This window comes from Platalea leucorodia, assembly GCF_965183815.1.
Source record: "Platalea leucorodia genome assembly, chromosome: 1".
NCBI lineage: Eukaryota > Metazoa > Chordata > Aves > Pelecaniformes > Threskiornithidae > Platalea > Platalea leucorodia.
This window is the reverse complement of record NC_138823.1, coordinates 959,942-1,097,875: the sequence shown is the minus strand read 5'-3', so window position 1 is coordinate 1,097,875 and position 137,934 is coordinate 959,942. Positions and strand designations below refer to the sequence as shown.

Genomic DNA, 137,934 nt, shown 5'->3' with positions numbered 1-137,934 from the left:
GACGGCATCTGGGGTGCGCAGCTTGAGCCTGGACCTCTGCCGTGCTCGGTGCTGTACGGACGTAGCGGCTTTAGTCTATTTAGACAAGGCAGAGTAGGTCCTGTGAGGGTCGACGTGCCTCAAGTGATGTGGCAAAGCTGGGGGAACCCCAGCAATGGGGTGGTCTCTTTAGGGACATGGTTTAGTGGTGGACTTGGTTGGACTCGATGATCTGAAGGGTCTTTTCCAACCCAAACGATTCTGTGATTCTCTTTGGGTATATTGACTGCTGAAGTGTCTGAGGGCAGGTTTGGCTTTGCGTAGGTGGACCAACGCACCCCGAGAACCTCAAGTGCTGTAGAAAGCAGTGTCAAACACAATTAACCTGCGTCAGAAAAGCTACGTGGGAATGGGAAGAGGCGTTGTACTGCCTTAAGACATGTTGAGATGCCTTAATAGGTCTATTCTGAAGTAGTTAGTGCCGTGCTAGTGGACATCGTCCCACTAATGACGGGGAGAAGTGAAGAACAGGAACTGGTTCCTCCAAGTCGCAGCAAAGACTCTAAGTTGTCCCTGTAGCTGCTTCCTCCCCACCTCTGGTTCCAGCCTTGGGATCACAGGAATAAATAATCACGTCTAGCTAACCTTCACTTACATTTGTGCTCTGCTGTCATCTTCTCCAGAAGTTTACATCTGTCCTCTTACACATGCTGTACCCGACCCGAACATGCAGCTTGTGGGATGTATAACCTAAAAAAAACCCCAGAGGACAACTTGAAAGGCTTGCTACTACTGGGAGACTTGTTTTTTCTCAAATACCTGATGACGGCTACCGTGGCTGCATCTCCATAAAAATGCTGCTCTGCGGTTCGTTGTACGTAGTGAGATGCATTTTTTTTTTTTTTTTTTTGAAGGCGAGACTCCTTGGCTTGCCTGTTTTGAATCTGGGTAGCTGAAGGACCATCGTGGGAAGGACTCTGGCTTTGTGTTGCTTTTCCTGGGAGGAAACCATGGTTAAAACACTTGCTGTGGACTTCAGCTTTCTCTGGCTGCTTCTAAATATGTTGCTTTGCCATCCCCGTTGCAGCCACGGAAGAAACAGCAATGAATAAAACGGGGTCATGAGCACGTCCAGTCTTCCTCTGATTTCTAAGTATTTCAGACACTTGCTGCCACCTGACATAGCTAGAAAGAATTCAGCAGTTTGTTATAATAAACTATGTACGCGCCCCAAAGATGTACAGATGTCTTAAGTGTAGGTCCATGGGCATTTTGAATTAATTGGGAGGATGTATTTCATGCCCGGGCTTGACACAGAGGGGCACGGGCTTTCCGTGGCCGTGTGGCTGACAGACACCAGGGCATGAGCCTGGTCAGGTCTTCGCTACGCTTCCTGCCTTTTTCTGGAACGGTTAAACCACAAAAAGCAGAGGGAAACGGAGACAAAAAGGAAGTGTTTTGCATGTGGTTGCATAATGAAGCTGCAGAAGATTAGGGATTAAACAACACTGAGAGACGTGGAAGTTTACCAGGGTATGAGAGCTCCCATGATCCAAAGGCTCCAGAAATTTTTCTGGAAACACTGGTTACCGTAACACTTCCTAGCATGCCATGGCACTCAACGTTCAGAGGGTCCTTCCCAGAGACAGATCATGCTTTTGGCCTGGACCAGGTTGCCCAGAGATAATGTGGATGCCCCATTGCTGGAAGCGTTCGAGGTCAGGTTGGATGGGGCTTTGAGCAACCTGATCTAGTGAAAGATGTCCCTGCCCATGGCAGGGGGGGTTGAGCTAGATGAACTTTGAAGGTCCCTTCTGACCCAAAGCCTTCTATGATTCTACAGATCCTTTCCCTCAACCCTTCCTTCTTGAACATCATGAATGCTACAGGCTTGGGGAGGAGCGGCTGGGAGCTGCCCAGCAGAAAAGGGCCCGGGGGTGTTGGTTGACAGCTGGCTGAACATGAGCCAGCAGTGTGCCCAGGTGGCCAAGAGGGCCAATGGCACCCTGGCTTGTGTCAGGAATGGTGTGGCCAGCAGGAGCAGGGCAGGGATCGTCCCCCTGTGCTGGGCACTGGGGAGGCCGCCCCTCGAATGCTGTGCTCAGCGCTGGGCCCCGCACCCCAAGGCGGCCATGGAGGGGCTGGAGCGTGGCCAGAGCAGGGCAGCGAGGCTGGGGCAGGGGCTGGAGCACAAGGCTGGGGAGGAGCGGCTGGGGGAGCTGGGGGGGCTCAGCCTGGAGAAGAGGAGGCTGAGGGGAGCCCTCCTCGCTCACTACAACTTCCTAGTGAGGTGGGTGTCAGTCTCTTCTCCCAAGTAACAAGTGATAGGACAAGAGGAAATGGTCTCAAGTTGCACCAGGGAAGGTTTAAATGGGATATTAGGAAAAATTTCTTCCCCCAAAGGGCTGTCAGGCCCTGGCCCAGGCTGCCCAGGGCAGGGGCTGAGTCCCCATCCCTGGAGGGATTTAAAAGCTGGGGAGATGTGGTGCTCGAGGACATGGGTTAGTGGTGGCCTTGGCAGTGCTGGGTTACAGTTGGACTCGATGATCTTAAGGGTCTTTTCCAACCTAAACGGTTCTGTGATTGTGTTCTACAATCGTCTTCACCTGCAGCTGCTGCTGTGCTCTCCTGTTAATGCTGAGCGATGGCTCCTTTCCCCTTACAAAGACGATCTGTGTGTTGTGGACTCAAAGTTGTTCAGGTTGGACAGTCTGAACCTCTGCTCAAAGCAGGGTCGGTGTTGAATTCATTTGGGCTGCGCAGGGCTTTGTGCAGTTGGGGTTTGAAAACCTCCCGACCGATTCCGCAGCCTCGCGGGGCCCCTGTTGCAATGCTTGGCTGTTATCATGAAAAATGTTTCCTTGAGAAATATGAAAGTATTTTTCCATTCTCATTCTGCCAGGGAGAAATGGCTCTTCATAGAAGTGGGAAAGACTTGGTTTGTATCAGTTTGCATTCCTATGCAACAGATTATTTTTTTTTTCAGCATTTGAATAAACTATTCTCCATCTTCTGTGTTTTTGTTGTATGGCAATCAGAGTGGTTAGATATAGTTATTTTTGCAATACAATTAAAGTAAAACACCTTCAGCTACCATTAATGCTTTCCTTGCATGTCTTCATGTCACCTGTTTTTCCTCCCCACATTGGAATTCTCCAAGAAAAATGTATAATTTGGGGATTTGGGAGCTCTTTCTATACAGCTCATGAGGTTTGATGATACGATGCTAGTCCTGATAGCTTCTGTATGGCTAAGTGTCACTACATGTCCATAACAACTCTGCCAGCCGATTCCGTCTTTTTTTCAGGATAGATGCAGGGATGGGGTTATTTGGCCACGGAAATGGTCCGAGGGCTGGAACCCCTCTGCTCTGGAGAAAGGCTGGGAGAGTTGGGCTTGTGCAGCCTGGAGAAGAGAAGGCTGCGGGGAGACCTTCTTGTGGCCTGTCAGTGCTTAAAGGGGGCTGGTAAGGAAGATGGGGACAGGCTTTTTAGCAGGGCCTGTAGCGACAGGACAAGGGGTGATGGTTTTAAACTAAAAGAGGGGAGATTCAGATGAGATCTAAGGAAGAAATTTTTGACACTGAGGGTGGTGAGACACTGGCCCAGGTTGCCCAGAGAGGTGGGAGATGCCCCATCCCTGCAAACATCCAAGGCCAGGTTGGACGGGGCTGTGAGCACCCTGATCTGGTTGAAGATGTCCCTGCCCATGGCAGAGGGGTTGGACTGGATGAGCTTCAAAGGTCCCTTCCAACCCAAACCATGCGATGGTTCTATGATTCTACGCTTCCTCACTTAACATCCTCAATTCTCTGCCTTATGGCCAAGAAACCAGACTCACAACGATGTGAGATCTGTTTAAGAGCTTAATGCCCTCTTTGGTCCAGCTTCCAGGTGATAAAACCAGGATCTCCTGCATGAGTCCTTGCTGCTAGGACCTAGGCTTAGCCTGATAAGATACAGAAATTCCATGAAGCTGCAAACATTTCAGTTCTGTTTTCTGGCTTGTTTTTTTGTCGCTCCCCATCTGCGCAACAGCAAAGGAAAAGCGGATTGATGTTCTTTATCTTGCCGCAGACCTCCGTGTGCGTCTCTTTGGATGCAACCTAGGTAAAACGGCCAAGTGACCCCAACGAGGTGCAGAGTCGCGTTTGGGGAATGACCTGGGAAAAACCAGAATACCAGCGATGGGGTGTTGAGAGATGCTCTGGCAGCTGCCCAAGTCGTCTGTCTGGGGGAGCTGGCTAACCTCCACGCCATGTGCTTCAAGATTCTTCGCTGGCGAATGAAAACCCAGGGCTGGAGTGTTTTCCAGACCAATCTGTTCCCGTTGGAAAGCGAGCGCAGACACTCCATCTATTACTGCGGACTGGCCAGTATGTGCTGTATAAACAAAAGCAGGAACTGTTGTTGTGTGGCACTTCATCAACGCTTGTTTAGCTCCTTGTCCCCAGCAAATGAAACTTGGCATGGGCTTGCTCTTCTCGGTTTTGTCTTTCCAAAGAACAAAACCAGTTCTTAGTGACCAGGGAATGTTTGGAACAGTTTTCAGGAGATTAGAAGAGTGCCTCGTCGATCTACAGATGCTGCAGAAGAAGCATTCCTCCGCGTTCCCACCCCGAACAGCTATGCTCTGTATTCAGATACCCAGAGAAGTGGGTTAAATACCAAGAATCCGAGCGTAATTCAGCTCAAACAGGACTATCGGAGCAATTTATCTGGCTAATTTTAGTAAAATGTGTTATTAAGTGGATTAAGGTAATTAAACGTTGTTAGCATTAATAGCTTACGTGATAACATGCCCTGCCACGGAGCCCTTCTTATCTGCGACCTCGCTGTAACAAATCGGGACCCACCAAAGATGACGATTATCGTTGCAGAGGCAGCGCCACATAGATTTTTAGCCCTTGAGCGTTACAGTAGGATCAAAACCCCAGGTTTTATATTTCCGAAGCATTTTCCTTTAACGCTATAGCACGGCGTCAAGACTTCATCGTGGATTTTTTTTCACATTTAGGGTCAACGCAATTCACCAAGTGCTGCTGATCCCCTCTGGGAAGAAAACAGGGATGTCATCCATCTTATAAAAAGAAAACCAAGAGCAGTTCTTGTGCAGCCAGGACAGCCCCAGCAGGAGCGTGAGCTACCACGGGAGACGCGATAGCGAGGGAGGATAGGCTGCCGCTCCACGCACGGGTAGCCGCAGCGCTAATTTTCGGGGCTGCGATGATGTAGGCGCGGGTTTCGCTCGGTCGCATACGGGGAGCGCTTTTCTCGGAGGGTGCCCAGCAGCAGGCAGAGCTGGCAGCGTACTAAAAGCCTTGAATAGCTCAAGCTGAATGGAAAAGCTGGGAGGTTTGAGGCCTCTGTGTTTTTTTGCCTTTTGTTTTAGTCCCAAATTAGCAAACGGCACTCTTTTATTTCTGTGCAGGGCTGTAGCTCTTCTAGAATTTGGGGGAGGAGGAGGAACAAAAGCAAGCCGCTAGCAATATATCATTTTGAAACCAGTATGTGGCTGTTGACAAATAGGCATGTAGTTATGGTAATGCACAGCCCACCTTCAGACCCCGGAGAACAGGATTTAATGGCAGGTTTCTGCACTTTTCCCCAATTGGAAATAATGCAGCGAGCCCTCTGAAGAATTTTGATCCTTAGGGCTGTCAAACACTAAATGTTTTATGTGCCCTGTCGATTCGGGCAACGCTTTTGGATAGGATGAACACAAAATCGCCGTAAATGGCATAAACAGCTGGGATTGAGGGCACAGCTCTTACGAAACACCTACTTCTGCGCTCACCCGAGGAGGCTGAAGCCACCTTCTTGGGTCTGGAGACTTCATGAATGCATGAGCGTTAAGGTAGTCAGAACTGAAGCACATTAACCTCTCCTCCTGCCTTGCTCCAGAAGCTGCAAGAGCGACTCTTAGAGGAGAAGGTTTCGTTATTTCCTCTGCACGTCTGGAGATGATGTTTGACGAGAAGAAGGTACTCCCAACTCTATGGAGACAGGACAGAGGGATACATGGAAGAGTCCTCTTGCTTGCCGCTCTAGGAGCTGGTCCTCTCCTTCACGGATACAGGCTGGGCAATGAGTGGATTGAGAGCAGCCCTGAGGAGGAGGACTTGGGGGTACTGGTAGACGAAAAGCTGGCCATGAGCAGGCAGTGTGCGCTCGCAGCCCAGAAAGCCAAGCGTCTCCTGGGCCGCATCCAGAGCAGCGTGGGCAGCGGGGCGAGGGAGGGGATTCTGCCCCTCTGCTCCCATGTCCTGAGACCCCCCTGCAGCCCTGCCTCCAGCTCGGGGGTCCCCAGCACCAGACAGACATGGAGCTGTTGGAGCGGGGCCAGAGGAGGCCACGGAAATGGTCCGAGGGCTGGAACCCCTCTGCTCTGGAGAAAGGCTGGGAGAGTTGGGCTTGTGCAGCCTGGAGAAGAGAAGGCTGCGGGGAGACCTTCTTGTGGCCTTTCAATACTTGAAGGAAGCCTAAAGAAAGCTGGAGAGGGACTTTTTAGCACGGCCTGTAGCGACAGGACAAGGGGTGATGGTTTTAAACTGAAAGAGGGGAGATTCAGACTGGATTTAAGGAAGAAATGTTTTACGCTGAGGATAGTGAGACACTGGCCCAGGTTGCCCAGAGAGGTGGGAGATGCCCCATCCCTGGAAACATTCAAGGCCAGGTTGGACGGGGCTGTGAGCACCCTGATCTGGTTGAAGATGTCCCTGCCCATGGCAGGGGGGTTGGGCAAGGTGACCTTTAGAGGTCCCTTCCAACCCAAACCATTCTATAATTCCCTGTGATAACTAAGGTGGGCTCATCCAACCTCACGCCGTCCTTGGCGGCTGTGCCCATGGCAAGTCAACTCTTCTCCAGTAGGCCAGCCAAATACCACCTTAAGCACTGGCGAAGTGAGGAGGGGAAAAAAAAAAAAAGCCAAATTTGTCTGGGCTGGAAACAGCAGAGGACAGCTCTAATGCTCAAAATGGGATTCTTGCCTACAAAGTGCTCGGTGAAATGGGAAAGAAGGCATGAAACCAAGAGCGTGAAGCACGCCGGAGCTGTTTGCGTGTTTGGTCAGGCTTCCTGTGCCGCACCACGTGTTGTGCAATCTGTGTGCTTTCCAAGGCTCCGTGAAGCGATGTCGCTGCTGTTTTTTTCTTCCTTTTCTCTCTGCTGGAGTGGGCTGGGACAACATAACTACATATGGACATCTTTGGATAGCAGAGGTCTATGCGGTACTGCTGGTTCTTAACAAATATAGCACGGAAAGGTACCTGCGGCACTTGGAACGGAAAAGCAACGAGATCTTTGAGATCTCCCGGCTTCCGCGGGGAACATCAGACCAGGCTCTGTAAAGCGCTGTCACACACAAGCGAAGCTTTACCCCTGCACCAGACAGTCCAACGTAGCTGAACAGATGGTGCTCCAGCCTGATCATTCCAGGAACGTCGTCCCAATCGTTGAATAATTGGTGTGGGGGAGAGCCTCTTCCTCGCTGAGGACCAGATGGGTCTGCTGCGTCTTCTTAGAGGGCATCGCGTTAATGTGAGCATTTAACGAGAGCTGGGCTTCATCAGCCTGGAGAGGAGGCTGAGAGTGGATCCAACGGTCATCTTCACCTACCTAATGGGGTGACAGTGAAAAGAGAACCAGGGTCTTCCATGGATGGCGTACCGGAGAAGGGCGAGAGGCGATGCACAGCTGCACCGTGGAGGGCTCTCAGTTTGGCCATTTGCAAGGTCTTTACCTGAGATTGGTCACCTAGAAAGGCTGTGAGATGTCCATCCTTGAAGATTTCCAAATTTGACTGAAAAAGGCCCTGAGTAGGATAACTTTAAAGTTCCCTGTACTTGGGGGAGGAAGGGAAGGTGGCCGAGGTGCGTCCAAAGAAGGGCAACGAAGTTGGTGAAGGGTGTAGAGCACAAGTCTCATGAGGAGCGGCTGAGGGAGCTGGGGTTGTTTAGTCTGGAGAAGAGGAGGCTGAGGGGAGCCCTCATCGCTCTCTGCAACGGCCTGAAAGGAGGCTGGAGCCGGGGGGGTCGGTCTCTGCTCCCCAGGAACAAGCGATGGGACGAGAGGGAACGGCCTCAAGCTGCGCCAGGGCAGGGTTGGGTTGGGTATGGGGAAAAACTTCTTCCCCCAAAGGGCTGCCAGGCCCTGGCCCAGGCTGCCCAGGGCAGGGGCTGAGTCCCCATCCCTGGGGGGATTTAAAAGCCGGGGAGATGTGGTGCTGAGGGCCATGGTTTAGTGGTGGCCTTGGCAGTGCTGGGTTAATGGTTGGACTCGATGATCTTAAGGGTCTTTTCCAACCTTAATGATTCTATGATTCTATGATTCTAGGTGGCCTCCAGAGGTCTACTCCAGCCTAAAATATTATAAAAACAGGGAAACATGACCTTGGGTTGTAACTCCTGTGCTGCAAGCTTTCCATCTCCCACCTAGAATAAGGACTGAGACCTTGAGGAGGGGAGGAGGGGGCGTTCCTGCTCTTTCGGGGGATTTATTTTGGGGTTATTTTTTGGATGATGCACACGATTTTCCCTAGTTGCAGAAAATTTGCTACATTCTTGTCTTAAATTTCATCCTTCTTTTTTGCACGGCCTTGCTCCAGTTGGGACGCAGAGGTTTCCTTTTCTCTTGGATATAGGGACCTCTGGGAAGCTCCTGTAATATAAGTATCTGAGATTTATCGCAAGGAGCAGCCTTCCTCATCCTCGCTGACCATCCAGGCCAAGTTTTGAGGACTATCCTATAGTTGTCGCGTTTGCCTGCCGAAGGGTGGGAGCCTCAGGAATCCACCGCTTCTGCCAGCGGAGTCTCTGGAAACAGCAAATGCTCTCGCACCTGCCAAGTCACTCTCTGGTGGTGGGTTATTCCCTTCGGGATGGGATTTTGCTCTTCGGGCAGGTTTCCTTTTACAAAGTTTGTTCCAAGGACTGGCGAAACATGAAAGCGTTTCATTTCATCGCATTGATTTAACGTGATTGGGGTAGAAAAGTAGCCCTTTTCGGTGAAATGTTATTTATTGACATCCCTGACTTATTTCTCAAAGTGAAATATCCAAGTTTTAGGAGCGGCAAACCCCACGCACACTTTTATTTCTGGCATTCGATTTTTTAAAGTTTCAAGGTTATTTAGGCCTGTCTTGCAATCGTTCAGTTTATCCTTAAGGTCAGCTGTTTTTTTCCCCCTAAGAGAGAGAAAGGAGAACGCAATTTTGCTCACAGGCTTCGCTGCGTACGCTTCATAAAAATTGACTTTGTCATCTCACCCAAGAGCACTCGTGGAAAGTCTTTGAAAATGGCACTTTTTGGAGGTAGTTTACATTATCTAAAAGCACAGCAATTGCGCGTAGGGCTGATAGAAAAGGGGAGAAGCTTGGAAAACGTGGTGCAGAAGGGTACCCTTGCTTTTCAGCCTGTTGTATAAGTAATAAAATGGTTTCCCAGTGCTATGCCCAGTTATTTCCTCATGCAGGGGCTTTACGATATGGCATGAGAAGCTGTGCACGCTGGAGGTAGGAATCCAGCACTCTTTAGTACCGTCTTTCATCCCAACAGGTTAATCATGTTCTAAGTTGGACTGCTTTTCTTGTATGCTTGTATCATATCAGAAATAACAAATTGGATTTCCAGATTGAGCAGGAACGCTTGGTTTCATTGATTCTTCCTGATACCTTCCTCTTCCCTCCCGTGTGCACCCATGGCATCTTGTTCTTTGATGATAAACTGGTCTAGTCCTGGTCTTGGCGTATTTGAACAGCCTTTAAAACTTGGGAAGAAGCTGTCATTAGTGCCTGCATGAACCCTTTGAGCTCCGCTGTTGGTATTTAGAGGGGTGGTTTCTGCAGCATCCTGGGGGCAACTGGCTCAACGTGCAACATGCGTTCATGGGGGACAGACCCATCGGTGGCTCTCAAAGCACGATGCTCTGGATGCAGGCTCTGGGTGCTCAAACTGCTGATTTACCAGCGGCATAAAACCATAGAATCATTGAATCATTGAATGGTTTGGGTCAGAAGGGACCTTTGAAGCTCATCCAGTCCAACCCCCCTGCCATGGGCAGGGACATCTTCAACCAGATCAGGGTGCTCACAGCCCCATCCAACCTGGCCTTGAATGTTTGCAGGGATGGGGCATCTCCCACCTCTCTGGGCAACCTGGGCCAGTGTCTCACTATCCTCATCATAAAGAATTTCTTCCTTAGATCTAGTCTGAATTTACCCTCTTTTAGTTTAAAACCATTCCCGCTTGTCCTGTCGCTCCAGGCCCCACTAAAAAGCCTGTCCCCATCTTCCTTACCAGCCCCCTTTAAGCACTGACAGGCCACAAGAAGGTCTCCCCGCAGCCTTCTCTTCTCCAGGCTGCACAAGCCCAACTCTCCCAGCCTTTCTCCAGAGCAGAGGGGTTCCAGCCCTCGGACCATTTCCGTGGCCTCCTCTGGCCCCGCTCCAACAGCTCCATGTCTGTCTGGTGCTGGGGACCCCCGAGCTGGAGGCAGGGCTGCAGGGGGGTCTCAGGACATGGGAGCAGAGGGGCAGAATCCCCTCCCTCGCCCCGCTGCCCACGCTGCTCTGGATGCGGCCCAGGAGACGCTTGGCTTTCTGGGCTGCGAGCGCACATTGCCAGCTCATGGCCAATTCTTTGTCCACCAGTATCTCAAAGTTCTTCCTCCTCAGGGCTGCTCCCAATCCCTTCACCCCCCAGCCTGTGCTGATACTGGGGCTTGCCCCTACCCAGGTGCAGGACCTTGCCCTTGGCCTTGTTGAACCTGATGAGGTTCACATGAGCATGTTGGTTTTGCTGTGTTTCTCTCCACACCTGGGAGCTTTCTTCTCACCGTCTGGGCTTTTCTGCCTTGCATAGCATGGATGCTCTTGGGTTTGGGGTGCCCTTCTGCTGCTGCATTAATTTTAGCTGGCATAACGACGGCACGGAGGAGAAGCCGGTCTCCCGGGGTATCTCCTTCCAGTCGTCACGAAGCGTGCGCAACCACCAGGAGCATTTTAAACTTCGCTCTTGAAATGCAAGGCATTTGCATCCCCTTGGGAGCAGGAATGATCCTGGCGGAGGGCGGGGAAGGGGTCGTGTAGGGAATGACGGCTGGATGCTCGGGGCTCCGCTGGGAAGGCGCGGACCCATATTTCTCCTGGATGGGGAGCAGGTTTTGGGGGAAGGGAGAGATAGGGGGGGCAACCTGCTTTTCTAACTCACTTTTAAATCATCCTGGCAGCCTGAATGACAGATTTCACACCAACTGTGCCGAGCGATTGGATCCTGCGCCCGGGCACGAGGCACGCTATCGGAGTGATTTATAATAGCGGAACATATGGCCAGGTTTCAGTGCGGGTAGCAGGCATTTCCCCTCCGTTTTGCCTCTGCTTTTTGTCCGTGCTTGTGTTTGGAGGAACGATCGAGGCTTTTTTTTCTTTTCTACTGCTTGTTCTGGTAGCGAAATAGGGCGCGGGGTTAGGGAAGGGGCTTGGGCAGATGGGTGGCGAGGAGCAGAAACTCCGACCGTCGCACGGTTGTAAATTTGCTGCTGCACATCGGCAAAGGACGGAGGGATTTTGTGCTGGGTCAACCTGCTTGCAGCAAGCTTCTCCCTGCTGCTCTGCTGGGATTTCTTAGCATTTCTTTTCCTAAATGAGATTTACCGTCTAGGACTACCGTCTTGGTGCTTTGAAGCAATGAGCACTTCATGTTTTACAGCGTTATCTCCTCGTCCTATAAATATCACCGCATCGCTGTCGGGAAGAGGGGGAGTGCTGCTTCCTAATGTTTTCTTCCTATCAGAGTAGGACCGAGAGGTTATCTGATATTTAGGTGGGAGCAGGCTCTTGCTGCTAATCTCTCTGCGTTGTTCCGAAAGGTCATCTCGTCTTACAGGCTCTAATTGCTCCAGTCATCGCAGGGATTTTTAGGGTCGAACTCTGCCTTTACAGGATGCAGCAACTGCAACGGTTAAATCGAGTTGACGTCCCAGGAACAAGGATCGCTTGTTTTCATCCCCGGGCTTTCTGCGGCCCCGCTTGGCGTGAGTCATCCCAAGTCACCATCCCTCCTCCTCCTCCTCCTCCTCCTCCTCCTCCTCCTCCTCCTCCTCGGTTCCACCCGTTGTCCCGAGCCCAGCCGCGATGGGAAATCAAATGATGTCAGGACTATGACAGGTGGCCGCTTTTTGGCCTCAAAACGGGGCGAATCACCTGCTCGCGAGCAGCTGCTGCTTCCAGCCCCGCTCCGCGACCGCCCAGGCCTCACGCCTGACTTAGGACAAGGTCTTTCTGCCTTGCCCTGAGCAAAAACACCCCGAAGACCCTGCTCGGTATTTGCAAGGCAGGCACTTGACCCCAGCTGAGCTGTGCCAAGGTTTAATCTTGCTCTGGCAAGCCCGCGGGGAGGATGCATATTTTTCTCTCTATGTCAGATCTGGTGTTCGTAGTTCCCCTCAGTCAGTCTTTCGCAGACCTCCAGTTTCTTAAATATTTCAGAGTTCAAAAGCACAGGGTGTGCTTTCAGCCTTGCTTTCCACAACTTGCGGTTCGGTTTAGCGAATCCGTGAAAACAATCTTTTCCAGACACCCAGGCAATGCTAGTTAGTGCTAGAGAGAAAATTATTGTGGATTATTCCTGGTTCTCCGGCATTATCAAATATTCTCCTTTTCCTCCCGGTGATGTTTGTCACGGGAACTCTTGTGAAAGGACAGACTTGGCACCGGGAGCCAACCTGGGGTACCACAGCTGCGAGTTAAATATTTAAGGGTGTGTAGTTACAGGCTTGCAATCCTATGCTGGAAACTGCTTTAATTTCCCTACGTTAAATCTGTAAAACGGTATTAACCTCTTGTGCTCTGATACCGCTCAAATTAGCAAAGAGAAGGTGGGAATTGCTGCTTTGGTGGAATTTTTGTCCTTCAGACCCCGGTGACTTTGGGGACCCCGCTCTTGCCGTGGCACTGCCATCGCCGTGTGACACTTTACAGCACGCCGGTAGCTCGCGATCATAAATTTCCTACTCATTTAAGGTCTGTCACATTGTCACCGGTGTAAGACTGTCACTCGGGCTTGCTATCCCCATCCACGCTTGGGCTTTTTTCCATCCAGGCTTTACCTTGCTTAGTTTTAAAGCGGTAAATCAAGTCTTCTTCCTTCAGGATCGGGTCAAATTGAAATTACAGCTGCGTGGAAATGAAGTTTTTCTTAATCAACAAGTTAAAAAAAATAGTAGTTCAAGGACAGGGTGACTCGCGCACGTGGTGCGGAGGGTCGGGATTCAGCAGCTGCGACCGTCCGTGCTGGAACGCCTGCCTGCTCCTCTCCCTCGCTGCCCTGCTGCTGCCTGCCCGGCTGCCAGGCGAGAGCTCTGCCACTGCCCCTAACTCGGCTTTTTTTTCCTTAAATTTAATCAGACTCCATCCTTAGGGATGCTGATCCTCCTGTCCCTAGAGCTCCAGGGTGTCAGTCATGGAATCATGAACCACAGAAGGGTTTGGGTGGGAAGGGACCTTCAAAGCTCATCCAGCCCAACCCCCCTGCCATGGGCAGGGACATCTTCAACCAGATCAGGTTGCTCACAGCCCCGTCCAACCTGGCCTTGAATGTGTCCAGGGATGGGGCATCTACCACCTCTCCGGGCAACCTGGGCCAGTGCCTCACCACCCTCAGCGTAAAACATTTCTTCCTTCTCACTCCTCCATCCACGTTGTGGTATCTTGGCGCTTGTCCCTTTCTATTTGTCCTGAAGCAGGTTTGGGTTTTGGGGGTTTTTTTTCTCTTTTAAAAAACAACTTTTAGTTTTAGGGTAGCGGATCTTGCAGGGCTAAGAAAACACACAGGACAGGATCACTGCGCCTCAGGATCAGAGAATCACAGAATCGTTTAGGTTGGAAAAGACCCTTAAGATCATCGAGTCCAACCATTAACCCAGCACTGCCAAGGCCACCACTAAACCATGTCCCCAAGCACCACATCTCCCCGGCTTTTAAATCCCCCCAGGGATGGGGACTCAGCCCCTGCCCTGGGCAGCCTGGGCCAGGGCCTGGCAGCCCTTTGGGGGAAGAAGTTTTTCCCAATACCCAACCCAACCCTGCCCTGGCGCAGCTTGAGGCCGTTCCCTCTCGTCCCATCGCTTGTTCCTGGGGAGCAGAGACCGACCCCCCCGGCTCCAGCCTCCTTTCAGGCCGTTGCAGAGAGCGATGAGGGCTCCCCTCAGCCTCCTCTTCTCCAGGCTGAGCCCCCCCAGCTCCCCCAGCCGCTCCTCCCCAGCCTTGTGCTCCAGCCCCTGCCCCAGCCTCGCTGCCCTGCTCTGGCCATGCAATCAAACCCTTGCCAACGAGGGACATCCCAGCTTTAGCGCGTGCGCTTTGGTAGCACCTAGAAAGCATCGTAGTGGAGTCAGCCGTGCAAAAATAGGCAAGAAAAAAAGACCCAGCTTAGCTAAGCTGCAGGAAGGACCCGTCTGCGTCGACTCTGCCTGCCTGAGTCTCTCTGCCAGGGCAGCGGCGCAGCTGGGCGCACAGCCACGGGGAATTTGGGGGGGAAAAACAAAAAAAAAAACCAACATGCTTGCCAATATTTTTATAGACTTTGCTGGCTGGGAGCTTGGCTTCATGGTGTTTGATATACGGCCCCTGATGTGCTTGTTTTCACGATCTCGGAATTGAAATGGGGGCTCCTGAGATTTGAGGAATTCTTTTTTGGAGACATTTTGGGGCTGGGGGTAAGTTTCTGCCTTCAGTTCACATCGCTCCTGATTTTTCTTGAATTGCTACAGGTTGTTGCTTGTTCATAAGCTTTTGGCAAATGGCTGAAAGTTCAAAGCATTCCACTCAATATTTCACACTTCCAATATTGCAAAGAGATTTTTACTATTAATAACACATTAATCATCTTTCCTCTGAAGATTTTGATTGGAAAAGCAAAATAAGATTTTTTTCTTTTTAAGAAGCATTAGAGTCAGTGCTGGCAAGTCCCAGCGCTCGGGTAATCTTCAATCTGATTTTTAGAAACTTCAGCACTGAAAATTTGCGTTTGTGAATACAACACTGACACTAAAGTTGTACTAATGTCTAGACCTGATTTGGGGAGATGCATATGGCGTGTTCTTACAGTGCCAGCACAGATGAAGGCACCATCCAAACCGATCCATCTTCAAGGTGGAAACCATCTGCGACGTTGGTTTGAGGAGATGTAGCTTCACCCAGCTCCCACCTCGGTCCCACCTCGGAGGCTGGGCGAGAGCCACCCTGGAAAACCAACTCTGCCTGTCCCAAAACTGCCCGGCAAACCCCGGCACTGGGTCATCTCCAAGTGACTAAGGCGTAGGAGAAGTTGACATAAGGTGTCTTGCCAGTTGGGTTTGGCTGGAAAGACGTGGTTTGGATCGACTGGTTTGGGTCTGGTTGATGCTAGAGCACAAGTCATGCGAGTCCTACGAGGAGCGGCTGGGGGAGCTGGGGGGGCTCAGCCTGGAGAAGAGGAGGCTGAGGGGAGCCCTCATCGCTCTCTGCAACGGCCTGAAAGGAGGCTGGAGCCGGGGGGGTCGGTCTCTGCTCCCCAGGAACAAGCGATGGGACGAGAGGGAACGGCCTCAAGCTGCGCCAGGGCAGGGTTGGGTTGGGTGTTGGGAAAAACTTCTTCCCCCAAAGGGCTGTCAGGGCCTGGCCCAGGCTGCCCGGGGCAGGGGCTGAGTCCCCATCCCTGGGGGGATTTAAAAGCCGGGGAGATGTGGTGCTGAGGGACATGGTTTAGTGGTGGCCTTGGCAGTGCTGGGTTAACAGTTGGACTCGATGATCGTAAGGGTCTTTTCCAACCGTAACGATTCTATGGTTTGGCTGGAAACCCATGTAGTCTTAGAGATTTTAAAAAAAAAAAAAAAAGTGGATATTTGATAACAAAGTTCGTCTGCTGGGTTGAGGGACCTTTTGGGTGTTCGGCAGAGGTCTATGATGAATGGAAACGCCTTCGGGAAATGAAAAGTTTCTTACACAGCAATGCACGGTTGCTTTTGGGATGCAACCTTAGGATGCTGGCCGCATACCTGGGAGCACGGATAGGTATCCTGCGTGTCCCAGCCTCTTCTCTGGGAACGGCTCCTGCTTTTTCCCTCTCTAGCTCATCCCTCGGCACCCTCCAGCTCTCTCTGCCACCCTTTTTGTACGGGCAAGGGCAGCAAAGGACTCGGCCTGGCTCAACCCGGTGCTGCTGCCTCTCCCACACCGCGCGGGCTGAGCTCGCCGGTCCGTAGCAAAGAGACAAATTTGTGTCCTTCTGTCCTCAGCCATCCTCTTTCCTTTAAAACACATCTTCAAGGCTGATATCCTCAAGACCTTGACCTCTCCAACTTGGTTGAAACAAGCCGACAAGCTACAAAATTTATTAGTTGGTGTATGGAGAGATACAAGATCACATAAGCCTCCGGCTAAAATGCCGGAGCTACTTTGAGAAGCTTGAGGTCAGCCCGGCAAATTTGCTGCTTTCATGCAGATACTTGATTCATCTCTGCCTGTTTGTGTTATCTGCTTTCTGGCAGCTTTCTAGACTCTTTCTTTCTTTTTTTCTTTTTTTGGAGTTTAAAGGAGATAATGCATAGCTAACGCGCACGCTGTGAAGTTTGGATTGGGAGCATCGGTACTCGGCAGAAAGCGGTCGAACTTGCTCTGATAAGAGCGAAAGAAATCGGATCCATCCTATCCTCTTTCTGAAGCCGTCCTTTGAAGCCGCGGGGTGTTTTTGTGCATGAGCTGGTGTCTTATCCCTGCGTCCTCTAGGCCAGAAGGGATGTAACGATGCCAAAGTCATCGATGCAAAATGGGACATTGGGCGATGGGAGGAGTAGGAAAGCTTCGCACGGCTTCGACTCCACTCTCTGCAGCAAAGGTTTCCCTGGGAAGGGGAAAAATCATCCGGGGCAGAGCAGGGTGATCCTTCCCCCCCGTATCTTGCTGCTTCTGGGGATTTCCTAACCTTGGAATATCCTATTTAATAGCTACCAGTGGGCTTGTCCTCCTTGAACTCCTCCAGTTCTCCTTTGAACCTATTTATGGGGTTTGGCTGCATTGCTGAATACATTCCACAGCTTAATTATGTGCTATGAAAAGTAATTTCCTTTAGTTGTCTTTTAAATCTCCTGCCTGATAACTCCAGAGCAACCAATAAAAGGCATCCTGAAAAAAAAAAAAAAAAAAAGAATAATCATTTCCTAGTCCTCTTCTCTGCGTTACTTTTTAGGCAGAACGTGAAACTGGATTTTCAGCAATGCCTCTGCCGATCTAAAATAGTCTTTGGCTGTGTTTTACGCTCCTTTGGGACTTGTACATTCCAGACTGGGTATTCCAGTCCTGGCTACCCTTTCCTAGGTCTAGCATATATATATATATTTATTTTTTGAAGGACCGCAATGGCACAAACATGCAAGATGTGAGCGCTTCTTGGTGGACTTGCCCGACGATGTGGTCTCTGTCCTGTTTAATTCCCTCCCAGTGATTCCTGACGCCCGGGATAGGGAAGGTGGCACGTGACAGCGCTTTGGGATTCCTCTGGGATCCCTGCTGACCCATCCCACCACGAAGGCACGGAGACCCTAAACTCATGACCAGACACCATCTCATTACGGTTCGTTTCATCTGTGACATCTTCAAGCTTTTTTTTTCTGACATCTCGGTTTGACGTGGTTTACTCATTCAGTTTTATCCTCAAATAAGAAAGACTTGAATGTGGGAACGGCCCTCGTATTTGAATTTAGTCTTCCTGCTATGGCCTTATTTTTGGTGTTTCTCTCCTTATTTATCCCTCAGCTATTCCCCACACCCGCTCACGTGCCGTTTCCTAGTAGATTCCTCTACTGAAGCTTTAATTTTCTTTTACCGTCTCCATTTTAGTTTAGTTTCTATGGGAACAGAGAAAAAGATAGAAATGGAAACTACCTACTCTCGTCTTCCTACCGGGACGCGTATGTTGTATATACAGTGCCGTAGCTGAGAGAGGCTGAAGTTCAGGAGGCTGCTTGGCTTCATCCAAGAGGTCTTGTCGGAGCGAGCGGTGGGGTTGGATCAGGCAGTGGGTTACGACATAATGTTGGTTTATGCTGCTTTATCTACACTCCAGGGCAAAAAGAGCTGGGAAACCTCTATGGGAGTGTCTGCGAGGAGAAATACTTGCCAGGCAGCCTCCTGCCCTCCTAGGGACTCATCCTTGCTGTCAAGCCTGAGGTCTCCGGTGGTGAATCTCATCCCGAATCTCCGGGATTTTGATTCCCGGTGGAAGCGGGGTATTGCGCTTTCTGGTTTGGGAGCCCTGAGCTGGTGCTCGGTCCAACGCTGGAGAACATCGGACGTCCCTCTTGGGTCTCAGCTCCCGAGAGTCCCCGGTGGAGGCAGCTGATGGTGGGGAGGAGGCGGCACGTTGAAATGATGCTCTCCCTCGATCAGAGGGAGCTTCGCGTTCCCCTGCCCTGCGTGGGCAAGGCAGCCTCAGCGCATGAAAGCAAATCTTGGAACAAATGGCAGCGCCTCGGTTTGTTCCTTCTGCGTTTTTCTCCCAGCTCACCCATGATTAAGGAAGACTAATTTCCTTTGTACTCGCCCTTTGTTGCTTGAGCAGACCTTTGCAAAGAAGGAAAGGCTTCGGCAAGGTGTCTGCAGTTCCCATAGTGATTGTGATATTAATATTTAAAAGCGGCGTTGCAGGTTATCCAGATATCTATTTCTTCAGAAAAGAAAGGAGCTGGCAAGGGCTGTAGTTCCCGGTGTCAAGGTGACAGAGCTGGGAGGCTTAGCCCTATGCAAAAATACTCCTCCATGGTTTGGCTTCCAGAAGCGCTGAAGAAGAACCTGCCTAGCTGGGAGCAAGTGGCCCAGGAGCTTTCTCAGAAAGCATTTCAAGTGAACCGCCTGCAGCGATGGCGTATCTAAAGACGTGTTGCCCCAGTTTAACCGGGGCCAGGAATTACTTAGTGTCTGTAATTTAGATTGCAAATTAGTCCGGAGTTGCAAATCTCGTGTTCATATCTCCAGCAAATAAAAGGCACCGGATGACTTAGGGGAAGGTTAGAGCAGACAGCGTCGGTTCTGCCGTGCCGTGGTGTCCCTACGTGCGTGCGTACCTCTTCAGGAGCAGCTCTGCGAGCAAGGGTCTCCAAAACAGCAGCTCTCAAACCAGGCTCGCTGGAGGTCTGCAGAAGGGCGAGCGATCCGCAGTGTCCTGCCGCTCATTTTTCAGCTGCCAAATTCCCTCCAAACAACTAAAATACGCAACGGTTTTCCATGCAGGGCTGTCAGCAGGCTTTAAACGGCAAAAGGGGATGGTTGGGATGATGCAGCACGGAGCGAAAGGTGTCCGAGATGCCTTTGAGCGCCCACCACGCAGCAGGGAAAAGGACCCTCAAAGCTCTTCCGTGGTGTGGCAGGCTAGAAAAGATCCTGCTTGGTTAAAGGTTTAAACTTTTAAACTAAAAGAGGGTCGGTCCAGACTAGATATAAGGAAATTTTTTATGCTGAGGGTGGTGAGACACTGGAAGGGGTTGCCCAGAGAGGTGGGAGATGCCCCATCCCTGGAGACATTCAAGGCCAGGTTGGACGGGGCTCTGAGCAACCTGGTTGGACTGGATGAGCTTGAAAGGTCCCTTCCAACCCAAACCATTCGATGATTCTATGAAACATAGCGATTCAGTGCCATTAAACTGAAAATCCTTTTTCCCAGGCTTGCTTGCCAGGTGCCATCTCATCTTTTCCCAGGCGAGTCACTTGGGCTCCCCGGCTCTGCCTCGCTTCCTTCGTTCCCTGGAGCTGCTCTCGTTCGCCGGAGGGCATGAAGGAGAAAAAGTCTGGGCTTGCCGCGGTTCGCTTATTTACGCTCATTTTCCCGGTCCTTTTTCTGCTGCAAGTTGAACCGCGCTGCCAGAGAACGAGTACGAGATTTTTTTCTCTCTTTTTTTTTTTTTTAAATTTCTGAACAGAGTAGGTGGTTGTTGTGCAACTCGGAGAAGTTATTTATACATTTCTGTACTCTGTCCCTATCTTGCAGTGTGCTTTCCTCCTCCAGCGCGGCCGTGGGTGGAGAACCGCAGCTCCATTTCTTCCTGGAAGGTCTTTTTTGTTCACTTTATTACCAGAAACAAAAGCTGGAGGTACCGAGTTAGACTTACGAGCCTGGGGGCAAGAGTTTCATCTTCTCTTTCACGTCTTTCCAAGACATTGATCATTCTGGCTTCAGACCCAAAAATATCTTCTAGGGCAGTCATTTTTCAGCAGGGGTGTGCAGACTGCCGGAGACGTAGGAGACCTGGGGTTTGTGGAGGTTGGCACACGAAGCGGTCTTCTCCACGGCATCCTACCGCTCAAGGAACGCCTCTCCTTCATACAAACAGTCCCAAAAACGTGTAGGCAGGATCAGAACTCGCTGCGTCGCTCTCATTAATGAGCTTCTGTCGTGGCACTAATTGCTTGAAGCTTCCTCTGAAGATGAAGGGTTGTGTGCGCACGGAGGGGGATGCTTCTCGGTGAGGCTCGGCACTTCTTGGTATGAAAATTGGCGCTTTCTCAAAGGCAAGAAGGAATTTGGGGTAGTTGGGTCCCGGTGTCTGGGAGACTGAAGACAACTCCAGTGGAAGGGCACGATGCCCTGCAGAGCCCAAACTTGTCGGAGAACGCAGCAATGAGATACTCCGTTAACTTTGGGGCAGCGTAGCTCGCATCTAACTCTAAAAAACTTAAAACCAATCTGGCTTCCAATCTAATAACCGCAAAATGTCTGAGGATCACGTTGAGTGGAATAGGTCTTGACACTCGTAGAAAGGCTTCCTTAGTGTTTTCCCCTGAAGCTCGTCATCTGGTCTAGAAGGAGATGGTAGGTGGTAGGGAGGAGAGTGGTCAACCTCCCGCTCGCAGTGGTCTTGCCCTAGGAAAGTCTAGTTTGTGCCAGTGTTTATCCTCCAAAAGGGGTACCACTGGAGGTGGAGCGGTGACAGTAGGGTTGGGACCGTGTTTGGCCTTGATTATGGGTGATTAGTTAGTCTGAGATTACATCTGAGCCTCTGCTCAGCCTTAGGGGCTCCTGAGCATCCTTGTGTCCTTGTGGTGGCCTTCAACACTCGACAGCCATCTGGAGTGAGCTCTGCGTCCCCATCACCTCCTTGTGAGCTTGGTTCTTCGCCGCTTTTCCTTGTTTCTTAAATGAGCTTGAACTTTCTGGCACTTTGCTTTTATGCTTCTTTTTTTCCCATGGTTCCTTTCCATCCTACCTACTCAGGTAAATTAGAAATGTTTTCTTCCTAGAAAAGAGTGTGGTTTGAATCCGGAGATGCTGTGAGCAGTCAATAAGCGCCTGAGGACATGGTTGCATGCAAAAAGTTTGAAATTTTGAGATTTACTGATTACCTTCAGAGGACAGATCTGAAAAAGTCACTTTGTTTTTTTCAGAGCCATCTCTGAGGTGCCAAAGCTGTAAGTTTAGGAAGCAGTTCCTGTATAATCGATGTTTTTAAATCAAAAATCAATCCTCTAAAAGCGGTGGTTTGATTCCGTGAATTCGAAAGCATGCGGCTTTTGATCTTGTTTGATGCATAAAGCAGGTCAGGTGAGAGCAGTCAGCTCTAGCCGCACTCACCCACCGCTCCTGCATCTCTTCAGACTTCAACATGTAGGTTGTGCCGCTGCCTTTTGAACTGGTGGAGATCTCTGGATACAGTCGGTACGTTGTAGTCTACCCATAGAACCATAGAAGGGTTTGGGTTGGAAGGGACCTTTGAAGCTCATCCAGTCCAACCCCCCTGCCATGGGCAGGGACATCTTCAACCAGATCAGGTTGCTCACAGCCCCGTCCAACCTGGCCTTGAATGTGTCCAGGGATGGGGCATCTACCACCTCTCTGGGCAACCTGGGCCAGTGTCTCACCACCCTCAGCGTAAAACATTTCTTCCTTATATCTAGTCTGAATTTACCCTCTTTGAGTTGAAAACCATTCCCCCTTGTCCTATCAGTCCAGGCCCCACTAAAACGTCTGTCCCCATCTTCCTTACCAGCCCCCTTTAAGCACTGACAGGCCACAAGAAGGTCTCCCCGCAGCCTTCTCTTCTCCAGGCTGCACAACCCCAACTCTCCCAGCCTTTCTCCAGAGCAGAGGGGTTCCAGCCCTCGGACCATTTCCGTGGCCTCCTCTGGCCCCGCTCCAACAGCTCCATGTCTGTCTGGTGCTGGGGACCCCCGAGCTGGAGGCAGGGCTGCAGGGGGGTCTCAGGACATGGGAGCAGAGGGGCAGAATCCCCTCCCTCGCCCCGCTGCCCACGCTGCTCTGGATGCGGCCCAGGAGACGCTTGGCTTTCTGGGCTGCGAGCGCACATTGCCAGCTCACGTCCCGTTTTTCATCCCTATGGGGAGAGAGGGGAACGTCAGGCAAAATCAGAGCTCAGGATCCAGCCTAATACTCCGGCAGCTCCTGGCCTTGATCCGTAACTACATAAATACCCCAAACCTTGCAGCTTGTAAGGATCTGGAAAGAAATCCAGCACGTGACAGCCAGCAGCACTGCATCCCCTGCTAGGCAATAGCTATTTCAGGACAGTGGGAGAAAACAAAGACAGACCTCTGCTCCGTCCTGACATGCGTCTGCAGTAATTTCAGCGAGGAGGAAAGTGCTGACCAGGCAGAGATTGAACTCTAAAGCCACCTTAGGAAATAATAAACTTTTCTATCAAAGCGAATCAGTTGTCTGTTGGCCTGAGTCTTTGCTCATCCCTTTCAAATAAAATTAAAAAAAAAGGAAAATCCTTCTCCGGCAGGCAAGAGACGTCGGCTGCCTGCATTAACGCCGCGCTGCTTTGATGGGGAAGGGATCTGACTTTCTTTGCAATGTCAAGGGAAGGTTAGCAGGCTGACGCGGCGAGGATTAGACGTGATGTAACTATCGCAGCGCCAGTCGACGGCAGGAATATTACGGTGTGGGGCGCGCGATGAGGCTGTCAGGAGAAGTCGATAAGCGTTGGTTTTGCGGGTAGCCGGGGGTCCGTTCCCGCGGGGGGAGAGCGGGATCTCAAACCTTACAGCTTGGAAAAAGAGAAACAAAACTTCCATTTGATAGGGATTGGCAGGGAAACGGAGCGGAGATGCTGGCTGCGAGGCTCTCCCGCTGGCTGATGCGCTCACGATTTCCAGGAGTGATAAGAAATAAGACATTTTTTATGATGAGGGCGGTGAAACGCTGGCAGAGGTTGCCCAGAGCGGTGGGAGATGCCCCATCCCTGGAAATATTCAAGGCCAGGTTGGACGGGGCTGTGAGCACCCTGATCTGGTTGAAGATGTCCCTGCCCATGGCAGGGGGGTTGGACTGGATGAGCTTTGAAGGTCTCTCCCAACCCAAACCACAATTCCATGATGCTGTGCCCGTCAAACTACAGCAACTGCTCTTCTACCCCTGCGTAGAAGGTGTGGTTCAGCCTAGTTCCCTGCGAGGGAGGGGAACTGAAATTATTCTGTCTCCATCGCAGAAGAGATTTGCCCAGGGACCTTTACTGTGGTGTGCTGGATGCAGGACAACTTGGAGTCAAGCTACAACACGGTTGGCTTGGGATTTTGGGGGGAACATGCCCAATTTTGGGGTTCATCTATCAGCATGTCTCCCCTGGGAATGAGGCGGGAGGGCGTGCACGGGCAGCACAGCGATTTCGTGGTTTGGCTTTCCTGGGGAGCAAACAGCGGAGAAGCAGAAGCTGTTTGCCTGGTCTTTGAGGGCTTGCTAAGGATCCATGTGTCGGCCAACCCTCGTTGCACGTCGCATCCCTATTTAACAACTCCCCGGCTCGGCACCTGCACCCTAAGCAGGTAACTCCTGCTCGGTGGGAAAGGCTGGATTTATTTTTGCTAACTCCATCCTCCTCAAAGCATCTCTGCCAGCTCCAGCTGCCGTAGCGAGAAGCTCTGCTCCTTTGGTAGCCTGCCCTGATTTTTTTTTTCAAGCTGCCTGCATCTGTCAGGCCGGTTAGCGAAGACGTATTACACCTTTCAGGTTAATGATGTATTTTCGTAAAAACGTTCATTGGCACTGAAATTACTAGTGCAGAAACAAGCCCCAGCTCCCAAACACTTTGATATTCTGCTAACTATTACCTACCTACGGTTATTGCTGACGCTCAGCAATTCTGTGTCCGCGCTGTGCCTGCGTTCATCGGCCTGGGCTTTCTAAGGCTTGGCACCAAGGAAGTACGTTTTCCCGGTGGCTTAAACAACTCATTTTTTAAGTAAAATATTCCTGCAAAATAACACGTGCATAATAAACCAAATTGTCCTGCTCAGATTCGGGGTGTTGAAGAATCAAATCAACATAGTACAGATTATATTGCAGATTATAGATCATCCCTGGAAACATTCAAGTTCAGGTTGGACGAGGCTCTGAGCAACCTGATCTGGTTGAGATGGCCCTGCTCATGGCAGGGACTGGATGACCTTTAAAGGCCCCTTCCAACCCAAATCATTCAATGATTCTATGATTAATTTAATTTTTATTTTCATTTTAAGGGTGGGAATGAGATGGGAATCATCTTCTTTGCGGAATTGTGCACTAACGGGGGGATTTTGGTTCTTGAGCGTCTTTGGATCTGGAACACCACCACGCCGAAGCGATCACCCAGAGGGGAGAAGCTTGGGGAGCAGAGCACCCCAAGTGCTGTCGAGCTGCTTCCAAGAGCCTTGCTCTCGCTCTCCTAGGGTAGGCTTGGGCCAGGTCTCCAAATCCTCGCTGAGGAGCAGGAATTTGAATTGCTGTTGCTGTGTTAAGCTGAAGCCTCAGGTCTGGGTAAAGCTGATGCTGCTTGATCCTCCTGGGCAAGTTTGCTCCTTCTTGGAGAGTTTAAGGGTTAAAAATAAAACCTCCAGCTTCTTCCCCCTCCAGTTGCACGGGAGGTCCTTGCTCTGAGCAAGGTCCTTCTGACCGAGACGCCCGCCGAATTGATGCGGGCCTCCGACCCCGTTACTCTCTGATACCAAAAGATGCTTGCTCGGCTATTTTTCCCCTTGTGACTGCAGTTACCAATAAATTCCAAGTCATTTTAAGTGTAAAATGCTTTGAAATTTAAGCTTCTCCTAATCGGATTGGCTCAGGGCGCTAATTGCTGTGGTGTCGGGAGGGATGCAGAAGTGGCTTTCTGGAGTGATGTCTGGACTAGGCGTGGATGGTATGGAGCAGTGGGTCGCTCAGCAAGCAACACCCAAGTTGCCCAAGAGCCTCTGTGGCTCTCTGAGACCGCATTAACCTTAATGATACAAATTCCGGCTCATTAAAACCCAACTTATATCATAAGACGAGCGCTGTAAGCCCTCTGATGGCCCCCACACCTCGGGGTTGTTGTTAGGAACCATCGTTCATCATCCTGAACCTCACAGGCACGGGAGGTTCATCATCCCACGCGCGCCCACAGCCGCGGTCGTTGCACGGGGAGGTGACGGACAGCATCCCCCGAGCATCCCTTCGGCATTCCCTACGTTCAACCCAAAAAAATAAAGAAGGGTTTCCGAGGAGATGGCATTGCCGTGCATTAAATCCGCAGCAACTGGTGCTACGACAATGAAACGCATGGGGCGTGTGGTGGGAACAAGCGGAAAAGATGAGTCGGAGGACCTGAACAGCGGGATGTCCTTGCAGGGTTTCTACAGCAACGAGGCGAGGCGGGGATTTGTTCTCTCCCGGCTTTCTCACCGCGTCTCCGATCCCGTATTGCTCTGGGGTGGAGGAGGGAATAGACAGCAGCATCGCTGTAGGGCCGAATCTCCTTCCTAGGCAAGCTCAGGGTGAGGATCCTCTCCTTAAATAGCAAAATAAGGCGTCTGCGACTTGAAGTTCAGTTGATTCTTGCGGGCTTTTGAATAAAGTTACGAAGTTAAACTAAGTCCAGGGTTCATTTCAGCTGCCTTTGCATTTCCAGAAATCTAATCTGAGCATCAGCTGGGCTCCTTTGCCGGTCAGTGCAGGGAAAAAATGGATTTTGTGTGACTCTCAGGGCTTTTTGGAGCCTTTCCTTTACGATGAGGCGGAGGTTTTCCAGCCGGCACCATGAGTCTGAGGCTCCCTGGGCACCTTCCACTCTCCCACATCAGCTATAAATCACTTTAACCCAACAGCAGTAAGGTCTGCACTGTCTTGGACCGTACTCAACGGGCTATTTAAGCTTAGATTACTGCACTGTGAGATAGGTCTGAGTCTATTTGGCTACCGGAGCTTGAAGCAGACTTCTCTACTACCCATCAAGGAGGTTTTTTGACTGATGCAGTAAATAATGATGGTAATTCTGGGCCTAGACTGCATCTGGTACCCGGATTAGTTATGCTGAACCTACGGCAGCGGCACGGTGCACACCTGCCTGTTATCCCCACTCCTGCACCTGGGAAATACCGTGCATGGACCCTATTTTGGGGCAAATACTCAGGAATTTTAGCCCTGAGGTTTGCACTTCTGGGGGAAAAAAATTGCAACGTGAGAGGTTTTTTGCAAAACTTAAGATAGGGTTTGGAATAAGACATGCCTTTATCGGAGCCCTGTCTCCTAGTCCTGCGGGTTTTCTTCTCCAAATTTGCTATCACACGGGTACATCAGCTTCCCTCTCTGTGCCACAAGTCCAGCCGCTCCCGACGCGTGGATTTTCTTTGACTTTCAGGCAGATGAATCTCAGATTTGTGTAGCTGATGGGAGATTTTCGTTGTCCTCCCTTCCCGCTGCCCAGCGCAGGACTGAGGAGGGTGGCCCTTGGCTATTGATCCTCTGCTTTGCGAAGGTGAAGCGTATTGAGCCGCTTGAGTTGATGAATTATCTCAGTAAATTAAAAGACTGGGGAGAAAGGAGAAATGTGAACGCTAGATTTCTTCTTCTCCAACAGCAGGAAAAATAATGACGCAGAGAGAGAGGACCGGTAGCCCAGACACTGCCCGGCGTTATTAAGCTGATAATTCACAGTGAAAATCAAGAGGAAATTAAGAGCTCTAGGACAAAAGGTCCTACGTTTCCTTAACATGCTAACTTTTTCTTTGGAGGTGCCGGAGGCTTTTACCTGGCTGATTTATAGCCCATGATGATCCAGTTCTGTTGGGTCCAAACAGAGCTTCATCTTTTTCAAACCCCATGGGGCTGTTTTTATCCTATCCTATCCTATCCTGGAGATATTTAAAAGCCGGGTAGACGCGGTGCTCGAGGACATGGTTTAGTGGTGGGCTTGGCAGTAATAGGTTAACGGTTGGACTCGATGATCTTAAGGGTCTTTTCCAACCTTAACAATTCTATGATTCTATGATCCTATCCTATCCTATCCTATCCTATCCTATTTATTCTAGTCTAGTCTAGTCTATTATATTATATCCTATCCTATTTATTCTATGCTATTCTGTTCTCTTCTCTTCGATTCTATTCTACCGTACCCTACCCTACCCTACCCTACCCTACCCTACCCTATTTATTCTAGTCTAGTCTAATCTAGTCTATTATATCCTATCCTATCCTATTTCTTCTCTTCTCTCTTCTTCTCTTCTCTCTTCTCTTCTCTTCTCTTCTCTTCTCTTCTCTTCTCTTCTCTTCTCTTCTCTTCTCTTCTCTTCTCTTCTCTTCTCTTCTCTTCTCCTCTTCCCTTCCCTTCCCTTCCTTTCCCTTCCCTTCCCTTCCCTTCCCTTCCCTTCCCTTCCCTTCCCTTCTCTTTTCTCTTCTCTCCTACCCTACCCTACCCTACCCTACCCTACCCTACCCTATTTAGTCTAGTCTATCCTAGTGTAGTCTGTCCTATCCTAGTCTAGTCTAATCTATTTTTGCTTCCCTACTTTTGCGTCCCCCACCTAGAGTACTGCGTCCCCACCTGGATCCCTGCGTCCAGCTCTGGGGTCCTCAGTACAAGAAGGACATGGAGCTGTTGGAGCGGGGCCAGGGGAGGCCACGGAAATGGTCCGAGGGCTGGAACCCCTCTGCTCTGGAGAAAGGCTGGGAGAGTTGGGGTTGTGCAGCCTGGAGAAGAGAAGGCTGCGGGGAGACCTTCTTGTGGCCTGTCAGTGCTTAAAGGGGGCTGGTAAGGAAGATGGGGACAGACTTTTTAGCAGGGCCTGGACTGATAGGACAAGGGGGAATGGTTTTCAACTCAAAGAGGGGAGATTCAGACGAGATCTAAGGAAGAAATGTTTTACGCTGAGGGTGGTGAGACACTGGCCCAGGTTGCCCAGAGAGGTGGGAGATGCCCCATCCCTGGAAACATTCAAGGCCAGGTTGGACGGGGCTGTGAGCACCCTGCTCTGGTTGAGATGTCCCTGCCCATGGCAGGGGTTGGGCTGGATGAGCTTCAAAGGTCCCTTCCCACCCAAACCCTGCTGTGATTCTATGATAACTGTGGAGCACTTGAGCTCTCGTTTCACCCTGGAGGGACCCTGGGTGAAGGACTTTTTATTCCTCCCTGATGCAGACAGCCCAGTATCTTCTTGGTAGGAAGATCCAAAGCCCTGCTGAAGCAGCTGCCCTTAACCCCGTGGAGATTGTTTTAAACCAAGGTGGTCGAAGAGAAGCGTTAAAACAGGGAGCCAAGCGCTGACGTCAATCTAGGGCCAAAATCATTTCAGTGGAGAAAACGCGGGGCCGGTGCATCGCGCTCAGACCCGCGTTAAAGCCTTCGGTGGAAACCTGGAGAAAATATTCAACTCTGCGGAGCTTGAGGTGGCCTCCAGCTGTACCGTCGTGCTGCATTAAGGCTGCTCGTTAGGTCTGAGCTTTGCAGAATGAGACGAGGCGTGGTAGAAGATTTACGCTTCTCTGAGTGCTTTTACTCCCTGTTCTGCAAGGAAAAGCTTAACTGCGACTTTTTCTCTCTATGCCGAGAAGAGGTGGAGACGTTTCCATCATTTAGATAAGTTTGCGCAAAGCTGGGAACCCCTGGCACCTGAAAAGCCCGCTCCTTTTTATCAATCCAGCAGTTTAAATCGTGTTGGAAGATGAGCTGGACCAGCCAGAGGCCTTGGGGCCAGGCTGCCAGCGTCTCCGGCTGCCCGGGAGCAAGGCCTTTTTTTCTTGCTTCGCTTGAGCAAATTGGACATTTCTGAAAAATCCCACAAGGACTCGCTCCCGGCAAAAGGCGGGGAGAGGCGATCCGTCACTTGTCTGACTCACTGAATGTGTCAGTTTTAAATGCCACCTTGCTTGATAAGCTTCGCTTAGCACGCTGGGGGCTTTTTCTTTTTTTCCCTTATCTATTTCTATACCTTTCTTAACAGACTTGTAAATGCAAACGAGGACAAATTCCAAGGAAGAAATGTTCGTTAATACGAACATCTCTTGTATCTTTTCACATAAGCCCACGCAAAAATGAGGAATTTGAATAAGACGTGGCTGCCTGTAAGCCTCGGGTATCCCCCGGATTAGCCAAAGGCGACACCTGCAGTGTTTGGGGTAATCTGAAAAATCAGTGAAATTGTCTGTTCTTTGGGATTACGACTTCTTTTAATCCTCTTTTGCATTTCTAAGCTCCGTGTACTGCGTTATGATTTCAATACCCGCCTGCGCTGTGTTTCTGAGCGAGCTGGATCACCGCGATGGTCTGGTGGTGCCTGGTCCTTAGCTCAGCAGGGGATGGGGCGGTGGGAGGGAGGTTAAACCTCGTTTAATGCTCCGTATTTTGGCGATGAGCTCCGTACTCTATGCAGAGACCAACTCCTAATGCAATAAATGCGCACGGGGCGGGCACCGAGCAGCGTGCAGCTGAGCTCTTCTCCCTGGGATCCAGTGATAGGACGCATGGGAATGGTTCAAAGCTGCGCCAGGGGAGGTGTAGCCTGGACATGAGGAAGCATTTCTGTACCGAGAGCACGGTCAAACACTGGAACAGGGCTTCTGAGAGAGGCGGTCGATGCCCCAAGCCTGTCGGTGTTTCAGAGGCATTTGGACAATGCCCTTAATAACACGCTTGAACTTTTGGTCAGCCCTGAAGTGGTCAGGCAGTTGGACTAGGTGATCACTGTAGGTCCTTTCCAACTGAAAATATTCTATCCTATCCTATCCTATCCTATTCTATTCTATTCTATTCTATTCTATTCTATTCTATTCTATTCTATTCTATTCCATTCCATTCCATTCCATTCCATTCCATTCCATTCCATTCCATTCTATTCTACACCTCTTCTCTTCTCTTCTCTTCTCTTCTCTTCTCTTCTCTTCTCTTCTCTTCTCTTCTCTTCTCTTCTCTTCTCTTCTCTTCTCTTCTCCTCATCCCTTCCCTTCCCTTCCCTTCCCTTCCCTTCCCTTCCCTTCCCTTCCCTTCCCTTCCCTTCCCTTCCCTTCCCTTCCCTTCTCCTCATCTCTTCTCTTCTCTTCTCTTCTCTTCTCTTCTCTTCTCTTCTCTTCTCTTCTCTTCTCTTCTCTTCTCTTCTCTTCTCTTCTCTTCTCTTCTCTTTTCTCTCCTCTCCTCTCCTCTCCTCTCCTCTCCTCTCCTCTCCTCTCCTCTCCTCTCCTCTCCTCTCCTCTCCTCTCCTCTCCTCTCCTCTTCTCCCCCGTGCGGAGCCCAGGACACGGTCAGGTCTGTTCAGTCCTCGCTGGCTCCATCCCTCCCACCGTTGGGTTTCGGTGTCGATGCAGCCTGTGGTTATCGCTGAGGCGAGGTGTGTCAAGGCGGGCGGTTCGGGGACGGTGCCGGAGGTGGGACGCGCATGCCGGAGAGCTGGCGTCTTTGCCCGGTGTTGAAATCGAGACAGACGGAAGGGGTGTTGGCAGAGACGGAAGGAAGGGGTGTTGGCAGAGCTGTGCAGGAGCCCAGCGCTGGCACACCGGCGTTCATGCCAAGGAGCAGCGCTGCTCCAGCCGGGCTGAAGGGCGTTGAAGCCATCGTCTGCAAGTCTTGCGTGGACAAATGCTGCCGGGCTTGGTTGTCTGGGCGGCAGCGCAGAGCTGCGGGGTGGTCTTGCAGAAGAAGTTCATCGCCAGGTTGGTGCCTGCAGTTGGGCTCTGTCCCTCGGGTCTCTCGCCTCCCCCCTGCCCTTCGCTGCCGACGTCGCGCCGAGCGCGCTGCAGCCGCCGGGTCTGTGCCGCGAAGGGTTCAAAACGCAGAGGGCTCGGGGTGGAAGCCGTGAGCCGGGGCGAATGCTGGGGTGCTGTAACCCAGGCGCGTGTTTTAGCTGGCTTGCAGACTTGTTGGATTCCCCTGGGAGCCGAAAAGCGGGGAGCGGTTTGCAGCCCTTCGCAAATGCTCTGTTTTGTGTAAATAGTTCTGTGGGACTCGGCGTCGATGGGGGAGGAAGAAAGAGACGATGTTCTCACCCAAGCCGCTCTTCTCCTCCGTCCTGCCGACGCCGCGAGCGCTTGCTGCAAGCATTGAATCGTAGAATCGTAGAATGGTTTGGGTTGGAAGGGACCTTTAAAGATCATCTAGTTGAAGTCTCCCTCTCTCTCTGTTTTCCTTCAGGCTGGAATGGGTGGAAATCATCGAGCCTCGAACCCGGGAGCGCATGTACGCCAACCTCATCACGGGGGAGTGCGTGTGGGACCCTCCCGCCGGGGTGCGGATCAAACGCACGAATGAAAACCAATGGTGGGAGCTCTTCGACCCCAACACCTCCCGTTTCTACTACTACAATGCCACCACGCAGAGGACGGTGTGGCACCGGCCGCAGAACTGCGATATCATCCCTCTGGCCAAGCTGCAGACCCTGAAGCAGAACACGGAGTCGCCGAGGGCTTCCACGGAGAACAGCCCCGGGAGGAGCAGCAATGTCAGCAGGGAGGGCAGCACCAGCTCCTCCCTGGAGCAAGAGCTGGAGGGCAGCGAGAAGGTGCAGGAGCAGCGGTCGAGCCGTCAGTCCACCCAGTATGCCATAGTAAAAGAAGAAACGGAAAGGTAAAAGCAAGGCTGGCTCTGCCGGCACATCACAGGCGCGTGCGGCCGAGCTCGGTGGTGGGTTGATGCAATAAAAATTGCAAGTTCAGATACCCTGCTAGTCTCCCAGCGCTGTGGAAGAGCAGAGGGCAGAGCCCTTCTCTTCATTTCTGTTGCGTAGAGGTATTTTACGGACGGCTCCTCCAGCTAGATTGCTCATGGGGCTGTGCACCAAGTCTCAGGGTGGGTTTGCTCCTCCGTAAAACAATTATAGGAGGAAGAGGTATAAGCGCACGTGAAAGGCGTTTCTCCTTCTTAGGGGCAACTTAGATGTTGCCTCTGGAAAGGTACCTTAGAGGAAGAATTCCTTGTCCTCTGAAATACATGGGTTTAGAGAGTGGCGTGGTTTTAAATGGTTTCCCTGGATTAGATCTCCCTCATAAGGCAGCGTGATTCATGCTGCAGCCATGGGTTGTCCCGCTGCTCTGCGGAGCTCCTGGCAGAGGTGATTCCTCTTGTAAAGGAGAAGCTTCAAACCGAACAGTGAGCGAGCGCTCAGTTTCTAAGGTCCAGCTGCATATGGACAACGTACTGAGACGCCTGCTCTGCGCCCTGTGTTTCATGCTTTGATGGCTCGCAAGCTGCAAATCGGGCGGTTCGTTACTTCATGTATTTATATTCTCTTCAACCGATGCCTCTTAGGATGTTAATAACCGAGCAGTGTCACCGGCGAGCAACCCGCCCCGCAATTTCTGCTCGCAACTAGTTCTGCGTCCTTCCAGCTGGCGCGCAGAAACCGCGGCCGGGTGATCTCATGGCCACGCAGGACGGGAACGGGAGCTCCCAGCTCAGCGAGTGCTTTCATGTGGGACCTCCGACGCGGCCTTGCCCGCCAGGGTAGGCTTAATCTCCCCAAGCTTTTGGAAGATCCTCTGATAAACTCGCGGAGCACGGGGATCTTTCCTCGCAAGGCAGGTGCTGTTTGGAGAGGGAGATAGTTTTGATGTTCGATGACAAGGGTGCTGGGTGGCGGACACGGCTGCCCACGGTGGCCAGGTCTAGCTGGGTCTGTGCAGGGTACGCTGCTGGCTATTTAAGCCAGTCTTTGCTTGCCCATCCCCAAAAATACCGAGCCCTGACCTTTGATAGGACAAGGGGTAATGGTTTTAAACTAAAAGAGGGTAGGTTTAGATTGGAGATTTGGTGTTGCCAGATGCAGCCTGCACAAGCAGTCTCTGAAGGACGATGTGACTTGAGGCCACGAGCTAGGAGCAGGGTACAGTAGGTTGCTGCCTGTAGCAGGTCATGGAATCATCGACTGGTTTGGGTGGGAAGGGACCTTTGAAGGTCATCCAGTCCAACCCCCTGCCATGGGCAGGGACATCTTCAACCAGATCAGGGTGCTCACAGCCCCGTCCAACCTGGCCTTGAATGTTTGCAGGGATGGGGCATCTCCCACCTCTCTGGGCAACCTGGGCCAGTGTCTCACCACCCTCAGCGTAAAACATTTCTTCCTTAGATCTCGTCTGAATCTCCCCTCTTTGAGTTGAAAACCATTCCCCCTTGTCCTATCAGTCCAGGCCCTGCTAAAAAGTCTGTCCCCATCTTCCTTACCAGCCCCCTTTAAGCACTGACAGGCCACAAGAAGGTCTCCCCGCAGCCTTCTCTTCTCCAGGCTGCACAAGCCCAACTCTCCCAGCCTTTCTCCAGAGCAGAGGGGTTCCAGCCCTCGGACCATTTCCGTGGCCTCCCCTGGCCCCGCTCCAACAGCTCCATGTCTGTCTGGTGCTGGGGACCCCCGAGCTGGAGGCAGGGCTGCAGGGGGGTCTCAGGACATGGGAGCAGAGGGGCAGAATCCTCTCCCTCGCCCCGCTGCCCACGCTGCTCTGGATGCGGCCCAGGAGAGGGTTGGTGAAGCAGGAGCTTGTTCCCGAAGCAGCGTCAAGGGTTAACAGGCATCAAGTGAGTGAGTTTTAGTCTCCCTGGGCTTTGCTGCAGGATCAGTGGCTTCCCGGGGGAAGGTCCATTCCCCGTAGCACTCGCGCGCTGGACCGCAGAAGCTAGCGTGGACGCTGCAGGTCGCTAATCCGTCCTGTCCCCCACCCACACGTTCTCTCTCCTTTTGCAGTGCTTGGGCTAGGCAGGCGTGTTACGGGATGCAGAGCTGCTGGGTAAGGTGGGAGGAGGGAGGACTGCACCTGGGGTCTCAAATAGAAAGGCTTAACCCGTGGAAACCTTCTGCTGGTGGAGGAGAGCAAGCCAACCATGGGGTGGATTTGCTCGTGGCTGCTGGATGGCCGCGCGTCCTTTCAGCCCTGGCAATTCATGGCCTTGGCCTTGCCGGGGGCTGGCACGGAGCCCATACCAGGTGTCCTAGCTTTAAAAATAAAATAAAAATTAAAAAAACAGATACCACTAGAGGGAGCAGATATTCCTACTCAGTGGACGGTTTCCACCTGCATCCCTGGAGGTGACACAACGGTCCTGTCCCTTCAGCCCAGCCAAACGTCCCGCTGCAGTGGAAGCACACCAAAGTCACTTGATCCTCATGTCCTGGCTGGAAAAAAATCACGTTCCCTCCTTGACCTTCCCCTCTGAGCACGCTGGAAAGCTTCGCTGAGGCCTCAAGGTCAGCGGGAGCCGTTAAGGGAGCGATTTCCCAACGGAGAGGTTACCTCACCCCCTCCAACCCAAAGCTCTCGCCGCGAGGGAGGTCCGGCTGCAAAAACCACCTTATTCCCACCAGAAATGGGACGGTGTTTGCTGCAGCGGACTCAAGGGAAGGGGAGAGGCTGTGGGTTGCAAGGGGAGTTGCTGGAAGCAACGGCCAGGGATGATGGGATGGGGTTGTTCGCTCCACGGCCCTGGGGATGGCCAAAAACCCTGGGGGTTTTACCCAGCTCTGATTTCTATAGCGAAGCACAGATGAAGCAAGGCTTGCTTATGCCGATCTGCAGGAAAGCTTCCAGGGATGCAGAGATTTCATCTCCAGAAGTGGCTGATGCTCTCCGGCCCGGGACAGATAAAGCCGAACATGAGCTGTGCAAATTAAAAATTGATTTTTGATTGCGGCGATAGCAGCTGCAAAGGGCAGAGCCAGTTCAGGCGTTTGCACCTCGAGCTTCTCAGCATTCAGGGTATCTCTGTGTTTTAGTGTTGCTTTCTGACCACGAGCACAAGCAAAAAAAATATGTATTTCTAGACAATATACTTATTTCCGTACCTGTCTGAGTCTTAAAACTTAGGAAAGCTGCTTCAGACGAGGAGCATTACAGCGCAGACGAACCAGGCATTTCTCGTGGGGCTTAAAATATCTGAAGACATGAAAACTCCTGCAGAAGGAGGCAGCGAGTGCCATGCCTCTTTATAGCCGAGGCACGAATAGGAAGCCACTCGCTGGAGGTCAGACAGTTGCTGGCTCTCAGTGACCCTGTGAAAGAAGTTGTTTTTTTTTTTTATTTTATTTTACCTTCATCTTTTGCTTGTAAGCATTAAAATGTATACCAGCATGGGTGCCCTGGGTGAGCAGAGGTGAAATTTTGACTGCTAGTGAGCCAGATCTTGAACTTACGTGATCTTTCAAGACACCTCCAGCCCTGCTTTCAGCGACGTCTCTGATGCTGCGGTGGCTGGCTACCAAAGTGATGGCTTTGAGCTGGTGGGCGTATGAACGCTAGCCATGGGAGGTGAGAGTCAAACTGCTTTATTTCAGTCTTCCTCGATGAAGAGCACTGCTTCAGCCCTTTGCTGTAGGGACCGTTGAATCATCGAATGGTTTGGGTTGGAAGGGACCTCTAAAGGTCAGCTAGTCCAACCCCCCCTGCAATTGGCAGGGACATCTTCAACCAGATCAGGTTGCTCCTGATCTTGTCCAACCTGACCTTGAATGTTTCCAGGGATGGGATGACCTTAGAGGACTGATTTTGGCAAGGCCAGACCTGCTGGCTGCTGCTCAAGCACTTGCAGGACTTAAGGGTGTTGGAGCTCCCACCTTGGACCTCTCAGCACCCAGGGCTGCATCTGAGCCCTGCTGTCCACGGGCAACCAAGGAGGGACCCTGAGATGGGGCCGATATGTGCAATATCGGGGTGGGGGGCAATTATTCGGGGTCACCTCTGCTTGGGGCAGTTGGTGTTTCTGAGCCACAACCCTGAGATGAGGATGGATCTGGGCATCACGTGGTGTGTTGGAGATGACAACTGGAAATACTTCGTTTGCATCAAAAGGAGGAAACGGACGGGGATTATTTGTGAGGCTGGGGAGGGGGTGGATCTAGAAAACGGGGTGGTGCGGGGCAGGTTGAGTAATCGCCTTCAACCAGAGACAGGGTTGAAGTCTCCTTGGTAGGACAATTTTAAAGGATGTTTTTCCAGTGCTTGGTTTTGTTTCCCAGAAGAACCAAGGCTGGAAGGGAGCTCTGGTAGAACCTCCTGCTCCAAGTTTCATAACGTGAAGTCTTATAGTCATTTCAACAAGGTTTCTGGCTAAGAGTTTCCCTCTTGAACTTGTCTGGTCTTAAAAGGGAGGTCAACTGATCTCAGTGGAGTTTGCACTCAGAGGTGCCCCACACCCTGCGGTGATGGAGGATTTAGGAACCAGAGCATCTGGTTTGGTAGGAGACGGCAGAGGCTGCTCCGAATCCGTTCCTCGTGTCCTCGGTGCAGCAGTGGACCAAGTTGGGGCCGGTCCCATCACACGTGTGCGGGTCGGGGATGCCGTCGGCCCCTGCATCCGCAGGGAACGTGCTGTTGCCCAGCGCTTGGGTCTCGCCGGAGTTGCCTTACGCTGCCATAGTGAGATGGGTTTAGCAGCTGGATCCGGCTCCGGAGGCCGCGGTAGGAAACACTGCTGTGTCGTCTCAACTCGGTGAGCCGGCATCTGCTCATCTTCAGGATCTCAATAGCAGGTTTGTCTCGGTGCTCAGCAAAGGTAGAGCTCTTCCCAGCAGGAATTTCTTGCTTATGCTGTCTTGTCCTAGACTTTGTCTTAAAACGGTAACTTTTCTACAAAGCATAACATGACAGCTGTGAAATCTCTGAGCCGGCTGCAGCCGGCGCGTCGGCTGGGTTTTATGCCAGGTCACTGGGTTTTTCTACGCTGTCTGAAAGTGTCTGTGGTTATTGGTCCGTGCAGAGTCATCCCATTGCTCAAAATCCTTGGAGAAGGCTTTGCGGGGAGCAGAGAGGACCTGGCTCGGAGGAGCTCGTGCCGTCGCCCATGGACGATTTAGCTGTGCCGCCAGCGGGCAGCATCTCTACCCCTGCTTCACCAGGGAGCGGTGGCAAGCGGAGGCTTGAAGGACAAGCAGGTGGACCTTCTCTGACCATCGGGAGAGCTTGCCTTGGACCACCACGCAGGACTCTGAGAACAGGGGGTCTCTACCGAAGTCCCATCTACCGTGAAATTGCGCCCAAGTTATTTCTCACTGTTCTCGCAGGTCTCCCCCCGATTCTGAAGCCTGGCGTGATATTGAAGAAGATAAAATGAAGCATTTAAATCTTCCTGGATTAAGTGTAGCTGAACTGAAATAGCTGAGGGGTATTCCCTTACAAACCGATCCCCGGGACGCGGCCGAGCTGTCTGGGGTTGAGGCGTGATGGTAATCGGTCCTGTCGGGTGTCTGGGGCAGAGCGGGGCATCTGCAGGTAAACACACGGCTTTAAAACACAAACTCTTCTCCCTGCTGCAGGCAGCAGCCATTTTCTGACTGCAAGAGCCCAAAAAAAGCAGCTCTGCAATTTAAAAGATGGCTCAAACCTAGAAAATGTGTGTTTTGAGTGTCTGGGGAGCTGTTCCGCTGTGCCTGATGTGAACAAAACCACAATTTTGTTCGCAATTCTCTCAATTTATATCCTTTTTCTGAAGGCATTGGGAAGACTTGCTGTGCTCGGGTTTGGAGCGCAGGTGGATCAATGACATAAGTCTCTGTAGCATCTGCTGCACGGGGATTTTCCAGGTCCCTGCAGGGATTCTCAGCCCTCCTCCAAAACAAACCTCCGCCGCGAAGAGAAACCGAGGAAGGACGTGGGGTTGCTTCCCAAAGCCGTTCAGCAGGGCTGCAGCATCGAGCAGATCCCAAAGACCTTCCTTCCCAGCGTCTTGCCTCCGGCAGTAGCGTAACGCATGAAATTCAGAGCGTTTCTTCACCCGAAGGTTGGATTTTCCCCGTTGGATGACATCTCCATGCCTGGTGGCAGCTCAGTTCATGAGGATGCTGCATCTCGGGGCTTGGGTGTTGAGGAACTCTTCTCCTGCGGTTGGGTCAACATCACACCGGCTACGTGGTGGGAAGGGGAGCACAAGCCTGCTGCATCCCTGTGCCAAAAACAAGTGGTTCTCCTCGATTTAGGAGCACTTCACCCAGGACAGAAAGCTGCCAGTGGTTCCTGTGAGCCCTCGCGTGGACCTGGCCTCAGCGCAGGCTCGGGCAGGGTTTGTAGGATGGGCTTTCTTCTGGGTTGCCATCTCTTAAAAACCACAACCTGCCAAACTTTGAGGTCGGAGAAGGGGTATTTCGATGCATTGGCATGGGCAGCTCGGACAGAGGAGGGATGTGACCATCGCTGCTGGAGCGGGCAGCTCGGGTGCCTCTTGTCCCCTTCCAGCTGATGAAGCCAAGCGCTGAGGCCTTCCCGCAGAGGAAGAGGCTGGAGGGTACGTATAAAACCCACGTAGCTCCAGGAACACCACTTTGGCATTTCTGAAAGCGGCAAGAAATAAGCTCTGCTCCTTGTTGCCTTCTCCATCTGCTGGTACCGGAGGACTGAACGTTTCTGCGCTGCTCCCGAGGTCTAGAAAACCCCCTGCAAGCAGCCGAGGTGACCTCTGCAAGCGCAGCCTTCTCCTCTGCGTCTCTACCGTGGAAGGACTTGTTCTGAAACAGCATTTGGTGTCCTTTACACCGCCGTGGCGTGTTCATCTGGGAATGGGCGTCTTGGTACTGCCAATATCCCGAGGTTGGAACACGGCCACCCGTGGCTTAATGTTTTTATGGGTTAAGTCCATAAAGCTTGGTCAATATTTAATGCTGAAATAACAAACCATGGGAAGAGTTTCCCAAAGGATGTGCTGGGTTCTCTACGGCCGTATCGACCTGCTCCTTTCTGATATGTGGTCCTGACTCTTGAAGTAAAGGCTGGGAGTCAGGAGCTTCTTCTGGGTGAAGGTCAGAGGGCTGGAACACCTTTGGTATGGAGAAAGGCTGTAGGAGCTGGAATTGTTCAACCTGGAGAAGAGAAGGCTCCAGGGAGACCTTATTGCAGCCTTTCAATACTTAAAAGGGGCTGATAAGAAAGATGGAGAGAGACGTTTTACCAGGACAAAGGGCAATGGTTTTAAACTGAAAGAGGGTGGGTTTAGGTGGGACACAAGGAAGAAATTTTTTACGCTGAGGGTGGTGAGACACTGGCCCAGGTTGCCCGGAGAAGCTGTGGCTGCTCCATCATTGTAAGTGTTCAAGGTCGGATGGGGCTCTGAGCAACGTGATGTAGTGGGAGATGTCCCTGCCCATGGCAGGGGACTGGACTAGATGATCTTGGAAGGTCCCTCCCAACCCAAACCATTCGATGAAGTTTTTGCTCCACTACAGGAACAAAAAAATAGGAGGAATTTGTTGAAGCCTGGAATTTGCTCCCTGGCTGCTGCTACACTCATCTAGCTCAGCCCTAAATAGCTGCATCGTCCCTCCCATCACTGAAGGGCGAAGAGGACGGTCCAGAAGCCTTCTACCCTGCCGGTCCCCAGCGCTGCGGGGACATCATCCCATACCCAGGCCACGGCATTCCACTGCAAATCCTTTTCTTCCCGGTGTTTTATCCGCGGGGTGTTTTGTGCAAGCGTCCGTGCGTGCAGCCAGCGAGCAGAGCAGGAGGTCGGGGGACCGAGGTCCCTTCTGGCTCCGGTGGCCGGGAGATCTGGCACGGGCTCTGCCTGCCCTCGGAGCAAGCTCAGAGGAGTCCCCCTCGTTGCTACGGGGATGCTGCCAGCCTGGGGAAGGGAACGTTTGAGGAAATTGTAGGTATTATTGAAAGGGAGATTTTTTTTTTTTCCTCTCTTGTTTGCTGCCTGTAGCAGAACAGCCACATCCCCGCTGTTTCGCTCGCCGTGCTCATTTCTTTCTTCCCTCCTCCCCCGTAAGCCTTGCAGAGGAGGTCACTGGGTTATTTTTCAGCAGACGTGAGGTTCCAGCTTATCGAACGAACCCAGCGAGATCCAAGGTGGTGACCTTGAACGGATGACGCTTTGACCACAGCCTTGACCCGCTGCCAGGGGTGCACCACCAGCCCACGGCGTGGGCTTCCAGGGCCACCTCGAGGGCTTTTACATAGACCTGCTCCAAACTCCTGTGGCTTTGGCCTCCACAACAGCGTGGAAGAAGGTCGATATGGTGTTGCTGCTAGGTGCAGCGTATGTTTGCCTTGCTCTCCCGTGTCCTCTCGCTTCCCATTTTCACCTTCTGTTGGACACACCTTGCCCAATAAAAGGATTCCTGTCCTCAGGACACGGAATAGTCCAGCATCCAAGTGGGCAGGGCTGGGGCTCAAACTCTTTTTTTCCACTCAAGAGCCTTCAGGCAGCCCATTTCAAACAGCTGAATCCATCACAGCTGAGTTGCTCCGAAGGTTTTTGGTTTAACAATTACCAGGCAGCCCTCCGGCTTCGTACTCTTCTGCTGGTTCCGCGAGATCCTAAAAAAAAAACAAAACCCTTGTCAGGCATGATGCTGGGAAGGATGCTAATTGGAACCATCAGGGCTGGGGGGAGATGGGCAGCTTCATCTGCAGCATGGGAGGCGGGATGGGAAGGGGCTCTGGACTGTAATTAAAACCAAGAGCTCTCTGCGGGAAATCACTTTCCAGGTCACGCGTCTTTCTCCATCGCTTTCCCACGCTGCAAGCAGATTGCGCGTTGCACAGGGGCTGCGCACAAAGCCAAGCTCCCAAATTCAACGTCTTTTTGTCTTGTGTTGTCCCGTGATATCAACGTAGCCGGGGTCTTTCCCACCCGTATCATGACAAAAACCCAGCACTCTCACTCTCCCATTGAGATCCTCATCTGCTGATGCTTGGCATCACCGTGGATTTCTCCTAATGAGCATGGATGGTCGAAGAGCAACTCGGTTGGTCCCTTCCAGTTGAAATATTCTGTTCTATTCATGTCTTTATTTACATTTCTTGCAGTGCCTCTAAGCAAGTCATGAGGATCATGGAAGTCAATCGGGTTAACCTGGATTCTGCTGCTGGGTATCCATGTGGATGTTGGGTCTTGAGCCCCTGTAGGTGACTGACCTCTTGTGATCACCTACTGTAGGTCGCCTTCTCTTAAGTATTGAGAGAAGATTTAATGGTTTCACAGATGCTTAGAATCAGAGAATCAGAGAATCGTTTAGGTTGGAAAAGACCTTTAAGATCATTGAGCCCAACCGTTAACCCAGCGTTGCCAAGGCCACCACTAAACCATGGCCCTCAGCACCACATCTCCCCGGCTTTCAAATCCCTCCAGGGATGGGGACTCAGCCCCTGCCCTGGGCAGCCTGGGCCAGGGCCTGACAACCGTTTTGGTGAAGAATTTTTTCCTAATACCCAACCCAAACCTGCCGTGGCGCAGCTTGAGGCCGTTCCCTCTCGTCCCATCGCTTGTTACTTGGGAGAGGAGACTGACAGCCACCTCGCTTCTGCTCACCTTGTTAGAGAAACTCAAATATTGAACCACTTCTGGGTGGGCTTCGTGGTTGGTGTTGGCTCCATTGGCCAGGGGTCTAGAGAAGTTCATGGAATCATCGAATGATTTGGGTTGGAAGGGACCTTCAAAGCTCATCCAGTCCAACCCCTGCCATGGGCAGGGACACCTTCAACCAGAGCAGGTTGCTCACAGCCCCGTCCAACCTGGCCTTGAATGTTTCCAGGGATGGGGCATTGCCCGGCAGGGAGCAGCGATGCCCTTGGTCAGCCAGAGCAGGACGGACGTCTTTTCAGGACATCCCTCTTCTCCGGTTGTGATGTCTCACTCGGCTTCTTTTGGCTTCAATTTTCTTCCCCCCTTGCCAGCGCCGCAGGCGCTCGGGTGCCGGCCGTGCCAGGTCTCACCCCACCTGGCTGGGTGGGTTTTGCACCAGATGAGAAGTTTAACGTCATGCTGTTCAGAAACCCATCTTCTGGGCTCAACGGGCGTCACGGGCTCCTTCATTAATCTCCATTCGCTCACCGTGCTCCGGTTTTGCGCGCTTATTGCAGTCGAAACGATAACGATGCGAGCCAAGCCCTTGGATGATGAACCATCTGAAAAAATACGCAGGTATTTGGAGACGACGGTGAGCAGAAAATGCATTTCCAGCATAAAGCTAACAGCACCTCAAGATTTAACCCCCCTCCTCATACCATTCTCAAATATTTTAGAGGAAAACGTTCATATCTTGCATTTCTTGCTCTAAGCCAGGGTGGAAGATGAAATCGGGGACGAAGCGCTCGGTCCTGTTTCTTTTTAATATCCTCTTCTTGAATTCTCCCCTGCCCGCTGCAAAACAGGACTGCGGATTAGACGGATATTTGTCTAATGCAGCCAAGCGCTTACGTAGATCGTCAGGCCCAAAATACAGTTTACATAACTGCAAAGAAAAACATCTTTTAACTTTTATTAGAAGCAGTGGCTGTAATTAAGAGTATGAAGCCTTGCAGGCCAGTGATTAGAACAGAGGATTAGGCGCTGGGATTTCATTTCTATTCCTGGCTTTGCCATCGAGCTGTGCTATTTCAGTCAAGTCACTTTCCCTTATTTTAAAAATAAAAGCGATGTTGCTCTCCGAGCCGCTGTGAAATGGTGCCACTTCCTATTCCAGGGGGAAAAAAAATGCTCAATTCTTTTTTTTTTTTTTTAAATTTATTAGATGGTTGCTGTTCTGCCAGTGGTTCCCGTGCTAAAGCTGCCAGAAGCAAACTTGTGTCTATACTGGAGCTTTCGCAATCCACAGTTTAGGGTATTAATGGAAAAATCACCTTCGGAGAGTCCTCCACCCCAGCTGGGCAAAGGTCCACGCCAGGAGAGGGCTCCCACTGGGAAAAAAATGCAAAGCTGCCTTTTTGCAAACGCCGCCCGCTCTGAGTGAGGCGGGAGGTGAGAGGCAGCTCCAGATGCGCCGCTCCTCCAGATGTGCAGCTCCTTCCCGTACGTCGCGGCCGTACAGAAGCAGCTACTGGCGTTTCGTGCTCCAGGGTTGGTGTTGGTGCTCCTGCTCCTGCTCCTGCCCCTCTCTGCAGTTTTGAGGTTCACCGCTCTTTTTTGTGCCCACCGAGGGTTGCGTCAGCATCGTGCCGGGGAAACGTGGGCGTTGCAAGGACCGGAGCCGACGGACCTTGCAACGCACGTACCCTGCGTGCGCTGAGATGAAGCAGTGCAGCCTCACCAGATGGCAAATGTTGGGAGTTTTTAGCATCTGCTGTATCTCAGTAGCACGTTGAAAACCTCGCCCAGGCATCTGACTTAGCGATTGTCATAAAAGACATTTGGCAATCAGGTTTGGAATCTGGCTCGGGCATAATTAGGCTCATAGAAGATCCCATTAGTCAATTAGGGGATTAGCCCAGAGTCCTGGGTCCCAGCTGCATTTGGGCAGGTGATGTGGGGATTGGTACCGGAGGATGCGAGCCGCTCATCAATTTTAATTTGATTTTTTTCCCCCCCTTATTAAGCTGTCTTAATTCCCTTGGTCAGGGCAGCGTAGGGCTCAGGAGTACGCGTCAGGCTGTGAGCATCCCTCCAGCTCTTGATGTCCACGGTGAGGATGCAACTGCATCGTGTGCCTGGTGTGAGCAACATGGGCTGGAGCTGCAAGAGCTCAACTTCTTTCTCTGGAGCCTGTTCTGGGGCGAGCGCCGGGCTTGTTGGTGCACGGGGTTGCTCTGGAATAGCTCCAGTATCTAAAGTCAAGATTTTTTTTGGTCTCTTCTCCCAAGTAACAAGCAATAGGACAAGGGGAAATGGCCTCAAGTTGAGCCAGGGGAGGTTTAGGTTGGATATTAGGGAAAATTTCTTCACCGAGAGGCTTATCAAGCGCTGGCCCAGGCTGTCCAGGGAAGGGGTTGAGTCCCCATCCCTGGAGGTATCTAAATGCTGGGTAGACGTGGTGCTTAGGGACATGGTTTAGTGGTGGACTTGGCAGCGTTGGGTTGACGGTTGGACTTGATGATCCTAAAGGTCTTTTCCGACCTAAACGGTTCTATGATTCTATGGTTTGGCTGGAAACCCATGTGATCTTAGAGATTTAAAAAAAAAAAAAAAACAAACACAGATACTTGATTGATTCTATGATTCTGTTTCTGAGCTGCAGCCTCAGGCTCCCTTAAAGAGCCACAGAGATCTGGGGTTAGTGGGGAGATCTCTTCCCATTGCAGTAAGAAGACTGTGTTGACGTTTATTGTCTCTCAAAGTAGACTAACATGTTACAAGGCCTCCTTTTTCCGGAATAAACATTCAGATTGACGTTTCTTGAGGAATAACCATTTTGTTTGCATTTAGCATAACGCATATAGCATTTTCATTGCATCTTAGTCTAATGCGGTATTGCGTTTGCGTGGCAAGGTTTTGGTAGCAGGGGGGGTCCAGGGGTGGCTTCTGTGAGAAGCTGCCAGAAGCTTCCCCCGTGTCCGATAGAGCCAATGCCAGCTGGCTCCAAGATGGACCCATGACTGGCCAAGGCTGAGCCCATCAGCGACGGTGGTAGCACCTCTGGGATAACGTATTTCAGAAAGGGGAAAAAAACTGCGTAACTTCAGCCGAAAAGAGAGGAGTGAGAATGTGAGAGGAACAACCCTGCGGACACCAAGGTCAGTGAAGAAGGAGAGGGAGGAGGTGGTCCAGGCACTGGAGCAGAGATTCACCTGCAGCCCCTGGGGAAGACCATGGTGAGGCAGGCTGTACCCTGCAGCCCATGGAGGTCCATGGTGGAGCAGAGGTCCACCTGCAGCCCATGGAGGTTAACGATGGAGCAGAGACCCACCTGCAGCCCATGGAGGTTAACGATGGAGCAGATATCCACCCGTAGCCCATGGAGGACCCCATGCTGGAGCAGGGGGATGCCTGAAGGAGGCTGTGACCCTGTGGGAAGCCCGTGCTGGAGCAGTTTGTGAAAAACTGCAGCCTGTGGGAAGGACTCACGTTGGAGAAGTTGGTGGAGGACTGTCTACCATGGGAGGGACCCCACGCTGGAGCAGGGGAAGGGTGTGAGGAGTCCTCCTCAGAGACAAGGTGCGATGAACTCACCACACCCCCTGTTCCCTGTCCCCTTGCGCCTCTTGGGGTGAGGAGGTAGAGAAACTGGGAGTGAAGCTGAGCCTGGGAGGCAGGGAGGGGTGGGGGGAAGGTGTTTTAAGATTTAGTTCTTACTTTCTCATTACCTGACTCTGGTTTGATTGGTAATAACTCTAACTCATTTCCCCCAGTCAAGTCTGGTTTTGCCTGTGATGGTAATTGGTGACTGATCTCTCCCTGTCCTTATCTTGACCTGTGAGCCTTTCGTTGTATTTTCTCTCTCCTGTCCAGCTGAGGAGGGGAGTGAGAGAGCGGCTGGGTGGGCACCTGGTGTCCAGCCAGGGTCAACCCACCACAAATGCGAATCATAGACCTATCAAATGGTCTTTGTTGGAAGGGACCTTTCAAGGCCATCCAGTCCAACCCTGCTCCATGGGCAGGGACATCTTCAACCAGAGCAGGTTGCTCACAGCCCCGTCCAACCTGGCCTTGAATGTTTGCAGGGATGGGGCATCTCCCACCTCTCTGGGCAACCTGGGCCAGTGTCTCACCACCCTCAGCATCAAAAATTTCTTCCTTAGATCTCGTCTGAATCTCCCCTCTTTTAGTTTAAAACCATTACCCCTTGTCCTATTGCTCCAGGCCCTGCTAAAACACCTGTCCACATCTTTCTTGTAGGCCCTCTTTAAGTCTGGAAGGCCACAAGAAGGTCTCCCCGCAGCCTTCTCTTCTCCAGGCTGCACAAGCCCAACTCTCCCAGCCTTTCTCCAGAGCAGAGGGGTTCCAGCCCTCGGACCATTTCCGTGGCCTCCTCTGGCCCCGCTCCAACAGGTCCATGTCTGCCTTGTGCTGGGGACCCCAGAGCCGGAGGCAGGGCTCCGGTACAGCAGTACCGCTGCCTCTAAATGTGGCAAAGCTGTAGAAGTCACAATATCAAGGGCACGTGGTGGGGTGGAGTGTGCACGGGCAGCTCCTGCCAAGCAGCCGGCGTGGTGTGAGGGTGTCTTGGCGTACTTGCAATAATTTCATCATCTCCATGAACGTGAAGACTCTCAGCACCGATTTGAGTTCATCAGTTGGACCACATTAAACACCTTAAGTAAGGATTTTGCTTCAGCTGCTTGTCCACCTACAGAAGAGAAAGGGTATGGCTGAAGTTATGGTTGCACCACCCCACCATCGTTCTGTCTCCTCTTCATGGGAGGAAGATGTAGCATGTGTCTCTGGTACAGACGATGTACAACTTTGCTGCTGTGGAGAGATGGGTTCTGTATCGTCTTGCCAGTCGTCTCCAGTTCTGATGACCTAGTGCTCATCTTGACTTAAATACGTCTCCTGATGCCTCTTTTGGTCTTCAGCTTGGTTCTTGCAGAGGTGCAGGCTTTGGCCATGTTTGCCAGTCTTTTGAAATAGAAGGCAAGTGAGGGGGTAGGCAAGAAATGGTTGGGTTGGGAAGGAAGAGGCTACTCAAGGGAGAGCCATGCTGAGGGCGGCGATAGCAGGAGCATGGTGGCATCTGCGAGGGTGGCAGCCAAGGGAAAAGCAACCTGCCCACAGCCCTAGAGAATTAAAGCTTGGTCAGCATCACCTTGATCGTGGAGCAAGTCCTCTTGGAAGCCGTTTCTCCAGACATGGATGAGGCAAAGGTGGTTGGGAATGGCCAGCATGGATTTACCAAAGGTGAATCATGCTTGACCAACCCGATTGCCATCTGTGATGATATGACTACGTATCTGGATGATGGGAGCATCTGCCTTGACTCTAGCAAGGTTTTTGATGTATCTCACATGGCATCCCTGTGTCCAAGTAGGGACATTAGAGTCTAGACAGGGACACTACTGGTGGGCGAAAAACTGGATCATCAGGCTCAGGGGGTGGTGGTTAATAGTTCATACCCAATCTGATGGTTGGCTCCTCCCAGGCCCATCCTGGGACCTATCCTGTTCCATATCCTTATCAATAACCTGTGGAGGAGACAGAAGTCACCTTCATCAAGTCTGCGGACAAGCTGCTCTGCTTGAGGGCAGGGCTGATGTTCAGAGGGACCCAGATGGGCTGGAGGAGTGAGGCCAGGTTGACAAGAACCTGCTGAAGCTCAGCAAGGCCAGATGTAGCAGCCGGGATGGATTAACCCTCTCCAGACAGTGGCTGGCTGGGTAATAGCTCTGCTGAGGACCCAGGAGTCCTGGGCAGCTCTATGCTAAATGCAGGTGACCAGTATGTACTGGTAGCAAGGGAGTCTGGTAGCATCTTGTGCTGTGGGACCAGACCCATAGCCAGCAGATCAAGGGAAGGAATTATTCTTCATTAGACCACAGCTGGGCAACTGCATGTAGTTTTGGGCTCTCCAGGTCAAAAAAACTTGATCCACTTGAGCGAGTCCGGTGGAGAGCCACCAGGATGGTCAGGGGCTGGAGGACATGATGTGTGAGGAGAAGATGAGGGAGCTGGGCTGGCTTTGCCTGGAGAAGAGAAGGGGTTTGGGGACACCTCAGGGCACCCTTCCAATACCGAAGCAGGACGATTGCAGCACTGCCGTAGCAGGACCAATCGGCCTTTTGGTTAGAGCAGGTTTTGCTTTCTGAAAATTTCTGGGTATGATTTTACCCATTGGGACCTCTGGCACGCGAGTCGGTCCCTGCAGACCCGTGTACGTGCAAGCCCTTAATGCCATCTCCCTCCTCCACTTCAGAAACTCATTTGGGTTGAGCTTTCTGGATTATCCCCATACCGGCAGAGTTCAGGAGTTGTTTAAGGCGCTGCTTTTGCAGCGCTTCTGCAGAGGTTCATGGGAAACCCACGGTGGTGGTTCGGTACCTGCGTCTCTCTGCAGAAGAGCAACTTGTACCTGTGCTTGCAGCTCAGTTTAGAGCTGGATGAGTCTTGATTTAAACAGCGAGCTGTGTTGAGATGCGTTAGTAATCGGGGGCTGCTGAGGAACGAGTGCGCATTCCCTCCTGCTCCATCCTTTCCGGGGAGAGGACAGCAGCCTTTGGCTGAGGTTGGTTGAAGCCCTCAACCCACCTCGGTGATGTCTGGTGGGAACATCATAGGAAACCCACCTGCAAAGGTGAGTTTTTCTTTGAGCGCCTCGCTTCGGTTTTCACTCAAGCTGGCTGATCGCTGATTTAGGCTCCTTTAAAGCAGAATAACAGGCTGTTGGTACTCCATTAGCTAAATCAGTGGAGGAGGAGGAGGAGGACCTCTTGGCTTCCTCTTTGCACCCAACAGTGAGAGGTGCTGTCAGTACAACCACTTATGTGACTGTTTATTTTGATGTAGGTTGTCCTACACCTGACAAGATATCTGTGGCTTCACCAGGTGACACAGCAACTTCATTACCATCACTCCGCTTCCTTGCCGCTGGCATCCCGTGCAAATCCAGGTGCTAAAATCTGCAGCAAGGGCCACCTTCTGTTTCTTTTCTGGCCAAGGTAGCAGCCTCCAAGTGTCTAGTTTCCCCAAGTTATTTTCTTGGAAAGATGACTGGAGTGAGCATGGAGATGTTCCTCTGAATGAGGTTGGTTGTGCTGGTGCTGGGTGTCCTGGTGGTGGCTTGACCATCACGTGTCCTGTTGGGTACGTAGCTTTGGGGTTGAGTGCCCATTGTGGTGGCCCAACGAAGTCTTGCTTTTTGTGTGCTCTCCCTTTCTCGTTGTTGCTGTTGGAAGCAGTGGAGGGAGGAGACTTTGCTCCAGGGTTGCCGTTGCAGTTTTTCTTCTCATCTCTTGCATCTTCAGACTGTGTCGTCACAGACGCTCGCTTTGGTTTGTCAGCTATGCTCTACCCTACGATGGCCAACCAGGCAACTCTTCATCTGTTTCACACAGCTGTGGATTGGCTTGGTGGATATCAGCTATAAAAAATAGCGGAGGGGCTGTTCACGGCTGGGACGTGTGTGGTCCAGGTCTGGTGCTGCCGTTGTGGCAGCAGCCTGGCATCTGGGTTTGGGGTGCGATACACATCAACGCTGTGACCCCCAGTCCCAGAGAGCCACAACGGAGCTGAAAACCCTTCGTATCCATGAAACCTGGGATCTGGAGGAGTGGGACTTAACTTCTGGAGGTGTGTAGACCTCACTGATGGCAGTGGAAGAGGCTGTTTGTCCATCAGACAGGGCTGCAGGGAATTCAGCCTTCACCCGTTGGGTTTGATGGTCCTGTTTTGGCAGTGACCTGACTCCAGTTGAGTTTTTAGAAGGAAGCTCCTACATTCCTACTGGATTTTCCCTGGGGATGCTGCTGTACATCTCTGCAACGCAGAGGAGGCTGTTCCTGTGCACAGAGGTACTGTAAACCGAGGAGAAGACCACCTCCATGGGCAACCACAGGCTGGCGAGCGCTGCGACAGCCGGAGCAGATGCCGGAGCTCTGAAGGCAAGACACCAGCTTGGAGAAACATTTGTCCTCTTCCTAAAATCAACACAGAGCCTTATCTTCTGCTAAGCCGGGGCAAGTGCAGGCATTTGTAGGGGCTTTTGCTGTGAAAAAATCTGGTTGCATCCCATTTATACGGCGTAAAGGTAGTGACAAACGAACAGGATCGTTTGCTTATCTGCAGAGGTTTCTTCGATGCAGCCGGGCTGTAGCAATGCCAATTTTCCTTCTGCAGTGCAAGTTAGGCTGGAAGGAGTACAGTCAGCTCCTTGAAGCCTGACAAAATTGCTCTGAGGGCTTTGGTCTCTTTGATGCAAACTCGATTGCAGCCGAAATCATCGGAGCAAGCCTGCTGTGAAGACAGATGTGTGGGACTGCTGCCTGTCCTGGGCTTTGGGACTGCTAAAACCAGGGCCCGTAATGTCTTCTGCACATCATCAACACCCCCCCGCCCCCAGAATCAGGTCTCCTGGGAGAAGGTGAATATGACAGCAAAAAAAAAAAAAATAATCTGCTCTGCTAGGGGAGGATTTGGACTTGCAGCATCAGCAAGGCTCCGCTTGGGATGTCAGCGGAGCAGCAGGAGGGAGGGAAGGGGTGGGCATCGCCAGATCGCAGCTCAGAGACCCCCGAGCCCTCCGAAGCATCCCCCTCCCTCCTGCGCCGTCCCCCAAGCACCCAATTAGTCCCGGCAAGCACCAAAGAAGCTGAAACTGTCAGGCGATGATTGCTGCTGGCTCATTCCCGCTGTTCCAGGTGTCAGGTTCAAGCTCCACGTGCCCCTGTTCGGATGCTCCTCCATCCCTTCAGTTATTTTGGCAGACTCCGAGGACGGGCGGTTTTGGCAACGCGCCCGCGCCGGGCGAAAAACACCCGAGAGCTGTTTGCAGCCGCAGCTGATGGAGCTGTTGCTACAGAGATCTTGCCAAAAACAGCCTCCAATCAGCTCCCAACACCGGTCAGAGCCCGGGGAGCCGGTGAAACGATGAATAGGTGTCAGCTCTGCCCATAAAACCCTGCGTTCGTTCCTGCTGGGAACGGCAATTTGCAGCAGTCGCGTGGCTTATTATTTCCCCAAGTCTTTCTTGAAGCGTGTGCGTTTTGCGCCGCCTGTGCAAACGTGGTATTTATCCTCCCCTGTGCTATTTCCAACCTTCCCCCTCGTCCCACGACGTACCCGGAGGTGTGCTCCAGGCAGAGCCGTCGCTTGGTTTCCTCCCGTCCTTCCTCTTCCTCGGATGCCGCCGCAAGCCGGCGGCTTTGAAGGACCAGCTATGGCTCAGCGGGCAGCACCGACCTGCGCCAGGCTGCGCCCAGGTTCACGTCTGGCCTCACAGAGCCTTGTTTACCCAACACCGAGATTTGGAAGGTGCTTTTTTTTTCCCCAAAACCAAAAATCATTGTTGTCTGTCTGTCCCTACTGCCATGGGGAGCGCTGGAGATGCTGGCGTCCAGCAGAGATGGAGACAGGCTGTTTAGGCATCAGGAGGACCCCTCAGTAGAAGAAAGGTATTTTAACCTCGGAAAAGTGTGCATTTTCATCGAATCACCAAATGGTTTGGGTGGGAAGGGACCTTTGAAGCTCATCCAGTCCAACCCCCCTGCCATGAGCAGGGACATCTTCAACCAGAGCAGGTCCAACCTGATCTTCAATGCTTCCAAGGATGGGGTAGACTCTTGGTTCCTGTTTTGCCCCAGCTGCGGTGGGATATACCCAAATATACCTCGGGGGCAGGCTGTGGGAGCGCTGACCGCCCTTCTCCCAGCGGGACGGATGTTTAGGGTAACCTTCGCCGCCGCTACAAGACCGAAGCGATGAGCTGCAAGCCGTTGCGTGTTAGTGCTGATCTCGGGCCATGTTTAGTCGCGATGAGCTGTTTAAAGACGTTCCTGTAGTGGTTTTGGGCATAAGTGGGATGATCCAGAAGAGTTTTCACAGATGCTCCAGCTCCTTTGCGGCCAAGGACCCTGGGGTAGTTGGGCAGAGGTGCTTTTCTGCTGCCAGGCCCCCAGGTACTTGCGAGGCTCTTTCCTTCACCCTTTCTCCCCAGGTTTTTTTCCGTGGGTAGGGTAGCTGGGCAAGGGATTAATTTCTTTTCCACGCAAACAGCATTGGCTAAGGCATCCGCATCTCTCCGGTGTGACGCATCCACCGCGCCCAACGTCGCGCTGGCTCGTGGGAGGGGGCGAGCAGAGCCGGGTAGAGCAGCGGCCCCCCCTTCCCGTCCAACTTCCATTTCATAACCAGCCTTCATCTTGAATCAAAGGGGTTTCATTTCCCATCAGCAGTAATTATCCCCATCCACGCTAACTCGGCATCCTCTGGCACATCCAGACCATCTCCACCGAGGTTTCTGCACAGAGGGAATCAACAGCTGAGCGAGCCCATCCCACCGAACGCCCGTCACGATGCAGGGAGAGCAAAGATTCGGTCTGGAGCCGCTGCTGATGCCCGGAGGCAGCGCAGTGGGAGCCAAGCAGGGGAATCTCCGCAGGGATCTGCGGGAAGACGATGGTTGCACGAAGCCGGGGGTGGCCGAGCCGGCTGCACTCGCTTCTCCAAGACAAGCTGAATTTCAGGGGGGTCGTTAAAAGTCACTCCCTGGGATTTCAGCATAAATGAATAGCTGCTGAAAGCTTGCTGGAGAGCCGGGGCAGGCTTGCCAGCTATTTCATATTTAAGCAGCAGCATTGTGAGAGTCCTGCAAGCCCGGCTTCCCGTGGGCAGCGATGTAATGGAGCGTTTGTCCCCTACCCCAGTAAACTATTTTTTTTCAAGGTTTTTAAGCCAGTGCCTCATGAATTGTGCTTGATAAAGGTCAGACTAACAGAGCTGCTGGATTAAAAGGAAGACTTTTTTTATGTTGAGGGTGGTGAGATGCTGGCCCAGGTTGCCCAGAGAGGTGGGAGATGCCCCATCCCTGGAAACATTCAAGGCCAGGTTGGACGGGGCTGTGAGCAACCTGCTCTGGTTGAAGATGTCCCTGCTGATGGCGAGGGGGTTGGACTGGATGGCCTTCAAAGGTCCCTTCCAACCCAAACCATTCAATAATTCTATGATTAAGGTGCTTTCTGCAATACCCGTCTCTATCCAGTGACTTAGGGCTGCTGTTTTTCGTGCCCGTTAGCTAAACGGAGATGGTGGAGCAGAGTTGACTTGCGCTCTTCTATGCAGTGACCCCGCTGTTGCGGGAATGAAGCAGCGAAAGGGTTTTGCTGGTGGGACTTTGCAGACCGGCACAAATTTGACCCATGCTTGAACGCAGCTCGGCGTGCAGGGGCGTCAATCGGAGGGTGGCTTTTGCTGTTGGTCTTGTTGAAGTTGGTGGGATGATCAAAAGGCCAACAGCCTCTTCGCCTCCTGAGAGCGTCGGTCTGCCTGCACGGTGCGCTGCAACTCTGAACCCGGGCTGCGGGGCTTGTATCTTCAAGCTGGGCTCTTCCAGGCTCTGCACCAGTAAGGATTTCCCAGGATTACGCCGAAATGATGATTTGATGGGGCTAAAGCAAGGCCTAAGCAAAGTCTGGGTAGCGATCTGTGACGTTCTTCATGTGCCACATCATTCTCATGGGGCTTTCATGCCATAGCTGATGGCAGATCCGAGTCTAGGTCGCCAGGAGGACCGTTGTCTGCAGAGACATCGTCCTGTGGTGCTGCTTGAAGGTCTGCAAGCTTGAAGGTCTGCAGTCTTTAAGCCCCCATGACTGCTTCTTTCTGAAACCACGTAGATCTTTGCTTTTTCTAAGTCTGATTGCCAAGAGCCTGTGTGGTTTGACAAGCTTCCATGCTCCTGCAGCAGAAGAGGTATTTTTGCTCAGGTTGGACAGAAGCACTTGCTTCCCCAGAGGGATTTGGTGCCTGTAATTAAGCTGTTTCCCAAATCTGAGCCAATTCTCCCCAGCTAACCAGCCCCTGGCCTGGTGGGGAAGCAGGGCAACTCTTGAGTTGGTTTTGTAGGTTGAGTGGATGTCGCAGCAGCAGTCCAACCTGCTCCAGGCAGCACCCTCAGCTTCCTGCAGAGGTCCTTCCCCATGCCAGGCTCCAGGTTTCAGCAGGAAAACGAACAGGCAAAGGAGACCGGTTTTATTTATTGGCGAGACCAAGGATTAAATCTTGGCTCTACAAGCTGAGGCTCAGCCTGTTGAGTCCAACCAGGGTGGGGAGCTGCTCCTTTGGCAGCTCCTTGACCATCATCACACTGAGCTTCCACGTTTCCAGGCAGGATCTGGTCTGGGCACCACGTGCACCCGCTGCTTCACCTCCTGGCCTCAAGACAAACTAGGATGGTGCATGCTTGGAGGTAGTTTTTTGTTCTGGAAAGCTTCTTTTAAATGCCCTCTCACCCCCAAAATCTCCCCTTGAAGGTGGAGGCACCCTATCTGCCTGCTCTGTTCCAACACAGGAGATGTGGAGACGCCTGGTCCATCCTGACCATGGCTCCCAGCAGGGATGGAGCAGATCTCTGCATCTCAAACATCAGTAACCTTGAGGCCCAGAACCAAAAGTGGGTCTGCAGAATGTCTTCCGAGTATCACAGATAAAACAAAACATCACAGTTTGATGTCTGTGAACTTCAGCATCCCTCAGCACCTCTGTCCTCCAGAACGGGTTATCTGGTGAAAGCCTGGCACCAGTTCCCTGATGGTCTCCTGCTTGTGGTGTGATACTTCTTTCCAACGCGAGCCAGACCCCGAGTTCTAGGGGCACAGGTCAGCTAGCCAGGTCTTTTTGTGGTCTTGGCAGTCTCCATGCTGTGACCTCATGGCATCTTTTTGTTCAGAACTTGCTAAAATCACCCCAAAAATAACAACTGGGACCTTGGCAGCGGAGGGGTGAGTTTTCCTCTCCTGTAAGATGCCGAAGAGCAGAGGGGATGTCGCAGGTTTTACGTTGCTGCGTTCATCCCCACCTTGAAGCTTGCAGCTCGTGGGGTGGCAGATGGATGCGATCCTTGCCATCGATCTCGTTTGCAGCTTCACTGCGAAGAGCGGATTGCGACGCTAACGAAGCCAAGTCCGACTCCTTGGTACCTGAATGAGGAGCAATGCCACCCACAGCGTGCCGGCAGCGATTTTACTCCTGATCTGGCTCTGCCGGTGGGATGGATTTGAAGCTCTCCAGCCGATCTCGATCTTTCAGCTTTGCCTGGGACTTTTGGACCACGCAGTAGCTCAAAGCATGGATTCTATGTCAGCGAGACCTTGCTCGTAGTCTGAGGTTTTAATCAATTTATCTCAAAAGGAGGAGGTGGCAGCCTAAGAGAATGTCCTGTAAAGGTTACAAGTAGAACTTCCTTTAAGGATTAATGTATGTCAAGTCAGCACGTGTGTTTGAGAGCAAACCGTGTTAAGCTGTTTGATCTCACCAGTCTCACGGGCTGTCCCCGCTCCTGGGCATGTTTTGGGGCTCCAGTTTCAAATTCATATTGGGATAGAAAGTGCCGAAGGAGTTGCGTTAAGACAAGGGTTGTACCGTACCGTGCGCTGCACGAAAAACCGAACTGGGAGCAGAATCTCCCTACTTAGATATTTCAGCCAGGTTTTGAAGGCAGATGTGAATAACCTCCATTCACCTATGAGCTCGCCCATCCCTTGCCTCCTGCATCCAGCTGGCACGGCCAGAATATTAAAAGCCGCATAACTCTGCGGCCGCTTCGACAGCCTTTGCTGTGTTTGGAAGAACCCTTTGCACCAATTGACTGGAAAGCATCTGAAATTCCAGCAGCTGCGCGTTGGCCGAGGAGCAGCCGACGTCGTTACCGGGAATTTACGGTCGGCTCGTTTTCTGGTAACTGGCTGGCCAGATGCTCGCGGTGCTGCCGTGTGCTCCTCAGATCTTCCCATCAGGTGAGCGTGAGAAGAGACGGAGATTTTGGGAGCCAACGGCCGGAGGAGACTTCATCCCCCTCTTGCTCCCAGATTCCCATTGCCTTTAGCAAGGAAGGTTTGCCCTGAGATGCAAGGAGATGTGCTGGGTGCCCTTACTTGCAAGTGTGTTGTAAAATAGGAGGCCAGAAGGAACAGCTGATGACCAGGTGAATTTTTTTTTTTTTGGAGGGGAGAGGAAAAAAGTGAGGTGCGCAGCAGATGATAGAAAACTTCTAGAATTTGTTGCGGTGGGAAGCTGTGGAGGCTGATATTGCTGTATGTTCAGGAAGGGATTAAACAAATTCAAGACAACCGGGCCATAAACATCTCTGAAGTGGGTGGCTTGGAGGACGCCTCCCTGCCATCACCCCTAACACAGGGAACTGGGTGCTGGGGGGCACGAGGGCACGGACTGCAGGCGGCAACCGGGATCCTGAGCTCTCCGTAAACAGCACCTCTTGGTGCCGTGGTTTGAAGCAGAGTTCTGGGCTGGAGACACCATCGCTCTGACCCAGGAGGACATTTCGTACCTTGCAGATCTTTCCAAAAGGTCCATGAAGTAAGGCAAATGGACAGATTTTGCGTAGGGAAGCTAAGGTAGTCCTGAAGTCTTTGGTTCCTGGGGAAACCTGGAGAAAAGGAGAGTCTCCTTTCAGCCCGCAGCAGCAGGGATTTGCACAGATGACATGGTACTTGAAGGTTCTCCGGGCCATGGTTGGGCAGGGATGCTACCACCAGAAGAGAAACCTGTTTGCCATGAGGTTCTTTCCTTTGCTCGGCTTTGATCACAAGAACTTGCCTGAAGTAGACCTTCCTTGAGGTCTTCTCCCAAGGTCCATTGCCTTTCTCTTCGGTAAACGTTAGGTGTGTCCTCCTTCAGCAGCGGGGCTCTTCATTAGGAAGCTTCCTAACGCATTAATTCTCTCCATCCAGGGCTTTGGCCCTTGGGGAGTTGATCCTGTGACCACGGATCTTGGTACAGCAGCAGGCGTGAGAGCTGATGCTTTTCTCTTGAGAAGACGCTGGGCATCATGGAGGAGGAGGAGGTGCTCTCATTCCCGTGCACTCGAGAGGAAAAAGGGATTAAGCAATTCGACACAGTCATAATTTCAGGGCTCGGAAGTCTCATTAAAACTAGCTTTGACAGAAGCTTAATTTTATTGCCTCTTGCTTGAATAAAATTTTTGAGGTCTATCCTATTAAGAAGATTTGTTTCTTTTCCTTTTTCTTTTTCTGAAACCAACATCTGATCTGGGTTTTATTAGCGCAAGCGTCTTAATGTGTACATCGGCGGGGGGGTAATGCTGTTTCTTTGAAAACTGCTCAAAACGAAGTTATTTCTCCAGATGTTTGCTGCTGCGTTTCGATGCGGAGCAAATGTCTAATACTTGGCTCATGTGTCTTCTGAACGAGCCTGGTTATTTGCACATCCCCACAGCGAAGGGGCGTTAAGGCAAAAAAAAAAAAAAAAACCTTTCCTGTGCTCATTGAGCAAATATTGGCGAGGAGTATGATGAATATTGGAAAGCGTTGCCCTTAGACAAAGACTAAGACCTGGTCGTGTGCCTCGTTGGGAGGTGTTGGAGGGTCTTGATGTGGACTCTAGGCTGCTGGGCAAGCATGAAGCCAAAAGGAACGTGGAGCAAGAGTGGGTTTGCTCTTCTAGGAGAGGCTTTAAGCTGGTGCCAGTCCAAAAAAACAGCGTGTAAATGCCATCCTGCACCTCCGTCTGCTTTTTTCCGTGTTTCTCCAAGTGCGCTCAGGTAAGGCGTCTCTTGGAATAGGTTGGTGCTGTGACCTTCTCTGTCCTCTGGGAGCGAGGGCTCTGCGGGCTCAGATGTAACCGACTGTGACGTGGTAGACAAAAATGTGCCCAAAAGGGCTTTTCTGGGGCTCGCCACCTCTGCCTGTGTCAGCTCTGGCCATCTGAGACAAGCGAGGAGCAAGAGGGATGCTCGAGGAAGGGCTGCACTTGGAAAGGACCATGGTGGGGACAAAGCTATGAGATGTTTAGGATCTGTCCAGGCACGTCTACAGCCGTTCTTCACAAATAAGCATAGTTTAAGGGAGAATGTGGTGTTGGCAGGGTTTGAAATGAAGCTGGAGACCACGGCCATGGAGGGCTTGGTCATCATCTGCTAACCAACTGATTAATGACTCCAAGCTTGATGCGAGGAGGTGGGAGTAGGTCCCAAGTGCAGAGCCCAGACTGGTGGGGACTGGGAGCTCATCTCTGTGGATGCATCTTCGTTAATCCTAAAGGGAAGGAGACTTTAATAAGGGCACGCGGGTGTCGCAGTCACCGTTGGTAACTCCTTCTTCACTATTACTGTATTGCAGTTCGTCGCCTTCCGGAGTGTTTGAGAAAGAATATGACATTTATCGGGATTACAGTGCGGAAGGTCAACTCCTCCACTACAGGTAGCCGTGAAATTTCCCTCTGGTACCAGGGTTGGGGTCTGCAACGTGGCCTCGGCGGTGAGGTGGGGGTGTTGGACAGCCCGTGGTCTACTGGCTCACCTGCGGGGACGGGGCAGCGAGTAACACCGGTGTTTTCGTTGTGCTCTTCTCATCCTCCTCCCCATCCCCTTCCCTTCATATGTTATGGTTTTTAGCTTTACTACCACCCTTAAATAAACCTTAAGGTATATTTTGATGGTTCTTTGGAGCAGGGACCATCCATCCCCTTTATGAGGTGGCCCTTGGTTGAGTGGCTCCTACCCATGACCAGAAACTGGAGGAGGACAGGAGGAGCACCAGGGCTGTCCAGTGGTGGGGTCACACCTCAGGGTGAGCTCCTGGTCTGTGGGGTTTCGCTAGGCAAAATCATCAGTTTGGGAAGGGGCAGGACTCACCCGGTGCTGCTGGTCCACCCCAACGCCTCCAGTCGTGGTGGGGTGGTGGCTTGAACGTCTCTCCACACTGGAACTGGTTTCTAGGCTCTTTCCTAGGATTTCTACATCGAAAATAAACAGGTTTGTGTGGGTATGGATTTAATTCGTCACCGCAGCGAGCCCAGCTGATTAGGTGTGCTGTCTCAGTAGAGCCCTGGAGGTAGGAAAGCCTCCTGAGAAACGAAGCCAGCTCTTCCAGCCTGTGGGTCCAACTGCTTTTCAGACAGAACGAGCTTTCTCTTGCTCGGATCGGGTTTTCAGGTGCTAAAGCAAACGACCACCTCCAGCTTTCATGGATTTACGTTGCTAGAAAATAACGCGGTGTCGTGCTCGTCTTCGTTACAGCTCAAAATGCCCCTCTTGGAGTTTGCGCGAGTGGTTCAGGTGTACGAACACCGTGACTTCTCACTAGTACTGATGTGGACATGGGCAGAAATCACCAGAATTGATGATGTTTGAGTAGATGATCAGAGGTGAGGAACGATCGTGTGCTGGGCTCCTGGAGCCTGGCCTAGCGCCTGCGTCGCTGCTTTCGAAACAAGCTTTTTGCCTTCAAAACCCGAGCAGGAATGGATTTAGAGGGTTAATGCCACCTTCATCCCAATTCCTACCTTTAAGACAGCAGGTCTATAGACTACGGTCAAATTTTGGAGGTTTTTGGAGTTGATGCCTGCCTGGTTGCTCTGGGCTTTGACAAATACCCCCAGTTTCTGTGCTTTTTTGGAGATGCAGTTGAGTTGAAGCACCTCAAGCTCTTGCTTTCCGTGCTGGCAGCGGGGACGGGGAGGGCACGATGCTCTGTGTTCCCTTCCCCGCTGCTCCGTGACGGCAGGGGCTGGCCAACCCATCCACTTCAGCGTGGTTTGCGGCAATCTCCATCCTGGTTCAAGACACAGGCGAGCGGAAAAATCACCCAACGGCGTTGGCCGTGTGCCATCCCGCCTGCCCTGCAATTCATGGCTTCTGCAGTGACCTCCCAGGAGTGCCAGGATTAATTGCCACTTAAACAAGAGAGGGGGGGAAAAACAAGCTTTCTAGAAGGGAAAACAAATGGGGTAGTGGTACGTGGTACCTCACCAGCAGAATACTCTCCGGGAGCACCGGGTGAGCTCAGAGAAACCTGGCCATGGACAGTTTTACTCCGAAGCATCCCTTCTGCGTGCTGCAATTCCCTGCCTGCAGGCAGGAGAAGCGAGGCGAAGTGGAAGGGAGTGATTTGGCAGGCCCGGATCCGCTGTTTGGTTTGGAAAATGGGGTTTGCAGGTGCTTCCTCTGCTGTTAGGCATCAAGCGTGCTCCGGTCGGAGTTGGCAGCAGGAGCTGAGCCTGCATCCAGGGGCGCAGCCGAGCGAGATGGAGCGGTGACGGGGACACGGAGCGGTGACGGGGGCACGCCGCGCTCTATCCTGAACAGTTTTCTCTGCAAACGGGGTTAGTGATTCGGCACTGATCGGTTCTGACCCGCCGCCAGCTGGGTGGCGGTGCCAGCTACGAGCTGCAATCAGAGACGAGGGACGGCGCGGGTTTGGGGGACAAAGGTCTCCCCCCGCCAGCTGGCTGATGCCCGTGGCCGCCCAAGCAATTAAAAGATTACATTTCATTGCGGTTAGCACACATGACCTGTTTGCATCAGCACATGCTTTGCTGCAGGAGATGCCTTCATCTTCCCAATCCCAACTTTACCGCCTGTAAAAAAAAAACACGGACAGCCCTTGCCACCCTCCCCCCAATCCCTTCCAGCCAGGATGCTAATTAGCAGCTTTGCTTAATTAGCTGAGAGTGGACTTCCTTCTGGAGGAACGGGTCTCAAGTGCCCTCTGTCTGGGGGCTGCTGAGCGAGGCAGAGAGAGGAGCTGGTTTTTTGGTTTTTTTTAACCATGTGAATGCCACATCCACGCTGCTCTGGCGCTCGTAAAAGCTGAAATCGAAGCTCACCAGATCCACCTCACCGGGGCAGGGATGATTAACGGCGTTAATTTTAAGGAGAAGGGTGCATGGCACGTGCGGAAAATCACCCCGCATCTGGGTTTCGGCTTCTCCAAAGCTTAGCTGGCAGCTCTTCCTTGGATGGGCCAAGGCTGGGCAGATCCCAGAGGGTGCAAAGGGCATCATTGCTGGGGGGACGATGGTGGGCAACACCCGTGGCACAGGGGAGGCCACTTGGAAGCCCAATGTTGGCTTCTGGATGGCTCAGAGGGATGCACGCGTGGTCCCTCATGCAAATGGGAAGACCCTTGAGGTACCTCTGCCTGAAATGGCCAAGACCTAGGTGGGGGGGACCGCAGTCCAGACACCTTTTTCTGATGCTTGGGGACAGGTTTTTGGGAAAGGCTGGTGCTCCAGCACCCTTGGCCAGGTTGTTTTGGGAAAGGCTGGTGCTCCCGCACCCTTTGCCAGGTTGCAAAGGGATGGGGGAATCTCTGATCTTCCCATGGGCTCATGCCAGTGCTGAGGTGGGGATTGCGAAACGGGCCGGCACCCAACCAAAGCTTCAAAGACTCCATCGTGGTGGAGCGGGCTGAGCCCTCAAGCACTTCCACCCGAGCAACGCTGCTCCAACTCCTCCAGATCCAGCCGCTTCCAATGAAATGATCCTGGAGGCTTTACAGTCAGGTGGGAGATCAGTTCTCCAACCCAACAGCCTTCTCAGGCCCGTCCAGCCCTCTCCTCTTCACCAAGTCTTGCGTTAGTCCCACTGTTTTTTCTCAGAGCCACGGTAAGTGCATGTTGCCTCCTTTGAAGGCCAAGATAAGAGGTGGGCAGACAGTGGACTGGGCAGAGGGACAGAGTTACACAACGTGCCTGGAGGTCTCTGGTGGCCAAGAAGGCTTGGTGAGACCTAGGTTGTGGCTTGTTCCCTTCTGGGCACGTGTCCACTCGCTTCCATCACCTCCTCCCCTCTGGGAGAAGCCGGAGGACTTCCAGATGTTTGGACAAAGCGTGGGAGCAAGGTGGCTTGGGAGGGGACGGCACGGCCGTCCTCGCGCGAAGGCTGGGTACGGGCCGATGGAGAAGGAGGAGGTTGGCTGATGGGGGAGAGGCCCTGTGGGGTTCAGCTGGGAGACCACCCTCATCCATGGCATCGTCATCCCCAAGCGCAGCTTTGGGGTTCAGCTGCCTGGGTCGCCCCAGGACCTGCAGCAGCATCCTCGGGAGCAGGCAGGGATTTTTTTTTCTGCTTCCTTGGCAGCGCTGGCTCGGCACTCCCGGCCAACAATCGCTACGAGAGATTTTCTCATATAATGAAGATTAGTGGGTGTCATTAAGAGGATGACGTCTTGCTCTGTCTGTCTAGAAGGCATCTGTAGGGAAGCTCTTGCATCCAAATCCCATCAAGACGGGCAATTACGGTAACTGTTCTTAACCCTTTCCTCTTTATTCCTTCTGGTTTGTGGTCCCCGAAGCCCAGTTGCATAATGTCCTCGTTTTTCCTACCACGGTCCTGTTGAGAGGGTTGAAATCTGCTAATCCCTGCAGTTGTTTTTGTCAATAAGTTTGTTTTCCATGTGGGAGAAATCCCAGGTCTTTGTTGTTGTCCCTCTGTTGGGTGGTCAATGGGTCCAAGGCTGCTAGAGCTCATCTTCAGATCAGAGACCTTCAACTTTGCTCCTCTGAGCTGCTCTGCTCCCGTGACCCTCTTCGTTCCATGCTGCTGATCGGGTGGATGTCGTGGACCACGTGGAGGTGATCCGGGCCTTGTGGCCACCAGGAAGATGCTGGAGCGTCCCCGTTCAGGGAAATGGAGTGTGGGGCCCCGCACCCCAAGGCGGCCATGGAGGGGCTGGAGCGTGGCCAGAGCAGGGCAGCGAGGCTGGGGCAGGGGCTGGAGCACAAGGCTGGGGAGGAGCGGCTGGGGGAGCTGGGGGGGCTCAGCCTGGAGAAGAGGAGGCTGAGGGGAGCCCTCATCGCTCTCTGCAACGGCCTGAAAGGAGGCTGGAGCCGGGGGGGTCGGTCTCTGCTCCCCAGGAACAAGCGATGGGACGAGAGGGAACGGCCTCAAGCTGCGCCAGGGCAGGTTTGGGTTGGATATTAGGGAAAACTTCTTCCCCAAAGGGCTGCCAGGCCCTGGCCCAGGCTGCCCAGGGCAGGGGCTGAGTCCCCATCCCTGGAGGGATTTGAAAGCCGGGGAGATGTGGTGCTGACGGCCATGGTTTAGTGGTGGCCTTGGCAGCGCTGGGTTAACGGTTGGACTCAATGATCTTGGAGGTCTTTTCCAACCTAAACAATTCTGTGGTTCTATGTCCAACCCGTGAGCAGGGAGGATTTGAGATCCTGTTTCTGCTGGGAGCATGTTAGGAGGGTGGGACAGCAACTGCTTCATCTGCACGGGATCTTTGTAATGCTCTTGACATGGTCTTCCTCAATTTGCCCTGGACCTTCCCAGCCAGGAGAGTTTAAAAAGGTCTTTGATCTTCTCGTGGTTTTCAACATCTCATGGTCAACAGGAGTCACTGTGAGGAGAGAATTGGGGTTGGCTTCCAAAAGGCCTGGCACCATCTCTGATAGCTCCACAGAGCCTCGTGTGGCCCATCGGGAACCTGAGGTTGAGGAGCTGGTTGTGGGTCTGTCTGCTGGGCGACCTCCGTTTTGAGACATGGCTGCAGTTTGCCACCTTTCTATGGTTCTCTGCATCTCTTGGCTCTCACATGGGTTGCGTTCTCCAGACGTTGCTAGATAAATTCTCCAATGGGAACAGCTTTAATTTGCACTGCTGGCAAAGAGGTTATGTGAAGCCAGGTACCAAATTCGGGAGGAGACTTGTAGGAGCTTGGAAGAAGCCTTGAGTAGAGGTGAGGAGCCACCACATCAGACTTTGACCGCGTCTCCTGCCAACTGGGTATGTAGGAACAAATACAGCCACGGCGCCGGGGAGGAGAAGGTCTCCAACCCCTTCTGGTTGCAACCTCTGAACTCATCTGAGCTTCCTGAGGAAGCCCGTACCCCAGAGCCACCCTGGGGACAGGAGCTCAGCAGCTCTGGGCTGAAGCTCCCTTCGTTGCCGGTGTCAAATCAAGGCAGCTGCGAGGCCGCATTCCTCTTCCAACGATGACAAAGCTGCATCTCAAGCGTGCCTGCAGACATTTGCTGGCCGAGGAGACACCTGCCCAGCAGAAGCGACGCGGTGGCCGTCCCAGCTGTCCCGCGCTGGGACACGTGCTGCTGCCAGCTGCTCGATTTATCCGCCGCCTCGTTCCGCTCAGGCTTCATCGTTTACGACTGTGAGTTAAGACCGCAGCTTAAGGCGTCTCTGTAAATAAATGTGCTCGTTCTTGATATTTAAAGGTAAATCTGTTGCCTGGTGTCTTTAGACGTGATGAGGAGGCACAGACCCAATACCAGTGATTCCTTGGAGAGCCATGAGATTAAAATCCCATATTTTGGAGCAAAATTGAAGAGTGGCTTAGAGGGTTCATCGCTGTTCTCGGATGTACTGCTGTGGTGTAACCTCCTGGGCTGGGACTTCTGCCCCAGCTCCTCTAAGTCTCCGTGGGGCAGAGGGGAGGCAATCCCAGTCTCTCCCTTCCTCTCCAGAAGGAAACATCTGGGGTTTCCTTCTCAAATATAACTCGGAGCCCGGACCGTGGAGCTCGGAGCGGTTTCCTCCATGCTCTTTGCTACATCCTTGTGCTTTTTCCATGCTCAGCCAAACACCCAATTGTAGTCTTGCTTTGAAAAATGAACCACCCTCTTCATCCTCAGCATCAGCCGGGTAACTTATCTCAAATACACGTGGGTAGTGCCCAAGTGATGGACCTGGAGTGTCCCTCTGAGGCAAGAGCAACCCTTCCTGCTGAAGGCCTTCCAGCAAAGGGCCGAGCTCCAGCTTCCAGGACCTGTTCTTCAAAGCCAACGTGCTGCTGATGGCGATATCTGGTGGCTCGCACACAAACCAGGGCCAGCAGCTCTAGCTTGGCTCCATGGCCAAAAGCTCTTCTCTAAGAGGAGAAGCTACTCAATCAACGCCACAGCTATGGTAGCGATCAGCACCTTTGAAGTCACCCATCTCCTGGGATGGGTGGAGGGGAGCCTGTGGGAAGAGGAAGGGTCTGGCACGTCACCCCAACACCCAGCGTCTTGTCATGGTCCTTGGTAGGTGGCTGATGATGTCCCAGAGCCTGGTCAAAGACACAGGAGATGTCTTCTGGTGGGGAAGAGCTGGAGGAGGTGGCACCAGGCTGCAGACTGAACCCGGGGGCGTTCACGGCAGGGATGAACGATTCAGGTTGGAAATACCAAGAGGATGAAGGGCTTAGTGAAACGGGCTGCGCTCCGGGGCATGTGAAATCTGCTCGTGATAGGCAAGAGCTAAAAATCACCATTGTGGGAACTTGTTGTCATGCTTACGGAGACAAAGAAAGCAGATCCCCTATTGATCTGCTATTTAAGGAAATGTCACTTCTGGTCTTTTTGTATTTTGCAGCTAATTCCTCTTAATGATAAAGGCTTCTCTGTTCCTGTCTCCATGTTCCCTCCTCCCTCTCAAAAAAAAGAAAAAATCTCATCTTGTTTCAGTGACATTTGGGTTTCAGAAAACAGGCTATTTTGGGCGATTGGTTTAATCGTACATCAGAGATGGGGAGAGCAGCCCTGATTGCCTCCTGGGGATCTGGCGTTTGGCTTCCCGCAGGCGTCCGTGCCCGCCGTGCGCGGCGCCGGGCCTGCCCCGGCTGCCAGGACGGGTTGCGTTGTGGATCTGCCAGCTTGGCAAACCCTGATCTTGTGCTTGCTCCTGGTCGGTTCCTGATCAGACTGATCCCGGGGGGCTCGCCGGAGGCCCCCCCGGCCACCGTAGCGTGAGATCTTGCTGATCGCAAAGCAAGAGGACGCAGTGGGTGCTGTGGCCAGGTAACCAAAGCTAACGCAGACCTTCAGCGAGGTCAACCTGGCCTTCAGCAAGGTCATCCTGGCCTTCAGCGATGAGCTACCAGCCCGCGGCTCACCGGGGACAGCCATCCGAGCTCGTTTCAGCGTTTGCTTATTAGCTACAGCCCACAAAATCCCTTTGCTATGGGTTCTTGGCCTCCGATGTAGGGTCCGCAGGGTGTGCTGCAGATTTGTCCACCACACCATGCTCCGCTCAACGTGATGTTCAGAAACCGCTGCTATTTTACCAGAAAACAGAGGCTTTCGTCATCTCAGAGCCCTGCTTTCCCCCTCGCTGCTGCAAAAAAAAGGTGGCTGAAAAATTCTGTGCTATTGAATGAGGTGGGGGGGGACAGGAAGGTTCGTTATCTCCCTCTTGTCTTAATTCAGCTTCCGCCGCTGCTAATTAGAGCAGATGCCATGGGAGCAGCTTTGCTGAGAGAGGAGGAGTTAGCAGCGCTCCGGCGGCGAACGTGGGAGATGTTTCATGTAGAGATTTAGTGTTGTGGGCCTGAAGCTAAAAGCAATCGGATGGCACTACCCAGAGAAAAGGGATCTTCTCCTTTTGTTAAAACAAAATAAAAAATTTTAAAAATGGTATTTAGACAGGGCAGCTTTTGCTTCAGTAATATTTTAGTTGGAGAATGAAATCACCGTATGCGGAGGAGCCTTCGGAGACCTTAGACACCCTTCAAACCAAGTTTTGCAGTCAACAGAGATGGGCTGAAGGTTGAGCTTCAGCCTTCCCATCGCTCTGAATTTCCCCCAAGACCAAGCCTGGTGTTCGGCTTCCAGAAAACCCCGTGCCTCCTGTTGTATCCATCAAATGGTCCTCACCATCCCACCGCTGGTATTTGGGAGGAGACAGAGGGCAGCCGTGACGCCGTCTGGTTGGTGGCAATGCTGCACCTTCTCTATGGCTCCTCCACGGATGGGTGATCCTGCCCAGAGCAAAGACCAAGTCCCGGATCATCCTGGGAAGAGGCTGGCAGGTCGCGGAGCTGGTCTCCTGCCTCGCTGCTCCATCCGGAGCTGTCAGCCCCCACGTTGTCCCACCGGGAGCGGTGGGTGACATCTGGTGTCCGTGAATACAGGCAGCGGGATCAGTCCATCTCCTCCCGATCCCGGCAAGCGTAAAACCTGTTCAAATCACAGTTCCTCTTGGTTTTCCCCGTCGGAGAGATGTGTCGGCCCATCCCAACCGAAGCTAAAGGAGGACGAGAGAGGGAGACCCGCGGGTGCGGAAAGTGAAGGCGAGGAGGAAAGGAGAAGCTTGAAGGATGAGAAACACGGGACAAAACACAAACCCGAGGCTGCTCCCTGCTGTGCCAAGCTGGTTTTACACCGGCTTTGGATACCGAGCGCAGCCTAACCAGGAAAGCTCAGCCCAAACCGTGGCTCAGCTCTGTCCTGCCCCATCCAGACCATTGCTAGGACGTGGCCCAGTCTGGATTTGACCACAGAAATCTTCCTTTCGCCAGGGTTGAACCAGTTTAGCATCACCACGGTCCACGGAGGGGTTGGGAAACTTAAGCCCCACGCTCCCACTTCTCTCCAAGTAACCATCTTCTGGCCGGAACGATGCAGATTTCCTCTCCCTCGCGCTGGTTTCTTGGAATTGGTTTTGACCATATCTGCAGGTTTCTTAAAAAAAAAAAAAATGAAGTCCAAGGAGGACGGGAGATTTCCAGGCGTGTAGATAAAGATGGGAAGAGAGATTGCAAGTGTAGAAGAAGGGTTGGGGAGACCATGGTGGGGTTGCGGGCAGTGACCCCTCATCTCATAAAAGCCGTAAGGGACAAGCACTTGAGCAGGAATTTAAAGTTTCAGGTGCGATCGAAGCTTTGGGGTATTTATATACGTTGTAAGCGCATCGTTCTGTATGTACAAATTTTTAGGAAAAGCAATACTTGCAGACACAGAGCAATAAAGTCTTAGGGTTGGGGGATTTTATCCTGTTTTCTTAGTCCCTAATTTAGCTATAAATTGGTAAGAAGTTGAGTTTTTTGCTGGCTTTTACACAATTATAGAGGCTGGGCAGCTGTGTTAAGGACAGTTTCCTAGCTGGAACATTTAGGAGGGGATCATCGGAGGCTTCGATCTGAAGCCCGGACACCATCTCTTCCCAGCTGCCCACCTTTGCCTGCATTTGCAGGAAGATCTTTGCGTTGCCGGAGCGGCGTCGGGCAGCGTGCCAGGTAGAGGGAGGTTTTCTGCCGTCGGCTCATCGCTGACCCCGGGCTTCGCAGCGGGATGCGATCGGCGCGGCAGCCGCCCATCGCCGGCTGTGCCGGCGGTACCCAGCTGGGAGGGGACGGCGGCGGGAGGGGGGGGCTGCGCTGCATCCTTCATCCCCATCCCCGGGGAATCGCGGTCAGTCAGGTTTAGTATCGGACTGGGGATCTTCAAGGCGTTAAGCTCGGGAGGGTGGTGAAAAGTCGCGGGGAGGAGATGCGCCCGGCTGCTGCGGCCAGGGGAGGAAGGTGAGGAAGAGCGAGGGCACGGGGATGGTGGGGACGGTGCCCGGACACGGTTGCGGTGGTGGGGTGCCCAGCGATCCCGTGCTTTTCCAGTGGACGCAAGCCCCGATGCGTTCACAGGACATTAGAAACCAATATATTTAAATTAATCATTCCAATTAAGGGCTGTTTTCCCCCCCGAGAGGGGAAAACCCATTTAATCCTAGCGCTAAATTATAGTCTTTGCCTGCAAAGTCTAACTAACACCAGGACAAGCAGCCGTGTATTGAAAAAATGCGTGCATTTAGGTCGATTTTGTGAATATCCTTGCTTTTAATCATTTCTTTAAAAGCCAGAACGGTGCCGTTAAAATAATTGCACTTAAGCCCAGCTGTGACCTGTGATTTATTCACTAGTCCTGCGTTGATTTAATGTAGCTGCCAATCGACTACGTTAAAGGCAGCACAGTAGAAATCAGGAACGTAAAAAAATAATTTTGGTTGTCGGGACTGTTTTTAGAGTAAATAGAGCTGTGGATGGACTTAATTATTACAGGCAGGAAAATAATTGTATTTAAGCGTCCGGGATGGCGTCTACCTGCCTGCAGCGGAGACACGGCACAGGGTGAGGATTGCTCGTGTCTCTCCAAGCAAAAGCAAGTGGAAGCAAAGCAATTCCCGGGCGAGGGAGCCGGGGAGCGCGCACGGAGCGTGCACGCCGTTGACGGAGCGCGCACGGAGCGCGCCGAGCCGGAGGTTTTCTCCTCTCACCTCCGTCGTTGACTTTCCGAAGGCTGGAAGAAGATCAAGGGGGGGGGGTGTTGGAGCAGGCAGGGAGATTTAAGATTTAAGTCGCTTGAGTGCTTTGGGAAAATCCTCCCCTAAAGAAATGGAATGTTTCAGTCCAGGGAAATTATGCAAATTTGCAAAGAAATTGATTTCGCTGATAGAAGATTAGAGGGATTTGGGAAGGAGTTTGTCATGGAAATGCACGCAGAGTCGTAAGTAAAACCTTGCCTTCCCCGCAAGGAGAAAATAGCGAAGGGAACCCGGTGCCAAGCCAGAGATAACAGAAATAGTTTGGATTTCTGGAGGAGCTCCTGTGCCAGGAGGGCGGCAGGCCTCGGCGGGGCTCGCTCTCCTCTCTAGCAGCATCGCTTTTCATTTATCGGCGTAACCGAGCCGCTCGCGGGCACGGTGGCTGCCGCAATTCAGCCTTTCGCGATATTCCTTTTGCAGGCAGAAAATTCAATTTAGTCTGTAGCAATGCTTTCTAGCGTTGAGCAATAATCCAGGGCAGTACAACAGAGCTTTCAGGTTTATTGGTTGCCGTTACTTAATATTTTGATGGAAAGCTCTACCTTGGCTGGATGATTTGACGGGCAGGGCTGCTTCGCAGGGATTTTTAGTCGTACCCGCTGCTGCCAGATGCGGGCTGCTGTCTGAAATATTAATGCAAGCTGCAAATCCAGGAATTAAGAGGTGCTTTCGCCAGGTTTGAGTTAAAACACCTGGCCTTAGGATGAATTCTTGTCCCTTTGGGGCTGGTGGAAGAGCTGAGGCCTGGGGGTGTGCAGAGCATCAGTCGCTGCTCATCTCTTACTGCTTTGTGGTACCCGGGTTTTTAGCTTGGAAGCTGTTGGGGTGGGAAAGGGACATCAAACCGGGCAGCTCGTCCTTACGGAACTGCTCTTGGTTTGCAGCAATCCCTCCTTCTCCCCGGTGCTCCTCTGCTGGCAGGGATGAGCGCCGAAAACCCCCGGGGGACGGTGGCAGGACGGGGACTTGATGATCCCAGCGAGGCGTCGCTGCCGGCCGCTGCTGCGGTCGGTGCCTTGCACCGCGCTTTGCGGTGTTGCCGCATCCCGGGACTCTGCTCCGGCTGCCATGTGGGTCCCGCTGTCCCCGAGACGTCCCCCAGATGGGACCCAGATAGCGCTGGGGGAGCACCACGTTTCAGGGTGTTGGGGGAAGACGTCCCCCCGTCTTTCCCTGGTTTTGTCTCCTTGCTCAGGTGCTGGCATCCCCTCCTTTTAGCCGAAGAGGCAGAGAAACGCCAGCAGGTTGATCTCCCGGAGCTTTGGAGATGTCTTGCTCTTCTGCAAATAACTTTGCCGATGCGGGAGAACGGCTGCGCATCTCCATCATCCTCCGGCCTCTGTGGTCCCACCGGTGTCACCTTGGTGCATCTGGGGGGCTTTGGGGCCGCTTTCCGCGCGTCCTGCTCTTTCTAACCGTAGCGATGCCAGAATCACCCGCCGAAGCAGGAGGAGACGGGGCTTGGTGACACCAAGGTGACACGCTGATGGCGGCTTGTGCTGCTCCGGCGACGTGGCTTTGCCGAGCATTGTCGGGGCCGTGTGTCACAGAGGCTTTCCAAGGTTGCGGATATTTTTAGGGCGCTGGCTATTAATCACTCCTTGGCGGCCATTTGGCGTTACAGCCTGTAATGACTCCTTCTGCCTCGCTGGGAGTTCGCACTTAAAAGCAAGCAAGAGCCTCGACCTCATCTCCAAAAAAAAAGCACCCATGGACACGGCTGGAGTTTAAATTACTCGTCAGCTGTAACAGAAAAACATCAGCAACTTGAGGAAAGGAATATCAGAAAGGAGAGCGGTAACAGGGACTTGGGCTCTCAGGTGGCCCTGGAGCAGACAGCGAAGACCTTGGCTCCGACTCGTCCACCCATGAGGTTTGGGGGACCCCAAGGAGGCACCCGGAGTCTCCCCTTCCTCTGTGACGTGCTGCAAATCACTAACGAGCCACTAGGGTCTCATCCCAGGTTAAAGAATTAATTGGGGAAGCCTGTTGCTGAGCAGTAGTGGGAGGTGGGTACTGATGCTCGTGGCTTGTGGTCACGCTCGAGACCAGCAACAATTTCTTCACCCGCTGCAGAGAAAGAACTAGCTACCAGGAGAACAATTTGCTGGATCCCGTCCCACCACAAGTGCCGTAACGTTGCTCATCCTTCCCTCGTGCGACGAGTCTTGCCGTTGAAAGCAAATGGAGGACGCGAGGAGATGCCGAGAGGAGCCGTGAGATTTGGCCTAGGGTTGCAAAGCACTCGGAGATGTCTGTGGGCAATGTCCTCTGCTCCCGGGAGACGACTCCAGCGCAGACGTGGGTTAGTTGTGTCAGCCGGTGGGTGATGGTGCGAGATCCAGCCCGTGGGATGGAGGATAATTTCCGCTGTACCGGCTGTGCCGCTTCAACGGTGCCAGAGCTGGACTGTGCAAGCAGTGGTGGATACCAACCCCACATTAACGAGCAGAAGATGTGGCCCATCACTTGGCGGCTCAAAACGCTTCTCCCGCGAGTCATCAACATTGCTTGCGAATGATTAAGAAACCCGAAGGCAGCTGGTGCTCACGGCAGCGAGCGGCTCCGGGTGGGACACGCTGCCTGGCTCTGCCGGTGATCCTCGCTGGTGATCCTTGCTGGCTCTTCTGCTTTCTTGCCTCGAAAGCTTTGGGGTAAAAAGCAGCTTATTAATGGAGATTAATGACCTTTGGTTGGGCAGATGGAGTAAAAGCAGAGGGAACGTGGAGCTCTTTTATGGAAGGAGACCCCCGCAGACGCTGGATCCTGCAGCCAAGGAGTTGCATATAGAAACCTGAATTAACAGACTCTCGACAGCATTTGCGATTCTACTTTATAGTCTCAAAAAAGGCATTTCAGCCATTTTAACCGTCAGCAGCACGTGCTTTCCCTACAGCAGCGGAGGGGTTTTTCTCATTTGTTCATGTGAAGAATGAAGCCAAGTTCTGCCTCGTTGGGTTTTGTGGGGTTTGGGGTGATTGTAGGGAGAGCCAAGAGCTTCCGCGGACAACGCGCCCTCCGGCAGCCGCTCCAGACTGGGGTGCCAGCACCTCCTTGGGTTTCTGCCCTTGTGTTTACAGGGTCCTCGGCAGCGAGCAACAGCATCCACGTGCGTTAACCATCGGAGCAGCCACACGGCGTATCCCAGGGCTGGTGCCTCTGCCTTGGCCACGCTGCTCCGGTTCCTCCCCAAAAGCCTCGGCTGACTCCAGGTTGGCCAAGACCCTTGGCCGAGACCCTTGCACGTGGTTCGGGCAGGAAAAGCAGCATTTGCAGGAGCAGAGCGAGAGGCTGCTTTCTATTTACGTTGGCTGGAAATCAAGCTTGCGGGTTTTTAGCTTTGACCAGTTTGATGGCTAAAGAAATTGGATCTGATAAAAGCGGAGTGCAGAGACTGAGAGGAGATGCTCGAGTTGCTCCAAAACACAGAGCCCCCCCACCAGTCACATATGTGCCTATGCTTAAGGGGAGAGCCAGCACTGAAAGCATCAAAAAGCACGTGAGGAACCCAGGACTGGTGCCCCGCAGCCCCTTGGGATGAGCAGGAGTGTCCCGGTCCGGCAGCTCCGCCGCATCGCTCCAGGTCTGATTTCCCTGGCTCCTGCCCAGCCTTGGTCCAATTATCCATCCCTTCTTCTAGTTCATCATCCTCAAGGTGCTCAACTGCGGCCCTAGCCGGTGGCGTGAGCTGGAAGGGAGGTGATGAGGATGTGCTGGGTACCGCAGGATGGGTTAAGCAGCCAGCTCCGTCCTTGCAAGAGCACCTTGGGCTTCCCAACCTGAAAACCGGACCTTGAGCTCGCTAATTGGGTGGCAGAACCAGGACGATGGCCATGGAGGTGGCACGCAGCCAGCAGTGGTTGCTGAAGAATATTAAGAGCGGGCCAGTGACCCAGGCTGTAATTACTGCAGTTAGTAACCGTGGTGAAAAATAAATGAGTGTTCTCTGCGGTCGGATAATTGATGAAGGAAGAGGAGCCATCGGTTAGCATCCATGCGGCAGCGGGAAGGTGATTCATTGCCAGCGGGGTCGTAATCCCTTCTCGCCCGCTGGCATCGCGCTGCCTCCGGACTTGCCACCCCGGCACTGGTGGGAAATCTGCCTGTTAACGACGGAGCAGGAGAGGGGTGAAATCGGTCCTTGGCACTCTCCGTACCAGATCTATCCTCTCGCCTCACTCATCATTTTAGCTTGTGGATGCTGGGCAACGCGGCCAATCATTTCTTGGTGTTTCCGACCTAGCAAGGCTTTCCCCCATCACCCTGCCCCAAAAGTTTGTGTTGTTCAGGGCATGCTCCTACGGTTGTGGAGGCAGTTTCGGGGGTCTGGAAGGGCTCGATGAGTGGTTGAGATCCAACAACCAGTCTGGAGGGACTCAAAGTCAGGCAGGTCTTCAACAGCAAGAAGCTGGCAGGAGGCTGAAGTCCTCAGAAGCTCGAAAGGCTGCTACGGAAAGGGAAGGAAGAAATTGTTCCCCGTATCCCCTGGAGCGAGGACAAAGTCGTGGGCAAGCAACAAGCAGGGTGCCGGGAGATGGTGGAGCCTCATGCAGGGAGATATTTATATATGCCTCTTCGTGGGCATTTTTTCTGCAAAACTCGGTAATTGGACTCACTCCACCTTTTTCTGAAGGACAGAGAGGACAAGTGGCTGGGAAAAAATAACTGAGAATGAGAGAGGGATGAACTGGGAGAGCAGCCGGTGCTCCCAGACATGTCGCAGACGGTGCCTCCGGTATCTTCTGTGCCGGCGTGGGACTCGGCGAGGAATCGATAACACCGTGTGCTTCCCTGTGCTTTGGAGATGGCAGCAAACTCCAGCTCAGATCCCTCCTGCGAGACGGGCGATGCTTTCGGCACCTCCATAAAAACCACCCCTGCTCTTCCTCCTGAGCGTCCCCTGGCTGGATGGCATCTCCCAAGGACCTGAAACGTGGATTGAGCAGATGGAAAACCTCCATTACTTGGGATGATCCATGTGCCAGCCCGCCGCGCCGGGTCGTGCAGGGGCGAAGAGCCTCTTCTTGCAGAGTCCCCCAACCAGTGGCCGTGAAATCTTTTGGACAAGGTGGAAAAGACTGGAGAGAACTGGGGTAGCAAAGAGGAAAAACCAAAATGTGGTCTTAAGCAGGTAGAAGCGGGGAAGGCAGCGTGAGCTGGCCGGAGCTGGTGGCTTTGCTGCCCTCTTGAAGAAACAAGGAGCCATCTTCAACCTTCAGGACACGGTGCAGAAGATCTCGCTGTAGACGTGCTTCCACGAAAGCAGGGGAGAAGGTTTAATTCTTATTGAATGTGGTAACATAAGGAGAGCTGCCTCCAGCTCTCAGGATCCACGAGATGCACTGAGAGTGGTGGGTGGTGAGACGTGTGCGTTGGGCAAGACGTCGAATGGGGTGTTTTGGCACCAGCAGTGGAGCCGAGGCTGGTGGGTTGTTCAGCGTGACCTCTGAGAGCTGTGCTGGCGCTGGGGCGTCTGGAGACGGTGCGTGCTGCCAAAAAGGAGTGTGAAGGCCCTCTTCTGCTGGGCATCGACCTCCCTCATCTCTGGGACTTCGTCATGAGAAGAGGCTCCAGTGACCTGTGAAAGCTGTGGGTCACCAGGTTCAAGAGATCCAGTACGGCGCTGGCAGTAACTCAGAGTCTCATACTGTCGACTGCTTCATGTGAACGGGAGCAGAAGCACAAGCCAACTCTTGGGCCAGCTCTTCATGGTGCGAGGTCACCGTGTCCCTCATTGGAGATGCCGTGGATTGGGACAGCCCTGGAGAATGAACCTGAGCCAGGTGACAAGGCTGCAGCCGGTGGCGTCCAGCTCCTGCCCTTCTCGACGGGCACATTTCCCACCAACGGGCTCCATGGAGCACAGGAGAAGGGTTGGTCCCCAACGGTCACCCAACATTTGGGGGAGAACAAGGAGCAAGCCACATCCCTGGTGTGCCTGCAGTCTGGGGAGTGACGGGGATGGAGGCATCTCTGTCCACCAAGGTGGTGGGCAACGTCCCAAACGAAGCGGTAGTTGCTTTTGAGGCTGGAGCAGTGTAGACACGTCTAAGGCTGAAGCCTAAGCTTGGCTTAAGTTTTCCTCCTCCGAGTATTTCACACTTTGTTTTGCGAGGAGGTGGTAACTTGAGGTCGCGAGTTGGTGCAAGCCTTGATGTCCACCCTCCTGTAGAGGGGCAGTTTCTCCATGGTGGATGATCTGCCAGCTCGGAGCTGCTCCAGGAGAGGAGGATTCGTTTGAGAAGCGTTTTGTTGCTCCCAGCTTCTTGGGCTTTCTTGCTCATCCCAGGACACTGAGCAGCCGCGAGGGGAAGGTTTGAGCAGCCCAGATGGAGCCCAGTCAGCCTTGTCCTGGTTGCCCAGCTCCCTGCAACCCAGTCCCAAGGAGTTAATCCTGCAGGGCCGAGATCATCCTCAACTCTAATTATTTCTGCCCGTGAATTATTAATAAAGAGGGGGGAAAAAAAAACCTCTTTGATTCATTGCAAATTGCAATGAGGGTTAAAACGGAGAACTTGCAGACGTGCTGCTGGAGCATCGGTGATGGGAAACCCAGCTTTGCGGGATGCGCCGTCATTCGGAGGAGGTGTTACCCACCAGGGCTGTCAAAATGCCTTAACGAGAAGATGGACGTCAGGGAGAGGTGAAGGAGGTCTCCTCCTGGCTCTGGTTGGAAGCTCCAGGATTTTTTCATTTGTGGATGAGTTGGTCTCCACCGAGCCCTGCTCGGGGGAGCCCCTGGCCGAGCTTGCACCCGTGCTCGCACCAGGACTGCCGCAGAAGCTGCCTGTCGGGTGGCGATTTGGGGACGATTATTCACATCTCGGAATTAAGAAGGTCCCCGTTGGCGCTTGCTCGCACCTGCACGTTGTATGTACGAAAACAGGCTCCAGCGGGCAGTTTCCCCGCCCGATGCCGCGCGGGTTTGGGGTGTGCAGGCACAGTCTCTGCAAGTCCCGCAACAGCGAGATGCCGTAGGATGCTCCGCGTTGAAAGCCGTTCAGCGGAAGGGTGTCGTCGCGCGGGATGCGAAGCGGCTGAGGGATGCAGTGAGCTTGAGCGTCGAGAAAAGGAAGCCGTGGGCCTTGGCCACCACCGCTCCGGCTCCCGCTTGCCTCTCCGTGGGCATCGTGCTGAGATGCTCATCCCATCCGGGGCTGGCCCTAGGGATTTTGGGGCGATGAAGGGTTCGGAGGGCAGCTGCTGCTCTCACCTCCCGCGACGCTTGTGCTCCATCCCTTTGAAGACCGAGGTGTCCGTGTGTCCGTGCGGGTTTAGGCCGTTGGCTGAGCTGTCCCTCCCCTCCACTTCGGTGCTGCCAGAAGTAGCTGCCCCACAGCCTCGGGGTACAAGGCAACGGGGATTCGTGGGGCTGGGACATCTCTGCACGGGTCGGGGTTGTGTTTTCAAGCCCGCCCTGAGCTATTTAGCATCCCCGCGGGAGCCAAACCGCGGGCAGAGGTTCAGTCCCCTGCCCTGCCCCGTCCTCCCACCGTGGGCTCCCTCTGCAGCAGAGGGGGCAAAGTCTGAAGGTTTTTGCCTTCAGGTTCTTTTGAAACGATGCTTGGGATTATTATTTTTTTCCTCGTGTTAATCCCGGGCAGGGGGCTGGATGGAGAGGGTGGGATGGGTTAATCCTGGGTGCTGCGAGGAACGGAAAGCAAGAAGAGGTGGGAGAGATGGGGCCGTGCGTAGGCAGCTTCTCCTTCTCGCCCTGGGATGGGAGATCCCAGCAAGGGGCCGATCCCAGTCGGGGACCGTGGTGGGGTCAGTGCCCGCTCCCTGCAAGGACTGCGCACCCAAACACCCATGAAACTGTCCCAAATGTACGTCTGCCCCAACGCTTGTCCCCGGCGGATGGCCGTGCTTGCTCCTCCGTCGCCGTTGGGCTCCAAGAGTTCAAGGCACAAGCAGGGAGGGCTGATTCGGGGCCGTCACCTAGAGATGCGCTCCGAGGGGTGTCGTCGCTTTTCGGAGCTTGGCTTTCCAGCCTGTGCATCCTTCGTGCACCCTGGGGGTTGCTGAGGTCTGTGGGAGCCGGGGATGTCGTGGTCTCTCCATCACCGACATGCTCTTCACCTGATGGGAGAGGCTTGGGGTGCTTGGGCACGTCCATCCTTTGGGCTCTGCGGCGGCCGAGGGTCTGGGGGGTCCCAGGGCAGGGGTACGGAGGCGTTTGTCCGTCTGTGGGCATGGGGGGGGGCTTCGCTCGCTGATGGCGACGCTGTGTTTCTCCCCGCAGGACGTCGTCCCTGCGATGGAACGCCGGCACCAAGGAGCGGATGCTGATCAAGGTGACCGACCGCGAACCCAGCTTCCTCATGCACCAAGGCAACGGCTACGCGCCCGAAAACCAACCAGGCACCCGTTCGCGGCGACCCTCGGGGGGCCAACAGTCGCCCAACCTACAAACCTTCGCCCCCGACGCCGACAACTCTGTTTTCTTCCCGGAGAGGAAGCAGTCGCCCTTCTTAAAGAGGGCTGAGCACGTGGGCAGCTGCTCGCCGCTGCTCGGCCGGGGGGAATCCTTCTGCTCCCCGCTCCAAGCCCAGCACCGCAAGCACTCCAGCGAGTCGCAACCCTCCTCGCCCCGCTACGCCTACGAGCCCCCCCTCTACGAGGAACCCCCCATGGAGTACCAGGCTCCCATCTATGACGAACCCCCCGTGGATATGCAGTACGAAGCCAGCGGGAGCTACAAAGCCGGTTCGCCGCAGAAATCGCCCATCCGTAAACCTCACCCCTTCCTGCAATCGCCCAAGCAAGGCTCCAACTCGCCCTACCAGCAGTTGGTGCTCACCAAACAGAAGTGTCCCGACCGGTTCATGAGCCTGGAGTACAGCCCCGCCGGCAAGGAGTACGTCAGGCAGCTGGTCTACGTCGAGCAGTCGGGCTCCAGCCCCAAGATGAAGACGGGGTTGAGGCACAAATATTCCCCCAACCCCATCGGCGGCTCCTACTCGCTGCAGCACAGCCCCTGCCTGGTCCGGGACCAACGCTTGGAGATCAAATCGGGTGACTACAGCAGCATGGAGGGACCTGACTTCTGCCCTGGCCCAACGGGTGGCCAGGTGGCCCAGGGCGAGGACTCCATGTCGTGGTCCAGCCAGCAGGACACCTTGTCCTCCACCGGCTACTCGCCCTCCACCAGAAAGAGGAAAAGCCGAAAGCCTTCTCTATCCCACGACCCCAACGCCTCCTCCACGGACGGCTCGGGGGACCGGGAGGTGTTGGGCGAGCAGATGCTGGGTGAGGAACGAGCCACCCCGGGACCCAACAGGTCGCCGATGAACCGTACGGAGAGCAAGGCGGCGGAGGCGGAGGCGGCGCGGGGCTTCCCCGAGCCCTTCCTGGCACAGGCGCGCCTGGCTTGGGAAGCCCAGCAAGCCCACTACCACATGAAACAACGGAGCAGCTGGGACTCCCAAAAGGACGGTTCGGGCTACGAGAGCGACGGTGCCCTCCCTTTACCCATGCCGGGTCCGGTGGTGCGAGCCTTCAGCGAGGACGAGGCGTTGGCGCAGCAGGAGAACAAGCACTGGAAGAGGAACACCTTCGAGAAGCTGGGCTTCCCCCAGATCCTGCTGGAGAAGAGCGTCTCCGTGCAGACCAACCTGGCCTCCCCCGAGCCCTACTTGCATCCATCTCAGGTAACGTCCTCGGGGATGTCCCCGGCACTGGGGGGCTTTGGCACGTGCCCCGCACCGCCAAGCCACTGCCCAACGTGCGGCACCTCCTCGGGTGCCACCACGTGGCAGCGCGGCCTCCCCGCCGCCCTCCCGGTTAAAGCTCCTTCTTCTCGTAAAGCTGGTTTAGATCCCTGCCTCCGCTGCAGATCCAGCGGGATGGTCCCCAGGCGATCCCGCACCTTCGTAGCCGCCGAGCGCCGCCACGGGCACCTCGGGCACCGTGGCAGGCTCAGCCCTGTGCCATGGCTTCAGGGGCTGTTTCTCCTCCCTCAGGCTGGCTGCTGCTCGGTGGGAGCCAGCTCCTGGACCCTGAGCACCCACCTGGCTCCCAGGGAGGCCCCGAGCACCCGTCCCTGGCTGTGCTCAGTGCTCCCGGCACACGCACGGGGCTCGCGTGCTTTGCCATAACTCATCTCCTTGCATTTCACGGCACGGCACCGTTGGACGGTGGCGGTGCAGGAGATTTCCCTTAGCAATCCCGCGGTGGCTCAGCCCGGACTTCGTAGCATCCTCCCAGAGCGCTGGATTCTGGGGACAGCCAAAATGTCACCTCTGGTCCCCGTCCAGCTGGAGGAGATGCGGGAGCAGGGATGGCCCTTCGGCAGAGCGAGGGGAGATGGCCAAGGTGCGTGAACGGCACCGAGAAAATCACCCCCGTTCTGCTCTCTCCAGCTGCTTCCATCTTCAGAGGGGTCCTCTGCCAGAAATGAGGCTTTGCTCGCCAGATTGCTCCCAGCCGTAGCGGTTCGAGGGGCTGGAGCAGCGCCGCTGGCCCTTGGCTTTCATGGTGAGCAGGCACGGGCAGCACCACGTTTGAGCTGCGGTCTTGACCCACCACCCCAGCTCCAGCCATCCAGGTGGTGGCTGAACCCATCGCAGAGGCAATTTCCAGGAGTTTTTTCCCAGTGAGGACTGAAAGTTTAAGTTGAGGAGCTTCGTTCCTCCGGTGCAGGCTGTCCCGTCTGATCGCAGGCAGCAGCCTACGCAGGTCCTGCTGCGGTCTCCTCCCTGGCACGTCGGGATCGACAGCGCTGCCGACCTGGCTGCCAGATTTGCTTTCTCATAGAAGCTGGTCCTTAGCAAGCTGGTCCCTCAAAGAAGTTGGTCAGTAACCTGGTCCCTCAAAGTTGGTCCCTAGTAAACCTGGTCCCTCAAAGTTGGTCCTGAGCAAGCTAGTCCCTTCAAAGAAGTTGGTCCTTGGCAAGCTGGTCCCTCAAAGAAGTTGGTCCTTAGTAACCTGGTCCCTCAAAGAAGTTGGTCCTTGGCAAGTTGGTCCCTCAAAGTTGGTCCCTAGTAAGCCTGGTCCCTCAAAGTTGGTCCCTAGTAAACCTAGTCCCTCAAAGTTGGTCCTGAGCAAGCTGGTCCCTCAAAGAAGTTGGTCCTTGGCAAGCTGGTCCTTCAAAGAAGTTGGTCCTTCAAAACCTTGGGATGAAACAGCCACAAGCACACCATCTTACCAGGATCTGCTTCCCAGGGCTCTGAGCTGCCTGTTCCCTCCCTGGGACTGAGCTGCCCCAGTCCCGGAGACCCCTCCTGCCCCAAGCTCCCATCCCAGAGGAACTCCTGGGGCTGCCATAGGCCGTTCTTGTGACAGTGTAGCCCTCCTGCTGCTGATAGCCCCCCGTGGGCTCTGACCTGGACCTGCTGGAGCTGGTGCATCCCCTGTGCCCATCTTCCAGCCCATCAGATGTTTCCCACCGGCAGCTCCTGGCTTCTGGCTTTCAGCTCTCGCATCCTTTCCCCTCCAGCATCCGCCATCCAAAATCTGCCTCTCTGAGCCGTAGTGCCCCGCTCCGGGCAGGGACAGTGACGCTGCCTGCGTCCCCGCAGCCAGAGGAGCCCAGAGCTGGGCTGTGGAGGCGGGGAGGTGAAGACAAGAGTTTCTGGAGGAAGACCACTTGATTTGCTTTGGGAGGCATCGAGGGTTGACGTAAGGACGCTAGGAAAGGCTCGAATGGCTTTTGAAAAATGGGTGATGACACCGTGTGCAGGGATGGTTACCCTGATGAGATCCATCCAACCTGGAAAACTGCCTGGAAGATGGAGCTTGGTATCAGCAAGGAGGAGAGAGATCCCAGACACAGGCCTGGGGAAGAGGAAATAATCTGGAAAATGCTTTTTTGCCCATAGGAATGTGTAAGGAAATGGGTGGGACGGCGCATCCAAAGGCAGCAGAAGAAACTTCCCCATGCACAAGTGTCCCCAAGCACTCGGTGCTGCACGAGGAGGTTCCAACCCAAAACTGGAGAGCTCCAAGTCCTCTTTGGACGCTCACATTGGCCAGGAGGAACAGCTGCCACCATTAGTGATCCTGTACCTTCTGCTCAGGATGTGGTGGGATTCTTCTCCACTGCCCGGGTGTCTCTCTCTGGTTGATCCTGTCTGATGTTGTCCTCAAGCTCAAGGACGTGTTCCAGGAAGAGCAGATTTCCAGCCGAGGTGGCGAGACACCGGCCCAGGTTGCCCAGAGCGGTGGGAGATGCCCCATCATTGGAAACGTTCAAGGCCAGGTTGGACGGGGCTGTGAGCACCCTGATCTGGTTGAAGATGTCCCTGCCCATGGCCAGGGGGTTGGAGTAGATGGCCTTCAAAGGTTCCTTCCAGCCCAGACCATTCGATGATCACGTCCAAGATTGTCACGTGGTTTTCGTTTGGTTTCCGACGCCCCCATCAATGGGCAACCTTCAGCACTGGTCGAAGCGGAAGCCTCGTGGTGGGCTCAGACCTGCGGCCGGCCCTGGCAGGGAGCTTTGTGTGGAGGGTTACCGCGCTGTCCGTCACTGCAAGACGTGGCAGAAACGGAGAAGAAAACCAGAGCAAAATGACGCCGGAGATGACACACGGGGAGATGCGGAGACCTTGCAGAGGAGAGAAGCGCACAGGAGATGTGATGGGGTGGGACAAGCGATGGGGACATACCCAGTGTCACCGACGGTGTGTCCCCACACCGGGATGCATCCGAGCCCCATCCACATGGCACCAGGGCTTCCTTCCCCCGCGGCACGCTTGAGTTTGAGCGTTCCCCTAATCCCCGAGCCGAAAGGAGGGTCACCCCTGGCCAGGAGGTGACAGCCAGCTTGCCATCGACGCCCGGTTGCGTGTCCCCTTGCCGTAGCCCCAGGCTTCCCCCAAGTTCATTTAGGACTCTGCTAATTAGGGCTGAAGCTAATTATATATCGGCACTAGTGGCAGAGGACCCATCACGTTTTGCTGCCTGCGTCACTCCCCAGCTTGACCGCGCTTCGGCCTTGGTTGGAGAAGGCTGATGTCCCCAGCAGACGTGGTCCTTTGCTTCTCCTCGGGTGCCCTGGACGAACAGCGTGGTGGTGGCCCAGCTCGTGGCCCGGTTTTTGGAAGAGCCACAGCAGCGATGGCTGCAGAAGAAGAAGCCTTAGAGCAAATTCTGCATCTCCTTCCCCCCAGAAAGCCCCACGTGCCTTCAGCCGAGCAGCAGGTTGGAGAACGCAGAAGGACCCTTCAGGTGATGTGGCCTCCATAGGTCCCTCGGGGGGTGAAGCTCCTGTGTCCCCATGGCCAGGTCCCTGCTGTTGTCACCGACGATGGGAGCTGAGCGACGCCAATGGAAAGAGGAGACCTCAGCACTGGCAAGGGACGAGCTGTTGAGTGAGAAGACAAGAAACTTGACTTGTTTGAAGAAGAAGAGGCTCAGTTGTCTACCAGCAGCTCTGGAGGCTCTTTGGGTGGCTTCCTTGTCCGCTCCTGGACTTGCCACCTCCACGTGGCCCTGGCTCTTTCCACCTTGGTTCCACCTTCCTGCTTTTTCTTCTTCTGGTCCTCATCTAAAGCCCAGCCTCAAGGCCGTGGCACCGCTGTGGTCACCTTGCACACCCCCTGCTCGGGGCCACCACCGCAGTTCACCCACGCATGGTGGGGACAGCAACGTTGCCTCTGGATGGTGTGGCATGTCCTTCCCTGCCAAGGGAAGGGCTCGCCTCCTGCCTGCCCACGGGTCACGTCTCCATGGCCACCGAGCCCCGGTGACGCTGGCCCAGCCGTTGCACTTGCAGAAGAGGGAGCTGACAGACGAAGCCACGTTGGCCGGTTGCAGGACCAGGGAGTAGTCCATCCCAAGTGTCCTTCTTTGCCTTTCTCCATGCTGGTCACAGCTGTTTGGGTGTCCCTTCACCTCCTGGGACACATCCATAAGCTGGTTCCAGTAGTAGAAGGATACTGGTCTGCAGGGGTCCCTCCCAGCTGGGTGCTCTGCAGGTGAGGTTCAATCCTGGGCAGCTTCAATCCCTCACAAGAAACCATGTTGCTCATGGCTTGGAGGAGCCACCAGCCTCCTCCTGGGTGCGTGGCCGCCGGAGAACCATGCTTGAACGTGACTTTGGGGAGAGGGGATCATTTGGGGGGGGCTGCTTACAGGTGAGTGCGTCCCCTCCCCGGTGGTGCCTGAGGGACTGGTGGAGCCCGAAGCCACTTGCCCCACGTTACTAACAGCCACCAGCATCTTCCGTCCATGAGTGCAAAGCCTGAGTGACCAGGGTGCCAGGCCTGAAGGGACTCCAGCGCGTCGGCTTTTGGGTGGCTTCGCTTATCCCCACTGGTCCCCTCCCTCCTGCTGGCAACCAGTGCCACCACCCGCCGTGGCCGCTGGCACCGGGCCGGCTCCACTTGCCCATGATGGGACTGAGGAGCAGCTCCTTGGAGAGGACGTAGCTTTTGGTGCAAGTGTGGGGCGAGATGGTTGGTTGGTTGGTTGGTTGGTTGGTTTATTGATTGGTTGGTTGATTGATTGTATTGTTGGTTGGTTGGTTGGTTGATTGAATTGTTGGTTGGTTAGTTGGTTAGTTGGTTGGGTGGTTGGTTGCTTGATTGGTTGGTTGGTTGCTTGGTTGGTTGGTTGCTTGGTTGGCTGATCAGTTGATCGGTTGATCGGTTGGTTGGTTGGCTGGTTGCTTGATTGGTTGGTTGGTTGGTGGGTTTGTTGGTTTGTTGCTTGCTTGCTTGCTTGGTTGATCAGTTGGTTGGTTGATTGGTTTGTTGGTTGATTGGTTTGTTGGTTGGTCGGTCTGTTGGTTGGTTTGGCGGTGCAGCCATGCCGTTAGTAACATTGACTTGTCCGGCTGTTGTCTCCTAGTCGGAGGATCTCGGTGCCTGCGCCCAGTTCGAGAGCAGCAGACAGACCAGGAACATGATGCCTAGCGCCAGCTGTGTCTTCCCCACCTTCAACCTGCGGAAGCCCTCCTCGGAGACGGACATTGAGAACTGGGCCTCCAAGCACTTCAACAAGCACACCCAAGGGCTCTTCCGCAGGAAGGTCTCCATCGCCAACATGCTGGCCTGGAGCAGCGAGTCCATCAAGAAACCCATGATCATGACCAACGACCGCAACGTCAAGAAAGAGGCGTGCGAGATATTTAAACTGATTCAGATGTACATGGGGGACCGGCGGGCCAAGACGGACCAACTCAACGTGGCCTTGGAGATCGCCACCAAAGGTTGGAGCATGCAGGGTCTGAGAGACGAGCTCTACATCCAGCTGTGCCGGCAGACCACCGAGAACTTCCGTTACGAGAGCCTGGCCCGGGGCTGGGAGCTCATGGCCATTTGTTTGGCCTTTTTCCCACCCACCCCCAAATTTCATTCCTACCTAGAGGGATATATTTACAGGCACATGGATCCGGTGAATGACACTAAAGGTAAGCGAGAAACCGCCGCCCGGTGGCTTTTGCCCCTGCTGACGTTGCAACCCATCGAGTTCTTCTTATTTTGTACCTTTCCCCTTCGCATTCATGAGTCTCCTTGGTGAAAGGCGGGCGAGGAACTCATCCAAGGGCCCTCCCGGAGGTGCGGCGAGCGCGGCGGTGCCTTTTACCGCCGGCCTTTCCCCCCTGGCGCCTGGAAATCCAGCGTGAGACCCAAGACGAAATGAGCTTTGACACCTTTGCTGCAGGCTCAGCGGCACCTCCACTGGGGTCGGCCGTAAGTGAGAGTTCCCGGGACTTCTCCCGGCCCGCGAGGACACCTTTGGAGGTCCCTTCCAACCCAAACCATCCTATGGTTCTGTGATTTCACCATCACCATCTCCAGATGCTCCTTCTGGCTTCTCGAGGAGCTTTGGATCAAAGAAAACCCCCCGTGCTAGGAGGGAGGCCATCTTGATTCCCAGCTCCCGAGGTGGTTTTTGGTGATGGCAGATAGAAGAGACAGAAATTTGGGTTATTTGACCCCAAATGGGTGGGAATTGTAGGAGCCCCTCGCCAGTCCCGGGCTCAGCCGTCCCCGCCGGTGCCGTCTCGCGCGCGGTGGGATGCGGTCTGGGGCGGGCAGCCCTGGGAGATGGAGCTCGAATCGCTCTGGTTGGTTTTGGGTGCCCGGGGAGCAAGGAGGGACGGCTGGGGACACCGGCGTGACGCGGCGCCGTGGTGGATCTGCCCAGCTTGGGGACAAGAGGAGGTGGAGCCAACCGAGGCGCCCACGGGGAAAGCCGTAGGGGTGGCGGGAAAGCCCCGCGGGCCGGCTCCGGTGCCGGCAGGCCGCGTCAGGGCCGGGAGGGCTGGGGGTGCCCGTGTCCCGCCCCAGCCTGCCCGCAGCAGAGGTGTCGAGCTCATTTCATCGCCGCGCTCACGCTGGATTCGGCGCGCGCCGGCGGCAAAACCCAGCGCGGGGCCGGGAGAGGGCCCCCGCCACGGCCCCCGCCGGCAGCGGGCCTGCGCTCAGCTCCGCTCCAGCCGCGCTCGGCCGCCGGCCCCGCCGGCGCCGCCCCGTTGGGTTGTGGCCCTTGTTTTCATTTTTAATTGTAATTTTATTTTCAGTTTTATGTCATTTTCATTTTATTTATTTCTTATTTTTGTTTTCTTTTGTCTATTTTTTAATTTCATTTTCATTTCTACTTGTATTTTATTTTCATTTATCTTCATTCATTTAATTTTAGTTTTAGTTTTATTTTATTTTTATTTTCATTTTCATTTTCATTTTCATTTTCTTTATATTTTCTTTTTCATTTTCATTTTTATTTTCATTTTCATTTCTATTTTTATTTTCATTTTAATTTATTTTCATTTTCATTTCTTTTTTATTTATTAATAATTTTAATTTATTTTTATTTTATTTAATTTTTATTTTACTTCAATTTATCTTTTTTTGTTTTATATCTTTTTTATTTTAATTTGTATTTTCATTTTCTATTTATTTATTTATTTTCTTTTTTATTTTTGATCTTTCATTCTTATTTTCGTTTTCATTTGTATTTCCGTTTTCAATTCATTTAATTATTTATTTTATTTATTTTCATTTTTTTCACTCTTATTTCCATTTCCATTCGTATTTCTGTTTTCTGTTTGTTCATTTATTTATTTACTTTTTTATTTTTGCTAGGTGTGTTTTTTCATTCTTATTTCCATTTTCATTTGTATTTTCGTTTTCAATTCATTTATTTATTTTCTTTTATTATTTTCCTTTTTTTCATTCTTATGTTCATTTCCATTCGTATTTTCGTTTTCTATTTATTTATTTACTTTTTTCTTTTTTATTTTTGGTTTTTTATTCTTATTTTTGTTTTCATTTGTATTTTCATTTTCTATTTATTTATTTTCTTTTTCATTTTCGTTTTTTTCATTCTTATGTTCATTTCCGTTTGTATTTCCATTCGCCATTTCTTTATTTTCTTTTTTATTTTATTTCACATTTTCTTTTTTTCATCCTTATTTCCATTTCCATTTGTATTTCCGTTTTCAATGTATTGCTTTATTTTCTTTTTCATTTTCGTTTGTTTCATTCTTATTTTCATTTCCGTTTGCATTTTCATTTTCTATTTATTTATTTATTTATTATTTCTCATTTTCTTTTTTTTTTGTCATCCTTATCTCCGTTCCCATTTGCATTTCCGTTTTCAATGCATTTCTTTATTTTCTTTTTCATTTCCTTTTTTCCCACCCTTTTCTCCGTTCCCATTTGCGTTTCCCTTTCCCGTTCGTTTCTTTCTTTTCGCTTCCCTTTGCTCCTTTTTGCCCGCCGTCTCTTTTCACCCTTCTTGCCCGGTCCGTTCGTGTCTCCCTTTCCCCTTCATTTATTCATTTTTCTTCTTCGTTGGCCTTTTTCCCCTCCTTCTTGCCCTTTCCGTCCGCATTTTCCTTGCCCGGTTTCCCGCTCCATTCCCTTGTCTTCATCGCTTTGTTTGTTTCCCAGTGACCCAGCACATTAACGAAATCCTGGAAAGGACCAATAAGAAGAAATCCAAATTGAGAAAGAAACCCAAGCCCTATATCGAAGAGCACGACGGTAGGGGCCGTCTCCCCGCTGGCTTGGGCCACCTCTCTCCCGGCCCCGGTAGCCCCAGCCCCGCTCGGTGGCCCCCCGCCGGCGCGGGGGCGGGGGCGCGGGGGCGGCGAGAGAGGAAGGAGGTGGCTGGATGGCGAAACGTGGGCGAGCGAGAGGGCGCGGGGCGCGGGCCGCTGCGCCGTGCCTCAGCGGGAACGGCACGGGGACCTCCGCCATGGTAGATGGCTGTCGCCTATAGTATACAGTGTAGAGTATAGACTATATATATTATATATAGTAGATATGGTGTATATATAGATCTTTTATATTATATATATTATATATTATATATTATATTTTAATATATAGCATTATATACAATATATGAAATATATAATATATGAACAATATAATATAATATAAATTTATATATCTTTTATATATTATATTTGTATATATAATTTTATATATAAAATATAATATAATATTATATATTATATATAATATAATAATATGTTATATATAATAATTATATTATATATATAATTATATAATAATAATATAGAATATAATAATAATATAATATATAATATATAGTATAATAATATTATATTATATATAATATATTATTATATATTTATATTTATATATTATATTATATATGTGATATAATTTATAATAATATAAAATAGAATTTATATTAATATAATTTATAAATTATATATTTAAAATATATTTTTATATATATAAAATATAGTATATAACATAAAATATATATCATATTTTATATTTTTATATATGACATACATTATTATATATAAAATATATAATATTTATTGTCTTTTATATATTTATATATATTTTATATATAATTTTCATATATAATATATATTTATAGATAATATAATATATAACATATATAATATAAAATATATATCATATTTTGTATTTTTATCTATTACCTATAATGTTATCTAGAAATATATATTATATATTGCTATGTAACATTATATATACTATATAGAAATATATAATATATATTTCTAGATAACATTATAGGTAATAGATAAAAATATATAACAATACATTCTCTATATAACGTATATAATATATAAAAAGACATCATCTATAATATATAAATATACATTACATCACATTTTGTGCTTTTATATATGATATATAAAGTTAGATAGAAATATATAATATATATTTATATATAACTTTATATATTATATATATGAATATATAATATATAAAAATATATAATATAAATTAAACATAGTAAGTAATCTTTAATATGAATAATGTAATTATAATACATAATAAGTAAATATAATACGTAGACTATTATATGTAATGTTATAGATAAATATATATAACATTATATATAATTATATATCGCATTAGAATATATTATATAGAGTATTATAGTATTATTAAAATAATATAAATACTGTCTAAGTTGATGCTATTATATATAATATTATATAACATTGTAAAAATAATATTAATCATGTCTGGTTATATAATATAATATATAATGTTAGAGATAAATATATAATGCTAGAGCTAACGCCATCTAGCAATACATGATATTATATATAATAGCGAATATAAATATATATAAATATGCAAATTTAGCACTAATTAACCGGAGGGGGCGGTAGGAATTGCCGTAAGCGGCGCCACTGCGCCGGCGCCGACGGCTTTTGTCGGCATTGGTGGGCGCGAGCCGCCGCCGTCCCCGGCGGGGCGGGGGGACGTGGGATGAGCCCCTTTTCCCAGCATCCCGCGGGGCTTTGCCGGGCCCCCGCTGCCCGGAGCGGGATGCCGGTGAGGGAACCGAGAGGTTCCCGGCGCAAAGAGGAGGGACCTCAACCTCCGCCAGCGATGGTGGGGCTGGGGGGTGTGGAGGCACCCCAAGAAACGGCTTCAACAGCACCCGCCGGTGAGGGTCGCTGTTGGACGTCGCCGCCGCCGTAGGCGGTGGGATCGCGCGCGCCCTCGGCAAGCTTGGAGATGACGCCAAGCTTGAGCGGTGGGGTTGACCCGGACCTGGACAAACCGGAGAAGCGAAGCCCGTGTGAACCTCACGAGGTTCAACCAGGCCGAGGGCGAGGTCCTGCAGCTGGGTGGGGACAACCCGCGGTGGCCCTACGGGCTGGGGGAGGAAGGGATGGAGAGCGGAGAAGGACTTTGGGGACAGCGGTGGGTGACAAATGGGACGTCAGCCCGGTCACAACCTGATCTGGTGGGAGGTGGCCCTGCCCATGGCAGGGGGGTTGGACCGGGTGACCTTCAAAGGTCCCTCCCAACCCAAACCATTCGTTGATTTGATGATTCTATGAACGGCAACCAGATTTGAGGTCACCCCGTCCTGGAGATCCCCCAAGCCACCTCCTTCGGGGTGCCTTCTGACCCCCCACGCGCCCATCAGCCCCCCCCGAGCATTTACGGTGCCAAAAAACCATCGCAGAAACCCTTTGAAGACAACGGCATCCAGGACAGCGGGAAAAGTGGATGGTCCCCATTCCCCAAATTTGGTTTAACCAAAAAGCGCCCGTTGGGGGGGCCAGCTCTTCTCCAGGAACCCTTTTTTCCCCTCTTTTGCACCAATATTAAATCGAAAAAGCACATTTTTAGCTCCTGGACCGTTCTCACCGGTGCGACGGGTTCAGGACGTGCAGCTCCGGTGGCACAAAAGCCGCGCCGATGGCAGGACCGGCGCTGGCGCCGTAGTTTCAAAGCTACCAAATGAGAGAAGGTCCCAGATGATGGAATTTTTTTGTTCCATTTGCCCATTTTTAGGCTCTTGAAAGAATTTATGGGGGCTACCAGCGTCTTCTGGGGTGGTCCAGAAGGTACCGCCGGGTCTCCGGGGTTCTTGGCCGCGGGATGTTGGAGCGGCTCCCTTGGGATGAGCCCGTTGGCAGCTTGGGGATGCTCCAAGGGCTGAGGGTGCCATCTCCTTGGCGAAGCGCGTGAGGAGGAGAGGCCGGATGGCGCGGAGAGGGCCGAGGGTGGACGCGGTGGCATCGGGAGGAGAGGGAGGGATGGTGTCGGGGCGGGTGACAGCGGACGCGATGGCCGCGGGGTGAAAAAAACCAACCCCAAGAGCCGGAGGATGGAGCCCGAGGGGCTCCAAGGCTCCGTGTTAGGTGGGTAACAAGGACATGGCTTCTCCTGGAGCCGGGATGAGCTTCACCCCCCTGGCAGGGGACAGACCCCCCCGAGCCCCCCGTCACGCGGAGCTGACCCCCAAATCGCTCTGTTTTCTCTTCCAGGGGTGGCAATAAGCACTTACGCCAAGTACTGCTACAACAAGCTGCAGAAGGCAGCGCTGACGGGAGCCAAGAAGGTACGGTCCAACCGTTGGGCACGGCGAGGGCAGCGGTGGTGGGCAACCCCCCTCCCCGGCCGGGACCACCGAAGGGGCTGCTGGGGTTTGGGGATGGGGTCTGGAGGAGGAGGAGGAGGGATGAAGCTGGAGAGCCTTGGGAACAGCGCAGTAGCTTGTGCCTGATCTGTGGTGAGCGCGGTGCGGGCATCTCCAACATGGTTTGACCGTCATCTGGGGACCTTCTGGAGTCCACCGGGTCCTTCCCAAACCTACCCAGCCCCAGGAGACCCAACGGGGATCGAGGAAACGATCCCGGGGGCAAAAGCGTGCCAAGGATTGACGAGGATGCCCCAGCAGCCCCCATCTCCCCAGCTTTCGGGGGCGCTGCCCTGCCGGACCCCCGGCTCCTCCTGGCTCTCCATCACCGCGGCAGCGCGCCGAGCCGGATCCATCCGCGGGGCCATCGGTGCCAGCGGGCCGGCGGCCGAATTATTTAATAAAACACCACGGATCGGGATTAATTTACAGCCTGGGGTGCCCTTCCTGGCCCCACCACCACCACGGCTGCCTCAGTTTCCCCCCTCCTCGTTTCGTGGGGACAGAGAAGAGTCGGCGGGACCCCTCCTCCGTCCGCGGCAGCTTGGCTCCTCCCGGCGATGAAGGCCAACGGCGGGAAGGGACGCGGCGCTCACCGGGCTCGCCAAGGGCTCATCGATGGCCGTGTCCTGCTGACGTTTGAAGGCAAAGACCGGAGCGATTGAGGACCCCGACCCCACCAGTGGCTCCAGGCACGGCCGGGGCGGCTCCGTCTGGATGGGAGACGCTGGGTTGGATCCAGCCGTTGGGGAGCTGCGTCCATCTCCTCTTCTGCAGCCCACTACGCTCATGTCCGCTGCATCCAGCTCTTCTTCTCCATCCCACCACGCACACGTTGGCTGTGTCCATCCCTTCATCCCACCACGCACACGTCCGCTCCTTCCTTCTCTTCTCCATCCCATCGTGCACATGGCTGCTGTGTCCATCCCTTCTGCTTTCCACCATGCCTGTGGCCACTGCATCCATCTCCTCTTCTCCATCCCACCATGCACGTTGGCTGCGTCCATCCCTTCATCCCACCACGCACACGTCCGCTCCATCCATCTCCTCTTCTCCATGCCACCACGCACACGTTGGCTGCGTCCATCCCTTCATCCCACCACGCACACGTCTGCTCCGTCCATCTCCTCTTCTCCATCCCACCGCGCACATGGCTGTTGTGTCCATCCCTTCTGCTTTCCACCATGCCTGTGGCCACTGCGTCCATCTCCTCTTCTCCGTCCCACCGCGCACATTGGCTGCGTCCATCCCTTCTGCGTCCCACCACATCTCCTGGGCAGCAGGAAGGGCAGCAGTGCCCCCCGGTCACCCAACCACCAGCCCGGCTGCAGAGGGACCTGCAGGTTTCCCCTCACCCCACACCACGCAGGACCGGTGCCGGTGCCAACCACTTCACCACCACTTCAAACCAACCACAGTGCCGGTGCTCCGCTTTCCAGAAGCATCCCAGAGCCGTGGCTCGTCCTCATCCCTACGCGTGGCTGCTCCGGCGTGGCCGTGGCCCCGCGGCAGAGCGTGAGGGTCCAACCAAGCACCGTGGGGGGAGAGTCCCCAGGGCCAGATTCGCTTTCGAATCAAAATGGTGGGTGGAGGAACCCGCCCGCCGGCTGCATTTCGGTGCTGAGCTTCTGGCTCACGCGGTGCCGCTGGAGACCGTGGCCAAGTTGGCTGGAGCTCATCCGTGGCTCCGTGTCCGTGCCCGTCTCCCACACAATGGGTTCTGGACGCGTCGCAACCAACCCTGGAGCTCGGCCTCGGGGTGCCGGCGTTGAGCAGGACCTGTGTCGGCAGCAGGGACGCCGGCCGCGGCTCCTAACGGCGCCGGTGGCTTCTCTTGTCTCTCACAGGGCCTGAAGAAGCCAAACATCGAGGAGATCCGTCACGCCAAGAACGCTGTCTTCAACCCTTCCATGTTCGGCAGCTCCCTGCAGGACATCATCAACATGCAGAAGGAGCGGTACCCCGACCGGCAGCTGCCCTGGGTGCAGACCCGCCTCTCCGAGGAGGTCCTGGCGCTCAACGGGGACCAGACCGAGGGCATCTTCAGGTAAAGCCACCAACGGCTGCGGAGAGATCCCCGGGACCTTCTCATGGGGGAAACCATAACGAGGCACCTCGTTATGGGGCAGCTGGCCCCTTCCCCACCTCCCCACGGGTGCCTTTCTCCTCCCGTGGGGCGGAGAGCAGCCCCCCAACTTCTCCTCGCTCCAAGGCCATGGGGGTTTCTCCGCGGCAAGATCACGCCCGTTCTCTGGTGCTCACCAGAGTCACGTTGAGGGCTGCAGCAGGATGCCACCTCCCTAGGGAGCAGCAACCAGGACCCAAAATGGCTCCATCCCCAGCTGCTGGCCCCTCTTGGCTCTCCTTGCACCCCACCTGCACCCAGGGGGACCCCCAAAGCCCGGGGTGGGGTGTCAGGCGGGGGGTTCCCCATCTCTTGCTTGGGAACCGACGTCTCTTCCCCCTGCAGAGTCCCCGGTGACATCGATGAGGTCAACGCGCTCAAGCTGCAGGTGGACCAGTGGAAGATCCCCACCGGCTTGGAGGACCCCCACGTTCCCGGTAGGATCCCCACGTTCCCGGTAGGGTCCCCACGTTCCCGGTAGGATCCCCCGGAAGCACGGTGTGGGGGTGCAGAATGAGGCCCTCCACCGGGCAGGGCTCACATCTCCCCATCTCCTCCGCCCCCGCCAGCCTCCCTGCTGAAGCTCTGGTACCGGGAGCTGGAGGAGCCGCTGATCCCCCACGAGTTTTACGAGCAGTGCATCACCCACTACGAGAACCCCGAGGCGGCCATCGCTGTCGTCCACTCTCTGCCCAGGATCAACAAAATGGTGCTGTGCTACCTCATCCGCTTCCTCCAGGTACGGCCGGGACCCCGCCACCGTGTCCCCCGACCTCCTCCGGGGTCACCTCCCAGCTTCTTGAGGTGGCTTTGGCTTCCTCAGGTTGCTGTGGGGTTACCAACGTGGTGACCCCCAGCTCATCCAAGAACCGGGCGGTCCACGCGGAACCTTCCACCCGTTTCCCACCGCCCCGTCACCGTCGCCTTCCTCCTCCCCCTCCCAGGTGTTCGTACAGCCGGCCAACGTGGCCGTCACCAAGATGGACGTCAATAACCTGGCCATGGTGATGGCCCCCAACTGCCTGCGCTGTCAGTCGGACGACCCGCGGATCATCTTCGAGAACACCCGCAAGGAGATGTCCTTCATCCGGGTGCTCATCCAGCACCTCGACACCAGCTTCATGGAGGGCGTCCTATAGCAGCCGCCACCGAGTCTCCCCCGCCCCGCGCCGCCACGAGCCCCCTCCCCTCCAACCCCGCTCGGCCGAGGAGCGCAAACCGGACCCCGCAGAAGGAGGGGGCTGGGTGGCTCGTCCCGCGCCGCGCCCTGCCCGTCTCCGTCCCCGCCTGCCCGTCCGACGGCGGGACGCGTTCCCCGTGTCCCACCCCGAACCTTCGGTCACCTCACTGCCCGCCTCTTCGCCGGCCGGAGGGATCGGCCGCTTTGGGGGGTCCCCAGGGACGGCAGCACCCACGGAGCGGGCGCGGAGCATCCCGCTTCCCCGGGGACGGGCGGCGTTCCCAGCCCCGGGTGTGGCCGTGGGTGGCAGCGGGGACCCGGGGAGCGGGTGACGGCGCGGGGGACGGTGGGGTCGAGAGCAGAGCCGTGGGGCAGCCATGGGGCAGCCGTGGGGCAGGGAGCACCTCCAGGGCCGGTGCTGAGCGGAGCAGGGCGTCGAGCACCCGGAGAACGCGGCGCATCGGGGACCAGGGTGACAAAGTGTCCGGGTGCCAGGAGAGGCCCAGCCCGCGGGGAAGGAGACGGCGGGCGGAGCCGGGGTGCATCGCGCGGCGGAGCTGGGTGCACCCAGGGGCGGGTGCCGGGGGTCCCTTTGGGAGCTGCCGTGCCCCCGGTGGCTCGTGGTGGCCACTTGCCCATCCTGGGGTGCTGGAGGAGCTGGGCGGGCAGGTCGCCGCCCGTGCGCGTCACGGTCCCCATCCTGGGCAGCGCGCCGGAGCCATCTCACCACGCGTCGGCACCACCGGGCCCCAAAGGACCTGTGTCAGCACCCACCTTGGCCCTGCTGGACCCACCACAGGACCCATCATCTGCTCCTGGCCTTGAAGGACCCATCCTGACACCAAGCATCTCTGCCTGGCCCTGATGGACCCATCTTGGCACCCATCATCTGTTCCTGCTCCTGCCCAGCCCATCTTGGCACCCATCATCTCTGCTTGGCCCTGCTGGACCCATCTTGGTGGCCATCATCTCCTTCTGCTCCTGCTGGACCCATCTTGGTGCCTGTCATCTCTGCTTGGCCCTGCTGGACCCATCTTGGTGCCCGTCATCTCCTTCTGCTCCTGCTGGACCCATCTTGGTGTCCATCATCACTTCCTGGTCCCGCTGGAACCACCTTGGCACTCATCACGTCCTCCTGGTTCTCCTGGAACCATCTTGATGCCCATCATCTCTGCTTGGTCCTGCCCAAAACATCTTGGTACCCATCATCTCCTCCTGCTCCTGCTGGACCCATCTTGGTGCTCGTCATCTTCTCCTGGTTCTGCTGGACCCATCTTGGCATCCGTCATCTCCTCCTGCTCATGCTGGACCCATCTTGGTGCCCATCATCTCCTCCATCCATCTAGGTGCCCACCATCTTATCCTGGTCCTGCCCAACCCATCTTGGTGCCCGTCATCTCTGCTTGACCCTACTGGACCCACCTTGGTGTCCATCATCTCTTCCTGCTCCTGCTGGATCCATCTTGGTGCCCGCCATCTCCTCCTGGTCCTGCCCAACCCATCTGGGCACCCATCATATCCGCTTGGCCCTGGTGGACACTTCTTGGCACCTGTCATGTCCTCCTGCTGGACCCGCCTTGGCACCCATCATCTCCTGCTTCTCCTGGACCCATCTTGGTGTCCGTCATCTCCTCCTGCTCTTGGCCAACCCATCTTGGCACCCATCATCTCCTCCTGGTTCTTCCCAACCCATCTTGGCCCCCATCATCTCCTGCTTTTCCAGGACCCATCTTGGTGCCCACCATCACCTCCAGGTCCTGCCCAATTCAGCTTTGGCACCCATCATCTCTGCTTGGCCCTGCTGGACCCATCTTGGCACCCATCACCATCTCCTGCTCCTCCAGGACCCATCTTGGCACCCATCCTCTCCTGGTTCTGCCCAACCCATCTTGGCACCCATCATCTCCTGGTTCTTCCCAACCCATCTTGGCACCCATCATCTCCTGCTCCTCCAGGACCCATCTTGCTGCCCCCCATCACCTCCAGGTCCCACCCAACCCATCTTTGGCACCCATCATCTCTGCTGGACCCATCTTGGCACCCATCATTTCTGCTTGGCCCTGGTGGACCCATCTTGGCACCCAACATCTCCTCCTGGTTCTTCCCAACCCATCTTGGCACCCATCATCTCCTGCCCCTCAGGACCCATCTTGGCACCCATCACCATCTCCTGCTCTTCCAGGACCCATCTTGGCACCCATCATCTGGTTCTTCCCAACCCATCTTGGCACCCAACATCTCCTCCTGGTTCTGCCCAACCCATCTTGGCACCCATCATCTTTGCTGGACCCATCTTGGCACCCATCATTTCTGCTTGGCCCTGGTGGACCCATCTTGGCACCCATCATCTCCTGCCCCCCAGGACCCATCTTGGTGCCCACCATCACCTCCAGGTCCTGCCCAACCCATCTTGGCACCCATCATCTTTGCTGGACCCATCTTGGCACCCATCATCTTTGCTGGACCCATCTTGGCACCCATCATCTCCTGCCCCCCAGGACCCATCTTGGCACCCATCATCTCCTGCCCCCCAGGACCCATCTTGGCGCCCATCACCATCTCCTGCTCCTCCTGCACCCCGCAGCACCCCCACCTCCCCCCGCCGGAGCCGAAGGGTCCCCCCCACCCCACGGCCGCCCCCCAAGTGCCTTCGGCTCCACCCACGGGGGGCACCCGAGGGGCACCCACCCGGGGGGGGGGGGAGGGGGGGCACCCACCCCCGTCTCTCGATCTATTAAGAGCGTTATTAATTATTATTCATTAATTAGAGCCCCCTTGTTTTCAAGGCAGACGCTGGGGTTTGGGGGGGGAGGGGTCCCCGGGTGGGGGAGGGGTCCCCCGGGTGGGGGAGGGGTCCTCAGCGCCACCTCCCAGCTCCGCTCACTGCCAGGCGCGGGGGAGGGGACGGGGGAGCGGCAGCGGTGGGGGAGGGGCGGGGTCCCCGTTTCCTTAATTCCCATTTAATTATTTCCCCCCCCGCCAGATTTTATATATTAATTTTTTTAATTAATTAATTTCGCCCCTCCCCCCCTTTTTTTTTTAGCCTCGAGCTTTTATTTATTATTAAAAATAAGAAAATTATTAAAAAAAGAACCAAATTAATTAAAAAAATAATAATAATTAAAAAAAACAGAAACGGGGCCAACCCGCCCCGGCCGCTGCAGGCCCCGCCCCTGGGGGCGGGGTTTGGAGGGGGAGGGGTCTTGTCCCATTGGCTGCCGAACTCTGTCACAGGGGGCGTGGACATATCGAGGCCCCGCCCCTCCCCCTCCCCCCCCCCCCGTGTGAATAAAGCTACGTATGGAGAGCGCGCGGCCTCGTTCACTCTGGAGCGGATCAAGGGCTGGGAGGGGGGCTGGGGGGTGGGCGGGGCCTATAGGGGCCCGGCTGCAGCCTATGGGGTGGGCGGGGCCATATAGGGGCCTAGGGAAGCCGTATAGGGGCCTATACAAGCCCGCCCCCCCATGCATACAGCCTCTGTAGGGGCGTATATGGGTGCCCCCCAACACACAGGCTGTATAGGGGCACCCACCCCTGCCATACAGCCCCTATAGGGTGTATATGGTCATCCCCTGCCCTTCAGGCTGTATAGGGGCACCCCACCCCTGCCATACAGCCTCTATAGGGGCACATATGGGTGTCCCCCGCCCTGCAGGCTGTATAGGGGCACCCCACGCACGCCATACAGCCCCTATAGGGGCGTATATAGTCATCGCCCAACACACAGGCCGCATAGGGAAGCCCCCCCACGCCATACAGCCCCTATAGGGGTGTATATGGTCGCCCACCACCACTCAGGCTGTATAGGGGCACCCCACCCACGCCATACAGCCTCTATAGGGGCACATATGGGTGTCCCCCAACACACAGGCTGTATAGGGGCACCCCCCACACGCCATACAGCCCCTATAGGGGTGTATATGGTCGTCCCCCATCACCCCGGCTGTATAGAGTGTGTATAGGGCTCCCCCTGCAAGCAGTATAGGGTGCCTGGGGCAGGGTGTATGGGGACGTATGGGGTGTATACGTACCGCCCGGGGGGTGGAGGGATGCGCACAGGGTGTATGGGGGTGTATAGGGGGTGTGTAGGGGTTACACAGATGGGGGAGCACAGGGTAGGGGTACATAAAGCTGCATAGGCTGTGGAGAGGGTGTCTATAGGGGTACTGAGACCCCCCCCCGGGGTACATAAAGCTCCACAGGGCCATATATAGGGGTACGTATAGGTGCCCAGGGTGTGTAGAGGGGGTGCACAGGGAGCTCGGGGCGGGGAGGGTTCTATAGGGGAGCACGAGGGTGCAGGGGAGGGGCGTAGGGAGGGCATGAGTACGTATAGGGGGCACAGGGAGGGCATGAGGGTATATAGGGGCGTGGGGTGTCTGTAGGGGCACACAGGTGGGGGTGTATAGGGACACGTGGGGCTATATAGGGGTGTGGGTGCATCTATAGGTGTGGGTGGGTGTGTACAGATAGTATGGGGGGCTATAGGTGCCTATAGGAGGTATAGGTGCCTATAGGGGTGCGTGGGTGCCTATAGGGGCTACAGGTGTCCATAGGGCCAGGTGGGTATCTATAGGGTGTGCACGAGTATCCATACAGGCTATGAGTGTCTATAGGGGTGCAGGTGTCTATAGGGTGTGCATGGGTGTCTATAGGGGTCTATGACTGTTTATAGGGGCGCATGGGTGTCCATAGGAGTGGATGGCTGTCTATAGGGGGTATGGCCGTCTATAGGGGTGCAGGTGTCTATAGGGTGTGCATGGGTGTCTATAGGGGTCTATGACTGTTTATAGGGGTGCATGGGTGTCCATAGGGGCTATGGGTGTCCATAGGGCCAGGTGGGTGTCTGTAGGGGGGTCAGGCTGTCTATAGGGAGTATAAGTCTTGGGGGGGGGGTGTCTATAGGGTGTGCATGGGTGCCTATAGTGCCTCTGGGTGTCTGTAGGGGCTATGGGTGTCCATAGGGGTGCATGGGTGACCACAGGGGCTATGGGTGTCTATAGGGGGTGTGGGTGTCTATGGGGGTCTGTGAGTGTCTGTAGGGGCTCTGGGTGTCTATAGGGGCAGGTGGGTGTCTATAGGGTGTGCATGGGTGTCCATAGGGGCTGTGGGTTTCCATAGGAGCTCTGGGTGTCCATAGGGTTGGGTGGCTGCCCATAGGGGTCTATGAGTGTCTGTCTATAGGGGCTCTGGGTGTCTATAGGGTGCACACAGGTGTCCACAGGGGCTGTGGGTGCCCGCAGGGGCTCTGGGTGTCTATAGGGGTGCATGGGTGTCCGTAGGGGCTCTGGGTGCCCAGAGGGGCTATGGGTGTCCATAGGGTTGGGTAGGTGTCCATAGGGGTCTATGAGTGTCTATAGGGGCTCTGGGTGTCTATAGGGTGTGCATGGGTGCCCATAGGGGCTATGGGTGTCCATAGGGTTGGGTGGGTGCCCATAGGGGCTATGGGTGTCTATAGGAGGTGTAGGTGTCTATGGGGGTCTGTGAGTGTCTATAGGGGCTCTGTGTGTCTATAGGGTGCGCACGGGTTCCCATAGGGGCTATGGGTGTCCATAGGGTTGGGTGGGTGCCCAGAGGGGTCTGTGCATGCCTATAGGGGCTCTGGATGCTTATAGGGGCTCTGGGTGCCCATAGGGGTCTATGAGTGTCTATAGGGGCTCTGGGTGCCTATAGGGGCTCTGGGTGTCTATAGGGTGTGCATGGGTGCCCATAGGGGCTATGGGTGTCCATAGGGTTGGGTGGGTGCCCATAGGGGCTATGGGTGTCTATAGGAGGTGTAGGTGTCTATGGGGGGAGTCTGTGAGTGTCTATAGGGGCTCTGGGTGTCTATAGGGGCTCTGGGTGCCCATAGGGGTCTATGAGTGTCTACAGGGGCTCTGGGTGCCTATAGGGGCTATGAGTGCCTATAGGGGCTCTGGGTGCCCATAGGGGTCTGTGAATGCCTATAGGAGCTCTGGGTGCCTATAGGGGCTATGAGTGTCTATAGGGGCTCTGGGTGCCTACAGGGGCTCTGGGTGCCTATAGGGGTCTGTGAGTGTCTATAGGGGCTCTGGGTGCCCATAGGGGTCTGTGAATGCCTACAGGGGCTCTGGGTGCCCATAGGGGCTCTGGGTGCCTATAGGGGCTCAGGGTGTCTATATGGTGCCCGCGGGCGCCCCTCGGCGCGGGCTCCCCGGGGCCGGGACAGGCTCCGCCCGGAGCGGTGCCACCGTGGGACCGGACCGGGCCGCTTCCGGCGCCACTTCCGGGGTCGGGGTCGGTGTCGGGGTCGGTGTCGGGTCCAGGCCCGGGGCCGGGGCCGGTGCGGGGCCGGGGCCGGGTGCGGAGCCGGGGCCGGGGCCGGGTGCGGGTCCGGGTGCGGGGATGCGGCTGCCGCCGGCGCTGCGGCTGCGGCTCGGTCCCGGGGCGAGCGGGGCGGCGGGGCCGGGGCCCGGTTACCGGCAGGGGCAGCGCCCGGGGCCCCGCACCCGCGAGTACTTCTACTACATCGATCACCAGGGGCAGGTGCGGGGGCCGGGGGGGATCGGGGGGATCGGGGGGATCCGGGGTGTCCTTGGGGGGGGCGGCGGGAGCACCGGATCCCCTTGGGGGATCCGGACGGAGCCCGGGTGGATCCCAAAGGGAGCCCGCGTGGGCCCGAGACGTGGAGCCGGGGTGGATCCCGGACAGAGCCAGGACAGATCCCAGACAAATCCCAGGACAGATCCCGGACAGATCCTAGGTGGATCCCGGACAGAGCCAGGACAGATCCCAGGACAGATCCTGGCAGAGCCAGGACAGATCCCAGACAGATCCCAGACAGATCCCAGGACAGATCCCGGACAGATCCCGGACAGATCCCAGGACAGATCCTGGCAGAGCCAGGACAGATCCCAGACAGATCCCAGGACAGAGCCAGGACAGATCCCAGGACAGATCCCAGGACCGATCCTAGACGGATCTCAGACAGAGCCAGGACAGGCCCAGGACAGATCCCAGACAAATCCCAGGACAGATCCCAGAGAGATCCCAGGACAGATCCTAGATGGATCCCAGACAGAGCCAGGACAGATCCCAGACAGATCCCAAAATGACCCCAGACGGACTCAGGCCAGATCCTGGGCAGACCCAAAGCAAACCCCAGGCAGATCCCAAAGAGATCCCGCGGGGACCCAGGACAGAGCCTGCTCGGATCCCAGACGGATCCCAGACTCCCAAATAGGACCCACATGGGCCCAAGACAGATCCCAGGCGGATCCTGGACAGGCCCAAGACAGAGCGCAGGTGGATCCCCCAGGCAGGTCCCGGACAGATGCCCCCCAAAAAACCCCAGAGATGGGCTCAGGACAAATCCCAGAGAGATCCCAGACGGATCCCAGATGGATCCCAAACAGACCCCAGATGGACCCAGGACAGATCCCAGACGGATCCCAGGTAGATCCTAACCAGATCCTGGACAGATCCCAAATAGAACCCACAGGGATCCAAGGCAGACCCCAGACGGATCCCAGAGAGATCCCAGACGGATCCCAAATAGAACCCGCACAGATCCAAGACAGATCCTGGAGAGACCCCAGAGGGACTCAGGACAGATCCCGGACGGCGCCGGGATGGATCCCGACGGGATCCCGGGCGGACCCTGCACCCGCCGGGGCCGAATTCGGGGGGGGGTGAAGCTTTTTTCTGGGTTTTTTTTTTCCCCGCAGCTTTTCCTGGACGACACCAAAGTCAAGAACTTCATCACCTGCTTCAAAGGTACCGGGATCCCCTGGGATCCTGCGGGATCCCCCCAAACCCCTCCCCCCCCCCCCCAGGATCCCGCGGGATCCCCCCAAAACCCCTCCCTCCGCCCCGGGATCCCACGGGATGCCCCCAAACCCCTCCCCCCCAGGATCCCGTGGGATCCCCCCCAAAACCCCTCTCCCCCTCCCCCTTAATTGGGATCTGGGCCTTAATCAGGATCCGATCCTTCCCGGGGATCGGGAAGCCCCCCGCTCCAGCCGGGGGGGGCGCTTTGCCGGGCGCTATTTGCATATTAATTACCGTCTTAATTAAGCAGCTTCTTAATTAACCGCTCCCGTTTGCGCTTCCCGGCGCGGTAATTCCCCCCCCTCCCCCCCACGCCGAGCGCTCCCCCCCGCCGCCAGCCCCCCAAAATGGCGTCCCATTAACGAACACCCCCTGCCCCGCGGTCATTAATTAACCCCTCCCCCTCCAGCGGGGGTTAATTACCGGCGGGGGGAGCGAGCTGACGGCCGTCCGTCCGTCTGTCCGTCCCGGCAGACGTAGGGTTCCTCACCTTCTTCTTCAAGCAGCTGGAACCGAACCGGAGCGGCCGCTACGAAACCGAATTCCCTTTCCTCTCGCCGTGCGGTCGGGAGCGGAATTTCCTGCGGTGCGACGATCGGCCCGTCGTCTTCACCCAAATCCTGCCGCGGGCCGGCAAAATCCCGCTCCTCTCCTACTGCGGCGGCGGCGAACGCCTGGTCGTGCCCTTCCAACCGGAAAGTTTGATGGTTTTACCGGAAAACGGGCGGCTCTACCATCCGGCGCCAGCGAAAGCGGGCGGCGTGGGTTTGGTGCGTTCGGCGTTGGCTTACGAGTGGAGTCCCTGCTTCGAGTACGGCCGCGGCCCGGCGCAACCCCCGACGCATTTTATCTGGGAAGGGCGGCGTTACCGGCTCACCGAGGAATTGTTGCCGTTGCTTCGTGCCGGCGGATCGGGTTGTGCCGGGGAATCGCCGGCTGTCCCCGTCACCCCGCCTCAGGGCTGAGTTGGGGACACCCGACCGTCCCCCGCGGCGATGGGACGGCGGAGCCCGGCGCCGGCTCGCCGCGGTGAGGCGGGTGCTGCCGCGGCCGCCGGGACGCACCGTAGTTTAAGGAGAAAAAAAGAAAAAAAAGGTTAAACGGCGTGGCGTTTCCTCGCGCCGAGCGCGGCGTTATCGTCAGGGCTACCTGTAAACAGCACCGCGGTTACGGTTTTTGCCGGGACTCCGCTTCCTCGGCACCTGCCGAGCGGCAGCAATTTATTAATCAATCTCCCGGCGTTAATTAATCAGCACGGCGCCGAGACGCCCGTAGCCGGCGCAGTGATGCAAGGCGCCGCGGGGTGTTACGGCGGCACCAGGTGACAACAAAAGTGCCAGAGAAACACCGGGACGAGGAGGAAATACCGAATTTTAGGGGGAAGGAGGGGTTGGGGGATGGCGGTGAGGCCGCGGCGGTTCGCCGGGTGCCACGGGGTGGGAGGAGGGCTCCAAGCTTCGCCCCAGCTACAAGGAGAAGTAGTCGAGGGCGCCGTGCCGGTAGAGGCTGGTGGTCCAGACGGCGTCGGCTCTGCCAGAGCTCGCCAGCATCCGGCACAGCTCAGCGTTCACTGCGGCAAAACGTTCCTCGTCCACCGCGTCGTCAAAGAGCCGGCCGGAGGGCAGCCGGGGCGGCTCCCAGTTGTAGCAGTCCACGGGGTAAGGGTAGACGACCAGGCGTAAATCCGGTAGAACCGCGGTTTTCCATAACAAGGTTTTGAGTCCCGGTGTGGAAAGGGGATTGCCGAAAAGTCCCAGGCAACGGAGGCGGGAGCAGCGGCAGAGCGCCGGCAGCAGAGCCTCCAACCGGGCGTCCGTCAGCCGGCACTCCATCAGATCCAGGTGGAGGAGAGAAGCCGAAGCCTCCTCCAGGAGACGCCGGAGAGATTGGAGCAGATTTTCGGAGAAATCGTGGCCGCTCAGGTCCAACTTCCTCAGCGCCGGAGCGTGGAGGCTTTGGGAAAGGAAGGCGAGGTCGCCGGGAAGGAGGTAGCAGAAGGCCAGCTCCAGGCTTGCCAGGGGAGCCTGCAGGTCGCTGCCGGGGTGGGAAAACCGAGCCGTGAGCCCCCCCCGAGGCCGGCGCCGCACCGGCTGCGAGCCAGGAGGGAGCCGCCGCCGGCCAAACCCGCGTATTAAATCCTGGAAGGACGGGGCGGGGACGATTCCCATATTCCCGGAGGAACCGCGCGAGCCGGGACCCGTGCACTCCACCCCGCCGCGGCGTGAAAAGAAAACCAAATCGGGGATCCGCTTCGCCGGTAACTTACCCGAGGAGCTGCCTCAGTTTCCCCGAAAGCCTGGAGGATCCCATGTTGAGCTCCTTGAGGCAGGGCAGCCTCCCCAGCTGCGCGGCGAGGCACCGGAGGCCGGCGTCCGTCCCCGCCGCCAGCCGCCGCACGTCGACGTTGCTGTAAGGCAGCTTGAGGCTGAGGAGATCGGGAAATCTGGCGAGGTGCGGTAAAACGGCGCAGAGACCGGCCAGCCCCAGGTTGTTGAAGCGTAGATCCACCCGCCGCACGCCGGAAGGTTCCAACGATTCCAGCAAACCGACGGTGCCGGCGACGGAGAGCTCCTCGGCGTGGAAATCCCGGCATTTGAGGCGCAGGGGGCCGGCGGCGCCGGTTTGCAGGGCGTCGCGCAGGATGCCGAAGGAGGTGCCGTTGACGAAGAGATCGGCGCGGATCTCCACGCCGAGGGGTTGCGGGGCCGCCGAGGCGCCGGAGGGACCTTTACGGCGTTTGGAACCGCGTTTCAGGCACTCGTTGCGGTGTTTGGAGACCTCAACGCAAGCTTTGGCCAACGCCACCGTGCCGGACCACAGGCTCATCCCCTCCGGACCGCGGTCGGCGTCGGCGTCCTGGAGCCCCGTCATGTCCAGCAGCCGCAGGCGGCACCGTCTTTCGCTGGCAAAGACAAGAAATCGGTGAAGAAACGAGCGGGGAAACGGCGGAATGGAAATAACCGGCTGCCGGCGACGCGCTCCAGCCCCGCGGCGGGGCGACGGTCGCCGTCTCGCTTTCCTCCCGTGTTGCCGATGCGGTAAACAAGCCCGGCAAAACCCCTCGGCTTCCTCCGCCGCCGCGGCCGGAGCTGACGGCCCCGGCATGAGCACCATCACCTCCATCTCCGCACGGAGAAAGGAAACGGCTCCCGCCCATCCCGAGGGAATTTCGGCATCCCGGCACCCACCTCGTGCCGCTGCCGGACTCCTCCAGCGCCCGGCGGAGATGTGCCACGACGGCAAGGATGACGGCCTGGACGCCCAATTTACTGGGTTTCTCCCCGAGGAGCGGGTGACGGTCGCGGTGTCCCAACAACCGCTGGAAGCTGAGGACGGGGAAGGGCCACGTCCCTACAATGTCCCGCAGCGTTAACGTCCGTCCGTCCAGGAAAGCGGCTTGGAAGAGGACGGGGTAGAGTTCGGCGGGGAGGAGGTCGAGGGCGCGGCGGGCGGCGGGGCGGTGGCTCACCAGCCGGCGGGCGCAGAGGAAGACGAGGGAGAGCATGGCGCCCGGCGCCGAGGGGGCTGCCGGCAGGAAAAAAGGGGGGGACACACACGCTGGGACCCCCGGGCGCCCCCACGCTGCCGGGGGGGGGGGGGGGGGTTGGGGGAAGAAGGTGGCACCGAGGGTCCGGCAGCGAGGGGGGAGCCCCGCGGCGGAGGGGCACCCCCTTACTGGGATGGTCCCCACCCCAAAAAGGCGCCCTGTGGGAGGAGGGTAGAGCCCCCCACTGAAGGGGCGCCCCACGGCACCCCTAACCCACCCCCCGTCACAGAGACCCCCCCAAACCCACCCCCCCCATCACAGGGACCCCCCACAGCCCCCCAAACCCACCCCCCGTCACAGGGACCCCCCCAAACCCATCCCCTGTCACAGGGACCCCCCAAACCCATCCCCTGTCACAGGGACCCCCCACAGCCTCCCAAACCCGCTCCCCATCACAGGGACCCCCCCAAACCCATCCCCTGTCACAGGGACCCCCCACAGCCCCCCTAACCCTCCCTAGCCCCCTCAAACCCACCCTGCCCCTCAGAGGGACCCTCCAAAACCCCCCCACCCCCCCAGAGGGACCCTCCAAAGCCCTTAACCCACCCACCCCCACCACAGGGACCCCCCCCAGCCCCCCTGACCCCCCAAGCACCCCCAAACCCACCCCCCTCCCTCACAGGGACCCCCCCAGCCCTCCCCCCAAACCCACCCCCCCCATCACAGGGACCCCCCAAACCTCCCCAAGCCCACCGCCCCGCCCAAGGACCCCCCCAAACCTACCCCCCCCTCCCAAGGACCCCCCCAAACCCACCCCCCCCATCACAGGGACCCCCCAAAGCTCCCCAAACCCACCGCCCCGCCCAGGGACCCCTCCAAACCTACCCCCCCCTCCCAAGGACACCCCCCAAACCCACCCCCCCCCATCACAGGGACCCCCCAAACCCCTTCCCCCTCACAGGGACCCCTCCAAACCCACACCCTCCCTCACAAGAGCCCCCCAAACTCACCCCCCCCCGCCCAGGGACCCCCCCAAACTCACACCCCCCGCCCAGGGACCCCCCAAACTCACACCCCCCCTCATAGGGACCCCCCAAACTCACCCCCCACACACAGGGACCCCCCAAACTCACCCCCCCCCTCACAGAGACCCCCAAATCCACCCCCACACACAAAGATCCTCCCCAAAACCCACCCCCCCCTCACAGGGGCCCCCCCAAACCCACCCCCCCGTCACAGAGACCCCCAAAACCCACCGCCCCGCCCAGGGACCCCCCCAAACTCACACCCGCCGTCACAGGGACCCCCCAGCCCCCCCAAAACTCGCCCCCCCCCCCCAGGGACCCCCCCCAAATGCCCGCCCCCCCCAACATGGCGGCCCCCGCCGGCCCCGCCCACTCACCGCGCGCCCGCAGCCCCCCGCTGCCCGCCGGGCCCCCGCCGCCTCCCCGCTCCCTCCGCGCATGCGCGACAGCGCCCAGCACCGCCCCCGCACCAATCAGCGGGCGAGACCCAGCGGCGGGGGCGGGCCCAACGCCGTTCCTCGGCGACGCCGGCGTTCCTCACCCGCTGATTGGCTCGTACCGCTGTCCTTCGCCTGTCTCTCCCTTCCTATTGGCTGAGGCGCAGCGGGAGCGGGAGGTTCGTTCTCCCGCCGCTCTGAGGCCCGGGCGCTCGGGTCTCCGCCGCCGCTGTGGGGACCGGATGCCCGGGTTCCCTCCCGGAGCCCCAGGAGGCTCCGGATCCCCGCTCTGAGACCCCAAGGAACCGGTACCGGGCTCCGGGCCCCCCCGTTCTGGGCTCCATGGAGCGGCAGCAGGAGGTGAAGGCCCTGCTGAAGCGGTGGGAAGCGGCCTTCCTCCGGGAGAGGCGGAGGAAACCCGGCCAGGTAACCCCGGTGATGGGGGGGGGGGGGGGGGAACCGATGGGCAAAGGGCCCTTTGCCCAGGTGGGGTGGGCTCTGACCGGGGGAGCCCCGTTTACCGGGGGCCCCGCACCCCAGCAGCCTCCCTCTTGCCCCTTTTTCCACAATATTAAAGCCAAAAGAGGCTCCCCGGCGGCATTTTTCTACCTACGTTAAAGAAATCACAGGGGAACGGGCACCCCGCAGTCGGGAACGGGCCTGACGCTGCCCCAGCCCCGCTTTCCTCTAAAAAAAACCCCAAACAGCAAAAAATAACACCTCTCTGTCGTTCTACTGCAGCAGAAAATGATAATTATTTGCTCCGTAGCCTCAAATAAGGGTTTCTAAATGCCTTTGCCTCGCAGGCTGACATCGAGGCAGCTCCGGAGGAGACCAGGCGTGAGTGCCAGCCCTGTCAGCCCCTGCCCCGGGGCTGTTTTGGGGTCTTGGGGGGGGGATTTTGGGGTCTTGGGGGGGGGATTTTAGGTTCTGGAGGGGATTTTGGGGTCTGGGAGGGTGGTATTTTGGGGTCCGGGGGGGGATTTTGGGGTCTGGAGGGGATTTGGGGGCCCGGGGGGGCAGGATTTTGGGGTTCTGGGGGGGTATTTTAGGTTCTGGGGTGGGATTTTGGGGTCCTGGGGGGTTCTGGGTTCCCCTCACGGGTGCCTGGAGCGCTCACCCAGAGCTGTGGGTGCCCCATGGGTAGGGGGTGACCCCCTCATGCCGAGCCCAACCCTCACCCTCGGGATAGTTCGACGTCAGGAGGGGTCTTTGGCGACGCGCTTTGCCGGTTCCCGGCGTGGGAACCGCCGGCGTTTGCCGGTAACGCCACAAACCAACCTTGCCAACGCGTTGCAGGGCTCTACAGGGAGTACAAGGCGCTCAAGCGGCAGAGCGGGGAGGCGGATCCCTCCCGGCTCAGCCCCTCCGGCCGGCCGGCGACGCAGGAGACCCCGACCGCGGAGCAGGTACTGGAGAAACCCCCCCTTTTTCCTGGGGGTTTTGTCCCCAGGAGCCTCGAAACCCCCGAGACTGCGGGCTGCTGAAAGCGCGGGCTCGTTTTAATCAGCCTCTTAACGAGGCAACGATGGAGCCAGCCCCTGTGCTCAGGGTGAGGCATTAAATGCCCCGGAGACGCGGTTTTCACCCCAAAACGCGCAGGATGCGATGCCCACAGCCGCAAGGTGCTGCGGCGCGACGACATCAGAGCTCCTTTCTGCTCTCGGAAGCATCGGAGCGCGTCTTCACGATCCGATTCGTGGGTTTTTGACCGAAATATTCGTATTTAACGGAGTTTTGGCATTTAATGGTTTGGATTTAACGGTTTGCGGTGTCGTTGCAGGTGCCGGACTCCGGTTGTTGGGGCGCACACCTGAACCGGCAGCCAAAAACCCCGGGGCTGAGCCGCCCCGGCCGCGCCGTGCCGAAAACCTCGGCGCAGTACTACGGGATGAAGCTGAAATCCAAGCTGGGAGCTGCCGGGAAGGTCAGGGCCGGCCGGGGATCGGCGCTTGCGGCGCGGAGAGAAGCCCGTTCCATTTGGAAGCGGGGAACAGTGTTTCAGTGGACGGTCTGACCTCCGTCTGTCTGTCTTTCCCCCCCTGTCCGTCCTTCCAGGAGATGCCCCTGACTCCCAGGAGGACCCCAAATCCCAGGAGGCCCCCGATTGTCCCCAACCTTCGGACAAATTCGGAGAATGGTGACAAAACCCCGGCGGAGGCTTCGCAGAGCGAGGGAGGCGAACCAGGAGATCTCCTCCTTCCTCCCTCGGTGTCGGGGCTGGCCCCCATCATCCTCGCCGCGGGATCGAAGCCGCTGCCACCGCCGGTGCCGCCAGCGGATAAATTCCAGCAGCTGAAGCGGACGGTGGCGCGGACGCTGGGCTCGCTGGATCCCGCCTGGCTCCGGAGGTGCCAGGGAACACCGGGGGACGAAGGGACGATGGCGGGCGCCGCGCAGGAGCCGGGCAGCCGGGAAGAGTCAGTGGGAGATTCCGGAAGGAAAAGACCACGCGGAGATGGCGGAGACGGCGCGGCAGCTCCGGCGAAGCTCAGGCGGTGCCGCCGGGGCTCGGCCGAGGGAGAGTTTGGCGCTGCCGGCGCGACGAAGCAGAGCGAGGAGGAGGAGGAGGAGGAAGAGCGTGTGGCAGCCAAAAAGGAGAGCGAGGTGCCGCATCCCTCGGAAAACCTCCTGGGGGAGGTGGAGGAAGAGGAGAAACCCGGATCCAGCCGCAGAGCCGTCGCTGCCAGGTAGGTCCTGCCGCCAGCCGCGGAAACGGAGCCGGGAATCAAACCCGATCAACCGAGGGCTGCAGCGCTGCCAAAACGCGGTCAGAAAAGGACGCTGAGGCAGCCGAGGGGGCTTTTTCCTCTTGATTTTTATAAGCAGCGAGACGCTTTTTCCTTAATTCCTGCTTTTTTTGCGTTCAGCCGGGAATTTTGCAGGGGAAGGAATAAGTTTTGGGGGTTTGTTGAGCGCGATTTTCTTGCATAATTAACCCCTGCGCGCCTTTTGCCTCCCCCCGTGCCTCCGCGTCGCCTTCGGCCGCCTTTAAGGGATGAAATATTTAGAGTTTATTTCCCTCAAAGCTGTTTTGCGGGCAGGGCGCTGGCGTTCTGCCCGCTCCTGCCCGCGCTGGGTGCAGGCAGGAGCTGGCAGGGGGGAAAAAACGAGGGCCGCAGGCAGGCAGGGGGGTCCTGCCCACCCTCTCTCCCCGCAGAGCCGCTCCGCAGAGAGGCGGCAACTTCGTCAGGCTGAACCTGAAGAAGAAATCGCACGTCCGAGGTTACGCCCTGCGGGGAAATCGCCTTCGCAAGCAGGTAACGGCCTCCCCGGCGCCGCCGGCGTCTCCCCCGGCGTCACCGAAAGCCACCCGCCGGACGGGACGGCGCTGCTCGCCCGCTCTCACCCCCAAACCCATTTCCAGTCCCATTTATCCAGGTCAGGATGGATTTAAAACTCTCCCAGCTCTCGCTCGTCTTCGCGTTGTTCTTTGAATTTCCGTATTTTACCTTTTTAGTTAATTTATCTTTATTTTTGAGGCGTCACCGCGCCGGCAGGAGGCTCGGCTCCCTGCCCTTCCCGACTTCTCGGCCTTTTCAGCTTCTGCTCTGCAACAAAAACCTAGGAATTTTTTTTTTTTTTTTTTAATATCTCCCTTTTAATTATCAAATCCTTTGGGATCATTTCTGGGAGAGGCAGCATCAGCCGGAAGAAAATTGCCGTTGTTTTTTAACGCTTGGCGGTGTTTACGCAGCGCTTTGGCAAAAACCCAGTGCCGGGGCTTTTCATAATTTCATGATTTCATAATTTTTATGAAATTATATTTCATAAAATATAAGTTTATGAAAAAAAAAAAAAAGAAAAAATACAAAATCGAGCGAGGGCCGGTTCTGTTCTGCAGGTGCGGAAGCTGAAGTGGCAGAAGAAAGCGGAACGCTTCGGCGGAGGCGGCGGATCCCTCGCCCGAAGCTCGGACGTCTGCTTCAGCTGCGGCGGGACGGGGCACTGGGCGGCGGCGTGCCGGGGCCGAGGTAAGGCTCCACGCGCCGGATTTCGGGGGGATTTTATTATTTTTGGTAGATCTGCGGGCCGGGTTTGGCTCATCGGGAAACATCAGTCAGGTTTTCCCACCTGTGGCTTCTCTTATGGCTTTCCAAGGTTAATTTTTTGGGAAAAGGGGGGAAAACCGAGGCGGTTTCCTTCCCGTGGATTGAAGTAGGGAAGGGATTCGCTTCTCGCCCGCAGAGACCGCGGCCGGCCCGCCGCCGGAGGAGAGCGGCCGCGCCGAGGAGGAGGAGGAGGCTCCGCTGCCCACGCTGGAAGAAGCGGCTCGCGGGACCGCCGCCGGCTGCCGCCGGCTCTCCGGTGAGGCTCCGCGGTTTGCCGGGCTGCCGGTTCGCTTCGCTCTCCGCTGACACGCTGTGGTTGGCTCCGGGATGAACTCCCAGAGATGTGGAATTGCTTTTCCGCGTGGGAAGTTCGGTCGTGCTTCCCGGAGGGTTTGTCTGGGATTGAAAAAGTGGGTTTGGGGCAGCCGGGATGCGTCTCCTCCGGGAACGCCGGCCTAAAATCCAAGCAGGCTCACCGCGCTCGCGCCTGCGGGTCGGAAAAGCCGCCTGCGGGTCCCGACTGCCGCCTTCGTCCCCGGCAGAGAGCGGAAGCGGCGACTGGGAAAAATCCAGGAAGGTTTTGGAGGCGACGGCTTGCCCGGAGGCGCCGAGGCCGGCGTACGAGCCCCCCGCGCCCGTGGAGCCCCTCTACGAGCCGGGGCCGGACGGGAAGGTGCGAGGTACGGGGCTCCGAGCGCGGCCGGGTGGCTTTGTCCCCTCTTGTCCCCCTCCTGACGGCGGCTCCGTCCCCCCGCAGCGACGCCGGAGGAGGTGTTTGCGGCTCTGAAGACGCTGGGCTACGATTCCTTCCGCCCAGGCCAGGAGATGGCCGTCATGAGGATCCTCTCGGGTGGGTTCGTCTCCCCCGCGCTCTCCCTTCCTCCACGGGGGTTTGGGCTTCCCCGTCCTCCCCTCCCGCGCGAGGTGGCCGCGGTGTCCCCAAACGAAGTCCCCGACCCCTTGTTTTTCCAGGCCTCTCCACGCTGGTGGTGTTATCCACGGGGATGGGGAAGTCCCTCTGCTACCAGCTCCCCGCTTACCTCTACCGCAGGCGCTCCAAGTGCGTCACCCTGGTCGTTTCCCCGCTGGTGTCCCTGATGGATGACCAGGTATCGCTCCAATATCCCGCTTTTCCCACCCCAATCCCGGCGAGGACGCCGCCGGATGCGCGTTGCCACGGTTAAAGGCTCACAGGGAGGTGGCTACCAAGGGGGGTCCCCCCCGAGCCACCAGCGGCCAGCGTGGCCGGGTGACGGGCTTTGCTTCCAGGTCTCGGGGTTGCCGTCGTGCCTGAAAGCCGTCTGCATCCACTCCAACATGACCAAAATCCAACGGGAAGCGGTGATGGAAAAGGTGAGGGGATCCGAACTCTCCGGGGAGAAGCACGCACGCGAGGGTGTTCCCGGCGCTGCCCGTGATCCCGGATCCGTGGCGCCAGATCCCAATTCCCTCGGGAGAGCGGATCAAGCACCCCTCGTGTCCCTCTCCTCCCTGATCCCTGTTTCCCGATCCGGTATTCCCGGTGTAGGTGAGACAGGGCGAAGCGCAGGTGTTGCTGCTCTCTCCCGAAGCCGTGGTCGGCGGAAGCGGATCGGGATCCAGCTGCCTGCCCTCCGCCGATCGCCTGCCGCCCGTCGCCTTCGCCTGCATCGACGAAGCTCACTGCGTCTCCGAGTGGTCCCACAATTTCCGTCCCTGCTACCTGCGCCTCTGCCAGGTACGAGCCCATCCCGAGGGCAAGGAACCCATCGGAGCGAGGAGGGATATTGGATTCCCACTTTTTTTTTTTTTTTTGCTTGTTTTTCCTCCTTTTCGGCAGGTTCTCCGGGATCGCCTGGGCGTGCGCTGCTTCCTGGGGCTGACGGCGACCGCCACCCTGGCCACGGCGCGGGACGTAGCCCAACACCTCGGCATCCCGCCGGAGGAAGGGATAACGGTGCGCTCCGCCGCCGTCCCCCCAAACCTGCGCCTTTCCGTCTCGATGGACAGGGACAGGGATCAGGTAGGGAGCGAGGACGGAGCCGAAGGAATCGGATTCGTTGCTGCGGCGCTGGATCTCATAGGAGGGGAGATCCCAAACCGGTTTGGGGGACTTCCCCCCCTTTTTTTATGCCCGCAGGCCCTCATCTCCCTGCTGCGGGGCGAGCGTTTCGGGTGCCTGGACTCCATCATCGTCTACTGCACGCGGCGGGAGGAGACGGCTCGGGTCGCGGCGCTCATCCGGACCTGCCTCCAAGGAACGCCGCTCCGGGAGCCCGCCGGAGCCGGGGAGCCGGAGCGCCATGCTGCCGAAAGGAAGAAAACGAAGGGTAGGCGGCACGGCCTCGCTCTCCGAAAGGAGCGCGAGCCCAAAACATCCCCTCTGGTGAATCCACGCCGGAACGGAGAATCCCTAGGGAACGAGCTGCGCTTGCCGGAGGTTCCTGATTCCCGAAATCCGGCGCGATTGGGCGCAAAGCGTTTATCTTCCCGCGCCAGAGCCTTAAAACCAGGCTTTGATTTTTCTAGCGCCAGCCGATAACGACGGATGCTCGGCGGTGGGTTTAGCACCGTCGTTGTGCGCCTCCGCGGGGTTTTTTTTTTTCTTCTTGGAACCTCGTAGCCGCGACTTGGAGTCTTTATTTTCCCTCAAAATCCACGGCCGAGCTCCGGAAGCGTTTGGCCACAGGGATCCTCACCCACTTTGTTGGCCGAAGCTGGGCCAGCTCCTGCCGTCCCGCTGCCAAACTTTCCCTCCCTGATTTAATGAGCAGCTACGCTCCTGCCGCCCAAAAATCGCGCTCCTGCCGCCCAAAAATCGCGCTCCTGCCGCCCAAAATCGCGAATTAAACGCCGTTAAAACCCCTCTTTCTGCTTTTTCCCCAGCAAAAAAGAGCGTCCGCCGCCCGCTGAAGTGGATCGCGGACGCTTACCACGCCGGCCTATCCGCCGCCGAACGCCGCCGCGTCCAGAGCAGCTTTATGAGCGGCCAACTCCGCGTGGTGGTGGCCACGGTGGCTTTCGGCATGGGGTTGGATAAATCGGACGTCCGCGGCATCGTACATTACAACATGCCCAAAAATTTCGAGAGTTACGTGCAGGAGATCGGCCGGGCAGGGCGCGACGGCGAGCCGGCTCGCTGCCATCTCTTCTTGGACCCGGAGGTAAAACCCGCCGGCAGGACCGGGAGGGATTTCCCCTACATTTTGGGGAGGTTTCCCCCCAAGTTTCACCGCTGTCTCCCCAGGGCGGGGATCTCCCCGAGCTGCGGCGCCACATTTACGGCGACACGGTGGATTTTTTTACCGTCAAGAAGCTGGTGCAGAAAATTTTCTCTCCCTGCAAATGCTTGGAGCTGCACCGGCAGCACCAGGACGTCGTCGGGGTGAGGAAAAGGGGCTCCGCTCCCGTGGCCTTCCCAGCTTTTTAACTCGTTAAATAACGAGCCGACGCGGTTAAAACACTTTAATTGTTGGGTGGCCGCGGCAGGGGGGGTTAAATCAGTCGAGGGGAGGCGAGGCGTAGGATCGGGGCGGGAGAGCGGTTGGGCTGGAAAAGGAAGGCAGGAGCCTGCCCGTCCTCGAGCCGGTGCCACTGCCCGCCGCCTCCCTCGCAGGCCGGAGAGGGGGAGGACGCCCAAACGGCCGAGTTCTTGGAGGAGGAAGAGGAGGAGGGCGGCGCGAGGAAGCAGAGCGGGCGGCGGGTGTGCTACAAACACGAACGAGCCATTCCCATCCAAGAAACCGTGGAATCCCTGGATGTACGAGAGGAAGGTGAGGGGAAAATCGGCCCAGATCAATGCCGGCGGAGATCCCGAAGGGAACGGGGATCCCTCCGCAGCTCCCCGCTCTCCTCTCGCAGGAATCGAGACCCTCCTGTGCTACCTGGAGCTGCACCCGCAGCGCTGGCTGGAGCTGCTGCCTCCCACCTACTCCTCCTGCCGCCTCCTCTGCTACGGGGGACCCCGGCAGCTCCAGGCTGCGGCGCGGAGGTTAGAATTCCCCCCCCCGTGCGAACGCCGCGGCGTTCCCGGTACCGGGAGAAGCCCCTGCGGCGTCACCTCCGCCGGGTGGGAGCTGCGCCGCGACCCTGGGCTCCGTCGGAGGTAAAAGTGGGCTCCGAGCCGCGGTGGCAACGGGTTTTTGGGGTCTCCCGCCCTCAGTTCTCCTGCCGTCGCCGCTGTCCTGGCGCGGGAGCGCCTGGCGGGGAGGGACCGCGGCCACGCCGGCTCCCTGGAATTCGACGTGGTCTCGCTGAGCGATTCCATGGGTTGGGAAGTGCCGTTGGTGAAACGCGCCCTGCGCCAGCTCCAGTGGGATCCGCGCCTGCGGCAAGGTACCGGCGTTCCTCCTGCCGGGGAAATCCCTCCCCGCGCCGCCGCCGGCGGGTGGATGGGTCTCGGTGGGCGCCGGATTTTGGTGAGCGCCGGCTCCACCGGTTCTTGGTGCCTTCAGACGGCGGCGGTGCAGGGAAAAGCGGGGTCCTGGTGGAATTTGGCAGCCTCTCCTTCCACCTACGCGCCTACGGCGACCTCAGCGACCGGGAGCTGGATGCCGTCTGCGATTTCCTCCACCGAAGGGTGGTAGCCAGGGAGAAGACGGCTCTTGGCCACCTCCGCGCCTGCTTCCGGGCCTTCCAGAGGTGAGCGTGGCTGGAGGAGACCACCCAACCCCCGCGAACCCCCCCCCCCCCCGTTGCCCTCCCTCCCAGTTTGGCACCAGTTTTGGTACTGGGAAGGGAGGAGGTTGACGCTGGGGCGCAGCGTGGCCTTCCAGACCTGCGACCCTCACCCTGCCGATGAGGAAGAGGAGAGGAGCACCCGGCTGAAGGCTCTGCTCAGCGACTACTTCGAGACGGAGCCGGCTGAGCGCGGCTGCGAGGAAGAGGAGGAAGAGGAAGATCTCAGTGACGCTAAAGTGAGCAAATCCACTTTTCCTGGGGGCTGCTTTGGCCGGCGTTTCCCGTACGCGGCAACTCCGGCGTAGATGAGACCCCGGGGATGGGTTTGGGGTGAGGAAGAGGAGGGACGGCGCCTTCCTCACCGCCACGTCCTTTCCTTCGCAGCTGCGGGAGAGCCAAATCCGCGCCGACATCCGCCATTTCCTCGCCGTCCGCCAGGACGAGAAATTTTCCGGCAGAGCCGTCGCCAGGATATTTCACGGCATCGGTAAGAAAAACGGGAAGGTCGGGTGCCGAATTGGGCTGATTCCACCCCGTTCCGGCGCCTGCCTGCCCCTGCCTGTCCCCTGCTCTAACCCGGGGCTTCTCTGCCCGCTCCCCGCAGGCAGCCCCTGTTTCCCTGCCCAGATCTACGGCCGCGACCGCCGATTCTGGAGGAAACATCTCCGCTTCGACTTCCACCGCCTCGCCCGCTTGGCCACCGAGGAGATCCTGGCCAGCAGGTGAGGGCAGGTGGCAAAATGGCGGGGCTGCCCTGCCTGCCCTGCCTGCGGAGGGGCGCTGCCTGCGCCGGCAGGGATGTTTTATCTGGATTTTATCGAGGAATTAATAAAGGGCGCTGAGCTTTAACCCTGCCCCTGCCTGCACTTTGCTGCCTGCGCTCGGGGGAGCGAATCCGCTGGGGGGTGACCCCCGCGTTGCCGTGGAGACGTCGCGGTGTCGTTACTACGGCGATGTCGGGGAGGTGGCACCATGGGTGGGGGGTGCGTTGCCGCGGCGATAGGGGGGCAGGATGTCCGTTACCGTGGCGATGGAGGGGGGTCCATCACCGTGGCGGCGGCGCGACGAGGGTGCCACCGCGCCCAGGCGCCGCCGCGGCGCTGGCCCCCTGCCCGCGCCGCCCCAGCGAGCAGCCGCCCCGGCACGCCGCCCTCCTCCCCTACCCCTTTCCAGCCAAAATTTGGGTGCTCCTCCCCCAGCACCCACCTCTCCGCTGCCTCGGGGGGGTGAAGCCCTTCCCACCCCCCCCAAAAAACTTTGGTTTTCACCACCGGCAGCTCTCGGACAACCGAAACCCCCTCGGCGCGGGGCTGGGGTGGAAACCGGTTTCGAACTGAAGAACTTCACGCCCCAGTTTCCTCCGGGTGCTGGGATCCGGCGGGACGCGCCGTCCCTCCCCGGCGCGGTGTCGTCCGCGGTTTGGGAATGGCACGCCACGTTGCCAAAATCCTTTTAAACATTAACCGGTGGAGCCGAGCCCGCGCCGTCCCCGAGGGACGCCGGCGCCACACAGCCTCCTCCATCCCTCCTCCTCCAGCCCCGGAGAAAACCTCGGCTCGCGGCACGACCCACGGCACGACCCACGGCACAGGTGGTAAAAGCCAAGGGCTCGCCACGGCGCCAGAGTTTTCCTCCTCATCCTCTTCTCTTTAGGTTTTCCCGGCGCCGTGCCGGAGCAGGGAGGCAGTGAGGGCGTGCCGGTGGCCAGAGCATCGGAGAGGGACTGGCAGCGACGCGTGGTAAGCGCCCACGGGAGCCGGTGGGCTTGGGATACACCGGGGGCGGTGGTCCGCGACCGCCGCGTCCCCTTTCCGCCGCGCCATGGCCCTGCCCTGGGCTCTGCTGCTGCTCGGCAAGGTCCTGGCTCAGGACGCGGCTGCGCAAGACTGCCTCATCCCGCCGGTTGGTGAGTCCCAAACCTTCCGCCCTTCCTCACCGGCGGGAGCATCCCAGTGGGACGGAGCCTCGCCAGGACGCCCTGGTGATGGGCTGACCCTCCTCACGGCAGCTTATAACGCGGCGCTGGGGCGGCCGGCCAGCCAGTCCTCCGTCTTCCCCAACATCAGCATCGCCGCCAACGCAGTGGACGGCAACCGGGACGGCGTCTGGCAGCACGGCTCCTGCGCCCGCACCCTGAGGGAGCGGGAACCCTGGTGGAGCGTCGACCTGGGCGGGCGCCGCGCCGTGGCGGCCGTGGTAGTGAAGAACCGGCAGGATTGCTGCTGGCAGCGGCTGCGGGGAGCGCAGGTCCACGTCGGCGACGCGCCGGCCGAGCGCGGCAGGGACAACCCCATGTGAGCCAAAAACGGGGGGTTTGGGGGGTGACATCACTGGCGCAGCCGTCTCCTGACCCTGTCTCTTCCTTCCCGGCAGCTGCGGCGTCATCACGGACGCCGGTCCCGGTTCGCTCAGCACCATCTGCTGCCATGGGCTGCCGGGCCGCTACGTCTCCGTCCTCCTCCCCAGCCGGGAGGACGCGCTGGTGCTGTGCGAGGTGGAGGTGGTGCCGCAGGGCTGCCTCCCCCTGCCCGGAGGTGAGGGGCTCGCTGAGGGGCCGGCGGGGCGGCAACCGGAGCCGGCAGCCTCGTGCCATGCTCCCTCTGGTAATTCCAGCCCCCAACGCGGCACTGGGTCGTGCCGTCGCCCAGTCGTCAACGCTGAATGCTGTCAGCCTGGCCGCCAACGCCGTGGATGGAAACGCCGACGCCGATTGGGAGCGCGGCTCCTGCGCCCACACCGAGAAGGAGCTGGAGCCGTGGTGGCACGTAGACCTGGGCTGGCGGCACGCCGTCTACGCCGTCACCATCACCAACCGCCGCGACTGCTGCTGGGAGAGCCTCCTCGGCGCCCAGGTCCACGTCGGCGACTCCCTCTCCGACCGCGGCAAGCGCAACCCGGCGTGAGTGGGGTCCCCGGCGAGGTCCCCCACCCCGGCACGGGCCTCTCCCACCGGCTGTAGCCGTGACGGTTCCCTCTCGGCAGCTGCGGAGCCATCTTGGACACCGGTCCCGGCTCTACCAGCACCGTCTGCTGCAACGGGCTGCCGGGTCGCTACGTCTCCATCATCATCCCCGGCCGGGAGGATTTCCTCGTCCTCTGCGAAGTGGAGGTGACGGCGCAGAGCTGTGTCCCCCCGCCCGGCGGTAAGCACCGAAAGGCCCCTCCTGCCAGCGAGCCGGCACGTGCCGGGTGGCCACGGGCGAGCGCTGGCCTCCCCGAGCCCTGCGGCTCCGATTCGCTCCCTGCAGCACTGGGGGAAATGGGGGGCGTGGGGGACGGGGACGTCACATGTGTCCCTGCGCTGGTGGCATGGAGGTGTGCCGCGGCGCGGCGTTGGGGTGCCTGGAGGGATCGGGGAAGGACAATAACCAGCACCGGCTCTGTGCCCGGCCGCGGGTCACCGCTGGCAGTGAGCACTTGGAGCTGGCGTCACCGTCCCGTGGCGTCCCCCAGCCCAAAACCTGGCCCTGCGGCGCCCGGCGGCACAGTCCTCCACAGCTGGCCAGGGTGGCAGCGCCATCAACGCCGTGGATGGGAACCGGGACGGTAACTGGCGGCACGGCTCCTGCTCTCAAACCGAGAGGGAGCCGTCGCCGTGGTGGATGGTCGACCTGGGCCGACGCCACTCCGTGGCAGCCGTGGTGGTGAGGAACCGCCTGGATTGCTGCTGGCACCGGCTGAAGGGCGCCCGCGTCCATGTCGGGGACTCCCTCGCCGGCCACGGCACCGATAACCCTGTGTGAGTGCTGCCGCAGCGGCCCCCGCGGCCCTCGGCCGCTCTGGCCCTCACCCACCCTCACCTCCCTCCCTGCAGCTGTGGCACCGTCACGGACACCGGCCCCGGCTCCACCAGCACCGTCTGCTGCCGCGGGCTGCGCGGTCGCTACGTCACCATCGCCGTCCCCGGCCGGGAGGAGCGGCTGAGCCTGTGCGAGGTGGAGGTGGTGGAGCAGGGCTGTGCCGCGCTGCCGGGGGGTGAGTGGGCTGCGCGGGGACGCCGGGGGCGGCTTCTGGGCCCGCGTCACCCCCAGCCCGGTTGTCCCCGCAGCCGAGAACGTGGCTCTGGGCCGCCCTGCCGCCCAGTCCTCCGTGCTGGACCCCGGCAGCGGCGCCGCCAACGCTGTCGATGGGAACCGGGACGGCGACTGGGAGCGCGGCTCCTGCGCCCACACCACGGAGGAGCCGGAGCCATGGTGGCGCGTGGATCTGGGCCGCCGGCACGCCGTCTACGCCGTGGTGGTGAAAAACCGCCACGACTGCTGCTGGGAGAGGCTGAAGGGCGCCGAGGTCCGCGTCGGTGACTCCCTCATCGACCGCGGCCGCCGCAACCCCGTGTGAGCCCCAGACCCCTCGCTGCCACCACCCCGACCTTTACCGGGACGGCACCAGCTCATCCTCTTCCTCTCCCGGCAGCTGCGGCATCATCACCAACGCCGGCCCCGGTTCGCTCAGTACCGTCTGCTGCCACGGGCTGCGCGGTCGCTACGTCTCCGTCCTCCTCCCCGGCCGGGAGGACGCGCTGGTGCTGTGCGAGGTGGAGGTGATCCGGCAAGGCTGCGCCCCGCCGCCCGGAGGTGAGCTGCCGGCAAAACCCTACCACCACGCCGGGCACCCCGGCACCCACCAACCCAGCCTGCGGTGTTTGCAGCCGCCAACGTGGCGCGGGAGCAGCGGGCGACGCAATCCTCCACCTCCAACGGTTCCGGCGTCGCATCCAAGGCGGTAGATGGCAACCGGGACGGCGTTTGGCGGCACGGCTCCTGCAGCCACACGCGGCGAGAGTGGGAACCGTGGTGGAGCGTCGACCTGGGCGGGCGCCGCGCCGTGGCGGCCGTGGTGGTGAAGAACCGGCAGGATTGCTGCTGGCAGCGGCTGCGGGGAGCGCAGGTCCACGTCGGCGACGCGCCGGCCGAGCGCGGCAGGGACAACCCCGTGTGAGCCAAAAACGGGGGGTTTGGGGGGGTGACATCACCCGTGATGTCACCGCCACCATCTCCTGACCCCCTTTCTTCCTCCCCGGCAGCTGTGGCGTCATCACGGACGCCGGTCCCGGTTCGCTCAGCACCATCTGCTGCCACGGGCTGCCGGGCCGCTACGTCACCGTCACCGTCCCCGGCCGGGAGGAGCAGCTGGCGCTCTGCGAGGTGGAGGTTTACGGCGGCGGCCCCGAGTTCTGAGGGGGCTCGGGGGGACGGCGCGGGCTCCCTGTGACCCCCGCCGGCGACAAGGGGACCCGAGCCGCCTCCCAAAGCCACCGCGCCTCACCGGGATGCTGGGACATCGCGGCTACCTCAATAAATGCCGCCATGGCCCGTCCCCTCCGCCCTTTGCGCCCGGGGGAGAAGGGACGGGACCGTCACCCTGCGCCGTGGGGGGACCCTGGCTCGGGGTGGCTCATGGCCCCGGGGTGGCTCGTGGCCCCAGGGTGCCCCATGCCGCGGGGATCCCCGTGCTCCCACAAGCTGCCCCACGTGCCTGGGGTGGCTCCTGTCCCCACGATGTCCCCTGTCCCCACGATGTCCTGTGTCCCCAGCATGCCCCATGTCCCCAAGATGCCCCACACTCCCATGCCACCTCGTCCACCACCAGCGACACCACGAACTGGGATGGGGATGAGGTGGGGGGGTCCGGCATGGGGACCCCCGTCACCGGGAGGATGCCACCACCCATGTCCCCCACGTCCCCTCTGCTGTGGCCACGGCTGCAGGCGCCCCAGTCCCTGCAGGGAGATGCCACGGGGCGGGCGGACTTCGCTCCGTGTCCCCAGCGCACCGCGGTGCCCCGTGTCACCCACGCCACGTGGCACAGCTGGCACAGGGGGATGGACAGACAGACGGCCAGGACCCTGCCCCCCCCGGCACGCCACGCGCCGCCGAGCCCTTAACCATTAACCAGGGCCACCTCCCTGTCCCCCCACCGCGCTCGCCCACGGCTCTGCTCCTGCCCGGCCATGGCGGCGGTTGGCACCGCGGGGGGCACCGGCTGCCCCCCGACTCCGGTGAGCCCCGGCAGCTGGCACGCGCCGCCGTCCCCGCTGCAGCTCCTGCTTGAGCGGGCTGCTGCCATCGAGGGGGAGCTGGCCCAGGTGAGAGCCCCACGGGTCCCAGTGGCCACCCAGAGCTCCACGGGACCCACAGGCACCCACGGGTCCCCATGGCCACCCAGGGATCCCCATGGCCACCCAGAGCCCCACGGGTCCCCATGGCCACCCAGGGATCCCCATGGCCACCCAGAGCCCCACAGGTCCCCATGGCCACCCAGGGATCCCCATGGCCACCCATGGCCACCCAGTGCCTCACACGGGTCCCCATGGCCAACCAGGGATCCCCATGGCCACCCAGAGCCCCCCACGGGTCCCCATGGCCACCCAGGGATCCCCATGGCCACCCAGAGCCCCCCACGGGTCCCCATGGCCACCCAGGGATCCCCACGGGTCCCCATGGCCACCCAGAACCCCCCACGGGTCCCCATGGCTACTCAGAGTCCCACGGGTCCCCATGGCCACCCAGGAATCCCCATGGCCACCCATGGCCACCCAGAGGCCCCACGGGTCCTCATGGCCAACCAGGGATCCCCATGGACACCCAGAGCCCCCCACAGATCCCCATGGCCACCTAGGGATCCCCATGGCCACCCAGCACCCCACAGGTCTCCATGGCCACCCAGGGATCCCCGTGGCCACCTAGAGGCCCCCACAGGTCCCCATGGCCATCCAAGGATGCCCATGGCCACCCAGGGATCCCCATGGCCACCCATGGCCACCCAGAGCCCCACAAGGTTCCCCACAGCCACCCGTGACCCTGCAGCCCCCCACCACCCCGCAGCCCTGTCCCCAAAGCCACCCACGTCCCTGCGCCCGCTCCCATCCCCGCGTCCCCCCTCCGGCTCCCCGGGGTCCCCAGGTCCCTGCAGCCCCCCCAGGTCCCCACGACCACCCAGATCCCATGTCCCCAAAAGCCACCCGCATCCCCAGACCCCAGGGGAGCCCCCACATCCACCCCCAAGGGACGGAGACCACCCTGGGGTCCCCCCGGACTTCGGGGTGCACTGGGGCGCTCCGGGGCGCCCTCCCCCTCGTCCCCGGGGTTCGAGGAGGGGGGACATGGCCGGTGTCCCCGCTGAGCTGCCTCCCGTCCCCCGAGGGCGAGGACAAACCCTTCGCCGAGGTCACCTACTGCCATTCGGGGGACGCGGTTGCCGCCGGCCGCCAGCCCCTCACCTTCCTCCGGCAGGTAACGGGGACGCCCCCCCAAACCAGATGTGGGGCGCAGCTGGATCCAGCACCCTCCGCACCCAAGGGATGGGTGGGAGGGCCGGATCCTGACCCTGGGGGTGCCGGGGATGGGGGGGGGGGCTGTGACCGGATCCCCGCAGGTGGCCGCCATCTGCGCGTACCCCGAGCTGCTGGGTGCCGAGTGCGTGCCGGCGGACGCCAAGCGGCGCGCGGGCCGGATCCTGCGGCAACTGCAGGGCGGCAGCCCAGGTACGGCGGCGACGGGGACGCCGTGGCGGCGGAGGCGGGGGGCAGCCTCACGGATGTGGGGCGCGGAGGGTTCACCGGATTCGGGGATGGATGCGGAGGGTTCGCCCAATTCGGTGACGCCGGATCCGTCCCCAGGGGCGTACAACCTGGAGTACGTCACTGACACCGTGGCCGAAAAGGTGGCCCGTTACCTGGAGCAAAGGGACGACGGCGTCCCCAGCAACCCCCGCCACATCGTCCCCTGCGGCGGCACCGCGGCGGCCATGGTGGTGAGCGCGGCGCCGGGACCAACGGTGGCACCTCCGTGGCCACCGAGGACCCTCCGACCACGACGGTTCTTCCCGGTAGGACGTGGTGTCACTGGTGGTGGACGAGACGGCAGCGCAGCCGACGGGCGTGCTGGTGCCGGTGCCGGGGCCCCCCCGCTCCACGGGGCAGCGGTGGGGCTGGCGGGGGGCCGTGGCTGTGCCGTACCCGCTGGCCGAGGAGCGGGGCTGGGCCGTGGCCGGCGAGGCGGTGCGGCGGGCGCTGCGGCAGGCGCGGGCGAGGTGCCACCCCAAGGTGCTCTGCGTCGTCAACCCCGGGGACCCCACGGGTGAGTTGGGGCCGGGGGGCCGGGACGGCGGCCCCGTGCCTCAGTTTCCCCAGGCGGGGGGACACGAGCGGGCTCCCCCCGGCAGGGCACGTGCTGAGCCGGCAGAACATGGAGGACATCATCCGGCTGGCGGCTGAGGGAAAACCTCCTGCTGCTGGCGGACGAGGTGGGTGCCGGCGGGGCCGGGGGGCGGCCGTGCCCCCCAGCCCGCCTCCCCCTGAGCCCCGGGTGCCGCAGGTGCAGCAGGAGCGAGCCTTCCTCCCCGGCCGCCCCTTCCTCTCCTTCAAACGGGTGCTGTGGGAGCTGGGGGCCCCCTCGCTCGCCTCCACCGTCCAGCTCATCTCCTTCTACTCCCTCTCCAAGGGCGCTGGGGGGTGAGTATCGACCCCCCGAGCCCCCGAACCCCCTTTTCCAGCCCCCTCCACCCCGCTGCTCCCCCAGGGGCGGTTACCGAGCAGGTTTCTTCGAGCTGGTGAACATCGACCCCGGCGTCCTGAAGTGCTTCTACACCTGGGGGCTGTCGGTGTATCCCCCCATCCTGGGGCAGGCGATGCTGGAGGCGGCCATGGAGCCCCCGGCGCCCAACGAGCCCTCGCACCCGGCCGCTCGGGAGGTGAGGGGTGGCGGGGGCTCTGCGCGCACGGCGGGAGGAGAGGCGGGTGCTGTGCGGCCCGGCCCCGGCTCCAGCGCTGACTTCATCCCCACCCCACCCCATCCCATCCCACCCCATCCCATCCCATCCCCACCCCATCCCATCCCCATCCCATCCCACCCCATCCCATCCCATCCCATCCCCACCCCATCCCATCCCCATCCCATCCCATCCCATCCCACCCCATCCCATCCCATCCCACCCCATCCCATCCTCATCCCATCCCATCCCATCCCATCCCATCCCATCCCACCCCATCCCACCCCACCCCATCCCATCCCATCCCATGCCATCCTATCCCCACCCCATCCCATCCCATCCCATGCCATCCTATCCCCATCCCATCCCAATCCCATCCCCATCCCATCCCCACCCCACCCCATCCCACCCCATCCCATCACATCCCATCCCATCCCCATCCCATCCCATCCCACCCCATCCCATCCCAATTCCATCCCATCCTCACCCCATCCCACCCCACCCCATCCCATCCCCATCCCATCCCATCCCATCCCACCCCATCCCACCCCATCCCAGTACCGGCAGGAGCTGCTCCGTGACCTGGCCCACAACGCCCAGCTGGTGCAGGAGGTGCTGGGCCGGGCCCCCGGCATCCGCTGCCGGCCCCTGCACGGCGGCGCCCGCGCCTTCCCCCGCCTCCAGCTCCCGCCCCGCGCCCTGCGCCAGGCCCGGGTGAGCGCTGGGGGACAGGGAGGGGGCACCCGGGGGCGCGGAGCCACGGGGAGGGGAGCGTCCTGGGGACGGGAGCCATCCCGGGGACGTGGGGCAGCGTGGGACTATGGGGCATCTGGGGGACACGGGGCATCTTGGGGACATGGGGTGTCCTGGGGACACTGAGCGTCCTGGGGACATGGGGCATCTTGGGGACATGGGGCATCTTGGGGACATGGGGTGTCCTGGGGACATGGGGCATCTTGGGGACATGGGGTGTCGTGGGGACAGTGGGCATCCTGGGGACATGGGGCATCTTGGGGACAGGTGCCATCCCGGGGACGCGGGACAGCGTGGGACTATGGGGCATCTCGGGGACATGGGGTATTGGGTGTCCGTGGGGACAGGAGCCATCCCAGGGACGTGGGACACCGTGGGAGTGTGGGCATCTTGGGGATATGGGACATCGTGGGGACAGGAGCCATCCCAGGGACGTGGGACACCGTGGGATTTTGGGGAACCCTGGGGTATTGGGTGTCCTGGGGACATGGGGCACCACGGGAGGTGGGGCACCGTGGGAGCACAGGGCATCCTGGGGACACGGGACACTGTGGGGACGTGGGACACACCGGGGACGTGGGACACACCAGGGACGTGCAACACCGTGGGAGCATGGAGCATCTTGGGGACGTGGGGTATTGGGGGACCGTGGGGACAGGAGCCATCCCAGGGACGTGTGGGGCACCCTCCGGTCTGGGGAGTCCTGGGGACAAGAGGTGTCCTGGGGACATGGGACACCGTGGGAGACGGGACACCCTGGGAGTACAGGGCATCTTGGGGACATGGGGCATCCTGGGGACTTGGGGCATCCTGGGGACTTGGGACATGCCAGAGCATGGGGCATGCTGGGGACAGGAGCCACCCCAGGGACGTGGGACGCCATGGGACATGGGGCATCTTGGGGACATGGGCCATCTTGGGGACACTGGGTGTCCTGGGGACACGGGGCATCTTGGGGACATGGGGCATCTTGGGGACACGGGGCATCTTGGGGACACAGGGTGTCCTGAGGACATGGGGCATCATGGGGACAGGAGGTGTCCTGGAGACATGGGGTGTCCTGAGGACATGGGGTGTCCTGAGGACGTGGGGCACCTTGGGGACATGGGGCATCTTGCAGACACAGGGTGTCCTGGGGACACTGGGCGTCCTGGGGACATGGGGCATCTTGGGGACACGGGGCGTCTTGGGGACACGGGGCATCTTGGGCACATGGGGTGTCCTGAGGACACGGGGTGTCCTGGGGACATGGGGCACCCTGGGAGTACAAAGCATCTTGGGGACACGGGGTGTCCTGGGGTTTGGGTGTTGGGTGCTGGTTGGGGTTGGGTTGGGGGGGTTGAGGTGTGGTTTGGGTGGTGGGGCTGGGTGTTGGGTGCTGGTTGGGTGCTGGGGGCTGGGGGCAGCCGAGGGCCGGGGTTGGGGGACGGCTGGGACGGGTGGGCGAGGACGGGTGCCATCCCTTGAGGTTGGCCAATGGGGACGTCGCGGCTGGAGGGGCTGCTTGGGGACCACCGGCTCCGGCCAGGGTCCCCCACGGCGCGGGGTGACGGTCCCGTCCCTTCTCCCCCAGGCGCTGGGCCTGGAGCCCGACGTCTTCTTCTGCCAGAAGCTGCTGGAGGCGACGGGGATCGTGGTGGCCCCGGGGAGCGTCTTCGGGCAGCCGGAGGGCACCCACCACGTGGGGTACTGGGGGGGGCTGGGGGGGCTGGGGGTTGGGGACTGGTGGACACTGGGAGGCTGGGGTTGGTTGGCCCTGGGAGGTTGGGGTTGGAGGTTGGGTGGTGGGGACTGGTTGGGGCTTGGGGTTGGGTGGTGGGGACTGGTTGGCACTGGGAGATTGGAGGTTGGGTGGTGGGGACTGGTTGGGGCTTGGGGTTGGGTGGTGGGGACTGGTTGGCACTGGGAGATTGGAGGTTGGGTGGTGGGGACTGGTTGGGGCTTGGGGTTGGGTGTTGGGCACTGGTTGGCACTGGGAGGTTGGGGTTGGAGGTTGGGTGGTGGGGACTGGTGGGCACTGGGAGGTTGGGGCTTGGGTGTTTGGGGACTGGTTGGGACTGGGAGGTTGGGGCTGGTTGGCACTGGGAGGTTGGGTGTTGGATGTTGGGGACTGGTTGGGGCTTGGGGTTGGGTGTTTGGGAACTGGTTCACACGGGGAAGTTGGGGACTGGTTGGCACCGGGTTGGGTGTTGGAGGCTGGTTGGGGCGGGGTTTGGGGGCGGGAGGAGGCTGGTTGGGGTGGGGGGTTGGGGGCTGAGGTTTGGGTGCTGGGGTTGGGGGGTGAGGTTTGGTTTGGGCGTTGGGTGCTGGGGGGGGTGGGGTTGGGACATTGAGGGTTGGGTGTTGGGGGTCGAGGTTTGGTTTGGGTGTTGGGTGCTGGTTGGGGTGGGGTTGGGGTTGGGGTTGGTTGGGGGGGGTTGAGGTTTGGTTTGGGTGGTGGGGCTGGGTGTTGGGTGCTGGTTGGGTGCTGGGGGCTGGGGGCAGCCGAGGGCCGGGGTTGGGGGGCGGCTGGGACGGGTGGGCGAGGACGGGTGCCGGCCCTTGAGGTTGGCCAACGGGGACGTTGCGGCTGGAGGGGCTGCTTGGGGACCACCGGCTCCGGAGGAGGTTCCTGGGGGGCACTGGGGCTGGGGGGGGGGGGGGGGGGGGAGGGGTGTGGACCCACCCGCGTCCCCGCCGCGCCCCCACCCACGCCCCCACCCCCCCAGGCTGTCGCTGCTGCCGCCGGCCGGGACGCTGGAGCGGGTGCTGCTGGCCCTCACCCGCTTCCACGCCGCCTTCCAGCGCGACTTCTCCTGAGGCGGCGGGGGCCGCCCCGGCCCCGCGTCTCCCCCCGACCCCATTAAACCCCCCCGCAGACGGCACCGCGCCTCCGCTCGCCCCCAGGGACCCGCGTCACGAGCGCGGGGGGGGGTCTCAACCCAACGCCGTTGGGCGCTGGTGGAGTGCCCACGGGTGGCGGGGGGCGACGCGCGGCTCCGCCCGGCTGGTCACTACTCCTTTATTCCTGGGGTTTCCGAGGGGAGACCCGGCTCTGCCCGCCATCCCCATGTCACCCCCCAAGGGACATGGGGACAGCGGAGGGGGGGGGGGGACACACCCGCCCCGGGACACGGGGTGCCCTCGTGTCCCCCGCCCTGAGAAGGCGCAGAGGGGTTGAAGGCACTTGAAGACCACCGAGACCCCCCCGGGGCCCGGCGAGGAGTGTGGTGGGGCGGTGGGTGCTGGGGGGGTGCTGGGGGGCGGTGGGGGGGGGGCGGGGGGTGGGGACGCCGGCGTTACGAGTACTCCTTGACGAACTTGGCGTAGAAGCTGCTGAGCTTCTCCAGCAGGACCTGCAGCTTCTCGGTGGGGGGCAGGATGGTCATCCTGGGGCGAGGAGAGGGGCTGGCACCGGGGCCGGACCCCCAACACCCACCGCGCACCCCTTTCTCCCTCCTCCCCGCACCCCCGCGCCTCGCAGTCACCCCCCCCCCCCAACTTGGGGACGGGGGTCTTGGGGTCCAGCCCCGTGGTGGGACCCCGGCCCCGCGTCCCCGGGCACCCACCGAAAGTGGAAGGTGCCTTCCCGCTGGCCGAAGCCGCTGCCCGGCACCACGCAGATCCCCGTCTCCTCCAGCAGCTTCATGCAGAAGAACATGTCCGGGGCCTGGCCCTCCGCCTGCGCGACGGGGCAGGGCTCAGCGCCGCGCCGCGCGGCGGGACTCGAGCACGGCCTGGGACCCATCCAGCCCAGCCCCACATGGCTCAGGACCCATCCTGCCCAGCCCCACATTGCTCAGGACCCATCCTGCCCAACCCCACAGACCACAGGACCCATCCTGCCCAGCCCCACATGGCTCAGGACCCATCCTGCCCAGCCCCATAGACCCCAGGACCCATCCTGCCCAGCCCCATAGACCACAGGACCCACCCTGCCCAGCCCCACGGCATCCAGGACCCATCCTGCCCAGCCCCATAGACCACAGGACCCACCCTGCCCAGCCCCACGGCACCCAGGGATGGATCCTGCCCAGCCCCACGGTGCCCAGGACCCATCCTGCCCAACCACACAGCCCCCCAGGGCTGATCCTGCCCAGCCCCACAGCCCCCAGGACAGATGATGCCCAGCACCACATTGCCCAGGACCCATCCTGCCCAGCCCCACGGCACCAGGGCTGATTCTGCCCAGCCCCACGGCCCCCTGGACCCATCCTGCCCAGCCCCATGGTACCAGGGCTGATTCTGCCCAGCCCCACGGCCCCCAGGACCCATCCTGCCCAGCCCCACGGCACCTCGGCGGCGGCCAGGGCGCGGGGCGGCAGCTCGATGCGGGGGAAGGAGTACATGGCGCCCTGCACGGGGTTGCAGCGGATGCCGGGCGTCTTGTTGAAGATCTCCTGGGTGAGCTGGGCCTTGTGCGCCAGGGCGCTGAGCACCGCCTGCTTCTCCTGCCGGGACAGCCGGGCTGGGGACAGCTCCTTCCCCACCCAACCCCATCCCACCCCATCCCTATCCCTGTCCCCATCCCATCCCTATCCCTGTCCCCATCCCATCCTATCCCACCCCCATCCCACCCCATCCCATCCCTTCCCATCCCATCCCATCCCACCCCACCTCATCCCACCCCATCCCATCCCATCCCACCCCACCCCATCCTCATCCCACCCCACCTCATCCCATCCCCATTCCCATCCCACCCCATCCCATCCCATCCCACCCCACTTCATCCCATCCCATCCCCATTCCCATCCCACCCCATCCCATCCCATCCCACCCCACCTCATCCCATCCCATCCCCATTCCCATCCCATCCCATCCCACCCCATCCCCATCCCATCCCATCCCATCCCATCCCACCCCACCCCATCCCATCCCATCCCCATTCCCACCCCACCCCACCCCATCCCATCCCATCCCATCCCCATTCCCACCCCACCCCACCCCATCCCATCCCATCCCATCCCCATTCCCATCCCACCCCATCCCATCCCATCCCATCCCATCCCACCCCATCCCATCCCATCCCATCCCATCCCATCCCCATTCCCATCCCACCCCATCCCATCCCATCCCATCCCACCCCACCCCATCCTCATCCCACCCCACCCCATCCCATCCCATCCCCATTCCCATCCCACCCCATCCCATCCCATCCCATCCCATCCCACCCCACCTCATCCCACCCCATCCCCATCCCATCCCATCCCATCCCACCCCACCTCATCCCACCCCATCCCATCCCATCCCACACCACCTCATCCCATCCCATCCCCATTCCCATCCCACCCCATCCCATCCCATCCCATCCCCATTCCCATCCCCATTCCCATCCCACCCCATCCCATCCCATCCTCATCCCATCCCATTCCCATCCCACCCCATCCCATCCCATCACATCCTCATCCCATCCCATCCCATTCCCCCCCACCCCCCCCACCCCGTACCGCCATGAAGCGCTCGTAGGAGGGGTCCCCGGGCTGCGGCGGGTTGACGACGGCGTCCAGGAGGATCTGCCCCGGCACGGGCGGGCACAGCCGCACCGACACCAGCTTGGCCAGCTGCTGCTGCACCTCGGGGTGCATGTTCACCACCTCCACGTAGCCGCCGCGGAACCCGCACCTGGCGCGGGACGGCCCGTGACCGCGGGGACGCGGCGGGGGCACCCGCGGAGGAGGAGGCCCGGACCCGCAGACGGCCCCGATGGGGACCCATGGGCAGGAACCGCCGGGGAGGGACCCCCGGGTGGGGCCTCCGGTGGGGGCCATGATGGGAACCCACAGCCGAGGAGCCACCAGGCCGGGGCACCTACGTCCTCCGAGACCCACAGAGCTGCGTCACATTGTCCCCGCAGGGCTGTGGCGTCACCGTCCCCACCCCTGGGGCCCACAGGGTCGTGGTGTCACCATCCCCACCCTTGGGTTCCATGGGGCCACGGCGTCACCATCCCCACCACAGGGGATCCATGGGGTCGTGGCATCAACATCTCCAACCCTGGGACCCACAGGGTCATGGCGTCACCATCCCCACCCCATAGCATCCATGGGGTGGTGGCATCACCATCCCCACCCTTGAGACCCACAGGGTCATGGCATCACCATCCCCACCCTTGGGTTCCATGGGGCCACGGCGTCACCATTCCCACCACAGGGGATCCATGGGGTTGTGGCATCACCATCCCCACCCTTGAGACCCACAGGGTCATGGTGTCACCACCTCCAACCCTGGGACCCACAGGGTCGTGGCGTTACCATCCCCGCCCTTGGGTCCCACCAGGTCGTGGTGTCACCATCCCCACCCTTGGGTCCCATGGGGTGGTGGCATCACCATCCCCACCTTGGGTCCCACTGGGTTGTGGTGTCACCATCCCCACCCCATGGCATCCATAGGGTGGTGGTATCTCCATCTCCAACCCATGGCGTCCATGGGGTGGTGGCGTCACCATCCCCACCCTTGGCACCCACAGGCCATCCCCACCCCCGTCCCAGGTCTGCAGCACCCCTTGGCCCCACGGGACCACGGCCACCCGCACCCAGGGCGACAGCGGCCGAGCGGGGTGGGGGGCACCCGCTGGTGGGACTCACTCGCCCATGAAGCCCTTGGAGACGGAGTGGAAGGAGGCCAGCTCCACCACCTCCGAGTAGGGCGGCCCCATCTCGAACAGCACCTTCTTGAAGGAGTGGAAAGCCGAGCCCTGGGCGTAGACGTTGTCCTGGTACACCTGGAGGGACGCGGTGCGGCCGTCACCGGGGCGCCGGGGCCGGGGCCGGGGCGGGGTGGGCGGGGGGCACCCCGCGGGCGCCGCTCACCTCGTCGGCCATGAGGAAGAGCTGCTCCTCAAAGGCGAATTTGATGACGTCCTCGATGCACTGCCGGCTCTGGACCTGCCCTGGGGGGGACGCGGCCTCAGGGGACATCGTGGCGGTGGCACCGGGGCGTCCCGGCCCCGGCTGCCTTTCGGGGGGCCCTGGTCCGACCCCCAGGACCAGTAGAGCACTGGGGGTCCCAGCCCTGGTCCTGACGGTCCCGGTCCCAGTAGGGAACTGGGGTCCCAGTACCGGCCCGGGGGTCCCAGCCCTGGTCCTGACGGTCCCGGTCCCAGTAGGGAACTGGGGTCCCAGTACGGGCCCGGGGGTCCCAGCCCTGGTCCTGACGGTCCCGGTCCCAGTAGGGAACTGGGGTCCCAGTACCAGCCCGGGGGTCCCAGCCCTGGTCCTGACGGTCCCGGTCCCAGTAGGGAACTGGGGTCCCAGTACCAGCCCGGGGGTCCCAGCCCTGGTCCTGACGGTCCCCATAGAGTCTTGGGGGTCTTAGCCCCATCCTATGGGTCCCAGTCCAGCCCAGGGTCCCAGTCCCAGCCTAGGGGGGGTCCCAATCCAGTCTTAGGGTCCCAGCCAAGTCCTAGAGCCCCAGCCTAGGGAGTCCCAGTCCAGCCCAGTGCTCCCAGCCTAGGCGGTCCCAGTCCAGTCTTGAGGTCCCAGCCCAGTGCTCCCAGTCCCAGCCTAGGGAGTCCCAGTCCAGTCTCAGGGTCCCAGCCCCAGCCTAGGGAGTCCCAGTCCAGCCTAGGGGGTCCCAGTCCAGTGCTCCCAGCCCCAGCCTAGGGGTTCCCAGTCCAGTCTCAGGGTCCCAGCCCTGGGGTCCCAGCCCAGCCCAGTGCTCCCAGTTCCAGCCTAGGGAGTCCCAGTCCAGCCCAGTGCTTCCATCCCCAGCCTAGGGGAGGGTCCCAATCCAGTCTTGGGGTCCCAGCCCCAGGATCCCATCCCAGCCCAGTGCCCCCAACCCCAGCCTAAGGGGTCCCAGTCCAGTCTCGGGGTCCCAGCCCAGTGCTCCCAGCCCCAGCCTAGGGGGTGCCAGTCCAGTCTTGGGGTCCCAGCTCAGTCTCAGGGTCCCAGTCCCAGCCTAGGGGTCCCACCCCAGTCTCAGGGTCCCAGCCCAGTCTTGGGGTCCCAGCCCCAGCCTAGGGGTTCCCAGTCCAGTCTCGGGGTCCCAGCCCAGTGCTCCCAGTCTATCCCAGTGCTCCCAGCGCCGGGTACCGGTGGGGTTGCCGGGGTTGATGATGCAGAGGACGCGGGGGCAGCAGTGACGCCGGCCCTCGGCCAGCGCCCGCCGCAGCTCGGCCACGTCCAGCGCCCAGCACTTCTCCTCGTCCAGGTAGTAGTTGAGCTGCACGGCGCTGAGCTCGGCGATGGCGGCCGAGTAGAGGGGGTACTGGGGGATGGGGATCAGCACCCCCGTGCGCGTCGGCCCCGACCCGGACACCAGCAGCTTCAGGATGGTCTGCGGGGACGGGGGGCGGTGAGGGGACAGGGACGGGGTGGGGACAGGGACGGGGTGGCCTTGGGGACAGGGATGGGGTGGGCATGGGGACAGGGACGGTGTGGGCATGGGGACAGTGTGGGGACAGGGATGGCGTGGGGAAAGGGATGGGGTGGGCTTGGGGACGGTGTGGGGACAGGGATGGCATGGGGACAGGGATGGGGTGGGCATGGGGACAGGGATGGCGTGGGCATGGGGACGGTGTGGGGACAGGGATGGCATGGGGACAGGGATGGGGTGGGCTTGGGGACAGTGAGGGGACAGGGACGGTGTGGGCATGGGGATGGCATGGGGACAGGGATGGCATGGGGAAAGGGATGGGGTGGGCTTGGGGACAGGGACAGTGAGGGGACAGGGACGGTGTGGGCATGGGGATGGCATGGGGACAGCGACAGGGTGGGGACAGGGACGGGGTGGGCATGGGGACGGTGTGGGGACAGGGATGGCGTGGGAAAAGGGACAGTGTGGGGACAGGGACGGCGTGGGGACAGGGATGGCGTGGGGACAGGGATGGCATGGGCATGGGGACAGTGAGGGGACAGTGGCACTGTGGGGATGGCATGGGGACGGGGACAGTGTGGGCATGGGGACACTGTGGAGACGGGGATGGTGTGGGGACAGGGGCGGCATGGGCATGGGGACAGGGACAATGTGGGCATGGGGACGGCATGGGGACAGGGACGGGGTGGGCATGGGGACAGTGAGGGGACAGAGAGGCCATGGGGACAGGGACGGTGGGATGGGGATGGTGTGGGCATGGGGACACTGTGGAGACGGGGATGGTGTGGGGACAGGGACAGCGGGACCATGGGGACAGGGACAGCGTGGGCATGGGGACGGTGGGGGGATGGAGACGCCATGGGGACAGAGACGGTGGGATGGGGTTGGTGTGGGCATGGGGATGCTGTGGGGACAGGGACGGTGGGACCGTGGGGACAGGGACGGTGTGGGCATGGGGACAGTGAGGGGACAGGGACAGTGGCACTGTGGGGATGGCGTGGGGTCAGGGACAGTGTGGGCGTGGGGACAGTGAGGGGACGGGGACGGTGGCACCATGGGGATGGCATGGGGACAGGGACAGCGTGGGCATGGGGACAGTGAGGGGATGGGGACGGTGGCACCGTGGGGCCGGCGCGGGACGAGCCCGGTCAGAGCAGCGCCGGGGCAGGGCGCCAGCACGGGCCCCACGGAGGCGTGGGGACACCGCGGGGGCCCGGGGACAGCGGGGACACGGCGTCCCCAGTGCCACCCCACCCCCCCCCACCTCGGCACTGCCCGTCCCGGCGCCGGCGCCAAGCCCGGCACAAAGGTCCCATTGTGGGCGCCCGCCGTGGGAACGGCGGCCGGTGGCGGCCGGCCCGGGGCGCGGGTGACGCGAAGGGTGGCCGCCGTCCCCCGTACCATGATGGCGTCGCTGGCCCCGGTGGCGAGGAAGATGTCCTGGGGCTCGGCGGGGACGCCGTCGCGGCGCTGGAGGAACCGCGCCACGTCTTGCCGCACCAGCTCGATGCCGGGGCTGGCGCTGTAGGCACCTGGCGGTTGGGGACACGGGAGGGTGACACCGGGGGGGGGTTGCGGGAGGTGACACGGTGCCGGCCCCCCACCCCGCGGCGGCGGCACCCACCGGCGCTTTGCCCGCCGCAGGCCGCCAGCAGCCGGCGGGCCCGATCCTTGGCGTCGTCAGGGATGGAGGGCTCGGCCAGCAGCTCCGGGTACAGGCAGAGGGCTGTCACCTGGCGGGTTGGGGACAGGCGGTCACCCCCCGAGCGGGGTCACCCCCCCCGAGCGGGGTCACCCCCCCGGACGCCGGGGTCCCCCCGTTGTCCCCCCCCGCCCCGGTACCTGGCGCAGGAAGGTGATGGGCTGCTGGCCCATGGCGTGGGCATCGCCGATGTTGGCCTTGATCACCTCGGTGAAGGGCTTGGGGACACCCTGCGGGACGGGGACGGGGACGGGGACAGGGACGGGGACAGGGATGGGGACAGGGACAGGGATGGGGACAGGGACAGGAACAGGGATGGGGACAGGGACAGGGATGGGGACAGGGATGGGGACAGGGACAGGAACAGGGATGGGGACAGGGACAGGGATGGGGACAGGGATGGGGACAGGGACGGGGACAGGGACAGGGATGGGGACAGGGGACAGGGATGGGGACAGGGATGGGGACAGGGACAGGAACAGGGATGGGGACAGGGACAGGGATGGGGACAGGGATGGGGACAGGGGACAGGGACAGGAACAGGGATGGGGACAGGGACAGGGATGGGGACAGGGATGGGGACAGGGACGGGGACAGGGACAGGGATGGGGACAGGGGACAGGGATGGGGACAGGGATGGGGACAGGGACGGGGATGGTGTTCGGGACAGGGAAGGGGACGGGGGACGGGGGAACAAGGGGACAGGGACAGGGGACAGGGGCGGGGATGGGGACAGGGATGGGGACAGGGATAGGGACAGGGATGGGGACAGGGATGGGGACGGGGACAGGGAAGGGGATGGGGACAGGGGGACAGGGGGACAAGGGGACAGGGACAGGGGGACGGGGGACAGGGGGACAAGGGGACAAGGAGACAGGGACAGGGGACAGGGACAGGGATGGGGACAGGGATGGGGACGGAGACAGGGAAGGGGACGGGGACAGGGACAAGGGGACGGGGAAGGGGACGGGGACAGGGATGGGGACAGGGGGATGGGGGACAGGGAAGGGGACAGGGGGACAGGGGACAGGGATGGGGAAGGGGACAGGGACGGGGACAGGGGGACAAGGATGGGGACAGGGGGATGGGGACAGAGGGACGGGGGAGAAGGGGACAGGGACGGGGACAGGGTCAGGACCCGGCCGCCCGGGGGTGGCACCGCTGTGGTGGGGGTGGTGGCAGCAGCGGGGCGACCCCCGGGTCCCGGTGTCACCCCCGGGTCACCCCGCGTCCCCTGTCCTGGGGTGGCTGGGACACCGGGACACTGGGACACGGGGACATGGGGACGCTGGGGAGGGCTGGGACACGGGGACCCCAAGGGGTGGCTGGGACACAGGGATACTGGGAACACTGGGATGTGGGGACTCTGGGGACACTGGGAACTGGAACATGGGGACTCTGGGGACACTGGGAACACTGGGATGTGGGGACACTGGGAACTGGGATGTGGGGACTTTGGGGACACTGGGAACACTGGGACATGGGGGCCTTGGGGACACTGGGAACTGGGATGTGGGGACTTTGGGGACACTGGGGCATGGGGACACTGGGGACACTGGGATATGGGGACATGGGGACTTTGGGGACACTGGGAACACTGGGATGTGGGGACCTTGGGGACACTGGGACGTGGGGACTTTGGGGACACTGGGGACTTTGGGGACACTGAGGCATGGGGACACTGGGAACACTGGGGACACTGGGATGTGGGGACCTTGGGGACACTGGGAACTGGGACATGGGGACTTTGGGGACACTGGGACATGGGAATACTGGGGACACTGGGACATGGGGACTTTGGGGACACTGGGATATGGGGGCCTTGGGGACACTGGGGACTTTGGGGACACTGAGGCATGGGGACTCTGGGACCACTGGGACACGGGGACACTGGGACACGGGGCCGCGGGCAGCTGGTGGCCACAGGCCCGAGCCGTCCCCGCGCCTGGGTGCCACGTCCCCAGCCCGGGGTGGCCTTGGGCCTTGGCCACCTCCCGCCTGGCCCCGGACTTTGGCCACCCCGGGGGGGGGGGCGGGCTCTGCCCCCGCCCGCTGCCGTCACCCGTCACCCCCCCGTCACCCCCCTGTCACCCCCTGTCACCCTGTCACCCCCCGTCACCCCCCGTCACCCCCCGTGTCCCCGGGGAGCCCCGTGCCCCCCCAGCACCCACGGGTGCCCGGGGGGGGGGACGACACGTGGACACAGGGACATGGGGGGGGCCCGATGCTGCCCCTGCGGGGGGGGGGCTGGGTTTGGGGGTGCGGGGGGGTCCCCGGGTTCGGGGGGGCCCCGAGGGGGGGCCCCGGGGTTTGGGGGTGCCCAGGTTGGGGGTCCCCATGTCCATGGGTGCCCGGGGTTGGGGTCCCTGGGTCCGGGGGTTCCCCGGGGTTGGGGTGCCCAGGTTTAGGGGTTCCCCGGGGGTTGGGGGGGTTTGGGGGTGCCCAGGTTTAGGGGTTCCCCGGGGGTTGCAGGTGCCAGGGGTTGGGGGTTCCCCGGGGGTTGGGGGGGATTGGGGGTGCCCAGGTTGGGAGTTCCCAGGTCTGGGGGTGCCCGGATTTGGGGGGGTTTGGGGGTGCCCAGGTTTAGGGGTTCCCCGGGGGTTGCGGGTGCCGGGGGTTCCCCGGGGGTTGGGGGGGTTTGGGGGCTTTGGGGGTGCCGGGGGTTGGGGGTGTTGGGGTGTTTGGGGGTTCCCCGAGGTTTGGAGGTGCCAGGGTTTGGGGGGGTTTTAGGGGTGCCCGGGGTTGGGGTGCCCAGGTTCAGGGGTTCCCCGGGGGTTGGGGGGGTTTGGGGGTTCCCAGGTCCGGGGTTCCCCGGGGTTTGGGGGTGTTGGGGTGTTTGGGGGTGCCGGGGTTTGGGGGTTCCCCGGGGGTTGGGGGGGGTTGGGAGTTTGGGGGTGCCCGGGTTGGGGGGTTCCCCGGGGTTTGGGGGTGTTTGGGGGTGTTGGGGGGTTTGGGGGTGCCCAGGTCCGGGGGTTCCCCGGGGTTTGGGGGGGTTTAGGGGTTCCCCGGGGGTCGGGGGTGTTTGGGGGTGCGGGGGTTGGGGGTTCCCCGGGGTCGGGGGTGTTTGGGGGTGCGGGGTCGGGGGTTCCCCGGGGTCGGGGGCGCCGGGGGGCCGGTACCTGCCGCAGGTCCCGCTCCAGGCGCAGGGCGCGGGCGGCGATGGGCCCCCGCACCGCGTACTCCAGGCGCCGCACGGCCGGGTTCAGCGTGGCCGGGCTCAGCACCGGCCCCCGCCCGCCCCCGCCGCCCCCCGCCGCCGCCATGGCCGCCGCCCGCAGCCTGCGGAGGGGCCCGGCCCTCAGCGCCCGCATGGAGCGGGGACCGCGGCCACCGCAGCGGGGACCGTGGCGACCGGGGCGGGGACCGCGGCGACCGGAGCGGGGACCCCGGGAACGGCGGGCGGGGAGCGGGGGTGGCGCCGCCCCGGGCAACGGGCGGCAACGGCAACGGGCGAGGGGCGAGGGGCAACGGGCGACGGCGGCGGCAGCGGCACCGCCCCGGGCAACGGGCGGCAACGGGCGAGGGGCAACGGGCAACGGGCGAGGGGCAACGGGCAACGGGCAACGGGCAACGGGCAAGGGGCAAGGGGCGAGGGGCGAGGGGCGACGGCACCGCCCCGGGCAGCGCGGGGACGGGGGGACGGGGGGACACGGGGACGGGGGGGGACAGGGGGACACAGGACAGGGGGACAGGGGGACATGGGACAGGGGACATGGGGACACGGGACAGGGGGACACAGGACAGGAGGACACGGGACAGGGGGACGGGGGGGACACGGGACAGGGGGACACGGGACAGGGACACGGGGGGGACGGGGGGGACATGGGGACACGGGACAGGGACACGGGGGGGACGGGGGGGACATGGGGACACGGGACAAGGGGACGGGGGGGACACGGGACAGGGACACGGGGGGGACGGGGGGGACAGGGGACACGGGGACACAGGGACGACATGGGGGGGACAGGGGGACACAGGACAGGGGGACAGGTGGACATGGGGACAGGGGACGGGGGGGACAGGGGGACAGAGGGACATGGGAACACGGGACAGGGGGACATGAGACGGGG

The 137,934-nt window shown here is 57.8% G+C and overlaps 5 protein-coding genes and 1 pseudogene across 6 annotated transcripts; 4 read left to right on the top strand and 2 right to left on the bottom strand.

Annotated features, from left to right (window-relative positions):
* Positions 1-30,818: 30,818 nt before the first annotated feature.
* Positions 30,819-92,916, top strand: ARHGAP39 (Rho GTPase activating protein 39; the record flags this gene model as incomplete). The annotated part of the gene is made up of 11 exons (XM_082315612.1): positions 30,819-30,892; positions 31,344-31,802; positions 57,608-57,688; positions 76,544-77,951; positions 83,095-83,656; positions 86,145-86,237; positions 89,501-89,574; positions 91,500-91,699; positions 92,123-92,214; positions 92,347-92,516; positions 92,722-92,916. The coding sequence occupies 11 exons, from the start codon at positions 30,819-30,821 to the stop codon at positions 92,914-92,916; spliced, it is 3,408 nt and encodes a 1,135-aa protein (XP_082171738.1).
* Positions 92,917-99,208: 6,292 nt separating this feature from the next.
* LOC309595402 (UPF0598 protein C8orf82) lies at positions 99,209-101,846 on the top strand. The gene is made up of 3 exons (XM_082322303.1): positions 99,209-99,461; positions 100,643-100,691; positions 101,220-101,846. The coding sequence occupies exons 1-3, from the start codon at positions 99,321-99,323 to the stop codon at positions 101,708-101,710; spliced, it is 681 nt and encodes a 226-aa protein (XP_082178429.1). The 5' UTR covers positions 99,209-99,320; the 3' UTR covers positions 101,711-101,846.
* A 148-nt stretch (positions 101,847-101,994) lies between these two features.
* On the bottom strand, positions 101,995-105,666 carry LRRC14 (leucine rich repeat containing 14). Its single transcript, XM_082322244.1, has 4 exons — positions 105,635-105,666; positions 103,934-104,270; positions 103,012-103,647; positions 101,995-102,779 (listed from the first exon to the last, which is right to left on the bottom strand). Exons 2-4 carry the CDS (start codon positions 104,248-104,250, stop codon positions 102,212-102,214), a joined length of 1,521 nt encoding a protein of 506 aa, XP_082178370.1. The 5' UTR covers positions 104,251-104,270; positions 105,635-105,666; the 3' UTR covers positions 101,995-102,211.
* Positions 105,667-105,795: 129 nt separating this feature from the next.
* Positions 105,796-115,131, top strand: RECQL4 (RecQ like helicase 4; the record flags this gene model as incomplete). Its single annotated transcript, XM_082315600.1, has 24 exons — positions 105,796-106,120; positions 106,501-106,534; positions 106,994-107,103; positions 107,478-107,621; positions 107,753-108,384; positions 108,855-108,954; positions 109,539-109,668; positions 109,883-110,002; positions 110,289-110,426; positions 110,504-110,596; positions 110,719-110,855; positions 111,016-111,099; positions 111,275-111,463; positions 111,566-111,748; positions 111,866-112,055; positions 112,612-112,889; positions 112,973-113,110; positions 113,342-113,498; positions 113,587-113,716; positions 113,888-114,060; positions 114,180-114,366; positions 114,488-114,641; positions 114,790-114,892; positions 115,010-115,131. The coding sequence occupies exons 1-24, from the start codon at positions 106,037-106,039 to the stop codon at positions 115,129-115,131; spliced, it is 3,810 nt and encodes a 1,269-aa protein (XP_082171726.1). The 5' UTR covers positions 105,796-106,036.
* A 2,583-nt stretch (positions 115,132-117,714) lies between these two features.
* LOC309592329 lies at positions 117,715-126,666 on the top strand (annotated as a pseudogene). The gene is made up of 17 exons: positions 117,715-117,814; positions 117,859-118,144; positions 118,220-118,380; positions 118,454-118,739; positions 118,819-118,979; positions 119,054-119,339; positions 119,429-119,555; positions 120,214-120,490; positions 121,548-121,637; positions 121,780-121,888; positions 122,024-122,483; positions 122,569-122,649; positions 122,721-122,857; positions 122,925-123,096; positions 123,673-123,828; positions 125,441-125,553; positions 126,576-126,666. The product of its transcript is annotated as an uncharacterized misc_RNA (transcript).
* A 190-nt stretch (positions 126,667-126,856) lies between these two features.
* On the bottom strand, positions 126,857-137,357 carry GPT (glutamic--pyruvic transaminase). The gene is made up of 11 exons (XM_082322259.1): positions 136,984-137,357; positions 134,005-134,094; positions 133,787-133,895; positions 133,564-133,694; positions 131,880-132,123; positions 130,656-130,735; positions 130,431-130,567; positions 129,294-129,468; positions 128,142-128,297; positions 127,416-127,528; positions 126,857-127,236 (listed from the first exon to the last, which is right to left on the bottom strand). Exons 1-11 carry the CDS (start codon positions 137,173-137,175, stop codon positions 127,146-127,148), a joined length of 1,518 nt encoding a protein of 505 aa, XP_082178385.1. The 5' UTR covers positions 137,176-137,357; the 3' UTR covers positions 126,857-127,145.
* Positions 137,358-137,934: the final 577 nt, after the last annotated feature.

What these genes read in the sequence shown, in the direction of transcription:
- LRRC14 (XM_082322244.1), bottom strand. Translation starts at nt 104,250, where the DNA reads ATGCTCTCCCTCGTCTTCCTCTGCGCCCGCCGGCTGGTGAGCCACCGC. An exon ending in GAGTCCGGCAGCGGCACGAG is followed by an intron (nt 103,648 to 103,933) that starts GTGGGTGCCGGG and finishes TGTCTTTGCCAG; the next exon opens with CGAAAGACGGTGCCGCCTGC. An exon ending in AAACTGAGGCAGCTCCTCGG is followed by an intron (nt 102,780 to 103,011) that starts GTAAGTTACCGG and finishes CCACCCCGGCAG; the next exon opens with CGACCTGCAGGCTCCCCTGG.
- GPT (XM_082322259.1), bottom strand. Translation starts at nt 137,175, where the DNA reads ATGCGGGCGCTGAGGGCCGGGCCCCTCCGCAGGCTGCGGGCGGCGGCC. An exon ending in CTGCGGCGGGCAAAGCGCCG is followed by an intron (nt 133,695 to 133,786) that starts GTGGGTGCCGCC and finishes CCCAACCGCCAG; the next exon opens with GTGCCTACAGCGCCAGCCCC. An exon ending in CCTACGAGCGCTTCATGGCG is followed by an intron (nt 128,298 to 129,293) that starts GTACGGGGTGGG and finishes CTGTCCCGGCAG; the next exon opens with GAGAAGCAGGCGGTGCTCAG.
- LOC309595402 (XM_082322303.1), top strand. Translation starts at nt 99,321, where the DNA reads ATGCGGCTGCCGCCGGCGCTGCGGCTGCGGCTCGGTCCCGGGGCGAGC. An exon ending in ACATCGATCACCAGGGGCAG is followed by an intron (nt 99,462 to 100,642) that starts GTGCGGGGGCCG and finishes TTTTCCCCGCAG; the next exon opens with CTTTTCCTGGACGACACCAA. An exon ending in CTTCATCACCTGCTTCAAAG is followed by an intron (nt 100,692 to 101,219) that starts GTACCGGGATCC and finishes CCGTCCCGGCAG; the next exon opens with ACGTAGGGTTCCTCACCTTC.